The sequence below is a fragment of the Xyrauchen texanus genome, chromosome 35 (assembly GCF_025860055.1).
Source record: "Xyrauchen texanus isolate HMW12.3.18 chromosome 35, RBS_HiC_50CHRs, whole genome shotgun sequence".
Classification (NCBI taxonomy): Eukaryota; Metazoa; Chordata; class Actinopteri; order Cypriniformes; family Catostomidae; genus Xyrauchen; species Xyrauchen texanus.
Window position 1 is genome coordinate 28,377,763 of NC_068310.1, and position 144,179 is coordinate 28,521,941.

The 144,179-nt window shown below is 37.5% G+C and overlaps 8 protein-coding genes and 2 non-coding genes across 22 annotated transcripts in view; 4 read left to right on the plus strand and 6 right to left on the minus strand.

Annotated features, from left to right (window-relative positions):
* Window positions 1-4,778: 4,778 nt before the first annotated feature.
* On the minus strand, window positions 4,779-8,113 carry si:dkey-261l7.2 (uncharacterized protein LOC569751 homolog). Its single transcript, XM_052106484.1, has 7 exons — window positions 7,993-8,113; window positions 7,591-7,723; window positions 6,012-6,101; window positions 5,837-5,931; window positions 5,591-5,754; window positions 5,346-5,462; window positions 4,779-5,192 (listed from the first exon to the last, which is right to left on the minus strand). The coding sequence occupies exons 2-7, from the start codon at window positions 7,713-7,715 to the stop codon at window positions 5,097-5,099; spliced, it is 687 nt and encodes a 228-aa protein (XP_051962444.1). The 5' UTR covers window positions 7,716-7,723; window positions 7,993-8,113; the 3' UTR covers window positions 4,779-5,096.
* Window positions 8,114-12,037: 3,924 nt separating this feature from the next.
* LOC127628802 (PH-interacting protein-like) lies at window positions 12,038-61,091 on the minus strand. Its single transcript, XM_052105708.1, has 39 exons — window positions 60,960-61,091; window positions 60,785-60,843; window positions 60,671-60,700; window positions 60,460-60,519; window positions 57,799-57,949; window positions 57,067-57,165; window positions 56,653-56,813; window positions 47,226-47,447; window positions 46,972-47,072; window positions 44,899-44,969; window positions 40,004-40,104; window positions 37,821-37,861; window positions 35,807-35,905; window positions 29,960-30,116; window positions 29,242-29,376; window positions 28,829-28,957; window positions 28,464-28,689; window positions 28,183-28,302; window positions 26,580-26,763; window positions 24,923-25,028; window positions 24,394-24,525; window positions 23,364-23,458; window positions 23,038-23,251; window positions 22,532-22,645; window positions 22,307-22,414; window positions 20,796-20,920; window positions 20,614-20,696; window positions 20,377-20,488; window positions 19,985-20,046; window positions 18,339-18,494; window positions 18,068-18,188; window positions 17,757-17,882; window positions 16,753-16,825; window positions 16,097-16,150; window positions 15,213-15,368; window positions 14,946-15,098; window positions 14,330-14,517; window positions 13,491-13,873; window positions 12,038-13,104 (listed from the first exon to the last, which is right to left on the minus strand). Exons 1-39 carry the CDS (start codon window positions 60,997-60,999, stop codon window positions 12,419-12,421), a joined length of 5,433 nt encoding a protein of 1,810 aa, XP_051961668.1. The 5' UTR covers window positions 61,000-61,091; the 3' UTR covers window positions 12,038-12,418.
* A 4,282-nt stretch (window positions 61,092-65,373) lies between these two features.
* LOC127628375 (high mobility group nucleosome-binding domain-containing protein 3-like) lies at window positions 65,374-76,040 on the minus strand. The gene is made up of 6 exons (XM_052105086.1): window positions 75,885-76,040; window positions 71,981-72,031; window positions 71,691-71,720; window positions 71,124-71,171; window positions 70,735-70,842; window positions 65,374-66,522 (listed from the first exon to the last, which is right to left on the minus strand). Exons 1-6 carry the CDS (start codon window positions 75,897-75,899, stop codon window positions 66,484-66,486), a joined length of 291 nt encoding a protein of 96 aa, XP_051961046.1. The 5' UTR covers window positions 75,900-76,040; the 3' UTR covers window positions 65,374-66,483.
* Window positions 76,041-78,497: 2,457 nt separating this feature from the next.
* LOC127628979 (lebercilin-like) lies at window positions 78,498-92,923 on the minus strand. Its single transcript, XM_052105981.1, has 9 exons — window positions 92,858-92,923; window positions 89,199-89,557; window positions 86,187-86,719; window positions 85,817-85,954; window positions 85,606-85,702; window positions 84,865-84,998; window positions 83,369-83,404; window positions 82,687-82,933; window positions 78,498-81,770 (listed from the first exon to the last, which is right to left on the minus strand). The coding sequence occupies exons 2-9, from the start codon at window positions 89,542-89,544 to the stop codon at window positions 80,962-80,964; spliced, it is 2,340 nt and encodes a 779-aa protein (XP_051961941.1). The 5' UTR covers window positions 89,545-89,557; window positions 92,858-92,923; the 3' UTR covers window positions 78,498-80,961.
* A 16,289-nt stretch (window positions 92,924-109,212) lies between these two features.
* On the plus strand, window positions 109,213-134,390 carry LOC127628866 (SH3 domain-binding glutamic acid-rich-like protein 2). The gene is made up of 4 exons (XM_052105810.1): window positions 109,213-109,412; window positions 128,867-129,052; window positions 131,241-131,321; window positions 132,546-134,390. Exons 1-4 carry the CDS (start codon window positions 109,368-109,370, stop codon window positions 132,558-132,560), a joined length of 327 nt encoding a protein of 108 aa, XP_051961770.1. The 5' UTR covers window positions 109,213-109,367; the 3' UTR covers window positions 132,561-134,390.
* Window positions 134,391-134,859: 469 nt separating this feature from the next.
* Window positions 134,860-137,186, minus strand: LOC127628867 (SH3 domain-binding glutamic acid-rich-like protein 3). Its single transcript, XM_052105811.1, has 3 exons — window positions 137,000-137,186; window positions 136,365-136,532; window positions 134,860-135,043 (listed from the first exon to the last, which is right to left on the minus strand). Exons 1-3 carry the CDS (start codon window positions 137,042-137,044, stop codon window positions 134,981-134,983), a joined length of 276 nt encoding a protein of 91 aa, XP_051961771.1. The 5' UTR covers window positions 137,045-137,186; the 3' UTR covers window positions 134,860-134,980.
* A 1,438-nt stretch (window positions 137,187-138,624) lies between these two features.
* LOC127628864 (40S ribosomal protein S12) lies at window positions 138,625-140,708 on the plus strand. The gene is made up of 6 exons (XM_052105809.1): window positions 138,625-138,667; window positions 138,797-138,840; window positions 139,268-139,384; window positions 139,579-139,681; window positions 140,078-140,179; window positions 140,612-140,708. The coding sequence occupies exons 2-6, from the start codon at window positions 138,827-138,829 to the stop codon at window positions 140,672-140,674; spliced, it is 399 nt and encodes a 132-aa protein (XP_051961769.1). The 5' UTR covers window positions 138,625-138,667; window positions 138,797-138,826; the 3' UTR covers window positions 140,675-140,708.
* LOC127629361 (small nucleolar RNA SNORD101) lies at window positions 139,119-139,193 on the plus strand. Its single transcript, XR_007968757.1, has one exon. It is a non-coding gene; the product is annotated as a small nucleolar RNA SNORD101 (small nucleolar RNA).
* Window positions 139,421-139,506, plus strand: LOC127629369 (small nucleolar RNA SNORD100). Its single transcript, XR_007968763.1, has one exon. It is a non-coding gene; the product is annotated as a small nucleolar RNA SNORD100 (small nucleolar RNA).
* Window positions 140,709-141,342: 634 nt separating the features above from the next.
* The window catches only part of LOC127628739 (eyes absent homolog 4-like), a 48,029-nt gene continuing 45,192 nt past the window's right edge, over window positions 141,343-144,179 (minus strand). For all 13 annotated transcript variants that reach the window (XM_052105595.1, XM_052105590.1, XM_052105588.1 and 10 more), the window contains one exon: window positions 141,343-142,008. In XM_052105595.1, coding sequence (XP_051961555.1) covers window positions 141,928-142,008 — 81 coding nt within the window. In that variant the 3' untranslated portion in view covers window positions 141,343-141,927. The remainder of the gene's footprint in view (window positions 142,009-144,179) is intronic.

Sequence of the window (144,179 nt, forward strand, 5' to 3'; positions counted from 1 at the left end):
ATATATCGCGATATACACTGCACCCGCAGCAAATGACTGTCTAGACACACCAGGTAAGACGTGAGCGCCAACCTCTGTATTTTTGTTTTATTAGGTAGTTTAACTAGGTTGCCGTGTGCACCGAAGTTCCCGGTTTATTTTCTACCTTTTTCTTTGGTTAGATCAGGTTTAGATTAGAGGGATTGTTTTGTTATATTTTGTTCTTTCCTTTGGCGCCGCTTTCGTTCTTTTCTCATTTATTATTTATTTGTTCACCTACATATTTTGTACATAGCACACTTTATTGTTGTTTCTTTGACTGGATTCATTGGCTTCGGCTTGATGTAAATAAAGTCCAGTTCATCTTTTCCTTCAATAAGAGCCTGTCATGTATTTTTCCATCACATCTCACCTTCAGCAGTACGTCAATATATAAATGTTGCGGTATCTGCCCTAGACCTTTTTAAGGTTCGTAACAATGACACTCATGCTCTCAAGAGAGCAGCTCAGAAAATGGAGCGCAAGTGGAAGAATAAAACATTTGTGGTATTTTGAGGAGCATGGAAGGATAATGTCTGTAGCTACAGACAGGCACTAAAGCTGCCAGGTCAGCATATTTAGGCAAACTCATAGAAAATAGGTGTTTGTTCAGTACTGTGGCTAAATTGGTAAGGAATAAAGCATTGATTGAACCAGATATTCTGTTGCAGCACAATAGTAATGACTTCATGAATTTCTTTACTGATCAAATTTAAAGAAGTATGCATTCAACTGTCACAGCACCTCAGAAAACAGTGTCTCACAATTTTGCTCACAATCAATTTCAATCATTCGCTGTCATAGATCATGTCGAACCAATTTAAACTTATAAAAATATCAAAAGCCACAACATGTATGTTAGATCCAATACCAACTAAGCTCTTAAAAGAGGTATTCCCAGTATTCTCAGAACCTGTTCTTAATATTATTAACTCCTTGCTATCCTTAGGGCATGTCCCAAGAAACTTAAAAAAGTTATCAAACCGCTTATGAAGAAGCCACAGCTTGATCCTAGAGAAGTGGCTAATTACAGACTGATCTGAAATCTACCATTTATGTTGAAAATACTAGAAAAGGTAGTGCCCTCCCAACTATCTTTATTTCTAAAAAGAAATTGAATATATGAACAACTTCAGTCAGGATTTAGGCCCCATCACAGTACAGAGACTACACTTATCAGAGTTACAAATGACTTGCTCTTATCATCTAATAATTTCTCTTCTAGTGTTTTTAGAGCTTAGTGCTGTCTTCGACACTATAGATCACGACATTCTCTTGAATCTGCTGGAGAATTATGTTGGCATTAGTGGACTTGAATTAGCCTGGTTTACAGTAGGTCTTATTTAGCAGACTGCTACCACTTTGTATGTGTAAACGAGGAATTGTCAAATCAAACAAAAGTTAAGTATGGAGTGCCACAGGGATCAGTTTTAGGACCTTTTCTCCTTATAATTGCTTCCTCTGGGAGATATTATCAGGAATCATGGAATAAGTTTCCACTGTTATGTTGTCGATACCCAACTTTATATTTCATCTAAACCCAACAAAATTCCCAATTCTCCAAATTAGCAGAGTGTATCAGTGAAATAAAAGATTGGATGGCCAGAAATTTCCTTTCAATTCCGTCAAAACAGAGGTACTAAAGATTGGACCAAATAAAATATAATTTGACTCTTGATGGATGTACTGTAACGTCGTCTTCTACAGTAAAGAATTAGGTGTTATATTTTATACCAATCTGTCCTTTGAAAATCAAATTTCCAATGTTTTTAGAACAGGATGCTTCCAACTGAGAAATATTGCTAAATTACAACACAACTGTTGCTGATGCCGAAAAACTCATTCATGCATTCATGCCCTCAAGACTAGATTATTGTAATGCATTACTGGGAGGAAGTCCAGCAAGTTCAATAAATAAACTTCATGGGCCTGGGTAGCTCAGTGAGTAAAGACGCTGACTACCACCCCTGGAGTTCGTAAGTTCAAATACCAGGGCATGCTGAGTGACTTCAGCCAGCTCTCCTAAGCAATCAAAGCATGTCACTACGCCACCACAAGGACATAGAGTGCATCGGGATTTGGTAATTCCAAATTGAGGAGAAAAAGGGATAAAATAAAATAAACTTCAATTGGTTCAAAATGCAGCTGCTGACTAGAACCAAGAAATATGATCATATTAGCCCAATTTTATAATTGTTACATTGGCTAACTGTTATATTTTGTGTACATTTTTAAATTCTGTTAACTACATTCAAAGCTTTGAATGGTCAAGCTCCACAGTACTTAAGTGACCTTCTGACACGCTATATTCTGTCACATTCAATACAATCAGAAAAAACAGCTCCGTTCCTTCTTGGTGTCAGACTCCACTGCTACGTGTTGCTGAGAGATGATGACAAATTACAGCCGGTGCCAGCCAGACATCACGTCAGTCTTTTGACTTCAGAGGATGAACTGATGCCAACTCCAACTGTAAGACATAGGATATGTCATATGCCACTGCCTGAACCTTAGACTTTGGATGGACCCCACCGAACCTCATCGAAATTACCTGCAGGTTGAACTGCGATGCACCTCATTAATATCTGCCTGCATCAACTTTGTCTATTGATGGACTACACTCTTGAAATGGAATACATAGACTCTCATTTAATTGCCATCAGTCAACTAACAAAGAACAATGCATCTATGTGAACTTCTGCTGTTAAACCAGAATGGACTTCAAAGACATTAGTCATTAATCTTAAAGTTATTTATTTATTTTTAAAACACTGGACCTTAAGGCTTACTTAATTTACAAATAATATTAGCATTATATTAATGTGGTTTAGCCAGAGGGGAACTGGCCCCCACAGTGAGTCTGGTTTCTCCCAAGGTTCTTTTTCTCCATTAACCAACATCTTATGGAGTTTTGTGTTCCTTGCCACAGTCGCCTTCAGCTTGCTCACTTGAGTTATAAAAAAAATTATTATTTAATTATTAAATTTCTATACACAATTTACAATCACATTTAATCAAACTACACAATGATCACTCTAAAACTTTATAGATATTACAGTTACTTGACTTGCTTAAACTTACATCTTGGCAATTTTGGCTGCAACAAAAAAGGTAATCCCAAAAGCAATCTTTCTCAGTTTCTGAGTTTCTCTACTCATCACCTGTTACTGTCTGTGAGCACCAGTGTGCAGGTCCAAGGGTGCAATGATGAAAAATTGGCATTGATGTTTTGCTGAAGAGGCTGTGTTTGTTCCTTGCAATGTCACAAGTTCCACAAATTCCAAATGGCCCATTTCTGGAGCCGCTCTTTTTCTATTAAAGTTCATCCAAAAATTACAATTCTGGTTCACTGATACCATCCCAGATGTGTATGACTGTATTTCTTCAGCAGAAAACAAACGAAGGTATTTTGAAGAAGATAGAGCTCTGTCGGGTCCTTATAATGCGAGTATGCTGGTGCCAGCACTTTGATCGTCCAAAAGTGATATTTAGGCTGCTTAAAAGTAATCACATGACTCCAGTTGATCAATGGATTTCTTCTGAAGCGATTCGATAGGTTTATGTAAGAAACATGTCAATAATTAAAATGTTATTAACTTTAAATCGCTTCCATCCAGGGCGCTGATGCTGTTTGAAATGGCCGAACTCTCGTGTGACGTTCGTTCTTCTGTTTTAAATTAGCGGCGCTCCCGAATTCTCGCATGAAATCGCTGATGCGATTACTTCATGCGACATCTACATGATGCGTCAACTGCTGGCAAGAAGCGCTTTTTAAAAGTTGATAACATTTTAATTATCTATTTATTTTTTACACAAATGTATCGATTTGCTTCAGAAGACATTCATTGATCAACTGCATGGATTATTTATAATTTTAATGCAGCCTAAATATGACTTTTGGGTGATGGCACCCATTTACATGCACCCTTTATAAGGACCTGACAGAGCTCTATCTCCTTTTAAAAATCTTTATTTGTGTTCTGTCGAAGAAAGACAGTCATACACATCTGGGATGGCTTTAGGGTAAGTGAATAATGAGAGAATTTTCATTTTTGTGTGAACTATCCCTTTAAAGTTTTCAGTTCCGAAAGATACAGTATGTTTTTATAGCACAATTACCTCTTATGTGTCAAAAGATCAAGGAAAATTTGATTCCTCGAGTCAGTAAAAAGTTTTGCAATATTTTTTTTTTACTCATGTCAGCATTCATAGCCAACTGGAATCAAACTGCAATATTCCAGGATATTCTCAACCCTCTGCAGCTTTTGAAATGTTTTAAAGTAACGGAGCATAGACACAGCAGCAATGTGAGGTGAGCTACCAAAGTATGGCCTGCCTCTCTTTTCGCCATGATTACTCCAAAAACGTCTTGCTTGAAAGAAAAGACGCCACTTACACTTGACGATTGCATGAATAATTTACCTGAATCCCATCTTCGTTGACTTTTTCACCATATCAGTTACTTTAGTGTTTAATGTTGCAGTTCAAGTGGTGGAAACTTTTTGTTTAGTGTTTTAGAGTCATGTCTGACCCCGCTCTTCTCAATGCCAATGGCACTTCAGTTCTCAAACCCACGCACGCTTTTCAAGGCATTATGGGAATGACACAGAGACGGTTTTCAACAAAGAAACAAACAACATTTTTTAGATAAAGTCAATAAACAAACTTTAATAAAGTTCATAATTGTATTTATGGAACACTGTTTAATACTTAACATTCTCAATACTGTTGTTTTACACCATAAACACAGCACACATCATCTTTTTATTCTGCACATTTATTCCCTGAGGAAGCTGCATAACATATTTACTGTACATGTATTCCACAAGACAAAACCAATCTTAAAAGAAATTACATATCCTACGTAGCCTTGTATTTAAGATTATGAACAGAACTGTACACAATAACCCTGTTAAAAGCTACTAAATCCTTCTGAAATGCACTTAAGGTAGAACAAATGTCTTATTTAAAATGCTTCCATTGTTTTAAAAGAATTTACACTGTCAATGAAGGGTAACAAAAGGTGCAGATTCCTTTTAAACCTGTAAAATTCTTTACTCTCAAATTCTGATGTCCTTTCAGTCATTGGGGTAGATTTCTTGCAACCACTCCTCCATAATAAACCTTTCCCCATCAAAGTGTGAAAAATACTGCTCTAAAGTAGGGATGTCCGGCTGTAGACAGACACACACAGTCAGACGAATTAATACACAATTGATTGAGATGGTGTCCAAATAACGCAAGAAAACTTCAAGAAAGTTTTAGTAGTAAACCAATTTAAAAATGGAAATATGTGTGTGTAACTATATGAAAGATTTTCTCTGCACCTTAAAGCCACGGAAGAGATTCACATTATACTGAGGAATGTATCCAATCATTAGTGATAAGGAATCAGGTCCGCTGAAAAGGATTCTGTAATGTGGAGTATTCTTGGCCCTCTCCAGCTACACACAAATATAAGTTCAGCTTCAGTTTTTTAATGTCTACTGTTATATTACTGCGGTTCTAGATTACAACTTTAACAAATGTGAATTTGTTTTTATTTATAACAGTGATTATGTCTTTTACAAACCTCTGAGTCTGTGTATTTCTTGCTCTTGATCCACTCAGGGGGAGCTCTGAGTCCTGCATCCCAGCCCACTATCACCCCCACCATGTGATTCTGTGCGTCTATAACAACTTGACCTACTCGGTGCAGCACATATGCTGGCCTGGGACTTCGTGCCTCCCCTGAGACTAACCATAGACATAAACAGATATGCTGAAACAGAGACAGAGATTTTGCACATCCATCCATTGAATTCAGAATACATTTTACCTGCAAAGTAGCCATCGTTGTTATCTTGCATTAACAGCTCGATCGCAAGTGCTTCCTCCAGTGCATGCTGTTGGTCAGCCTCCTCTTCAAAGAACCTGTAATGTGGCATGAGTACCCACCTCACATCCAGTAATGGAGTATGACGATCGCAACATGACAATTAGTGTAGACTTACGGTAGTTTAGGAATCCAAGAATGGAGCCACTCAACCCAAACAGCTGTGTTCAAGTAGGATTTTCTCATGAATTCCCATGTGTCCAGGATTCTAAATATGAAGAGGATTAGAGACTATTAGAGAAAGGATAGTTTACATTACATTTGCAAAGACAGCAGTGTCCGGCAGTGTAACATGCTCTTCTTTATCTAAAACTATTTAAAAAAAAATGTGTCTCACTAGTTGAGAGACTATATTATGATTTTACACTACCAGTAAAAAGTTTAGATACAGTTGACTCAATTTGTGTATCTCATGAACTTAAAAACCTTGAAATGCTTTAGTTTTGTAGAAATATACATATTGCCTACATATGAATTTTATTAATTATATGAATGAACATAATGTAACACTTTAGTCTACTTTTATCCCCTAAATAGATGCGTTGGGCCGTATAGTGATTAGTGAAGGAAAAACAGCCGACAAATGCCCAGAAAACAGGGGATCTCTTTCAATATTATTTAAGAAGCATCAGAGGAGGATGAAGTTGACTGAAAGAATGCCCAGAGTGTGGAGAGCTGTAATCTAGGCTAAGAGTGGCTTCATTTGATGAAACTAAAAATAAGATAATAAAATAAAACAAAAAATAAAACAATAATCAGGCATTTCAAGAAGTCCCTGCGTGACCCACGATGTTTCATTATATTTTATGGGAATAATTATGCTTCTTCTTTTAATATAGGTTATGTACATTGGTGTGTTCTGTGTTATATTTTATGTAGTTTAGTTAATGTTTATTGCATTATTGTAGCATCACATGTGGTACCCTGAATGTGTTTTGTGATTGGGTGAGTGCCACTGTGCACTGTCCCTACAAGTGTATTATTTACTGCTCGTGGAATGACCTTCAGTTCATCATGTGGCCTTTTGGAGTTACTACAGTGATATAGAGTGGTTAACGTCTGAAAACCAGACTTTCATAAGTCCAGAAGAATAATATATCACGTTTATACAAGTTAATAATATAAAAGGTAGTGATCTGTAAAATACACAGGCATAAGAATTACATCCCAAAAAGCCTGAAACATGGTCTCCGTATTTTTTATGGTTAATTTCTGGTAATCGCAGATGCTGGTATTTTACCATAAATGTAATCTCCCTTTTTTTGCAGTATACATAATTACATTACATTTTCATTACAATTACATTTACTTTTGATGACTGTAGCTAATGAGGTGAAAGGTGGTAACAATTCTAGGGGCCCACAAACACATTTTTAACAGTATTGTTTTATATGAAAAGGGCTAAGACCCATATACATTTAAGTGGCCCAGAATTCCTTGCTACAGCCCTAGCTGGCTGCACTATTATTTCTAAATAGATTAATATAATATAGACTACTAATACAGAATGAGTAGGTGTGTCCAAACATTTGACAGTTAGGCCTAAATACAGGCCTTTTAGAAATGTTTCTTTAAAATCCTGATGTTGAAAGAAAGTTAATTGACAGTTATTTGTATACACTTCATAGTAGGCAATTTAAGGAAGAAAGTTGTTGGCTGAATGGGACGCCTCCTATGTGAGTTTATTAACTCTGTACCTCTGCGTAGCGATGTGACGTTGTGCTGCAGTCCCACTTGTCCATTTGGAAATGAGATATTGCGCAGGCAGAGCTGACAGAAGGAGCGTCAGCTGAATAATTACACCAGCAGTGATTTGAGGCATCACTTCACCTAGAAATTCAATAGGACACAGATTTCAGATTTATAGGTAAAGTTTACGCTCTTAGTTTTATCCCGCATATCCAACGTTAATTCCAAAAGTCCGCGTTTCATATTATAATTAATTACACGCAGACATGTAGCCCATACATTTGTCAATGCAACTTCTTTTATGTATTCAAAAATGCTAAAGAGTCAGTATGGCATCTTTAAAGTCCTATATTTCCTTAACTCTGAATGTAAAAATGTTAAATAAAATGTAACGGGTAAATGTATCTTACCTTCTGCAACTGAAGAGAGTCTCTGTGAACAATATCACACTTTTAAGTAACTATACTAACAGTAATTATTTTAGCTTGATAACAGGAAGAGCTCACTCTAACTCTAAGCTTGTCATGCTTTGTGCGAGCATTGTCTTGAAAAACTGGAGTTTAAATTTACATGCGGGTAGTTTCGGTTTGGCACCTGTGCCTCCAAGTTCAGCATTATTAGAGTGCGCGCGGCCAATAGCGGTGCCCCACGAGAGTAGATTTGCACGCGTCTCGCGCCGCCACGTCAGGAACGGATGTTACACGAGGATACTTTAATTTATTTCGGTTCAGACGGTGTCGTGAGTGTGTTTTCTTTTCAAATTAATTTGTAATGTGCTTAAACCTCAAATGAAAGAAATAGTTCACCCAAAAATGAAAATTCTCTCATCATTTACTCACCCTCATGCATACCATTCCAGATGTGTATGACTCTCTTTCTTCCGCTGAACACAAATGAAGATTTTTAGAAGAATATCTTATGTAGGTCCATACATTGCAAGTGATTGTTGACCAAAACTTGCTTCAGAAGACATAGATTAAACCACTGGAGTTGTATGGATTTCTTTTATGCTGCCTTTATGTGCTTTTTGGAGCTTCAAAATGTTTGTCATCATTCACTTGAATTGTATGTACACACATAGCTGAAATATTCTCCTAAAAATCTTTATTGTGCAGAAGAAAGTCATACACATCTCATGGCATGAGAGTGAGTAAATGATGAATACAATTTTTTGGGTGAAATATTCCTTTAATATTATTGTGCCTGGAGTTTTCTTCTTCTTAATTTACTTCATTTAACTTACAATTTGTGCAAAAAAAAATTGTTTGGTGAAAATTCACGTGCAGTTCCAACGATCGCACGAAAGAGGGCGTTGTTCTCCATGAAATGGTTTATTATCACTAACTAGAGGAACATAAAACACTTAATATTTGCAATTAAGAAAAGTACAAGGCAGTACGTGGAAACACAAACGTTTATTTCCTTAAAATATCTGTATGAACTAATGTGACAGCAGTACACCCTACACATACATTCTATTTAACGTTTTTTATTTACACTCTTTCCTTTATATAAAAGTATACAAACTAGAAAGACCTCTCAGTCAAAAGATATAAGACCAGAGAGGGAAAAAGACCCTGACCCCACAACATGACTGTATCTTCAGACTTAAAACACCAGAGAATATACTAACATGCATCCATCATTGATAGCCACTCTTAAACCTGTCAATGTCTGTGAGATGTCACTGCCTGTGCAGTATGGTTGTGGCAAAGGGGTCAAAAGACAGATATAATACAATTTTCATGTGTAGCAAAAGATTATAAACACCAGATCAATAAAACATGGTGCATGTACATAAAGACATGGTCACACACACTCACAAAAATGCATTAATTGCATATACAACAGCAACATACACACAAACCAACATTACATTCTCATAAACACCCACATCCAATGGGCTTTGGTTCATCAAACCGGTTCTAAAGCTATGGGCTAGATTAGCTCTGTAGACTGTCACTATGGATGACCCACACCACAACTGCAGAGCATACATAAGAACCAGGAAAATTACATGGCAACAAACCAGGGTGAACGTCATCCCGTTTGGCCAAATCGCTTTTACAAAAGTGACTAAGCTTTATATGTGGGTCCAAACTTAAGGTGTACATTAATTCTTCAGTTTTATGTCCAGACAGCAATCTCTATTTGCTCCCACACAGGTACATAAACAAAGTCAAGGCACATTCAAAACAGAACACGACATACACATTGCCTCTTATGTCATTCGCTGCCCTGCGGTATCTACTGAACAAGTCAATGTATCCGATGGAGAGTGAAATAACAAAGCGTTTCTATGTGATCAGGCAAAAACAAAAGCCCTCCCTACTCATGAAATGTACAGTTCCATAGTAATTCAATGGTTTTACCAAACAGAGAAATAGCTCTTAGTGCAAGATGAAGAGTATTGAAACCTCGATGCAATCGACTTCATTCCATGCACACATTGTTAACTATCAATAGTGGTTTTTACAAACATTCAGTGACCCAAACAAGTTTATGGACACTTGTGTCACAGTTAAAAAGTATGAATTTAATTGAATTTAACAACAGAAGTGATAACTTCACTTTCTTAAGAATTTTTTGCAACTTTCAACCAGTTAGTCCAAAGGTGATTTTGTGTGATTTTTGTTTTTTGTATACTTTTCCAGTTGTTTGTGATAATTTGTTTTTAAAGAGATTACTTACAAAGGGTAATTTCTAACCAATTACATATGTTAGAGTTGATCATTACAAGAAAATGTATAAATTAATTATAGAAATCGGCATGACGTTTTAAGATTTTATTAATTTCCATGACTTTTCCAGGCGTGGAAATCACAATTGAAATATTCCCTGATACACTACAGGTTCCACTTTAGGTCGGAATACCGATAACTAAGGTGATAACTGATTATTCGGCCGATAGTTATTAATATCGATTTAGAATGATAAAATTTTTAGTCTTTCCTTACAATGACAAGCACAGACATAAGCTACAAGAGTACAAAATGAATAAAATCTCAGATGCAGTTTAATGTTCAAACAAAATCCCATTAATGAAAAGAGAGAGGGGGGGTGGGGGGGTGGACAAAAGAAAAAAAGATTTGATGCATAAAGCAGGACTTTTCACTAAGATTTGATGCATAAAGCAGGACTTTTCACTTAAAGCAGGACGTTTCACATGCACGAAATACACCGGGGACTCTTATTTTGAAATGACAGACATAGCTTCATTACAATGCTCTATTTGTACTGTAAGTACTAACCAAATTATGCTTATTATTGCCCATTTATTCACCAGATAAAGAGATTTATATACTGAATATGATGACTAAACCACCGATTTGTTAACCACGACTACCAATTAATTGAAAAGTACCTGCCAAATGGCTTGCAAGCAATTTCTACTCGACACAAGCTCTAACCAAGAGCAAAATTTAGGTAATGAACTAGTTTAGAGCAGAGCATAACTAGAAAAATGTATATTTACTACAAAAATGTCCATGAATTAGATTTTCATGACCTTTCCAGGTATGGAAATCACAAGTTTAAAATTACCAGATATTTCCAGGTTTTACAAGACTATGGAAACACTGTTTTATTTTAAATCATTTAAAATGTTTTGTGAAGCATTTTACTTGAAAAGTGTGCATGTGCCGTTTCTTAAAAAAAATTAAATAAAAAACAAACACCACTGGATATTTTGCTACCTATGTAATAACATACAAACATTTTTAAGTGTCTTAAGTGTCCAAACACTTAATTGGGCCACTGTACTTGTATGCAATGATAATGATTCTTTTCTTAGAGGGATCACAGTGCATTCTGAGAGACCCACAAATAAAATGATATCTGCATACTGAGGTGCAGAGTTATGAAATCACAATATTACACACCTCAAATTGCATAAACTCAAGTTTTCCTAACAAATAATTAGGGAAACGCGCACACACACACACACACACACACACACACACACACACACACACACACACACACGTCATGTAGATACATACTGCTCGCTAATCTCTATCCCAACAATAGATCAGTGAAACAAGTTTGTACTGAATAAATCAATACAGTGAAGCATGGTACACGCACAAACATACAGTACACACATCTTGGGGAGTACAAAGATGCCATAATATATTGAAAGTATGAAAAGGCACAAGGTATTGCTAATTATATAAAAACATGCAAATTACCACTACCACTGATCTTTGTTGACTTGCAGAGAAAGACATTAAAAGACAAAACAGAAGTAAAAAATGTCACATGGTCATTCTCTTCACTTCATTCTACTTTAGCTTTAAAGCCGCTGACACAAACACTCAGAATGTGTTAAAAATAGATTTTTTTGAAGACGTGTCTGATTTGTTACCATTAGCAACAACTGTGTAAAAACAATGCATAAAATTAACAGTTAAAGAGAGACAAGACAGAGCTCAAAAGTTAACCCCCCCCCACACACACACAATCACATTAAACACTCTCACATAAGTGCTTTCTTGAGAGATGAAATCAGATATTTGGATTGTTATAAGACTTATAAGACTGTTATAAGAAGTAGGTAACTTTCTTCACTGGCATTCAAATAGTGCATATGAAAATCAGTATTTAACTGCATTTGTAAATTTTCTGTGGAAGAAATGTATAAGGTAGGGGCTCTCATAAGGGGTAGTGACTTTTTACGAGACTGCCTTAAGTCACCAAAAATGTCAGACTCAAAAAGTGAGAATCAATTTATTAAGAATCTTGTGATCTTGACAGTTTTATAGCAGCAGGAATGGTTTAACCCAGTGGAGTGGGGAGAAGGGGTTTTGTCACAGAGGATATGCAAAGTTGGCATCGTTACCAGCCAATGAGGTTGGCTTTGGCCTTTTCGGTGAGCTTGCGGACTCTCCCCTTGCTGGACGTGCCAAAAGTGATCGAGGCATCCTCAAACAAAAGTTGTCTTTGCTCTTCTTCAGAGTCTTCCTCATTGTAAAAGGCTGTCCTTCGGCCTTGGTTGCGTGTTCTCATTGACCCTTTAGAGCTCCCGTCCTCGCCCATATACATTTCTGGCTCCTCCCTCAGGGTAGGGCTGGGGGCAGGGGGCGTGGTCTCTTCAATGCCACGTCGACTACTCCTTCTTAGAGTTTTAGGGCTTGAAGGAGCTGGAGTCTGTGGGGTTTGATCTGTCGTCCTGATCTGTCGTGGTCTACCTCGTTGTCTTGGATGCTCTGGAGTCAAGACAGAATCTGAAAGGCTACTGTCCTGGGTTCCAGAAGAAGCCCTGCCTTCCTCACCAGTGGACAAAAGAAGCTCCTCCTCTTGAGCGAAGTTTCCTTGTAGGTACTCCAGCTCTTTCTTGCTTTTCCTCCCTCTCTTTTTGCCAGAAGGCTGGGGTGAGGGGGTTGGCTCCACTACTACTGGTGTATTTATTTGTGCATCTAATCTGGGTCTACCCCGTCCTCTTCTTCCTACTCCCACAGTCACTTTACTTGTATGGCCATTAAAATGCACACTGTTGTGAGGAGGGCTATGATCAACTGGACCTGAGAGATAAAAACAAAAACATATAACTAGAAGTTTTATTTTTTAGTTTTACATTTTCTTAAGGAAACGTGAGTGGTTTTTGGCCATGCAAAAACTCGGGACCATGATGCTAATGTGTTCTGAGTTATTGCAAGGTGTTACTTACCTGTCCGATTCAAAATAGCCCACCCCAAAGTCTCTATGATATTCTATACCGTAGATATGACGTCATCCCATATACTTCAATATACGTATATGGGATGATTGCATGATGTATCAAAACAAGATTGTTTTTGTGGACTGACAGTAGGCCTATATTTCAAGGACCTATAAAAATGCGCTAACATGCAATAACATTAACCTTTGACAGCAAACAAAAAATTGGGTTTTATCATCTATTACCCACCTGGTGTGAGTTTAACAGGTGTTCGAAGCTTCCTACGAGACTCTCTTGCCCCACCCTCATTGCTGTGTGTGACCACAGAGCTCTTGGTTTCCCATGAGACTCCAGTTGAGTATGAGTTTTGAGTGCGTAAAACTCTGGAGGAGGGCTCTGCTGTTTTACTGTGGGTGGGGGGAGGGGGAGGAGCTGACTGGGCAGTAGGCAGATCTGAAGGTTGGGTTCCTAAGCGGGCAGAACTACGTGTCCTTCCTGGGGTAACATGAGGCTCCGCCTTTCCATTGATTTGTGGAACTGTGTGTCGTAAAGAAGGGGTCCGGGAGGGTCCAGCGGGAGTGGGTTGAGCTGTATTGTCAGATCGAGCAGGGACCCGCCTCTTCCTTTCTGGACTGAAAATCAGAAAAGAAAGCAGATGTTCTACTGACTACAACCTTACTTTTAAATGTTTTATTCTTCTTCATCTAAATATTGGCCAATTTGCATGTCCATATTTATTACTGTTGTCATTTAATGGGTTTTATAAAATCCAAAAAAATAAATAAACAAAATGATTTCTACATAAAGTACATTTAGTTTTCATTGAGAGATCCTGGTACTTTGGGCCTTAGGTGGAAAAATATGATTTCTTGAAAGCTGAATTAATCTTTTTTAAATTAAAGCTATGGTACATTTTCTTGAGAATTATGTCATGAACACTCCGGTACTGTATCAAGGGTCTTAGCAATGCTGTTTCCACTATGTAAGGGTAGTTATTTGTAAATGTGTTTCTTTAAAAAAATAACATTTACAGGAACAGTGATCTAGAGCATAAAACACTGCAATGACCAATCAGATAATCTCTGTACCTAGAGGTGGTGCTTGAAAGGGAAGAGCTCCTCCTCCTCTTCACAGACTGTCTGGTCAAGCGTTCTGTGTGCCGGCGCTGTCGAGTGAATCGCTCACTGTGCAGACTTTGCGCAGCTTTAAAATCGGTCAGGATTGAACTGATATGCTCTTCAAACAGAGCAGACAATCGTAGACTCATGCTATAGATCTGTGTACACATGCACACACAAACAAAAGCAAAAAAATAAATAAAATCTATGATAAATTAACAAAACAAAATGGTTTGTCAATGAAGATTACAAAGTGCAGTATAAATTATATTAGTTCATTCAATTTACTCTCATGTCATTCAAAACCTGAATGACTTTCTTTCTTCTTTGGAACACAAAAGATGTTAGGCAGAATAAAAGCATCAACCACTGACTTTTCATTGTCTGGGAAAAAACTTTTGCAATTGAAGTGAATGGTGACTGAGGCTAACAATCTGCATCCACTTTGTTTTCCACACAGAAAGTCATATAGTTTAGAATTAAGAAAGGGTGAGTAATTGAATACATAATTTTCATTTTTGGGAGAACTATCCCTAAAACAGATGTAAAATGATAGCATAACAACAAATCAGAGATGATCTCATACCCTGGACTTCTTGCTAGGTGTGTAGGCTTTGGAGTTGCTGAAGATGAGTCGTACATCTTTACAAAGATTCATAGGAGTGTCATACTGTTCTGCTAACAGGCGTTTTAAGACAGTACCAAAGTCCATAGGAGTATCCACAATGTCCAGGTAGTCCTGAAAGAGGTATTTTTGATGAATAGGGCTTTGAATCGCAATACGAATATTAATTGCAACGTAATCTATGAATTGTCATAATATTGAGCTGCTCTTCATATGTCTGTGCATTACCGGATACTCATCCAGATTAACAGGTTGTCTGAAAGGCTCTGAATCTTCACATTGAAAGACGAGCTCCAGCAGATCTTTGCAGTGTCCCTTCCAGGCCTGGGAGTCTGATGACGGTTTACGGCGCAGACTCCTTAGGACAGGCTGCCGCTGCCGACCCTGAAAACAAACAAACAAACAAACAAACAAACAAACAAAAACAAGCCATTAGCCAGGTATGACATCATTGGACTTTGATACATCTGTCTGTATAATAAACAATCCTGATATCTCTGGACCTGTTTACACATGGTATTTCCATCCATCTGGGATGATCCAATCACAAGTGGGAAGCCAAGACAGATGCTGTTTACAAATGTGTCTATGATGGCCATTTGTGATTGGATTAGGGAGGGTCTCTGATTTTATACATATGTCTGCATGATTTGAGGCATACTGAAAATATTATGTGAAACCTTGTCTGAATAATTGTTTGTGTATTATGTTGTGATAAATTACACCATTTAAACCAGTATTTAGTGCTGACCACTTATGATTGGATAACCTGTGCCACATGTTAGAGGGATAATTCAACTAAAAAGGAAAATTCATAAATGTTGTTCCAAACCAAATCAGTCATCATTCACTTTCGCTGCATGGGAAAAGATACAATGAAAGTGAATGGCGACATCTTCCATGGGAGAAAGGAAGTCATATATGTTTGGAACAACATTCATTCATTTAAATTTTTGGGTTAATGGCTGCTTAACATCTCCATTTGAGTTGCACAGAAGAAAGTCATTCGGGGTTAAAACAACATAAGGGTAAGTAACTGACAGAAATAAAAAATGTGGGTGAACTGTCCCTCTAAGACCTATTGTAGGGTATACTGCTAGTTAAAATTGTACCTTATTACGGGTAGACGTACAAGGTGCTTCATGCTCCTCATCCTCATCTTCATCCTAAGCCATAAACAGTGTCAATCACAAGTATATTAAACACTGCTATATAGGGTAAGGATAAGGAGGTACTCTAAGGATATCAATACAATGTATGGGTTCAGAGGGTTTAAAGGCAGAAATGTGAAGCTTATAATTTTACAAAAGCACTTACATTAATTCTTCTTTTTAAAACTATATATTATTTGAGTTGTAATGTTGTTTAAATCATAATTTTTACAGTCATTTTAGGGTTTGTTGACATTACATTGTCATGGCAGAAAAGTTTCTAACATTTCACATAACATTTTGTAGTGTTAGTAAGGGATTTTATCACACTAAAATCATGTATACATGCACATTGTTTGTCTTGTAGCTATACTTTTAAAAAAGTGAGTATTTTAATGTTCACAAATTGGCCACCATTAATTTTTTGCTTTATTTAAAAAAAAAAAGGTGGGGCAAGTCTAAATAAATATTTCTGGTAATCAAAATTATGCCACAAATGCTGACGATTGAGCTTAATTTGTATTGAACCTGGAATATTCCTTTAATAATCAAAAAAATATACAGTATTATATTTATGATTGTTTGTCTGTGTTTGGGTGTGCATCAACGACACTTACTTCACTTGAATCTGAGAAAGCTGTTTTCTTCAAACTGTTGTATAGCGGAAAAATATCTGTACAACTTTGGTCCCTGAAGAACATAGAGAAAAGCATTCAAACATTTGTCCCATGGCATTAGGGAAGTAAACAGGGCTGAGAAACTAAATTCGAATTTTTCACTGAAATATTACCAAAATTATTTTTGAATTATATTCAAATTTTAAAGACATTATTTCAGGTATCATCTGATTTTTAAATTTACATTGTCTCCTATATCCACAAGAGGGCACAACAAAAAACAATATAAACCAGCACAGTCTCTGTCATGGTTATTGTTTATTGCTGTTAACAAAAGTGGGTAAAATTATCTTAAGTAAAAAAGTAAAACGAGAAAAGGAACACTGCAATAGATGGTTTTATGTTAACTTGTTGTTGCACAGTACCCTATGCCGGCACCATAGTACTATCACAGACTCAAGCTCCATAATACAGGCAGTACCACAGTAGTTTTCATTAAGAACAGTATGTACCAAAAGCTTGTGCAGCGAGATGTTCATAAGAGCAAGCCAAGGCATAGTCAAGACACAACAGCCAAAAACCTCCACATAAGGGACCTTTTACTTCGAAATCGACCATGTTTTTCTCTGTAAGCATGAGCTAGACGGATGTCTTTGACTGTTGCACCATGTCTCGCTTTTTCAGTGTGCCGTGCAGGATCAGTACATTTTTTAGATGCTGGGTCAATTTAAAAGCAAAATGTAACTTTTAAAACATGTCTTGATACACCTGCACTCTTATTCATTACACTGTCTATTTTAGCACAAGAATGTAATCAGTATGGCCCGTAAGTCATCGTCAGAGCTTGGCACACATCCAAAATTCAAATGGACATTTTAGCATCCGAATGTGCATTTTTATCATAAAATTAGAAGAATATTCAAATTTCTACATTTTAATATGCCAGCCTTACCATGCATGGTTCAACACATAAAACCCAATGCATTTATACACTCCAGACTTACTTGATAAATTGCAACATGAGGTCAGATACAAATTTGGCAGTTGTGACAATGAATGCGCCTGGTTCATTGAAGGTTTGAGCGTTGTGTTCGATGTAGCGCACCTCCCACATCAATGACGACATTCGCCTGACAACAGATCACCAGCAAAGACCAGAAATAATCACAAGATCTTGGTCATTTATGAACAGATTGTGTGTACATATACTGTGTGTAAAGGAAGCACACATTGATGCCCTTTTATTCATGTTTGAGTGTTTACTTGCATACTTAATGTTTATGTTAATTTAGAGTGTATGTGTGTGTGTGCTGACCTATAGAAGCGGTTCTCTAGTCTGTGACGTATGGTGCTCAGATCTGTGACATAAGCAACCACAGTGCAGTATGTCGGATATGCCTGCAAGTCCACAGGCAGTGCAAATGGTACAGCCACATCTGGAGGAGACAGAGTGAACATCTGTTACAACATCAGAGTACACAGACAAGTACATGCTTTGTGAGAAGTAAACCATCAAGCTTGCACTTATAGTATATTGTTGGCTTCCTAGCAAGCATCTAACAGTAAGGTACTCTATAATGTCATACCCAAAGTACAAAGCTGGTCGATGCCCCTGATGATGCGTTCACACTCTTCGTCACGTGTGCGCGAGCCCCACTCTCCTTCTAGAGGCTTGTACAATAATGCCTTCTGCTCTTCTTCATTTAGGGGCATACTCAAGCCTAACTCATCAGGAAACACTGCTACACAGAGAGAGAATTACATACAAACTCAGTTATGGAGAATGAAATTAGCACCAGCCAAATGCAGGTATTTTATGCACAGTGACGGGTAATTTTGCCCTCATCTACCCGCCACTGTGGTGGGCGACCTGTAAGACTTCTCGGATTGAAACATGACAAGAAGTCCTGTTAGACACAATGATGCACTCTTGAAGAAACAGTTGATTATATTTTGAAAAACAGATGAAAGGAAAGCCAACAAGGATTCACTGTGTGTTCGCTCGCACTACACACGGAACACACGCATATGAAGAGTTCTCACTATTTCTTCACTGTCAGTCATCTGGAAAGCATTTGCAAGAATAGTGTTGTAAATGAGAACACTGGATATGATCTCAGACCATCTCAGGATGCATTTGCAAATGACATGCAAAGACATTAGGTGACTTGTCATGTGTGTTATAATTCAGTACAGCCTCAGAAAGGGTTCTTGAACAAGAGGTTTCTTTTCTGTTGTTGTCTACTCTTTTGCCTCCATTTGTGTGTTGCAAAATTATCATGATGATAACAGTAGTCTATGGAAAGGGTCTGCAACCTATGGAATGCATGCCAGAATTGGCATTCAGAGGAGTAAACACTGACACGCCATCATTTTATTTATTTAAATTAATTTAAATAAATTCCGTACCTGCATTTCAATCTACATCTTGATGTAATTTTTCCTCATGATCACACAGAATGTATTAATGAGCTGAATGGGAGGGTAAACAAAAAGTTAAAATGTGACGAGACTGCACTATACCCAACAGACTCCTGCACGCCATTCACACATCACAAGCTTGCAGCACTTCACCTTTAGTTTTTCGCATGAATCAACACGTCCACTTTGAATCGGTCAGTCTGCGCGGATGACAGCCTACTTTCCACGTTTAATTTGTTTCTATTTGCTTTCAGAACAACACGTGATGTAATAAGGAAAACACCACTATTAATCCTTGAGATTTCCAACCCAGCATACAGGTACACCCTCCTTAAACCATAGTCACACTAAAAATTACATTAAACAATTAAAAGAGAAAACATAAACCCACATCGTATGTTCATGTTTTGTTCAATAATTTATCATGACAGTTTCATTCTGTTCATACTTGTACTTATAACAGGAGCCAGCTGGTAAGTGATAGCTGTGCGGTATATTTAAACCTCTCTCCACTGGCCTCAACGCACTAGCGACTGATGCTAGTGGCTGTAGCCTTTAGCCTTCTCATTAGCACGTCCGCCTCCCACGCCGGCGAGCAGGACCAGTTACATACTATTACTAAATATTGGTTAGAAAAAGAGTATCAGTGTGCTCAATGCACACAAAACAATCCATATTTGGACTATCAATTATCAGTAAATGATGGGAAAAGACCTTCAAGGACAATTATAATTTTTTGTTGTAAATAATGTTCTTTTTTTTTTCTTAAAAATAATAGAGCGATAGTGACAGTAGGAGGAACATATCATACCTTCATTGGGAATCTCCTCCATGTCCCATGGGCTCATCTTCTCTGTGTCTCCATTATCCCAGCTGCATTCACACACAAACACAAAACAGTCAAGATGGCATCTACTATTACCCCAAAGAATGAGTAACACTACAATGAGCTCAAAATATAGTAATCTCATACACATACAGAAGATTCATTGCCAAGCCTCCATATGTACAGTATGTTTAATTAACAATCATAATGGAGCAATTATAGCTTTGGGGATGATTACTTCTATTATTATTAATGCAGCAAAGAAACCTTAATTAAAGCATAAAGCGAAGGTTAATATTGATCCAACAAGCATGAATGCTGCTTATTAATCATTTAACTACTCTGTATAAGTGTGTAATGGACTCTTGATATCTGACCAGACATTGTAGCACTGGAACATAGAGTCTGGATATTCAGCATGGTAAGGCTCCTGACTCTCAATCGTACCAAACCACCAGGCATCATCTATCACTGACCGGAAACGATCACCTGACAAAATAAAATATATTTACAATCAGGCACAATTACAACACACTCATTAACTCTGAATTAGAACAAACAGTCAACAGAAGGCAACACATCTACACATACACACAAAAAATGTGCATACTAACCTATCATCCAGTTCCGTTGTCTTGCATTATCGAACTGCTGCCGAAGTACCAAGAAGTCGATGACATCAGGCATATCATGGTATCTAAGACAACAATAGAGGTGAATCAGTGAGTTGCAGGTTAAAAGCAAATGAGTGAAGATTGCCATAAATAAGACATAGTGACTCCTGCTGACTACTCACTTCATAGAGAAAGAGCCACCCGTCAGTTTGCCAGTGTCTGGGTCCAGGAAGGCCAGCTTCAGACAGCACAGAGTAGGCAAGCCAACCTCATACTTAATGCCCACAATCTTCAACAATTCCTGCTCCTGTAGACATCCACACACAAATTATGTTCTTTATGAAGGGGCAATTCATTGAACTACAAGCTCTGTGCCTTTGTGCAAGACACTAAATACTGTGTCTTGCACAGTATTTAGACACTTATTACATGCTCAGTCCCTCCTGAAGCAATCTGGGAATAAGTCCCTTGCTCAAGGGCACAATGGCGAATAATTTAAGGATTAACACACACTTTTCAACCTGCAATCTTTGGGTTACCAGCCCAGAACTGTAACCTTTACACTGCAAAAAAATTAAATAAATATTAAGAATCAGTATTTGTCTAATAAAAACATCTAAACATCCATAAAACTAGATACAATTACTTGAGAAGCAAAACTGCATTAGATACAGAATATGGCTTGCTGCCACAGAGTATATCTGTAATTAAGCTTATTATTATTTTTCTTACCCCACTAGCAAATGTTGTTGTTTTAGGCAAAAATCTAACCAAATTTAGTGAGTTTTATGCTTAAAGGAACAGTTCACCCAAAAATGAAAATTCTCCCATCATTCACTCACTCTCAGGCCATCCCAGATGTGTATTACTTTCTCTCTTCTGCACAACACAAACAAAGATTTTTAGAAGTATTTTTCAGCTGTGTCGGTCCATTCATTGCAAGTGAATGGTGGCTAGATTTTTGAAGGTCCAAGAACCACATAAAGTCAGCATAAAAGTAATCTATATGAATCCATATATTCATAAGTGATATGATAGGTGTGGGTTTTTGTTTATTCTCATTATTCATGTATATCGCCACCTACTGGGTAGGAAGGAGAATTTATGGGAAATAAGGACTTACATATTGATCTGTATCTCACCCAAACCTATCATATCACTTCTGAAGATATGGATTTAAGATATGGAGTCATATGAATTACTTTTATGATGACTTTTTATGCTTTTTGGACCTTCAAAGTTTTGGTCACCATTCACTTGCATTGTATTGACCTACAGAGCTGAGATATTCTTCTAAAAGTCTTTGTGTTCAGCAGAAGAAAGTCATGTGAGTGAGTAAATGATGAGATAATTCTTTTTGTAGAACTATCCCTTTAAAACAAGAAAACAATATATATATATTTGCCAATGATATAAGAAAAATACACTTTATTTAAAAAAAGTCTTATTATCTTTTTTATAATAAGATTAAAAAAAAAATGTAATCTTGTTTAATTAATGTTCAGATGTTTACTGGAAAACAAAAATACTAATTATGGAATTATACAATTTTAATAATATGTTTTGTTGTGTAGGCTACATCATTAATTTTTGTCTGTTGCTTTGGATAAGAAAACATCCTCTTTAAGAAACAATATAACCTAAAATAACAGCAAACACAAAGGACAAAAATGTTACTGAAGATATGCCTTACCCGGAGCTCCAACTTGTGCCAGGGCTGTTTTTTAGGATTTATGCTGAAGATCCTGTTCTTTTTGGCCATCTCCACATATGCTTCATGGCCTTGACGGAAATAATGTACCTATTCACACACACAACAAGCATTGTTGCAAATCTATTAGCATTAGCATGCTTCTTATTCCACACACCACGGAAATCTAAGCAGACTATTGTGCTGAAAATGTATTTATTTTTCCACCTCATCGCCCATTTGTGGGGTAAAGGGGCATCTCCGTGGCATTGTGTCTGTGATCCAGGGCAATGGTAACCATTCCTCTAATGTCAAACCCTGGTTCTGGAGTTCAGGTATCCTCTGAACACATAAAACACACACATTTAAAGCCAAGCTCAGACTCTACTTTAAAACAGAACAGTATTCAAGCACAAATCTGGAACAGAGTATATGAGCAGTGCAAAGCAGGCAATCAAGTTGCGTGATTTGGCCTGGAGAGTTTTTATAAGGTCAGGGCATTGTGTTTTTCTCACTCCAATATTGCTATGATATCGTTCTATATCAAACTTATCATTATTAACATATCAAAGATGTTAACTGGCTAATATAAGTGTTTCAATAAAGCATGAAAGATTTTTCCAAGTATTGTTTATTAATGATATTAAAAAACATCTTAAAATAAATTTACAGTGGATCATTATATGGGTGCAAAGTTTGCTGTATATTTGATATACATAATAAGGACCACTGACCTTCCGTTTCTCCTTTGGCTTTTTTTTCTTTGGTAGTGCTTCATCTTTGTCTTGCTTTTCTTTTCTCCTCTCCTTCTTGGACGCTTTCTTCTTCTCTCCATCTTCTTCCGAGCTGCTGGCATTTTTCTTCTTTTTCTTCACAACGGTCTTCTTAGGCGGTTCGAGGTTGATGCCAGCATCTGCCATCCAGTCTGAATAATCGCTAGAGTACTCACTGTGAATATATGCACTCAAATATAAGAGGATATGCATAATAAATCTGTATTATGACTGAGTCAGATATACAGCACTGTGTCTTATTAGGTTTGAGGGTAATGAACATTTACCTGGAGCTGCTGTTGTCATCAGGCCAGGGTTCTTTTTTCTCTCTCTCCTCTTCTGATGATTCTCTGCTCTCTGGAGGTCTTACATCTGCCTCTCCCTAAAAACCAACAAAGAGGAATAGACACTGAGGAAAACTGCACACTTTTAACATAATTCACAGAAATGATGCCTTAAGCATCTGGTTTCAATATAATCATAACATTTAAGATGACATCTGGTTTTCAAATCAACACCTAAAGGTGTGTAATTTCTGCACTACTAGCGGCACCCAACGGAATTACAAGAATAATCATTGCAGCTCAAGCAACCTCACACAAATGTCGGGCTTTGGAAATAAATAAACTTTGCTATTCTGCAGTTGCACACTGCATTTTTAAAGCTGAGGTGTGTAATTTCTGCACAACTTGTGTCACCAAACAGAATTGCAAAAATAAACATTGTTTTCAAACATCTTTTTTCAACAACCCCCCTGATCACACAAACAGACAGTCAAACTTACGCCATTTGTTGAGGCAATGTTGCTTTGTCGGGCTGGAGGAGCCATTCAAAACAAACAGAGCAGTTATTCGAGTGCCAAAGAGACACAGTGCTTACAGTTTTCAACGAAATCAACCTTACTTATAGTTGTCTCCGCATAATAAGCTGGGATAGGAGAAAGTATTTTAACTCCGAAAAAGTGACACACTTCGGCTTTGAAACTTGTTGACACCATCCAATGTGACTAAGCGAGAGAAGAAAAACTATGCCAAAAAAAATTTGCGCAAAAAGACTTCATATTTAAGACTTTTTTGATGATATAATGAATAGCTTGGCAAAAAATGTTAATCACATGAGTAAGAATAAATGTCGGATCACAGTACAATAATTCTGACTCAATGTTAAAAGGTTCATTGTGATGCATTATTAAATGTTCTTGTTTTTATATTGCAGTGACAGTATGACACTGACACTAATGATGGAACACTCATGCTAAGGAAACATACAGATGGTACACTAACTTCCCCAAAGGGACACACCATCCTCATTCAGTACCTCAGAGGCGCTGTGCTCTTCCTCGTTGGGTTCACTCTGCCGACTCGTCTCCTCCACTGCCAAACGTGTATGGTAGTTGTGCTGGTTGCCCTGGTGACGCCGCCCCTCCTCCACTGTACTTTCTATAGCATGCTGATATAAGAAATGCAAACCTAAGTACATATATCATATATTAGCATGTTAAACAGCAACAATTCATTAAGATACATTTAACAGGACACAAGTTTGGCAGTGTATGCCGTTGTGTTGTATGTGTGCATGTGCATGTATGCAAACACTTGTTCATCTGTTTAGTTCACACAGCCATAGAGCATAAGTGGATTTTGGAAGTACACAGTAACATGACTGCATTCTCTTGAAATGGTGAAAATATTGTTAATTAATATCTTGTTAATCAGCACAGGTCAGAGGTTTGCTACACTTTAAATAAACATAAAAATAAAGTGTTTATGTAAATGTAAATAAAGATTTTGGTGTAAGATTTCAACCTAATGACTAATATTTAGATTAATTGTGTTCTGTTTGTTACCCGGTTTTCTCGGTTTTCTCGGCTGTGTATACAGCGTCTCCTCCTTTCTGATCTGTAGATGTTGATCTCCTCCTCTCCTTTACCTGTACGCCACACCTCCTGCTTACTGCATTCGCAAACAGACACACAGGAGTGTCAGCAACACTTCATCTTTGTCAAACTGGATCAAAATGAAAAGAACCTGTGTGTGTGAAAGTTTAAAATGTGTATATGTATTATCCTGTGGGCCACAAAGATAATCAATATTAGGGCTGCAACTAACGATTATTTTGATAATCAACTAATCTGATGATTATTAGAATGATTATTCGACTATTCTGCGATTAATGCAATGATTAATCATTAGATCTTAACCGACTATTCAGCTTGTGCCGGGATCAATGGAAAGGAGGAGGCGAGAACCGGCTTGACAATGTAAATAATAGTTTTAATGATAAACTTAAAAGACAACATAAACACACACATGACGGACATGTCCGTTAACAATCTCTCTCTCCTGCACGATCCTCTGCAAGTCGACCTTTAACCCTCACGGAGGCATAATTAGCCTAATACGGTACCAGGTGTGTAGGATCACAACCCGGCCCTGCCCTCCGCCCTGCCACAGTTGTATTAAACATGCTTACTTACAATAAAGAGGACAAAATCATCTTTTAAAAATACCTCTAAATGACATGCACTGAAATAAAAGGAAAAAATACTTGGATTTTTTTAATGTTTAATTCATTTAATAAAATTACTGCAAAAAATTATATTGTTATCAAGTGTTTTTGTCTTATTTTCCATTTAAAATGATCTAAAAATCCTTATAAGAATAGACATTTACTTGAGACGCAACATAGAAGATATTTTGACTTGCTTTGAAAGAATGTATCTTGAATAGGCCTATAAGTGAAATTTTTCCCTTGTTTATACTTCTGCCAGTGCAGAATAGATCAAATATACTTATATTCAAGATACATTCTCTGAAAGAAAGTCTAAATATCTTATATGTTGCTTCTCAGGTAAAAGTCTCTTGTTTGAAAGATTTTTAGACATTATAAAATATGAAATATTATATTCAACATTCTCCAATAACATTTTTATCTACTGCAGTATAGCTCCTAAAGTAAATGTGCTTTAGCGCTGTTTAGGCTCTGACCGCATAAATAAATGCCAGATTCAGAGTTTGAGCTTATTTATACAAACCGCTTCCTTATTATATGAACTTCAATAAAGGATGCATTAACTATATAATGCCAGGGTGTTTCCTTTTTGGATGCTCTGACAGGTCAATTTTGCTTCAGCGGAACGCCATGTACAGCTGTGTTTATTTCACGTCACGACAGCGCTGCTTCTGTATTTACTTATTTAGCATTTTTGTATTATAATTACTATGCGATCTACATCACCTTAATCTGTTTGGAAAGTTTGGAGTGCATCAGGACTGTGAGCTGTTCTTTCTTCCTCTCCTCAATAAAGCGCAACTCAAGTGCTGCTCTCCCGCATCATTAGTGTTTGAAATTATTTCATGTTGTGTTAAATGAGATCAAACGACTATTCGTCAACAGATAGTTTTGTAGACAATTATTAATTGTCAACGTTGACAATAACGTCGACTAATCATTTCAGCCCTAATCAATATATATATATATATATATATATGTGTGTATTTTACCAGGCTATGGCTGGTGAAAGTTCAGGTACAAGGACCCTTCGGCTCCAGGCCACCAGGTCTCTCTCTGTGGCGATCTCACTGCGTGGCGCATTACTGTGCATCTGCCGAACACCTTCAATCTGTCCGCTCCGCCTCAGCCCCACGTTAGGAGGAGAAGAGACTTCTGTTGGGGAACTGACGGATCCTACACACACATACACACAAATCAGACATGCCACCCACATAATCACATATAATAATATAATTTGTGCTGTCAACATTAACGTGTGAATATGTATGCGTTTAATTTCAAATGGATAACATGTTAATTTATTCTTAATCATGATTAAGGCATGTACCGATTTGACATTAGATTCTGACATTTTATTTTATTCAGCTTCGTATGAGTTCTGAACACTGGTTAGAGAGCAGAACCCTTGCAATGTGTCCAGCGGGGGGACATTACACTACAAACAAACACACAACAGTGAGTCGAACGAACTCTTATAAAACAACACTGATGGGACAAATCTTAAGTTTTCGCGTCTTTTGTAAGTCTATTTTGTAATATAATATAATATACAGGTTTCCCAGATTTTTTGACCAATGAATTTCCAATGCTTTCACAGGATTTATCCAGTAGTTCATATACTGGATAAGGGTTTTTAAAAAACATTCTATACAGACCTCACTCACAATTTCTAGACAATTAAATATACAGCATAACAAAAAAATTATATTATTAATTACAGAAATGTCCATGACTTAAAATATTTAACTAATTTACATACATTTTCCATATCTGGAAATCTCATTTTAAAATTCCCTGATAATCCCAGTTTTATTTGATATTGATAGTTTTGGTATTTTTTTGTTTTGTTTTAAATATATGAATGTTAACTAAAATAGTTCATTAACTCTTTCCCCGCCAGCGTTTTTAAAAAAAAGTTGCCAGCCACCGCCAGGGTTTTTGACGATTTTCGCTAAACTTTAATAGCCCGCAGAATATTTTATTTTATCTTCATTTGTTCATTTTTTATTGCGACTTGAACAGAGGTAGGTTTTGTCAAAAAACAACATTTCAGACAAAAAGCTGAGAAAAAGGCATGTTTATGTCTGATATTTTGAGCTTCTCAATACTCCACTTCTTCATGTTTGAGACGATCACAGTCTGTTTCTTTGATCAAAGAGTTGCGTACTCTTTCAAAACATGCGCAGGGGTCTTCCTTACCGTATAACACCTAAAACACGGAAACACGGAAAATTCCGTGTTTGGCGGGGAAGCGTTTTTTCATAAAACACGGAAAATTCCGTGTTTGGCAGGGAAAGAGTTAAAAAGACAATGTTTACGTAATTGATAAATACTTCTTGGCTACATGCCATTCTTTAGATATCATTTGTTAATAATAATATTAGTATTTAACTTTTTAAATAAATGAATGTAGTCAATAGCATGTTCATTTGTGATGGGTTTCTTATGAGGTATCAGAATTGTGAAAATGTCATTGTAATGCTATCAACTACTGAAATTTTGTTCACGTGACAACCTGTGGTACTTTTAGCACTTTATAGAAATGAAAAACAAGACTTTTGATGTATAACACTTGCTGTGCATGAGCATTACCTCTATTGGTTCTGGTGTCAGACCCCAGTCTCTGGTCCTGCTCTTGCTGTAGTCTCTGGATCATATTATCAAGCGGACTAGAGCCTTCTGCAGCCTGCTGACTAACCACCTGATTCAGCCCTGAGAGACAAAACGAGACACTTTCTTAGTGTTCAGTGACAGATTGTAGGTGTGTGCTTATAAAAGTTGAGTGTAAACAGAAGGTTAATTATTAATGTAAGTGATGAAAACAAAGAAAGGAAAAAAAGAGAAACTGTCTGTTTTCGTGTGTGTGTTTTTACCTGATGATGTGAGACCCATTTGTGGAATGAGCTGCTCCTCTCTGCAGTTCTCTCTGCCTAGAACCAGTCGCTGGTAACGTGGAGGGTGAGGATTCCCGTCCACGTCCACCAGGAATGGCGGGGGCATGAGGTGAGGAGCCTGCTGTGTCTGTTCGTCCAGCACAAAGTTATGGGCGTCACGGATCAGCGGCCGATAATCAGTGTGGAAGAACATCTGATCAGCTATCTGGAGGACAGACCAACAGATATATTCAATACCAATAAATTCACACAGACTATCTAAATAAAGGATATACATTTTACAGATATTGACACATTTTAATATCAGCCATTTTCACATAATAACAGACATAGGCTTTCAGTACCTTGTCATATCTGCTGCTAGACCCAAAGCCAAAGATAAGCAGGTGACCATGCGAGTCTGTGCAAGCAAAGTTCTGTCCATCGGGTGAACACTTACAGTCAAACACTGCGCCGTGACCCTGACCCTCAATCTAAACATACACACAACAATGTAGAGAAGAAGTCTATGAGGCACATTAAACACCAATAAATAGTCAACTACAGATAAGTAACCTATTTCATTGAAGCCTGGACCTAATGAAACAAACACAGGAAATCAAACATAAAGCAATTACAAAGATCCTCTTGACTAGTACAATATTGCAAGAAAGAGATGGAGGCATAGAAAGGTCAGTTTCATGGGGTAAACAGTATTGCATTAAGTTGTTTTGGTGAAACCTGTGATAAGATGTGACAAAATAAATGTTTAGTTTACCATGTTAAAGTAAGAACGTATTTTGACTCCTCTTGCCAGATCCCAGACTATGGCATTCCCATCATGCCCAGCAGAAAAGAGCACTCTGGAATCAAATGGATGTGGCTCCAACACAAAGACCTCGTCCTCATGCCCCTGTTAGGGCACACACACCCACATGATCTCACTGATGAATAGTCATGATTAGGGATGTCAAAAATACTGGTACTTTGGTAACACATACTGCTCTTGGCTTTAGTAGCTTTGACACATAATTATGTCTAATAAGTATACAGTGAAAACTGACTAATATATAAGTACTTTTATTTTTTCATTTGATTATTTTTATATATTTATTCTGAATTTTCTGAAAATAAAATTCATGTTCTGATTGTTTACTTGAACACTTGATTCTTAAACTGAAATCTTTCCATTTGATTACTGGTCTTTGATAATTACTTGAAAATGTCAAGCAATGATTACTTAATTCAGAAATACTTCAAGAAAACTTGCCATTGTTTTAATATAGTTTTAAAAATATTTATAGTAATATTTAACTTTTTAAATAAAGGAGTGTGTTCAGTAGTATATAATTTTTTTGCCCGGTACTGGAATTAGTATAGAGAATAGTTTTCACAACTATAATTTTGGAATATTGAAAACACTTGCAGTGATGACAGCGTAATTCTTCTGTTATTGCCTCCTTTAATTCGTTCTGGTGAGATCTGCACACTCTTACCATCATTACATGAATGAGGTGCCCTGTGTAGGAGTTCCACACTTTCAATGTCAAGTTGTTGGCAGCGGTGATGACTGTGTTGTCATGGCAATCCCAGGCCACCATAGTGACTTTGAGTTTGGTAACTTTGTCCTCAATAGGTGGTGGATTGTACTTGCTGTACAACAGATAAAGAAGGACAGAAAGAAAGGAAGTTTGCAAGGGTAAATAAAGAGTGACATTTCTAACTTTCTTTGCAGCTGACCGCCTTTTAAACATCAATGTACACAAGACACATATACATTCCAACATAAAAATATAAAATAACCAGTCTTTAACTAGCTTTTGTCAATGTTTGTCCTTTAGCTTCTCTCTCTGTATTAAATTTACTCTCATTCTTATCATCCTGACCACAATACAGCCCTTACTACAGAACAAACCTTTTTTCATTGACTATAACATATTATGACAGATCAAAAAAAGTTGTCTAGAACAAGCCTAGAGTCTAGTTTCAGTTTGAATGGAAGAATCCTATATAAAGGTGAATTCCACATAAATTTAAAGGAATATTCTGAGTTTAATACAAGTTAAGCTCAATTGACAGCATCTGTGGCATAATGTTGGTAATAGGGATGAAACTAAGTAAATAGTTAATAACACAATATTTAATTGGGTTGAAATAATTTCTTATCTCACTTGTAAAAAACGCAAGCTAATGCAAAGAAAATTTCCTAGCAAGTGCATCACTTTGAGCCAAGTCAAACGAACAATAAAACAAGACAGTAACATATAACAAATACGTGTGGCATTTAAGTGATGTACATTCATACCACTAATACACAGCTTTTCAAATAATCATGGGGACATGAAATAGTGATTTGAGATGAATGTTTTAAAATTGTAACTGTTCTTTAATTATATTATAATCCATTGCAGTCTAAAAAACAATCGTCCAATACAAATTCTGAAGTCCTCCAATTTCATTTCAATACAATCGATAACTACAACAGAGACGCACGATAGCACCAGTTGTGTTTGTATGAAAGGAGAGAGCGGGACATGAAATCATGAGATCAACCCACCTCCTTTTTTGGGTACGTTGAAGTAAGGGCTGTAGAAACCCTTCTTCATCTCGGCTGGAGAGACAGGCTCTATCGCGTCCTTGAGTAGAAGGGTTGCGATTTCCACCCGTAGGGTGCTGGCGTTCTCGCTGTGCACCAAAGTGGAGCGGATACCGCTGAAATGGGGCGAGTGCCTGGCGAATTGAACTGCGTAGCCGAATCAGATCCCCAGCATGACGGGTTGGAAAGCGTAAGCGAGCGGGGGGCACTAAGGGGACGATCAAGTTTGACGTACCTGGTGGGGCTTCGCAGCGGTGGGGAGCATGTAGTGTTGCCTCAGGAGGCAAAGTTGCGTCCTGAGGCATGTGTGCTGAGGAAAGACTCAAAGCACTTACCTTGCTCTGCGTACCCGGCAGGGGGCAGGTTAGTGACTGAGGAGGAGGTCTTAGTGAGGCGAAGCAAACGAGCGTGTGGGGGGGCGGGTGGTCCACAGGGATTTACCCGGCGAACTCCCCAAAGGTGCATCCATCGCCAGCCGGGTCGGCCTAAATCCTGTGGGAAGAAGGCACGATGCGGGGGGCGGATGGAGTGGCATTTCCTTTAAGGAAGGAAAGCCACAACCACAACGTTGCCATGCTCACGCTCTCGCAATGAGAACATGAACCATTCATAAACGAGAAGGGGAAAGCCGCTGGTAATGCACCGTAGGATCCAACAGCAATGCTCTTAGTGGTGAAAGGAACAGTAGTGAATGTCTCACACAACCGCTCAGCTCCGAAGAATGAATCTGACTGAACAGATGTACGATCCCCGCCTTTTATACCCGTAGGTCTGGGGCGGGACATGCAAATTCTGTTCGCCAACTTTTCATTGGCCTTTTGAATCATTCAGATGTTCATTGGCAAACTTCAGACAGGCCTGTACATGTGCTTTTTTATACAGGTAACAAGCTGAGATTAGGAGCACTCCCTTTAAGAGCGTGCTCCTAATCCCAGCTCGTTACCTGTATAAAAGACACCTGGGAGCCAGAAATCTCTGATTGAGAGGGGGTTGAATACTTATTTCCCTCATTAAAATGCAATTTAATTTATAAAGTTTTTGACATGCGGTTTTCTGGATTTGTTTCTTGTTATTCTGTCTCTCACTGTTCAAAGTATCCTACCACTAAAATTATAGACTGATAATTTCTTTGTCAGTGGGCAAACGTACAAAATCAGCAGGGGATCAAATACTTTTTTGCCTCACTGTACATTAATTATTCTGTTACAACTCATGTATTATTTGAGCTGTAAAGTTGTTTATATCATCAGTTTTTACAGTCATTTTAGGGTTTGTTGAGATTACATCGTCTAGGCAACTAAATTGTAAAATTGGATATAACTACACCGAAAAAAAGTGATTTGTTTTCACACTAAAGTCATGTTAACACATATTGTTTACTTCTTGTTGCTATACTTTTGAAAATAGTATTTTAATGTTTACGGACTGTCCCTATTCACTTCCATTGTAAAAAGTCCCTTTCCCACCTACAGTCACGGTACTTTTCCCTTAGAAAATTTCTAGATGAGAACTCTTAAAAGGAACGGCACAATCATAGAGACATTTCCCCTGTTGAATTCGCACTCAACAAAGTAACCCCCTTAGTGACGTCATGTAGTATCAACCATTTTTCTTGTGAGTTTTTTTGCACACTCTATTCAATAGCAACAACAACAAAATCAACAACGTGACAGAGGACGCCAGGATCAGAGCTACACTTTTATTTGTTTAGGACTGTTTTACACAAACTTTGGCAGCATTGGAAAATGTAGGCAGTTGCCTAATCAGTTAATGGTTTTGGATGTTTTATAAAGCACCTTATACAGCCTCTGAAGGCAGCTTTTTCCAGTTTTCGAACACAGCCTGTGTCTTCAGGTTACAGTTTAAACTGGGCGCGTGAGGCATGTGTGTGCTGCAGCCAGGGTGAAAGGAGAGACGAGGCGGTGAAAGGGCTGTTTACCCGTGCAGCAAACGCTGAACTCAACAGACAACATGTTGAAAATGCAATATAAACCTATTTATCACCACTATCTTTCACAATAAAGGCTTTTATGACTCAACATAAATTACTGTCCTAAAATACTCACTCATTGACTTAAAAGTCTTGATGCAAGTTAACAACACAGTATCAGGCATGCAATACTTCCTTCATGTAAACTGTACAATAAAGCTCAATTACTCACTCGATAAACATCTAATTATTTATATCCCTCATACCAGGATAAATTTGATGTAGTAATCCAGAAATCACTTTATATTCTGTATAGTCACACAATACAAACAGTACAGATGCGATGAAAACTCAAAACGTGTCTTCCAATGAAATCACAAACACACACATATGTGAAATGGGTGATTCTCTTTGGATTCTTTGTTTGTTAAATGTTATTACTGTTAAGATAATTGTAAAATTAGCGCAATCCTCTGAGAAGCAGTCTAGCAGCTAGATTTGTTTAAAAATGGTGGCAATGGAGCTCCTCTCCTTTCTCAATGCTTTGTCATAGGTTTTTGACCAATCAAAGGATGCAGCACCTTCCACAGTTTGCTACAGTCCCTATATGCGTTTCATGGGAGCGGGAGAGCATATATGGGCTGCCCTGTAAACTAGTGATGGCAGAAATGAACCATTTCAGAGTCAATTGAACCAAGTGTTTCTGAAAATTATTCAATGTTTCGAAGCACTCGTAACACTGCACTCTGAGGACATCTGCTGTTCACAACCATATAAATTCAATGAGAAGATGAATTAAAATCAGCTACAATAACACAATACATTAAAATGTATTTACTGCCCTGCTCTATTTGTCATATTTATTTCATGATTGTCTACAATATCCTGGAATAAACAGATCTGAATATTTGCAGAATATGTAGCCCTTCTCATATAAATTGGCCTTTTTAGGATTAATGTTTAAAAATTATTTAAAATACCAAACAATATATATTTTTTATTCTAAAACAACACTTTGTTTTGTAAAAAACAAACAAACAAAAAATATTTCAAAATATTTATGCTTTGACAAACTGCAATAAACATTTGAAAAAGAAACTTTATTGTAATAAGATACTTGAAGAGACTTGAACTCACACATCAAGTGCTTAAAAGAACATGTTGAGTGCATTAACAGCTACACTATGCAGCATTCCTAACATCTGAAATTGGGTGAACTAAATCCAAAAATAGATAGAGAAGGTGTGTTATGATGTACAATAGTTGAAATTCCGATTCACCTTTTGTAAAACAAACAAAACTCTTAAAATGTCACAAAATCTCTTTGTCTCTCATAAATTTCTTTCTCACAAACAACATTTTGATTTGCATTTTTTTGGGAACACAACTCAAAGTGATTGACAGGAAAATTAAAATGACTGATATAAAATCAGCAACTCTTCTTTGAATCTGTCTGATTTTATACACCTAAGTTATTGTTGAACTAACCCCAGATCAGTTACAGACTGCATTTAATACAGATTCACTGTTTCACTGTTGGATCAACTGCACAGTTTCGAAAAAGTATGACGTAACAAAGCCTCATTTGCTGAAATCACGTGACTTGCCCAGTTTAATACGCGCTCCGAAGCATTGGTTCGAAACAAATGATTCATAAAGGTTTCGAAGCTTTATGAAGCAGTGTTTTGAAAGAAACACAGTGGAAAGGGAATGCTGTCTCCAAACAGAGGCTTGCCCACTGAATCGTGGATGCCATTGCGTTCGCCTACCAGACCCAGGCCATGCCCACCCCCTTGCAGATTTGAGCATACTCTACAAGGAGTGTGCCATCCTCGTGGGCGCTGGCCAATGGCACCTCTCTAGCAGACATCTGCAGAGTGGCAGGCTGGGCAACACTCAATATATTCAGAAAGAAAATATAACATCTGAAAATATTTCAATTGGAAATAAGAAAAACAGGAATATGTTTTTTAATCAATCATGTCATTTTTGCTACTTAACTTGTAAGGTTACATTCAGTTCAATATTAATCCTGTACTGAGTCAACCACTCAAATTCAGCACAAAATCTATATTTGCTGAGCAACAGTGCACATGATAAATCTAATAGCCATGCATAAAAGGAAACAAATGAGACAAAACTCCTTACAGATTCACTCTCAGCGACTTGTACGGTGCAACAGTGTTTCTAGTGCTCAAGTGGCAAAGCATGGTGCTAGCTAGATCAAGGTCATGGGTTTGATTCCCAGGAAACACACGTACTGATAAAATCTTGAACGCAAGTTGCTTTTGAAAAAAGTGTCTAGTCAATGCATAAAAGTAAACATTATACTTCTTTTCCACCTTCACATTTATTTATTTTTTTTGAAAGATGAAAACATTCATAGTAATATTTTTATCACAGCTCAAATGTATTTATTTACAGAACCTTTATTATGCTAACTAGAAATTTTAGATGCAGACAGTTGAGAGCTCAGTTTTTGTATAATGAAGAAATTTAATTCACTGACTTTGTAAATTTATGATTTTGAATGGGTTTTATTTTATGAGTTTAGATAATAATAATTATTTGTATTATTATAAAAGGAAACAGCTTTCCAAATGTAATCCAATAGTGGAGTTGGATGGTGATTCTATTATTAGCTAGACAGTGGTGCACTTCAGGGGCTCCTTTGTGGTCAGGATCGTTTTATCCCACGGCATTCCCCAGTAATTATGATGCTAACAATCAACTGTTTAGCAAACAAATTGTAACAATAGAGAATTAATTGACCCACACTATTAAAAACACAGATTTGTTTGTTGTTTTTTTTCATACCCAGGAAGTTTAGTGGCCATGTCCAGCAGAATGCTCCGCCAATCCTGTTGCTGCAGCTGCCATATCCGCGCTGTCCCATCTCTACTGCCACTCACAAACCTACACAGACACATTTTATGTAGGTAGGTTTGTATTTGAAAATGTCATAATCATACTCAGAAGCCTATCTAAAAGAAAGAATGAGACTCTAGTACACTGTATAAAAAGTACAACCCACTATAGAAACTTGAATTAATTGCTGGTTTATGAACTCTGTTTATTGCTGCCTTAAAGTTAAATCAAAGTGATGTCAAAGCCATACATGTATTGCACTTTTTCAACCAGTCTTAATTTACTTACTGAAGGAGGAAGGAAAAACTCAAAAAAGCAATTACCGAAATTTACAGAAAAGCAGGAAAATTGCATTAAAGGGGTCTTATCATACAGTTATATCATTTCATTTTAATTTTTTCCCTGAAGTCCACTTATATTAGTTAAGCCTGTAGCAATTATTTGATCAAATTGCAATCATTCGAGCTGTGATCATTGTGCACTTTAAATTCCAATAACATGTTGCCATCTAAATAATGGAACATGATTTTTATGTCACCATTTTCAGTGCAGTACTGCCATGAAGTGCACACGCAACACCCGACAAATAATTTTTTAAAGTGTATAAAAGAGTGTATTAATGTATATTATTCTATAAATCAGTGAGATAGTATTAATGTCCATTACTTTGTAGTAGTGAGTTCGGTGTAACTGGGTGTGATTTTCAGTAAGCCTATACTGTAGGTTCCTGTAGCTTAACTGTTAGTACATGGCACTAGCACTATACACTAACTAATAAACAATGTGTACATTGACTGCACTTTAAGTTACTTTGGATAAAAATGTCTGCCAAATGCATAAATGTAAAAATAAAAATTGCCTGGTAACCTAAAAAATGTGCTTCATGTGGTAACATCTAAATTAACTGGTATTGTCAAAACTATTTTTTAACATGACTAAATCTACCTGGCACTTTAGTTAACTACATTAGTTAAGTTAGTTAACATGAACTAACAATGCACAACACAGCAATTATTAATCATGGTAAATGTTAATTTCAATTTTAACAATAAAAGCTGTATACATTAAAATTAGTTAATGTATAATGAACTAACAATAAAGAATAGAGTATTTAGAAATTAACATTAGCCAAAATAGATAAATAAATAGTGTAAAAAATATAGTTTATTGTTAGTTTATGATACATAACCTTATATTTAATGTGTTACCATAAATTTCAAAGTTTAGAAAAAACAGAGACCCTTTTTTAATATGCTTTTTATGATTGTATTAATGTGAGAGTGTTACTCCCTAATAAGACTTTATTAATGAGTCATAGTATATTACTCTTTCAGGTAAGATTGTACATTGTGTTACTGTGGATAATCTACTCATTGTGGCTGTTCTTTTTGATATTTTCTACAAGGGTCTATTGATCTGTGAGATTTCTTTGCTTTTTATATGTATACTACTGAGTACTCTTGCCTATGGTAAAAAAAGATCTGTTCATCCATCTCTTGAATTCCTTGTGGACCTGTTACAGTCTCCTCCATCTTATTACTCCCCTTCCCTCCTTTTCACCCTCTTCTCCAGTCTTGAACACTCTCTTCTCCCCTCCCCCAATACAGAAACATTTGCTTATTAGAGTAGAGCGACTGAGGAACATAAAAGAGCTCACAGTGACTGAATAAAGTGCTGGTGTGTGTTCAGTGGAACTGTCATGTGCCTCTTGTCTAAATAGAAAGGGATTTCATGCATCAGGATTCTGGTATAATGTCTTTAAATGTGTATTGTAGGTATCTGCATGTTTGTGTGTGTTCACGTATGGGATCAAGGTCTTTTTTTTTTTTCAGCTGACAACATCAGCGCATCATATTATATGAATCCCCAAGTTCCATTAATCCAACAAACTTGGCACTACAAATACACAGACTCATACACACACATGCTTATATAAACAGAAAACCAAGCCGTTGTTGCTCACCTATCTCCACAATGGGAGAACTGGATGCTGTCGACTTTATCCTGAGGAAAAACGTGAGGTCATTAAAAAACATGAGGAGAACCTAAAAAACAATAATGAATCGGAACCATTGTGACTTCACACACATAAGTGAAACACATGTAAATGTTTCACAGTGACATTGATAGTCTTTCACTTACAGTATATTTTATACTCTAGCTATGATTTCAAATGACTTGAGCGCAAAAGACTTTGCTTTTATAAATCATCTCAGAATTTACATTTAAAAATACATTTGCAATTAAAAAGGTGTTTCTCTGACAAATCTCCTCATAATTAACTGATAAATTAGAGACCCACTATGAGATTGTGTCTGAGTAATTAACTAATGTCAGTAGCCTCACAAAGGTTCCAGCAATTTTAGTTCTGATCAGTATTCTGAGGATTTTTAAATATTCATGTTGTTTGTCTCTAAAGTTATAAATATATGTTAGATAGTGTTTCCATTTTAGATGCTGTCAATTCATTAACTGTAGGTTTCAGTATTTATATCCAAAGTTCCATACAAACATCTATTCGAATGAGATCAATCTAGATGCAAACACTTACAAACATCAACACAAAAAATATACAGTGCATCCGGAAAGTATTCACAGTGCTTCACTTTTTTTAAAATCACGTGTACATAAGTATTCACAGCCTTTGCCATGACACTCAAAATTGAGCTCAGGTGCCTCCTGTTTCCACTGATCATCCTTGAGATGTTTCTACAACTTGATTGGAGTCCACCTGTGGTAAATTCAGTTAATTGTACATGATTTGGAAAGGCACACACCTGTTTATATAAGGTCCCACAGTTATCAGTGCATGTCAGAGCACAAACCGAGCCATGAAGTCCAAGGAATTGTCTGAAGACCTCTGAGACAGGATTGTATCGAGGCACAGATCTGGGGAAGAGTACAGAAAAATTTCTGCAGCATTGAAGGTCCCAATGAGCACAGTGGCCTCCTTCATCTGTAAATGGAAGAAGTTTGGAACCACCAGGACTCTTCCTAAAGCTTCGGGGGAGAAGGGGCTTAGTCAGGGAGGTGACCGAGAACCCGATGGTCACTCTGACAGAGCTCCAGCGTTTCTCTGTGGAGAGAGGAGAACCTTCCAGAACAACAACCATCTCTGCAGCACTCCACCAATCAGGCCGGTATGGTAGACTGCCAGACGGAAGCCACTCCTCAGAAAAAGACACATGACAGCCTGCCTGGAGTTTGCCAAAAGGCACCTGAAGGACTTTCAGACCATAAGAAACAAAATTCTCTGGTCTGATGAAACAAAGATTGAACTCTTTAGCCTGAATGGCAAGCGTCATGTCTGGAGGAAACCAGGCACCGCTCATCACCTGGCCAATACCATCCCTACAGTGAAGCATGGTGGTGGCAGCCTCATGCTGTGGGGATGTTTTTCAGTGGCAGGAACTGGGAGACTAGTTCCGATCGAGAGAATGATGAATGCAGCAATGTACAGAGACATCCTTGATGAAAACCTGCTCTAGAACGCTCTGGACCTCAGACTGGGGTGAAAGTTCATCTTTCAACAGGACAACGACCCTAAGCACACAGCCAAGAGTGGCTACGGGACAACTCTGTGAATGTCCTTGAGTGGCCCAGCCAGAGCCCAGACTTGAACCCGATTGAACATCTCTGGAGAGATCTGAAAATGGCTGTGCACCGACGCTCCCCATCCAACCTGATGGAGCTTAAGAGGTTCTGCAACGAAGAATCGGAGAAACTGCCCAAAAAAAGGTGTGCCAAGCTTGTAGCATCATACTCAAAAAGACTTGAGGCTGTAATTGGTGCCAAAGGTGCTTCAACAAAGGCTGTGAATACTTATGTACATTTTTTTTACATTTTTTTATTTATAAATTTGCAATGATTTCAAACAAACTTCGTTCACGTTGTCATTATGGGGTATTGTTTGTAGAATTTTGAGGAAAATTATTAATTTAATCCATTTTGGAATAAGGCTGTAACATAACAAAATGTCGAAAAAGTGAAGCGCTGTTAATACTTTCCGGATGCACTGTATAAATTGATCACATCCCTGGATGTATACATTTGAATGTATATTTGAAATGCCAGAATGAACAAAAAAGAAAGAATCAAACAAACATATATACTGTACACAAATGCAAACATGCAGACATTACGTACAGTGTGAGATTCCAGTTCAGATATCTTCTCTGGTTGTCCACCTCCAAAGTAATAAACCCTAATGATGTGATCAGTGCTGCCAGTAGCCAGAAACATTCCACCTGAAATATCATCAGCCATCACTCAATACTACATCACTTACATTACAATTAATACAGCACTTAAGCACATGACACAAACCATTAAAAAACCCACCATTACCCAACTTTTTGTCATTACTTACACACAAATACAATCTAGCATTAATCTCACATTTGTGTCTATCTGCATACTGGTAAGAGGCTACCAAAGAGCTAAAATGAATACAGACAGTGTATTACCAAAGCAAGGAGAAAATGACTAAAATCTGCTTATATCTTTATGGTTGAGTGTCAGTGGAGTGTTACTTTTCTTCAATAATGTGTATTTGAAGAGCTCCTGCAGAGGAGAACAGTCTTTTTTTTTTTTTTTTTTTTAAATCTGTGATATCTGTCTGACAACAGGATATTTATAGCCTTGCTTTGTGGAAAAATGTTTAAGCCAAAATGATCATCTGCCCCTTGATAATCCAAACAACAATTGTTTTCATCATCTTTAGATATAACAAAATAATGGGAATAATCACTTTAAGTTTTAAATGAGAGTGAACAGATTTATAATTATGGATTGATGCATAAATATGGATTTTCTTATTCATAAGCAAGTTATTTCATATTATATGCCATGTCTTATGATATTTCAGAGGTAGGAATCTTAAGGCCAATCCTGGGAGTCACAGTCCGATTCCAAAACGATTCCTGATACATACACTTTATGTTATTGATTATTCTGCTGTACAAAGGCAAATATAGTAACTTCAAATTTTGACTAAAATCAGGTATCTAGACTGTAAGTTGTCCTGTGACAGAGAGGTCTAGCTCAAATATAAACAGGTTTTGAGAAAATTGTAGTAACTACAAAATACACACCAAAAATTGTTTTGTTGGTGTAGGTGGTGTAGGTACTGTAGTTACAGCCATTGTATGGCAATTTTGTCATCATAAGAAAATTATAAATGCTTTATTTATTTAATTGTAATAACAAGGTTGCCCTATACATTCACTATGAAAGAGCTGTGAATAAAACATGGAAGATACATACATTTAAATAAACTGTTCTCTATTAAAACTCCCAAATTAATAGAATAGTCCCTATTACAATTTTTTTATTTTCTAGAACCTTTTATCAAAGAAATCTCTTTAAAGCACAATATTGGTTCTCTGTCAAAACTATTAAATTAACTACTTTAACTGATTATATAAGAAATATTTTTGTAAGTTAAAAACATTGTTAATCATTTTTATTTAACAGTATTAAATTATGAATTAGAATTAGAATCTATCCCAAGCATATTCGTTTTTATTTTAACTATAACCACAACTAGAATTTGCTGGTTCAGAATAGCTAGAGTTCTGTGTGTCTCTCAAAAGATCTTCTTTTAATGAACCGGTCAAAAATTCTGTACAGTTATTGGTTTGAATCATTGTAATGAATCATTCACTGAATCCATCAGGTGTGCATTTCCCAAAAGCATCGTTAGCCAACTGTGATAGAAAGTAACATCGTTAACAACATAGTTCCACAATTTTGTGTTTCCCGAAATCATAGTTCCAATGAACAATCGCAAACAGCATACCAAAGTTGTGTGGTTGAAACTACAGCTCTTTACCTGTGGTTAGAAGCATAGTTCCTTGTTAGTTTGCTGTGTGGACATCATTTAACTTTGCTGAGGATTTTATATATTTAACTCTACATATATCTTTCTTTCTGTTAAACTTTTTACAACAAAAATGTTCAGATTTCTTCTTCAAAGCCGAGCGGTTGTATTTCACTGAGCTGAAACTACTCTGCCAAGCCATTTTCATCTCTCGCTCTTACGAGCTATTGGATTCTATCAGTTCTCCCCCTCTCGCACTGGTGTTGTGTAGAGAATCACCCCTGGGCGCTTCAACAGTAAAAGAGCTGATTTTCCTGCTTATTCTCCTAAAAGAGAAAGTGACTTTTTTAAGATGCCTTTTCATTTGTGTGTTATTCCTGGTTGCGGTCGTTATCTCTCCGCTTCTGATGGCCACGATCGCTGTCTTAGGTGTCATGTCTGGGTACTACCCACGCGGACACTGCGTTCGTGGATGGTTCATGTCCTCATTGAGAGAATATGACCATGGCCGCATCTCGCTTTTCAGAGACTTCTCTGCCTCTGGTCACCGTGTCTTGTAGTAACTCCTCCCCCCTTGGGTAGGATTTACCTTGGGACCCTTCCACATTTCGTGCTTCTGACCTGAGAGGCACTCGGTAATACAATGTGTTGTATTTCCACTTTAAATCCCCTCCCCCCCTCTTTCTGGGTGGGGAGTGGTCTCCGCGTTGTCCCTCCAACGTGGACCTTATGTGGCGCCCAGCTGAACAATTTAGTTCCTATCTTGGGGAGAACAAAAGGGAGAAGACCACGGCTGGGTCAGCCGATCCTTAACTTTTGAGCAGTCAACTAGTCCCAGAGGTGCAGGGAACTGTTTTTACGCCTACCAGTGCATTGGGGGTAGTTACGTGATAGCCTGTTGGACTGGCTACGAGGCACACAGAGATCTGCCTGTCTCGCACCGCCAGTCAACGTAACACAGTTCGGTAGTTGTGGCATTTTCCATAGGGACCCCCTAGTGTTACTTCATCGACACAACGTTGAGTGAGTGCCCGGCCGAGTGCCACAACGTCTAATTCCCTCCATCAGGGAATGGAATTTACAAAGTTATCAAAAATCAGGTTTTTGCTTTGTCATTATGGGGCATGACGTGTAGACTGATGTGGAAAAAATACTGAAAGCATTTTAGCATAAGGCTACAACCTAACAAAATGTGAAAAAAATTAAAGGGTCTAAATACTTTTTGAATGCACTGTATGTGCTCAAGTGCATCGAGGGAACACAGAAGTCTGATGTAGAGGGAAACCCATGAATTGCAGTGTATGTATTTGTAACATTACACAGTGCATGCAGCTTTCCTGTCTTCAGCAGCTTCGGCTCTCTGGTGTACTTGTAAATGAGATTTTATAACTTAATATTTGTGGAAGTTATTACTCCACCACCTATGCAACTTTATTAATGACAGCTCTATGCTGCTGAACCAAAATGGTTCAAACAATGGATGTGTGACATACTGCAGTTACTACTGTTTCAGCAAACATTCATGATTTGCTAGTTTATTTCTTCAACGATGCATCATACTACGGTGGTTAAGCAGTGAGTTAATTAATTGTATGGGAAACGCAACCTAGATCAGTTACTGAATAAATATCTGTTTCACTTAGTGAATCCCAAGTAGTCAATTCTTTAGCCTACTTATGTCTGTCCAAGAACTATTTCCGTATTATGTATGTTTAAACCTCTGTAGACCATATTATAAAATTAGGTTCTAGAGACATACATTTGCAAAATTACTAGGACTGTCATAAAATATTGATTTTTACGTGACACGTTACTTTCTCTGTATGTTTTTGAAGCATCGATATATAAACATTAGCTGACATTTAAATTAGAATCCTGTTTTGGGTCCTTTCCAATTCACAGTCAGTTGGCTTTTTTTTTTTACGTGTTCTGGTGTAATAGCTTTGGGAGACCACAAGGGGGTGATATTAAATTTACTGTACTAAATACTGAAGGACATGTCAATGTGTTGCAGGTGGCAGTACAAAGTTGTGAATCTAGTCACATACATAAAAAGTTACTTCTTCAAGAATGAACAAAGTGATGTTAATGAGTTTGCAGGTTAGTGTATGAATCTGGTAAACTGGACGATTAGAAATGGCAATGTTTTTAAATATAATTTCTCTGTATGTAGCCTTGTCAAACCACAAAAAGACATTCTTGTAACTGAAAATACATTGTGTAGGCTATATGAAAGATTCACACACACAATAAATCATCCAGAGATGGATAGAGTAAATAATCTATATTCTTTTATAATGATAATTGTGAATTTAAAGGAAAACTATGTGAGTATGCAGAATTTTGAGCAGCCCCCGGAGTCATAGCTGGGAGCTGCTTATGGAGCAGTGGTGTGCATACCTTTATAAAAAATAAAATGTTTCTAATTTAAGAATGCGCCATAAGTTACCCTCTTTTAGTTGCGCTCTTTATGTTACCTTGCCATTCATACTTTACCAGTTGTGTTGAGACATATATATGAAGAGACAAAAGCTATTACTGCTATCATGTGATTAGCCTTATTTGTATCTGAATAAATGCCATCGGCATAATCATCGGGAAAATGTACTTATTATTGATTTGTTGAAAAAGCATGGATCACAAGCCTAATAATTATTGACTCAATGTTCATTTAACAATTTTAGGAAGTTACACTTCTCAACTGAGTTAAAAAATAAGTGGAAAACAGAAACCCGATGTTTTTATGATTTTCACATTTTCCTTACTGAATAAGGATTTTTTAAAATATTTTATACAGATTTCATTCATAACAAGCACTTTTTTTGGCAAATGAATTAGCTGAACATAACTAAAAAAACTTATACTCAATATATACATTTCCATGACTTACTAGGACTTAGTGTTTAGTGTATCTGAGACCAGACTAAACCTTATAGGGTGGGGGACAAATATACAATTCTGTAGAAAACTCCATTGTATGCCACATTATATAGTAGCTGGGCAAGCTGGCAGATACCACATACCTCTAAATTCTGGGAAAACTATGAATTGTATTTTGTCTCAGTTCTAAAAAACACATTCATTTTAATAACAAGCATAGTTTTGGAACAAAGGCACTCTGTCACAGGGCTTCTGCCTGTATAGGCTGTGAATGATAAAGGACATCTGATAAAATGGAGCAGGTGGAGGTAAGAAAAGAGGTTTGACAATTCTGGCTTACCTGCACTGAAAGAGGAACAGATCATCTGCACGCCTGGTCTGGGTCTCTCAATGAATTTGCTGGGCCGCTGCCTGTACACACATATCACACACAAACAATATAGACTCTTAGTGGTCTTAAATATAGGATCTCGAAAGAATATAGGCTATCAGTGGTCTTTTTTTGCTTAAAGTGAAGTGAATTTTAGCTCAACTTCTCGTTGTGCTTCCTGCATTATGGATTTAGATCTTTCTGACAACTTTCTGGGTAAACAGTACTGCATGCGTCCCATCCGATTTAAAGAGAGGTTTTTTTTCATTGATTTTCGTAATGCACACTTCCAGACAACATGACCTTCTTTATTGCAAACATCCAGACAGTACACAATCCCACATCAGTAATAACTGAGATCCTAATCCTCTTTGAATCACTGCATGAAATCACAAACATCTATGTTAATAATTAGAAATGTTATTTAAAAAAACTATCCCATTCAAATGATATATACTGTACACACTGTTAACCATTACAGTAGTTCATAGTGTAAATAACTGTAAAATGACTGTGGCAGGGCGGAGGGCGGGGCCGGGTCGTGATCCTACGCACCCGGTCCCGTATTAGGCTAATTATGCCTCCGTGAGGGTTAAAGGCTGACTGCAGGGGTTCGTGCAGGAGAGAGAGAACGTTAGCGGACATGTCCAACATGTGTGTTTATGTGGTCTTTTAAGTTTATCATTAAAACTATTATTTATATTGAAAAGCCGGTTCTCGCCTCCTCCTTTCCATTGAATACTTTACAATGACCATTAAATTACTATAATAATCATACAGTATTTAACTGTAATATGTATTGCATCATGGCTCATTTCTGTGATGTCACTCATTAATAACAGTAGTGTACTTATTATCTAATTATTACAGTAACAAACTGTAACTAAATACAGTACATTACTGTAGTGTATATCGGTGGGAATCCCACAACGTCTTTTCCTGAGGGATGTACATCTTTCTGTTTTCATACTCTTTTTTTTTTAAATGTGTATTGATAAATCCTGGTACTTATTTGCATTAACACATAGGCGGCAGACTCTGTTTGATCTCAGTGCATTTTTAGAGGAAAAATGGGCCGTCAGCGTCTGGTGTTACATTTACATTTATGCATTTGGCAGACACTTTTATCCAAAGCGACTTACAGTGCACTTATTACAGGGACAATCCCCCCAGAGCTTCCTGGAGTTAAGTGTCTTGCTCAAGGTGGCCGTGGGATTCGAACCAGCGACCTTCTGATTAACAGTCATGTGCTTTAGCCCACTACGCCACCACCACTCACCTCTCTTTTTTTGCCAGCAGTACTGTTTACCCACCACTTGTGTTACGCTCAGTTTATAATGGAGTAGACAACTGCAGATAAGTTAAACGGTGAAACTTGCCTCTATAATATTCGAAATTCTAACATTTGGTATTGGTACTAAGATAAACTGTATATTTGGTAAGACAATGAACTATAATCTTGGCTGTGACTCTCTCTCAGACACCCTCCACCCCCGATGGATGGAGGCAAAGTTTACCTCATGTACAAGCCCCGACGCCCGGTGCAGATGTCTGAGGAAAACTGCATTTGAGCAGAGTAGAGTCCCATGTAGCTTGAGTGGAAAGCCACCAATTCAGCCACCAATTACAGTAATCAGCAAATAAGGGTTAACAGATATTGCAGTAGCTCACCAGGCCAGTGTGAACCAGGCTTTTACAGTTACTAGCTGGCAACAATGTTGCCAGTATTTTACTCTAAAAAAGCCTTACAGTGTTAGTGCTATATAGTTGTCTCTGCATATTAAAGGGAGAGTTCACCCAAAATGTAAATTCTCTTAATTTTTAAACACCCTTGTGTTTTTACAAACCCGTATTACATTTTTGTTCCATGGAAAATGAAAGGAGATGTTAGGCAGAATGACAGTCTCATTCACCATTTGCTTTCATTGCATCTTTTTACCTGAGCAAGTATTTGAAGAGCTTGAAATACTTGCTCAGAATGGCTAAGACAACACTCCAAATCTTAAATCCCCACAGATTTGTATGAGAATGAAGCAAACTCACCCAAATTTCAGTGTGCGTGCGTCCCACTGCCAGAAACATATGGTGCCATCAGCTCCAGTGGAGGACAGGTACCTCTTATTGCCACTACACAGAGGAGAGAACTAGACAACACACAAGTAGAATTATCAGAAACATGATTAAAACACATTTTATGTACCACATATCTATCTATCTATCTATCATCTGTCTGTCTGTCTATCATTTTCCCATGTCTGTGGGTGGTATATCTCTGTGTGCAAAAATGTGTTACACACCTGTAATGACGTGATGGACGCTGCATGTCCCTCCAGTACTGCTAGCGGGGCACAGGTCTGCAGGCACCACACTCTGATCATTTTATCACAGCTGCCAGCTGCCAGCAGGGTGTTCTCATAATTCACAGCCATGTCTGAAATCTCTGCTGCATGACCTCGCAGTGTCGCCAGCAAACGGCCATTGTCAGACGCCCAGATCTTCACCAAACAGTCATCCGAACCCTGAGGACACACCATACACGAGGTAACCCCTTAGACCCTGCCAAAGTCATATGTCAAAATGGGCTGCTGTAAAAGATGCGACAGTATGGAAAATGCTAATATAAAAAACAATGATTTGTAAATCCAATTCACCCTATGCGATATTGAAAGCACTTTGATTGTCAATCACATTGGCCGTATGAAAGATGTTTCAGAATAAGCTTTATTGGCAATTATGCTTACACATACAATGAATTTGTCTTGGTGACAGGAGCTTCCAGTGCATAACAATACAAAACAAATATATAAAAACAGCAGCAAGACATAGATAACTACAACAGGAGTCGGAAACTTTTTTCCAGTTTTTCATATTTTGGTTGATGCATTTTTTCAAAAGAGCCATAGCACAAACAAATAATGTTACTATTAAAATAACGAAGTGATAAAATAAATCTTGTATATAAAACCACCTTTTAATATATAAATCCAAACATTTCCCATCTCCAACAGCCCCATTTGCCATCACGCAAGCATCCGTCAATGACATCAGGTGAAAACTTACTAGTAGTCTACAAATTAAGAACTAAACACAATTATAAATAAATATAAATTATAATAATCTTCATTAATAAATAAACCTAAAAAATTCCCAAAAGAATGCTGCCAAATGTGTGTTCTTATCGAATGTGTTTGTATTGCGTTTTGATAATACAGTTAATGCTGCCTAAAGAAAAGAAACAGAACTCAATTTTAGGTTCAAAGTGAATGTGTCTTGTATTACTTTATTATTTAATCACTTCGTCTTTGTTTCTTTAATACAAAGATACCTGTTTATACCTGACTACATTATTCTTGCAAACAGTTTTCAGTCGAATGAAACAGAAAAATTAGTGATAACTTTTTACATGCACTTGTTCCACGAGACAGGGTCCAGATGCACACGTCTGAATAAACAATGAATCAGACACGAGCATTGACAGCTTTTCTTTTGTCTGTTCTTAAAAATACAATAAAGTGTGTTTCTTCAAGTGCATGCCTTTTTGACTAACAGCATTTCTTGTCACGTGTCACCCCAAGACGTCTTACAGACTGCTCACCTGTTGCGGGTAGATGACCAAAATTACTTGTGCATGAAATACCTGGATTTGGACGAGGAGCTTGCGAACTGGATTGAGCCTCGTCGCATTTGGAGTATGACGGGTGCTATTTCACACCCTGGGCTCGCATAAAAAATAATAAAACGTTAATAAAATCGTTTATAGAAACAGCTAAGATCAATAGTTATTGGGAAACAAGGCCCAGAACTCTATGCATGTGCGTATCTTGGAGAAGCGCTTTCATTGCTCTCATGAATAGCAGAGCTCACTGTGCACACATATCAAATCAGAAGGCATTGGTGGCTTTTTTTTTCGTCTGCTCTTCAAAATATAATCACGTTTAGTCAAATGCGCGGTCAAATAGTCTTTGTGTCTAATTTCTTGTAATATATCACTCCGAGAAGTCTTACAAGTCGCCTTCCACAGTGGCTGGTACATCAGTAAAATACTCTGCATTGAAATTCTGCATTTGGCAGGTGTTAATTTCAAACCTTGTTCACCAGGAATATGCTGTACGACAAATTCGGGAGAAAGGAATTCAAAACACCATAATTGACTTTAAGCTTTTCAATCGCACCCACAATTTCTGCAGGAAAATAATCTCTAGAAAGATTTAAATGATCATATTGGTTAATGGTGAGACCCCCCGCGAGCCTCTTTGTTAGCCTATTTGCGCTTCATAATATGCCACACATTTTCAATTGGAGATAGGTCAGGACTGAAGGCAGGCCAATCTAGCACCCACACTCTCTGTTTATGCAGCCATGCCCTTGTTATCCAGGCTGAATGAGTTTTGGTGATGTCCTGCTGGAAAATGCAAGAATGTCCTTGGAAAAGACAGGGTCTGGATGCATTTATGTTGATCTAAAATTGCACATCTAGTTCTGCATTATTAGTGCCCTCACAATGTGCAAATTACCCATGCCGTTGGCACTGACACAACCCCATACCATGACAGACACTGGCTAAAGAACCTAATGCTGATAACAGCTTGGAAGGTCCATTTTCTCTTTGGCCCGGAGAATATGACTTTTTGAAATGTGGACTCGTTGGACCACACAAATCGATTCCACTGTTCTGCTTTCCATTTCAAAATAGTCAGCAGCGCTACTAGACAATGTTGATGTATGGCTTCTGCTTATTTCAGTATTTCAGAGCCCATGTCAAGACACCATTACAGACCATTAGTTTTTAAGACAACTGAGCGTTCAGAGATCACATGCATTCAGAAGTGGTTTTCCAGCAGGACAACGCCAAACCACATACTGCCCGGATTACAAGTGCATGGCTGCGGAAGCAGAGAGTGTGGGTGCTAAATTGGCCTGCATGCAGTCCTGACCTGTCTCCAATTGAGAGTGTGTGGCGCATTATAAAGTGTAAAATACGGCAACAAATGCTCTGTAAAATTACGCAGCTGAAGACCTGCTTAATAAATGAATGTTGGAAAATTCTGCTTGCTAAACTTAACAAGCTTAACAAGCTTGAGTATTCAGTGCCCAAACACTTAATAAGTGTCAATAGAATAAATTATGTTAAACAGTGTTAAACACTCAACTGTTGCAATCTTTTTGGAGCGTGTTGGAATCATCTGATTTATTTTCTAAAAATCTATTAAATTCACAAGTTAAAACATCAAATGATGTGTTGTTGTATTGCTTTCAATATAGCACAGGGTGAATAGAATTTACAAATCACTCCTTTTTGTTTCTATTAGCATTTTTGAAAAGCCTTTATAATGTGAATTTTTAATACTCCCGGCCACATGTTGAAGAGAAAACTGTAAGAGCCGAGACGAGACCCAGGCAGAATCTACAATTCTGCACTGATTTTTTTTTGGGTGGGGATCTGACATATTGTGCAGAATGAGCTTAAACATAGTAAATTGTGTTTAACAGACCTGACATTTCTCCACTATTATTGGTAGCTAAAAGGATAATCTAATTTGTCAAATTATTTAATAAACAAACATGAAGATTGGGGATGTGTAGAATTGAATCAATGATGGGCGTTCCAATGCAAAAATCTGGGGAGCTTTCTGCAATATTCTGTGGTTTTGGAGTGACAATAACAAGAAACTAAAATGAATTTAAAACAAATTTAAAAAATATTTTGTTTTACGCATCCAAAACCAATGTGACAACTCACCTCATAGAACTCTGATTAACAATGATTATTCATAAAACAATGATCTATAAAGATACATGTAGGACATGTTGTTGGTATTAGATCTGGTCCCTCCAAAATAAAGTATGCTGGAAAAAATATACCATATTGTTGCATAATTTTCTCTTTTTATCTATTCACAAAATTAATCTCTTTTTCCCATGAAAGAAATATGAGTAGTAGTGGTCAACCGATATTGTTTTTTTTTTTTTTTTTTGCCGATATCCAGAGTGCAGGGTGGCCAACAGGCAGATACAATGCCGATATATCACACAATTTAATAGAGAACATAAACAACAACATAAAATTGCTAAAAAAAAAAGTATAAATCTATAAATAAAAAAATACGATTGTATTTTAAACAGTAGATAGAAGTTTCTTCTGATTTCTGTTTATTAATAACATTTTAGTAATTTATGTCTGCATGAAGAAATTGTTATATATTAGAAAGAAAGGACAGTACACAAAGTAGTCCAGCAACAATGGATGGCATTTCCGCATTAGCAATCGCATTTTCTCAAAAAAGACCCAATCAAATCAATTGTACATACAGTACACAGTGAATATGGCATTTACTCATAGGGCACGTAAGGTGCCTTTTACTTTGAAGTTGCACTCACATGCTCGTGCGGATCCAGCAAGATCAGCAGCAATCTACTGATAGTTTAAACGCTGTGGATTGCCTGCTTGGATTATCACGGAGTGACCATCATGATTAGAGGAACATTTGATGCTTATCCTGAAGTTTTGATTTTGACTGATGGAATATGTGCTTCAGAGGAAGATATTAGAAGAGCGCTGGCAGGAAGAAAACACTGGATTTTCATGAGGTTCGTGAATTAAATCTGTTTAAATGAGATATCCGAATATTTGCATACAGTATATGATAGAAGTTTTATTGATATTTGCATTTTTATTATAAGACAAAACAGTTAAGAGATACAGGGAAGATGGAGAAGGAAACAGGTGAGCACTTTAACGCGTCATGGCTCTGATATGTGGACTATTTAAATGAGACTGTGTTTCACACCTGTCTATTGTAGCAACACGATGGCACGTAACAACATAAGTAGGGCTGGGCGATATGGCAAAAAATATTATCACAATATTATTTTTCATATCATTCAATATCGATAATAATCACGATATTGAATCACATATGCACATTGCAAATTTTTTTGAATTTCCAAAAAAAGAAGAGAAAACAAAATCCTAAAAAGTCTAAATAGTCTTTACAAAACTGCACTGAGGGCCCAGACACCACCAAAGCAGTGGTGTCTGAGGGATCTTCTATGAAAATATTACGAGTTTATCAACTGAGTGCAGTTGGATATGAATGTTATAAGATTATCTGTTCATTTTGAATCATAATCCTAGTTAGAGCCAGTTGTCCTTTGTCTTTGAAGACTATAGTGTACACCTTTGAATGAAATCTTCATTTTTTTTCAAGCATTGTATAGCCTTCATTCCTCAAAACAATGATTGACTGATGAGTTTCTAGAGAAAGCGGTACCTTTTTTCCATTTTTGACCTAATATTGACCTTAATACAAGCCAGTCTATTGCATACTGTGGCAACGCAAAAACAAACACAAAGACAATATTGAGCTAATTTAATGAACCAAATAACTGTGTTTGATGTAATGGCAAGTGATTTTACCAAATTAGCTATTTAGCATGATTACTCAAGGATAAGTTGTTAGAGTGATGGCTGCTGGAAATGGGGTCTGTCTAGATTTGATAAAACATTACTTTTTCATATAATGATGGTGCTGCATTTTACATCAGTAATGTCCTGACTATACTTTGTGATCAGTTGAATGCCACTTTCTGAAGCAACAAATGTACATCTGTACATTATTCCAAACTTTTGGCCACCGGTGTATGTCCCCCTTTTGTTTTAATAATAGCATACAGCATACACTCGAGCTGGCATGGATTCCACGAGCAAAACCTGATGATCCATGTTATTCCAGCATGATCTGAAAATGTTCTTCAATGAAAGCAAGGAAATCTGACCTTTTGTACAAATGAGTTAACATAGTCAATGCCACATATTTGCTTATTTGATAAATTACTTAGAAATAGTAATTAATTATAAGTATTCTTTTCTTTATGTCATGTAAAAAAAATATTTTTATCATATTTATCAAATGATTAAACCTCTTATTTTTATTTCCAGGTCTAAATTGTACATTTTCAATATCAAACGTTTGGACCATTTTGAATATATCAAAATAGAAAACTTAGTGATATTGTTTTAAAATGATTGATGTGTTTTACTTTCTTGATTAAGCAGAAATATTTATCGATTAGGCCTAATTATAAAGCATATATTGGAATATTATATCTCTATCAATATTACAAGCACTATTTTTATTTTTCGATTTACTTTACACTATTTTATTTTGCTGAACACTAAAATGTCCAGCAAGTGTGATCTGAATTTATGTTGCCATTTCTGAATCTAAAATGCAGTTAACCTAAAAATGGGGCATTCGATTTCCATGACAACAGACATAAACCATAAAAAAATGCTACCTCTATCACTTTTAACTTTTCACAGCTTGATTGAAATGTTATTTTTTTCCAGAAACCTCAGATAATCAGCTTGCCATTTTCCTTTCCTTGATTTGCAATGCTGTATGCAACAAGATGGAAATATCCATGTTGTTTCTAAAAACACTGTAATTACTGTGATAATTTAGCAGGCCACATGCATTTCAAATTGAGTGAGAAAAATGATCCCAAAGCCAAACATGGAGACGAACATTCCCAAATATCTGTTAATTCACAGACAGAATGCCAATTACACACTGGCTAATAGCTCAGGAATATGAAAGAGATGATTTTATTCTTGTCTTGCAGCCAAATCCATAAAAGAAACACTTTTTTTCAGCATCTGCGAACAGACACACCCACCAATGCCATGAGAAAAATACCTAAAAGGAGAGAGAAGGAGAAAAACAGAGAGACCAAGATCGAACGAGGAAAAGACAAAGAGAATAAAAGAGAGAAAGAGAGACACTAAGAAAAAGGGAGGGAGAGGCAGAAAGAGGGAAAGTAATCCTTGCTGACTGTTCAGCCATTTTTGGAGCATTTAAAACTCACAGAGTAAAATGGAACCCAGGAGTGCACACTCAAAAACAGACATCAGCAAAACACACTCCAGCTCAATTCTACAGGATGCTTAAAACTAGAGCTCTGACAATGAATCCTCAACAAATGCTTATGCCACAGCCTGAGAGTGAGCTAATGTCCGAGAAATGCCAGTGTCCAAACACGTTCACCCACACCGAATCTTTTAGAAGTTTGTGGAAGGGATGATGTCATATAGCAACAGAATGCTTGCCCAGACTGAACATGTGAATGACCTTTAACCTCTACTCTTATCCCAGACTTAAAACATTATCTGTTCCAGAGAGATTATCAGAACGCTCTTTTTCTATTAGGCTACATGATCAATACCATAGACTTGTCAAGACAAGCCAACAATCAAGCCTATAATGCAACACTTCAACAGACAAGCGCACAACACATTCATATGTATTCCTTTGTAAATAAAGGTGATTCAATAGCCTTGTTATTGGTGCTCCCCATGATTCACTACAGAACTGCAGCACTTGAAATGCAGTAAACTACATAAAGAATACCTGTGAGCACATAGCCTAACCCTCTCACATGCCGGTCCCTCAACTAATAAAACCACAGCTGTTTTCAGAATATTTAAAACCCCAAACTGAGGCAGGCATCATCTTGACTAAACAGTGATCAGTTCTGTCCATTCAACAGGTTATTTGAGACCATAATAATCACTGGGGGGATTTTATCATCACAAATACTCCATTATTACAACATATTTAAGACCATAAAAATTATAGTAATGTCCATTTTAATGGCTATTAAATATTAGAGATGTCCGAAATGGGCCGATATTCGTCATAAATCTGTGATCGGCTGATCGTGCCTAGATTTAGGGCCGATCTTTTATGCAGCATGCAGACAAACACACATACACTGCTCCTCTAATGAATGAGTACTTTCTCAGCCCTTGAAGCATGACAGAATGGCATTTGGAGGGTGAGTTGTTGGCAATTCTAAGCATTCACGAATTTAAACTTTCAGACATGATGTAATTGAGATTAATATGCCGGTTTGTTTTTCAATATGTGTAAGAATTGCATGTGTATGAATATTAATTTGACTTTTTTCTAGAGTCGTTACGGTAGTTATTCGGACTAAATGCACAGTAAACAGGAAGAGGATATAAAGGCTGCCAACAGGTTTAAAAATAAATTAACATGCAAATACATGATACATGACATGAGTTGTGTGACGTTGTGTTGAGTGATAAAGACTGTTTGAGCAATCATGAGCGCTTTTAGCTTTACTCTCTTTAACATGAGCGCTGTGTCAATCAAAGACGTGCACTCTTCAGGTGCTCTCAATATCTCATCAGTCACTCATCTCAATTTAAATCAGATTAATCTTGGTCACAATACCACTAATAATAAATATAACTGTTTAACCTTCAATAACAACAGCGCGTCTTCATTTACTTAATAATTAGTGATTTGTGTTACAGCAAAACTCAAAGACAGTAAACCGACCATAGATATTAATGATTTCTCACTGGAGCTTGTTATGAATATATTGTTCTTATTTTTGAATGTATCTCTGCGGTGTGTGATGCTTTCGTGGTTTTTACTGGTTGTCAGTATGACACAATGGCATTTTGATATTGACAGCAGAACTATTAATAACTGTTTCATTATTGTTGAACTTGGGCCTGTTCAAGTGTAACTGTTTATGCCACTTTTAAGTGGAATTAGTTTTTATAGAATAATTTTTGTTGTGACTATTCAAGTCAAGCTGTTTACACCATTTGTAAGTGTATGTAAGATTTCTATTCATCCATACAGAACTCATTGGATTTGTGATTTATGTTTGTTCCTGAATATTAAAGTTAAATTAAGCTATTACACCATTCTAAATAGAAGTTGATTTTATATGTGAGTTTTATAAAAATGCTAGCTGCACTAAGTTAAATGCATTAAGCTGAAGACATCTTTTAGTTACCTACTTAGTTATTTTTGTAAACAAACAAAAAAACAGTCTGCGGCAAATACAAGTATTGGATCCGGACTCGGTATCGGTAGATATGTAATATTTAAATATCGGATCCGGGGCCAAAAAAGCTGACATCCCTATTAAATATTGTATATGAAACTACTAATTAATAATGTAGAATTATGAAGATTTTTATTTGAAAGTCAACTGCTTAATACTCTAACAATCCATAGAATACAAATACAAATGGGATCAGAACAGTCACCACTAATTGGTATTAATTTGTACATTTAATTAAATTTTGATAAAGTTTGTTTATACAGTTCCCAACACGTGCCATTTAAAATACATAAATTATATGTGTTTTCTGTTTAAATATTAAATGTATGTTAGATTTTAAATATATATATATATATATATAAAATGTCTAAGGCATTGTATTATTGGTCAAAGATTTCCTCATTATCCACAGATTGCTAAACTGAGCTACTGTATATGAAAATGCTACCAACAGATACAGTGTAAATAAGAACATGAACTCTTCCACAGCATTTTTCCAAGCAAAATCAAAATCTAGGTAGCTAAATTCAACACCAACAATAAATTATTCTAAAAGCATCTTTCAAAATTGACCATATTTCTTTGCCTGTGGTCAACCATTCAAACAGAATCTTAAAAACACATTCAAGCACATACACACACAAACACACCGAAACATACACAATTGAACAAGAACTGAGCATGAACAAACCAAAATTCCGAATCGAATCTATTGTAATATTACATTCCTGAACTTTATCTTCAATTTTAGAAGGAAAAGGAAAGGAAGCAAAAAGGATCCAGAAATGTTTATACATTATCTACCTGTCACACACACACATACAAAATCAGTCTTACTGTGAAGATGCGGCGACCAGTGCGGTCGAAGGTAACGCAGTACACAGATGACAGGTGTCCCAGAATTCTCTTGTGCATCTTCATGTGTTGGTAAACAGCTGTAGGAACCAGCTGACCCAGCCGATATGAGCCGTTCAGCCTCCGACTGTATGTTGTCTCCACTAGAGCACAAGAGAAGAATCAAGTAAAACAACATGAAACTCTTTGTTTACAAATGAACACATTTCTAATAATGGCTCATACCTCCTGAACTACAAGTATATAAGTAGAAGCTAAATGTGCATAAATGTCAATTTTTCAAAATGTACATATTATTTCAACCATCAAGTCTATAAAGCATATTTTAGAATTTGGATGCATTTTATTCCTTTCACTGGAATGCATTAACATCAGGACCAATAAGAGGTATCTTACCAATATTGGGCGGTCTTCCATAGATGACTGGTGGCTCGGGTGGCCTGCCACAGTGCAAGGCTGCGAGGGCGGATCCCTTCCATACCACGTGCTTACAACCTGGTAACAAACACATGGAGCGGTCACTAAATATACACAAGTGATAGAATCCCTAAGCAGACAGACTGTAGACACACAGATGGATAATTCATCTACAAATACACATCTACTGCAAGGCAATAATGTTACTACTGTTACTTTCCTTCCACTAAATAAAATAAAACTTTGATTGATAATATAAGAGGTACAATGAAGTTTTGATTATTATGACATGCATATTTTATGAAAGAGGTAAAATATTCACATTCATCTTATTTTAACCTACCTACCTCGTCAAAAATTGTTACATATAGTGGCATTTAAATAGAATTGACCAAAATGGTGGATCCAAATTCTTCTAAACGTGAAACCTTCTTCCCAAAAAAAAAAAAATGTATGCATTATTGCTGTAGAGCTGTTACGGTGCTATTATCGTTAATTAGCTTAGTGATACTAATGATCTCTTCTCATTAATTTGCCTACTCTCATAGTAAGAAATTACTTAAAACAATACTTTTCTGAATTGCTTCAGGATGGTCTTCAACTTCTGGTGACAAGGATGATCACAAAGTTTACATTTAATCGGCCACAAATGAAAATGCAATGTATTATTAGACTGAAAGATTGGGGAGGGAGGCAGGAAGAGACACTCACTCTTGTTGTTACGTAGTACTGACTGACGTCCGGCTCCCAGTAGTGAGTTCACACCAGGTACGCTGGCTGGCACTTCCCTCTCTAAAAGAGGGCTTACTCTCTCACAAACCCGCAACAGGTGATCGGGAGAAATGTGCCTATACAATTTCACCTTTACACAAAAACACAAGAAAATAACAATTTCTAATATACCCCAAATAAGTACTAAATTGTTTTGTTGTTATCGCATATGCACAGAAAATATAATAAACAAAAACTGTAAAACACAAAAGCAAGAACAAATGTATTTGTGAGTGCAATGCAAATATTTCATTTTCTATCCAATTTAAACACCTATTTAAATATATATTCAATCATTTTTATTTTTAGCATGATGTACTACTCTGCGATGACATTCATATCTAATAAAAACATTTAATGTGTAGGTGTTAATTAAAATATTTAAACACCTGTTAATAATCATGCTTCAAGCGTCTTAAGTCAAGTCAAGTCAATTTTATTTGTATAGCGCCTTTCACAACACATATCATTTCAAAGAAGCTTTACAGAATATCAGCATTAACAGATGATAAAACTGTAATGTCTACAAAGTCGATTAATCATCATTGTGTAATTTAGATAAAATACGATTTTTAATAGTGTTTAAAAATAATTAAATGATAATTGTATTAATAACCCCAGTGAGCAAGCTGTAGGCGACTGTATCTTACAATACAATACAATAGGATGAAACAGTATTTTTTAAATAGCATTTAAAACATATTTGACATTCACTGTAGGCATCTGAGAATGTATACATTAAAACGTTCAAATATAAAATAGCATAAATACAATATATAGAGTTTAGCTCTATGATTTTACACAAGAGTTCATTTTAAATGAATAGAGCGTTACTGGTGTTTTATCTTACCATTATTTTCCCTAGAGATAAATCAAATCTACAAATTAAAATGTTCATTCCCCTGCGCAACGCGTCGGTCCGGGTCGCTCCTTCATCAAGCTCGTTCAGCAAATCCACCTTCCAACGCCCCGGCCAGTAATTAATGTGGTTTTAGTTGCATTTAGCGGTCATCCTGGTTCACACACATACGCGCGTGCAGACACACGCACGCAAACACACACACACACACGCACGCACAGTGTGTTTAATATCGAGTGACCAAGGACTCTCGTAAAACAAAGTCAGGATATTCATTAAACAGCTGAATTTAATTCTTAATCTGTATCTAAACATATTAAGTTTTGTTAATGGATAATGATCGGTAAACTACTATTGGCCTACCCTGTGTTTGTCTCCTTTCAATAATATTTTGACAATGTTTTCGTAAGCACTACAAATGCTAATTACTTTTAGAAAATATTTTTAACAAATATGTTTTCATTGTGATTTTGTTTACATTAATATTATTGTTAGTATAATTATTATTTAATTACACTCATGAATAATGATAATTAATGCAGACTGCATTGTTCATTAACATAATGATCGCGAGACGCAAGACAGAAAAATAAATTAACAGCACCAACAACAGGCGGTGAAGTCTGCTGCGCGTTGTTTGTCCCCACGATCAGGCTTTCACACGGCGGTGGAATTATCCACAATCCGTCATGTTCACACACAAACACACATTCATTCTCTCACTATAATAATCGGGAAAACAGGCACCGTGAACGTGCCATCTAGATGGGCAGCGGAGCGCGAGACAATCAACCGCGAGACACTCTCTCAGCCAACACGGATAAAACGTAACATTTTATCGCTACAAATTTGTCTGAATATCACGTCGGAGATAAGATGTATCTGTGTTCGTAACAGCATGTGTGATTAACAGACAGTTGGCTCTATTAGTTACGCAAGTGATATATAAAGAAGGGGGGATGGCCATGGAGGGGGCTGGATCAAAAAAACACAAAGTTAAAAAAATAAATAAAGATATTTCATTCTCTCCCACATCAAATGCGTAATCAATTTGTCTTCGAGTGATATTCCTACGTGGACTGGCAAGCTACTGTAAAATGCATGTACGTTTGACTGATTATTTGTTTGTTTACCTTTTTTGCATGTTGTAATTAATAAAATAATCAATACGTACTCATTTCGATGTACCTCTCATTTGTACTATCGGCCTCTCTCAATAATATGTGGTCTCTCTGAAAATAATTTCCCCCGAAAAATTCTCAGGACAACTGAGTAAAAATCATAGTAGGCCTACCCTTCTAGCTCCTCTTGCGTCCCCAGCTTGGTTGGTTCTGCTCAACCCCATAAGTACTTTAGTGTAATAAACTAGGGTAAATTGAGTATTTTACCCTAACTATGGTTGTATTACAGGAGCGCCTCCATCCCGCCCCGCTTTCACTCTCTGGCGCACTGGTCCCTCCTCCCTCCGCTCCCTTCCCCTTATACAGCACCACATTCATGACGTCTCTATTCTACATCAATTTTAACATCAATTCCAATCTTATGGACACCACTGTGACCAACCTCGCATCCCAGAGGTCAAGCAAGGCTTTGAGGGTTCTCACTGACACTCCTTCCTTACCCTGAGGTCGGCTTTTCCCCGCGTGTTCGTATTAAGTTTTTCCTGATTTAAAAATTGCGGGAAATTCAATTTCTTATTTTGCTCTGTAAAAAGTTTTCTCTCGGTTATTGTGATCCCTTACCAAATTTTCGTAACTCCCTGGGTGTTCTTTGCCAGTCCAGTCAATCCTTTTGGGTAAAAGCTGTAATGGAAAAATACAGTTATCTAGGTTTGGATACATTTCAGTGGGTCAATTTTGTATTTTTAAACAATAATTGTGCAATTTGCGTTATATTAACTGCCTTAAGTACAGCGCAGTGAGATGCGACGCTAGCAGGGCTTGTGCTGCTTACCTCCTTCTCATGAACCTCCCGTATCAAGGTCTGAAAAAAGCATAAATATACCGAATTACGACACCACATTTACCAGAAATGTCCTTTATAGTCCTAAATGAAAAAATCACCCACCTCTGCCGCGTCCTGACAAGGTCCAGCTTCTAAAAATCGGGCTATTAGGAAGTACAGTTCTGCGAGATTGGGGAGAATACATGAGCTACATTAGCTTTCAAGAAGGACGTGGTGGGAAAGGCAGGTGAATATAACAAATATTCCAGCGCCACATTTCTAAATCCCTTTTACTCACCGGCTTTCAACTGCGCGACGTGTTTACGGTCAGCAGCCATATTTAGGGCTTGTTTTGGGGGTGAAGGAGAAGGTGTGTGGCCGTTCTGGGACGCGGGTATCGCTGAGGCTGCCCTGTAGTTGTCAGTGTTTGTTCACCAGGAAGAGCTGCGCCTCCATTCACCCAACACACAGAAAGTAGATCCGGCACGTCGTTCCAGCCTTCCGCGCTCTCGCAAAATAGTCCCCTTTCAAACACAAAATGTCACACGTCGATTCGGACAAACATCGCTCGCACCGGGGCGGTTGGACGTTACAGAAAGCGATCTTTCTAAATATGCAGTTTTGTGAACATTAAGGAAGTGCGTGGATATTTTGGGTTTCAGTTTGCGCTTCACACACCCCCTCCTCCCTCCATAAAGCGCAAGCCCTCTGCGCAGGAATACACGGAGGGGTCTGCTGAGGGGAAGCAAACGCATGCTTTAAAGCAGCGTTGCCTAGTTTTATGCTATAAAGTAACTACTTATTTTGGCTACATTTATTTGATTGCTAAAACCCCGGACCCTGAGCTTTAATGGCGCCTTTAGCTCCTCGAGCAGTCTGTCGACCTTGCAGCGAAGCGGATCTCGCGCCACTTGCCGTGTTTCCTTTACCGTAGAAGCGTACTATCAAGCGTACTATACTGATCACAAAAGATCAGTAAATCAATTGGAATTTTCGGAATCTCATGGTAGACTGATCTTAAGGAACCCACCCCTTTCTCGTTTGTGATTTGGATTAGGAAGTCCTCCATTTCTTACCCAAAAGCGAGCGGGCAGTAAAATGGGGGAAGGGTGGTTAACAGAGGGAATGTAATGAATTAAACCTTGTAAATTACAGGAATCCAATGACTAATGGCGACATCAGGCGAGCAAAATAGAAAAGAGATCAGAGATGGGACTTTTATATATGCATATGTCACGTTGTTTCTCTGGATGAAAGGAACAACAACGTGGACACAGTCACGTAAAACACAGTTGCATTAATTGGACAAAATATTTTCCTGGCTCTAAAGTGTATTAGTTAATAACAGTGTAATACAGATTTAGCTTTCTTTCGGTTTTTGTGTGAGTGGTAGGCAAACAATATTTGATGGGCAAAGAGTGAGAATGTTTTGAGGTTACCAGGGAGCAAGCTGAAGTTTTGCCTCATAGTTTCTCTTCATATGACCTACAATTAAATATGTTTTTGTTTCAGACTGACTTTTTTATTTTTTTAAGGAATATATCATCTAAAAATAAAAGTTCTCTCATCATTTATCATAACATTCCAGATGTGTATGATTTTCTTCTGCAGAACACAAAGTTTTTTTTTAGAAAAATATCTCAGCTCTGTGTCCATATAAAGCAAGTGAAAGGTGGCCAAAACTTTGAAGCTCCAAAAAAATATATAAAGTAATAGATCAATATTTAAGTCCTTTTTACTATCAAGCTCCACTTTCACTTCCACATTCTTCTTTTGTTTTTGGCGATTCGCCACCTACTAGGCAGGGAGGATAATTTAAAGTAAAAAAAAGTTTTCCACCCACACCTATCATATCACTTCTAAAGATATGGATTTAACCACTGGAGTCTTATGGATAACGTTTGTGCGGCCTTTATATGTGCATTTTGGAGCTTAAACATTTTGATACCCATTTACTTGAATTGTATGGACCTACAGAGCTGAACTAATCTTCTAAAAATCTCTGTTTGTGTTCAGTTGAAGATATTAAGGTGAATAAATGATAAGAGAATTTAAGTTTTGGGGTGAACTATTCCTTTAATGGGTCATTGATGTGTACAAAGTTTACAATTATGGTATGACTTTTAAAGGCCTGCAGAGTTTTAACCTTCTGCATTTTGCAATTGAATGTGGTAGACCTGTAATTTAGGGTCTAACCAATCTAAAATGTTTGAATTCCTTGATGTATTATCTATTATAAATAAACACCAGTCAAGTTTTTTACTCAATGCATGTGCATCTTGAAAGAATAAACCTGCTTTTCACTCAGACCATTGAAGTAATGCAATAAAGGGTTTTATTGGAAACATCTTTAAACTGAAAATGTCATAAAAACCCAAGTGTAACATAATTTAGATTAAGTTTGTACAATGCTGGTTTTCACAAAGCCATATATTCAGATATTCTTTTGTGTTCGACCAATATGGGTTTTTAAGTGGCAGATGCCAATACCAATATCTAGAGAGCAAGGTGGCCAATATGTAAAATAGGGGTTGCACAACTACTGATTTATAATAGTCGACTATCAAGCCCATTAGTCGAGTCAAATTTGACTAGTCGTGATGTCCATCCACCCCTAAACCTTGACACGCATCTGCTTTATCAGAAATGTTCTAAACATTTTCAATGTAGATACACAGAGGATGTGTAAGATTCTAGTTGATGCGTTGCATTGTTGAGCAGAGTGACACTGTAAACAAGCGCCAGCTCTTTTGTGACAGTATAAATCTTTTAATGTGAGTCTTGACAAAACATGCAGCTGATATTTGAGCCACTGTGCCTTTTCAGTGAAGAGCCACCGGGCTTCACACCTGCTGTATTTCCTACAGACACATTGTATAGATTATGTTGTGAGCGACTACAGTAGTTGACGTTTGGTGTAGACTACATTAGCTGTAGCTGACAAGTCGACTAGCCTATGCAACCCCTAAGGTGAAATTTAATTTAATATTTAATGATAACAGGTTGTACAATACATTGCTGAAATAAAAAGAAAACACAAATTCACAGAAAATGTGCATCTATTCACAAGTCTGTTTGTAATCTTAAAATGGCAAAATATTAGCTGATAAATTGGTCTTTCAGTCATACTTGTTATGTCGTCTGTATGTATTTAATATATGTTTATGCAAATATCCCTTTGCGTTAACACTGAGATGGTTCATAAAATAATTTACCATTCATTAAAGGAATAGTTCACCCAAAAAGTTGATAATCATTTACTCACCCTCAGGCCATCCAAGTTGGCTTTCTTCATCAAACTTCTTCGAGTTTCTTTCTTCATCAAAACTTAATTTAAGATTTTTAGGATTTCATTTCAGGCCTTCTCCTTTAAAAAATTTAAGTGAATGTACTCCATGTTGTGATGGCAAATTTAGGGTGCATCAAAATTATCCACACGACTCTTAATCAATAAATAAATTTCTTCTGAACCCAAATTATTTATTATTTTTAGAAGCAAAACAATACTTGTACTTTTTAATTACAAATGTTTGCTTCTGTACATCTCTGTGACACGCACTCATGAGAGGAATAATGTAAACTCGTTGGTAAGGTCACACGTCACGTGGAGGCATGAAGCGAACATTTGTAGTTAAAAAGTATATAAGTATTGTTTTGTTTCTAAAAAATAATCAATTGTTTGGGTTCAGAAGAACTTTATTTATCGACTGGAGTACATTCACTTGCATTGTTTAAAGAAGGCCTGAAATTAAATCCTAAAAGTCTTAAATTCCGTTTTGATGAAGAAAGTATCTCAGATACATCTTGGATGGCCTGAGAGTGAGTAAATTAACAGCAAATGTACATTTTTGGGTGAACTATTCCTTTAAGTATCACCAAAGTGAGAGGCTTTAGAAAGTGTTTGTGGTTTTGCTTTCTATTTTTTTCTCTCAGCTAACAAGGTGAATTTGATGTTTTCTGGGTCTTTTGTATTTAAAACTGATACAATGTGCCCTTCCTTGGAAAATCGTCAGTTTAACAGTTACATTTCTGCATGCAGTCTTAACAGCATTTGCTGATGTAACACTTGCTAAACTACTGACACCGAGGGTGTATGTGGAGGAAAAGAGAAGTCAGATACCCAAGAACTATGTGAATATACTGGCTTTGGTTTTAAAGCTACCTAAGCACAACTGATGCAATTTATTATGCTCTTGAGAAACAGTGGTAATCTGGGTCTAAGTGGCTGAGTAGGCACACAACTTGGGTAGACAAAATCCAAATTAAGTGACTTATTTTCATTCATAATATTCTAAAATGCAATAATAATAAAATAACACCCTTAAAAAATACTGGACAAAGTATTATAAAATGGCAGAACAAGTGGCAACATTTTGTGACCAGAGAAGTGCAGTTATATTTTCCAGCCACTGGAGGGCAGGATTATCATTTGAGATGAGTGATGGGGCCAAACATGGGTCAAAGGTTATGAGGCTAAGTATGTAATGTTGGAGAATTTTGGTCAAATTTAGGACTAAGACCAATCTAGAGTCTGATAGATTTCTACTTCTTACATACAATAAAAAGTATGAAGTCTTTAATATTTAAAAAGAGTAATAAATACAACAAAGTTTAAGGTCAGATTTATGTACAAATGTTTTTCTGGACTATTTTCAATATGATCTATCGATTTATCTGTCCATCAATCTATAAAAAAATATTGTCAGTTTCCAACAAGTATACGGTATAGACTGTCTAAAATGATCACTTCATTCTTAAATTAGGGAGCACTTTTATTATCACGCTTCAGAAACATGTGAATTGTATGATCATTACACATTATTCACAATAATGTGGGGCCTTTCATCTATTGGCTGGGTTTACAAAGAGACCAACAATGATTGTCAATTCATTTCCTCGTCTGCCTCCCAGTAGCATTGCTGACCTTTCACTTTCTGACATCAGCAGTTGTATTTGTGCATGTGTTTAGGGTCCCATGTGTCTGTTTATAAAGAACTACACTGAAAGGCCTTTGTAGCTTTACACTAAACACCTCGGACCCTCAAGAGCTTTCTACAAAGTTAAAAATACAAACTCTACCATTACTAAAGCAACTAAAAGGCTTTGTTTCAGTGAGAATAATGGCATGCAACGGCAACAACTAGTAGAAACAAGCGCAACAAAACTGAGCCTATATTGACCTTTTATTCGAAAACATTTTACAGAGAATATCTTAAACCAGTTATATGGACTTATTAATGTGTCTGATATTCTGTTTGTCTAATCATCTAGCACAAAGCACCTCTTGTTTATTGCTAATGGATGTCTGCCACTGTTACGGGTCATGATTAATTGATCCATTTTACTCAGAACACATTTGAATCTCAAAATGCTACAAAAGCAGAAATTTGCGGGTAAATCTGTAATTCCCATTGTATACCTTTCTTTTAAAGAATTCAACCAATAAAACAAGATTCAAAGACGACACACACCATAGGCATACTTGTTAGCAACCACTTAGTGCGTGGAACTAAAGGTATGTACTCTGGTGGCAAAACATGAATTAGCTGCTTTTACATCATAGGATGTGACATATTCCAAGTGGCTTCATTTGACAGGCAAGCTGTTGGTGAAACATTCAAGAATAATTGTTGCCTTTCTTTGAAATGAATCTATCCTTCTGACAGGAGAGGGAGATGGAGGTTGGTGCTTCAGCAGGGATTGTGAGTTGACTTTTAGCTAAGGATATCTAATACGATAAGTCTAAAAAAAATTGCATTTTACAAAATACTCAATAGGAATACAAAATGTTCTTTGTTATTCCGGAAAACAAACTTCAATCACTATTTTGACTCAGCCTCAGTCTTTGATGTCTCAGTTTCCTAAACAGAGAAAAAGCACAAAAGAGGAAGAAAGAAAGAAAATGACTGCTTAATTATACAGATATTTTTATGCAGTTTTTCTAAACCGATATTGTTAAGGCAGACAGGCAGAACAAAAGCCACACAGTACAAGGAAATCAACAAACATACCGTATGATGACCACAACTTACCTCAAATTGCAAATCAAGATCAGTTATTAAGTGTTATGTTCATTCATATTTAGGTTTATATGTCAAATAAAATAGATGATCACAAATTCAAACAACATTTGGTGACATTAATGGCGTAGAATCAACACACTTCAGATTAAAAATCTCTCCAAATATGTGATCCAAAATATCAATGTCCTATGCATTGTGCTTTCTGGTAACTTTGGGCTTCCAATTCGTCACAAGGTAATTCATTCTGCTATTTTAAAGTCGTTTGTATAGTCGCATTTATAAAACACACATATGGTCAGATAAATCTACAGCAGAGAACACACAAACATACACTGCACTCTTCAAACTATCGTACCCTTTACTCTAACAGTCTCACTCTGCCCTCGGATGGACAGGAAGGAGGGGGCGGAACTTCTCCATGATGATACACTGACAGATGATCGTGAGACGCAGATCTATGTGTGTGTGTGTGTGTGTGTGTTTGAGAGTGAGATGGTTCATGCACATGCAGGTGTTGAAAAATCATAGAGAGGGATATAGGACAAGGTAATTAGATATTTGTTACTACAAAATAATTCATGTTGCCACAGAATTTTGAATAGCAAAAATTACAATTTTCCTTTTATTTAAGTAGAAAGAGACAACAGGTGAGTAGAAAAAAGACAGATAATATAATTAAGATTTACTTGAACATTTTTGATAGGTATAAATTATTGATTAAATCAAAGGTTGCAAAAGAACTGCAATTGAGGTAAGACGCAGTGTAACAACATGACGTAACATGCAGGTTTAGTTCATTGGACAAATAAACTAATTTAATTTACAAGTAAATGTATATTATAACCAGTGCTGGATATAATTTGATTATAAATTAATAAATGAATTACGGTAATCTAATTAATTTGACTACAAGTGGTGTAACACATTACATTTTTAATTCTTGTAATCAGATTACAGTTAATGACTTTTTAGAACATTACTTGGGTTAACCGTTTCTAAAATAAAATTATGAATGTATAAAATATTTAAAACATTAATTATGTATATATGTATGTCTGTTGGGGTTTCAGTACCAGCTCAAGGGCAATGTGAACAAGTCACTGGGAGAAAAGTGAAATGCTGAGTGTATGACTTGCATATACAGTGCCTTGCAAAAGTATTCGGCCCCCTTGAACTTTGACCTTTTGCCACATTTCAGGATTCAAACATAAAGATATAAAACTGTAATTTTTTGTGAAGAATCAACAAGTGGGACACAATCATGAAGTGGAACGAAAATTGGGCGTGCAAAATTATTCAGCCCCTTTACTTTCAGTGCAGCAAACTATCTCCAGAAGTTCAGTGAGGATCTCTGAATGATCCAATGTTGACCTAAATGACTAATGATGATAAATAGAATACACCTGTGTGTAATCAAGTCTCCGTATAAATGCACCTGCTCTGTGATAGTCTCAGATGTCCATTTAAAGCACAGAGAGCATCATGAAGAACAAGGAACACACCAGACAGGTCCGAGATACTGTTGTGGAGAAGTTTAAAGCCAGATTTGGATACAGAAAGATTCCCCAAGCTTTAAACATCCCAAGGAGCACTGTGCAAGCGATAATATTGAAATGGAAGGAGTATCAGGCCACTGCAAATCTACCAAGACCCGGCCGTCCCTCTAAACTTTCAGCTCATACAAGGAGAAGACTGATCAGAGATGCAGCCAAGAGGCCCATGATCACTCTGGATGAACTGCAGAGATCTACAGCTGAGGTGGGAGACTCTGTCCATAGGACAACAATCAGTCGTATACTGCACAAATCTGGCCTTTATGGAAGAGTGGCAAGAAGAAAGCCATTTCTTAAAGATATCCATAAAAAGTGTCGTTTAAAGTTTGCCACAAGCCACCTGGGAGACACACCAAACATGTGGAAGAAGGTGCTCTGGTCAGATGAAACCAAAATCGAACTTTTTGGCAACAATGCAAAACGTTATGTTTGGCGTAAAAGCAACACAGCTCATCACCCTGAACACACCATCCCCACTGTCAAACATGGTGGTGGCAGCATCATGGTTTGGGCCTGCTTTTCTTCAGCAGGGACAGGGAAGATGGTTAAAATTGATGTGAAGATGGATGGAGCCAAATACAGGACCATTCTGGAAGAAAACCTGATGGAGTCTGCAAAAGACCTGAGACTGGGACGGAGATTTGTCTTCCAACAAGACAATGATCCAAAACATAAAGCAAAATCTACAATGGAATGGTTCACAAATAAACATATCCAGGTGTTAGAATGGCCAAGTCAAAGTCCAGACCTGAATCCAATCGAGAATCTGTGGAAAGAACTGAAAACTGCTGTTCACAAATGCTCTCCATCCAACCTCACTGAGCTCGAGCTGTTTTGCAAGGAGGAATGGGCAAAAATTTCAGTCTCTCGATGTGCAAAACTGATAGAGACATACCCCAAGCGACTTACAGCTGTAATCGCAGCAAAAGGAGGCGCTACAAAGTATTAACTTAAGGTGGCTGAATAATTTTGCACGCCCAATTTTTTTGTTTTTTATTTGTTAAAAAAGTTTGAAATATCCAATAAATTTCGTTCCACTTCATGATTGTGTCCCACTTGTTGTTGATTCTTCACAAAAAATTACAGTTTTATATCTTTATGTTTGAAGCCTGAAATGTGGCAAAAGGTTGAAAAGTTCAAGGGGGCCGAATACTTTCACAAGGCACTGAACTAATTAACAAAGATGAAATAAAGATATTGGAATTTATTGAGCAGAATTGTTTTAAAAAGTAACTTAAAAGCAATTAGTAGTCTGATTACTTTTTTATGAAGTCAGTAATCGGATTACAATTTAAGTGAAATAATAAGTCATTTGTATTGGATTACTTTTTGAATAACTTAACACTGATTATAACATATTTTTATAACAATAATTCACCCAAGAAATCAAACCTGCTTTTGTGACTCTTAGCCCATCAGTACTTTCTATGAACACCACAAATTCCCTCCCAGTCATTTCAGAGCCTAGTAGAAAACACTTTACCACAACATGACTGTAACTTGGTCATTATTTCCCACCTCACATCTCTGCTCTTTTTTAAATGCAACAAATAGTCTATGAAAAATGTTTTACGGTCATGAAGTAATCTCTGAGCATTTTTGGAGGTATGAGCTTTGTTTAGCTGCTTGATATGACATATTGAATGGTCAATGGTGAGCAAATGGTAGACATAATACTGTATGAACTATTGAGATCATGCCTCAAGCTCTGTACACACATGCAACGACTTCCAGTGACAAAGAGACATTCATTTTCAATGAGTGCTGGCGACTTTCATTGACAGCGACCCTCTAGCGACTAGATGTGGGCGTGTGAGGAGTGACTATCAAGAGCGACAACCAATAGGAGTGAAGAGGTGTCACTGGAGCTCACGTCCCAGTCTCCACTGAGATAATGGACTTAAGTGCAGTCAAGACAGAGAAGTTTGTGTGAGCAATTTCATTGTTTGATTAGTCTGTAACCAAATACATGGATATAACACAAAAAAGATGAGCGGAAAAGAAACTGTCGGCAGTCTGGGAGAGTTTAATTTGTACATTGATAGAATGTTCATCCGTTATTCATGATATGATGCATTGAGCACTGCTGCTGTTCAATTTAAAATACTCTACCCTGTAGAATGTGCATTTTTAGGAACAAGAAAATGGACTCTTTGTCAAATTACAATATTTTACATCAATCGGATTTAGAAAATATATGGCCAGACGTGTAGTCCACCAACAACGTTAGTTCTTGGTTGACAGTAGGAAAACCCACTAGCGCCTTCAAAGTACAGAGACTAGCATCAACAGGCGATAAAGTTGGTGCATGTGTGCACAGGTCATTATGAGTGCCCTAAAAAAATCCAAAAAGTTGTTAATGACTTTGACCCATGAATTAGCCATTTTACTACTCATCCCTAGAAAGACAATCGTCTCAAAAGGCCAAACATTCATGTTCTTTACATCTCTGAAAATGCAACAGAGCTGCATTAGCAGCGTAACAGGATTACCCCACCTCGTCTGGCTTGGTCTCTCCATTTGCAGTGGGCGCAGACTCTTTCTCCACTTTCTTTCCTTTGGCTCCGCCCTTATTCTCCTTTACTGCTTTGTCATTGGATGGCTTCTGTGCAGAAAACACAAATGGGATCACCTGGGTTAAAACCTGTTGAATAATTCTGTACTGAACCAATTTGCTCCAACACACATTGGCCAGCACCAGTTCTCTAAACTGCTACTGCAAAAAAGTTAATACTACATACAAATGCCACCAACTGTACAATATACGTTCACATTTGCAGGACTCACCCCCACAATACAAAGCACATGCAAAAACATGTTTAAAATGTTCTCTATGGTTGATGTCAAACAGAATGGGGTAGAACATGTGCATGACAGAGCTGTTACCTTGGCAGCTGGCTTTTTGGCTTTTGGTTCAGGTTTAGGAGCTGGTTTCTGAACATTGAAAGAAAACAAAATGACGAAAGAAGTTACAAATAGTGTGAGGCTCTCAAAATAGTCATGCAAAGGACAAAAATTTTAAACTGCATGGTGCACAGCCAGAAAGCCTAGGACGTAAAGCCTAGATATAGTATGGATTGATCTTCCCTTTCATTAATCTGGCAGAACTTTGACATTTTCAAAAGGATAGAATATAACAATAAAGAAGAGAAAAGTTCTTGTAACAACAATTATTGCTTCAAAACTAATAAGAATGTATGAGCACACAGAAGTGGACAATATCAACTAAATTTAAAACCTAACACATCCCAACTGTATCATACCTACCTAGAGGGCATCTGATAGCAATACATTGGCCATGTTTATGACAAACAAGTTCTTAAAACTGGTTTCCTCCCCTACAAAACAACTCCAGGTAATATGAAAGTAAAGAAAATATGCCGCTGGCTAAAACAAAACAGAAACATGTAAACGACACCTCCCCATATATAAAGAGAGCAAAGAGTCACTTACTGAGGAAAGACGCTCTGACCTCCGAGTGGGCTACCAGAGAGAAAAAAGTTAATAAAGTTTCTAAACCACTGATTTAAAATGCAATTACATTCAATGTTAGTGTGATTTACACTATGGTTACACTACTGTATTAGCAAATTTTATTGCTTTCTAAATAAGTATAAAGTTTATTGTTGTCCAAGTTAATTATTAACATCATAAAATAAATGTATTCAACAGTTCAACAGTTTTATTTTTCCTATTTTCGCAAATAGAATAAGGAAAATGATATAGTGTTAATAGTAGTTTACCTCCTGCTTTGTAACTTTAGTGGTGCTTTTAGCTTCAGCTCCCTCAGGTGACTGTATAGACACAACAAACATTTGAAATATTGTACATATGAACATTTATTTTACACAAATAATTTGAATGTTTAAATGTATATTTGACTGGTAAAGATTGAAAAATCAAAGCCTAAACTGTGACTGACAAAAATCAGATGCTATGCAATTTTATTTTATATCCATCTATCTGAGAATGACAAAAAGATTATGGCATATTATGAAGTGAATACACAACATTCATTATATTTAAAACTTCCTCTTCATAATCAAAGATTGGGGGGGCATACCCAATTTGGAATGCCCAATTCCCAATGCACTCTAGGTCCTCGTGGTGGCGTAGTGACTCGCCTCAAACCAGGTGACAGAGGATGAATCTCAGTTGCCTCCGCATCTGAGACCATCAATCCACGCATACCATGTATCACCACGGAGACATAGCACGTGTGGAGGCTTCACATTATAGAACATTATAGCGACCACGAGGAGGTTACCACATGTGACTCTACCCACCCTAACAACCGGGCCAATTGGTTGCATAGGAAGCCTGACTGGAGTCGGTCAGCATGCCCTGGATTCGAACTTGCGACTCCAGGTGTGGTAGTCAGCATATTTACTTGCTGAGCTACCCAGGCCCCTGATACACTGCTTTCTTTGACCACTTGAGAATGTCACATAGGCCTATGGTGTTTATATTTATTAATGTAATTAAAAATGTTTGCCATGAATTTGATCATATGGGGGCACATATTCACATGCAAAATAAGAAGGAACATTTAAACTCTTAAATTTATTTTTAGAGTCAAGTTTCAGGCTCATAACTCAAATATCTATGTTCCTTGAACATATTTATCTAAACAATCTAAAGAATTAAGAGTTATTAACTCAAACAATTGAGTACAGAATTTAGGCTATTGGGAAAAAATCATCAAAAATCACAAAAACACATTTTATTTTGTTTCCTTGGTCATTGGGAATATATGGGGGCATATAAAAAGTTGTAATTAAGAATTCAAAGAGGTTTTAGCTCTTTTGTAGTATTATGTTGTTTTGTTGCAAATAGTTGCTTCATGTGATGACACCATTAGGGTAATCGGTGTCACCTTTGGTCAAGTTGACCATTGTTAACTCTATTTTAGTTCACATTGTGCGTGTGCAACTGAAGTACAGGTATATTTGCATTATTGTGGATAATTAATTTTATTTAATGATTGACCTAAATAGGTTATAGTCTTCTTTAGCTGAGCTGTTTTATTGTATGATCTAAATCTGAATCAATTCAACTAAAATTATTAAACAGAAATAACAATATTTGAGTAGCAAATCTGAGTTAAGTCTACTTGCATCTAGTTACTTTACTTTACATAGTTAAGTTCATTCTATATAAACACCAAGTTAAGTGAACTTAATTACACAAGTTTTGGGGATGAACGAGTTTACTCAATCAATGGAGTGAAGTCAACTTATTAAGGTTTTCAGTGTATATCTGTAGTAGATTTCATAATCAATACATGTATGTATTATATGTGTGAATTATAAAAGATTAAACGTTTTTTCATTAATCATTTGAATAATTAGTATTACTTATTATAATCATAATCACAATAATTCATAATTTAACCTTACAGTAGGGCTGGGTAAAAAATATTGATTCTTAAAATCACAAGACATGTTTTATTATTTTTTATTTTTTTACTTTTACTTTAAAGTTTACTCCCATTTTGGTTGTGTTGATTACTAAGCTATATCTGTAAAATAAATAACAATTGAACTGCACAGAAGGGATCCTGTTGTTCATTTGGAAATTTGTCATTTTCATACCAAGATAGAAAGGTCCCTGTATACTTTACAGCATTAGTTGAGAGAATGTATTTAATACGCAGGCAAAAAGGACATTAAATTACAACTACATGAAACACAATCGAATCAAATCGTATCGAAATTGGGAAATCTGTACCGATTGCCATCCCTACATTACAGTAAATAAAGCGACACTCCCCCTAGACCAGACATGGGCAACATACGGCCCGCGGGTCAGATCAGGCCCTCCACATGGTTTTATGTGGCCCGCGGCTCATTTATCGTAAAAGCCTTTTTATTTTTCATTGTATATTTCAGTTAATTTGCATTGGGACCTAACGCGTCTCCACAAGCGGTTAACATGCTCAGGGTTGCCAGATAAGAGACGCAACACCCCCAGTTTGAGATTTATACAACACTAAATTGGAAATATTCTGCCAAATGTTATACTTATTTTGTGCAATCTGGCAACCATGCACGCGAATGCGCTTTCGTCTCGCTTTTACCTTTGAACAAACTTAGCGATCTGTAGTGCAATATTCTGCTCAAGGAAAAGTGTCATACGGCTACTCTGTATCCTTTCTTGAGGCTGCTTGTGATGTTTGGTGCTTACCTTCTCAGTGATTAAATTAAATTTAAAAGTAGATCTCGGCATCATTGAAATGCGAGCAAAAGCAAGACAGAGTCGAATATGTATATGTATTTTTTATTTGTGCAATTTAGAAATCTTGAAGTCCCTTCGCACCTGTAAATGAATCCAAATCTTGCAGTAATCATTTATCATAGTCATGCAGCCGGTGTTATTCAGTTGTGTGCTGAAAGTCAAACCATCAAGGAGATCCGCATCATGACCCTTTTAGCATGTAAACTGGTAATGTTTTAGAAAAAAATAAGTAAACTCCCCTGCTTTGCCCAAACATTAAAAGTTCTTTTTTTTTTTTTTTTATCAAAACAGACCCCTGATGTAGAGATTGTTAAATTTAATAATTAACAGGGAAGTAGAGATTGTAAAGCTCAGCCTTTATTTAGATTTGTAATGCCTGATAGAAAAGTATCTAACTTTGTAGAGCAATACAATGATTTAGGCAATTGCAGAATAGTCCAAGATACACTTCAGAAAATTGAGTACACAACTATTTCTGGGCTTAAAAGTTACAAAAACCAAAATCAATGCAGAACATTGTATCTCAAAAAGGAATACAATGTGTGTGCCCCCCCCCCATGCACTACTTAATGTCCGATGTGGCCCCTTTACCAAAATAGTTGCCCACCCCTGCCCTAGAGAAACAAAGGCTTCAGTGCATCTGGTTGAGAGAATAATTTGCATGTTTTGGTTACAACAATTTAAAAAGTTTAGACGCCCAGTTTAGTTGAAGCCACCCTATCGATTCTGAATTATGTGACTCGTTAGATATATATAGCATAATTTAACCAATTAAAATTGTTAAAAAAAAATTTTTATCGTGTAACCATAATTCTTTCCATAAAGTTGTGAGTTTCAGAAGTCTTTTTCTTCTCGTCGCAATTCCTCTGCGCGAGACAGACAGACAAACCGGTCTGCAGCTCTGCAATGGGGGTGGAGGTAGGAAGAGCCTGTCGGTTTAAACATGGCTATACAAAAATAATGGGGACCTCTATCGATCGACAAAAGAGAGAGGAAAGACGAACATCTGAAAATGGACGTCACAGAGAATCAGGCGCATTTATGAGAAGAGCTCCCGGTTTTTATTCTAACAGAGGGCGGCTGAAGCATCACCGCACACTGACATTCAGCACAAGTGCGCACGAAGGGACGACGAAAAAGACATCGGGTCATTAAACCGCCAACGATCATGGTGGAAGTCTGTAAGTGTGACGGTGATAAAATGGAAAGATGATCGAAGCGAAGCCTTGTGCAGCAATACATAATCCCAACGGCGGATTAAGGGCAGGACGCAGCGCGCATATGACGGTTTAGAAATGTAACTACTCGACGCTGCATACAGTACCCATCATTGAAACGCGAGCTGCTATCTCTTAAAAATGATGGAAAATCCAAAAATAGATGAGAATAATAACGTGTAAACTATCTTACCTTCCTCTTGGGCATTTTTTCAAGTTTCCTTTCGTTTGTGTTTGTTAAATTAGAAAGGCAGATATAGACCTGGAAGGTGTGAGAGTTTAACTACCACAGAATACAGAATCAATATGTAAGACACATCTGGTAATAACATGTTAATAGTATGCAGACCTCAGACTCTACCCTCGTATCTGACCATTGGTCAATTCGCAGCACATGCATCTATCATTCCGCTTGTGATTGGTTTGCAGACCCAAGATGTTAATATAACGCGCTCACACATTGGTTCGAATTTTAGAACGCTCTTCACCACCCCACCCTCATTGGTTACGCGCTTTCTGTATGCAAATGAGATCGCTGTGTATTGGACGGGTTTAAAGAGGAACTGACAACGACAAACCAATCCAGGCTGGACACCACACGCTCAGCTATATGGGAAACGTATGCTTAGCACTACCATTTTGGCTTCAAAGAAAAAAGAGAAATTCAGTTTTATGCTCGAAAAGTGAAATGTTACACTCTTTTGCAAAATAAGTAAATAAGTGAATAAATAAAGTAGTAATCCTGTAACATAGTCAACACAACTACATTTGTGTGTTTAGCAAATAACATACCCTAAATATTTAGCTATTAAGCTACCCTTTTTACACAATGAACTACTCGTTCCACTTAATATAACATTTACAGCAGAATCACTCCTGTTAATTAAGCATTAATTCATTAAGGGAATAAATGATGCTTAGAAAATGTGAAACAGTAATATTAGATCCTGGAGTGGCATTAAGATAAACCTTAAAAATATTCATGTGTAACAGTCATGTGGTTTTAAGGCAAAATGCATAGAACCATTCAGACTCAAGTTCACAATAGGGTCCCTCCACAATGACCTCACAATGGCCACATCTCTGCAACAACCTATGTAGCCTATGACATTCTACCGTAACTTCACAATGACTAACATTCTACCATGCTTTACAACACACTTGTATCTCTGGAAACTTGTTGCCACTCAAGAGCAGACAATCGGAGATTTCCTGTTAATGAGAGAGTGTTTATGCAACCTGTGTTGGTTTCTGAACCAAATGCAACTATGGATCTGATATTGGAGATTGTTCCACATTCAATGTCAAAAAAAGATGAACACATGGCCTTGCATATTCCAGTGCTTATGATGTTTCTGACATTATATCACAAATAATAGAATTTTCAGTCACAATGAAACCACTGAGTGCTACAGTTGTGGTACAAAGTAACATAACATGGTGCTTTATAACATTGAATTGCATGGGACAAAACCTGAAACTTGTAATGTTGGGAACACTTCACAGAGAGAATTCTGGGACAGTTTAAAAGGCCAAAACTCACCAAAATAAAAAATTTTCAAGTGTGCATGTAATATCCATCCATCCATCCATCCATCCATCGTCAACCGCTTATCCTGTGTACAGGGTCGCGGGGGGCTGGAGCCTATCCCAGCTAACATGTAATATATATATTCTATTTTAAAAATGTCCTCATCAAAGGTCACATTAAGCAACAATATCAAGCACATTGTTACTTAAAGGGATAGCTCACCCAAAAATGAAAATGTTCTCATTATTTATTCACCCTCATGATATCACAGGTCTGTATGACATCACAGGTCTGTATGACTATCTTTCGTCACCAGGAAAAATTTGAAGAAAAACATCTTTGCTCAGTAGGTCCTTAAAATGCAAGTGGATGGTGATCAGGCATTTGAAGCTCCAAAAATCACAGACAGTCAGCATAAATGCCAACCATATGACTCCAGTGGATAAATTAATGACTTCTTAAGTAACACGATCACTTTTGGTGCAAAAAAGATCAATGTTTAAGTACTTTTTAACTATAAACCATCGCTTCAGGTAAGCAGCAGGACTGTATACGTATTGACAAGAGCAGACTTCATGTGGTCTCTCGAGTGATGAATTTGTGCTGGCATGTTACGGACGTAATCTCACGTTCTCTCGGTTGAGTCTTCCAGGATAGGATTCTTTACGCACCATTGTGAGTAAAGAAACAGATACAAATACAGATCTAAACCAAAACCAACTAAGCTTCTGTACAGCATTCATCCTACTCAGTTGTAAACAGCGCTACTCTTCCGGGTGTGTCGCACATACCTCAGTTCTCGTGTGAACATGCCAATGCGATTATGTCACACGAGTCTACCGCTGCTGACCAAAAGCGATGCTTTATTAGTTAAAAAGTACTTAAATATTTATATTTTTTGCACCAGAAGTGATTGTGTCACTTCTGAAGACATTAATTTAAATGCCGGAGTCATATGAATTACCTTTATGCTCACGGTCTTTGATATTTGGAGCTTCAAAAGTCGGATCACCATCCACTTGCATTTTAAGGACCTACTGAGCTGAGACATTTTTCTTTTTTCATCAGATTCTGTGAAGAAATAAAATCATACACACTTTAGATATGAGGGTGAGTAAATGATGAGATCATTTTCATTTTTGGTTGAATTAACTCTTTAAATTTTACAAGAGCTCTCTCAGTATTTGAGTTGGTTCAACATACCCCTGAGACACTGCTGTAATACAAACCAAAACACTAGAATTGTATAAACCTAGTAAACTATATTTGTCCATTACACAAGTTCAATTTAATTACTTTGATAAAATAATAAAATGAATATATAAATACAAAAAAATATAAAATCACACAGATAACTCTACACAAATGTTTTTGTACATTCATGAGCCTGGGCTTCATAGAACATTCAAAATGTCCACGTAAACATTTCTTATTTCTTCAAATATGATACATCAAACAATTAAAACAACTCACCACGTTAAACCAAGCAAACAAAGACACTACATCTGCGGAGCATTCTATTTTACTCAATACATTTCTCTATGGTTTAATTAATATTATAACCCAAATGCGATCACACAGTGTGCATAAACACAAAAACAACAGAACAGACTGAGTATTTGGCTCATTATTTAATCTGAAAACTACAAACTCTGTCTCTCAGACATTATCCTTTGTCACATAAACTAATTGACACTGACATTCATTTAATGCAAGATGTGGAGGAGAACAACTAAAAAAGTGCTGTGTGGGAGGACTGGTTCAAAGAGGACACAGTCTTAAGATGAGTCAGCCAAGCCACAAAGTGGCTCTGTGAGAGGACAGAGCTTTGCCACAGTCATATCATTACTGAAGTGTTAGAGCTTTTCCTCTCACAGACAAACACATAAACTGTAACTTTCAGAATACTACCAGCAAATGCACAAAACCCCCTACTTATCAGGTTCTTATAGTAAATGTTTCCAAAGAAAATCTCAAAACAATATTTGCTTTCCATGTGGTATGCAAGGAAGTTTCTCAGCAATTATAACAACACACACTGGCAGGTTCCAAAATGAATATGCCAATGTTGAATGAACTAAGAAAATGTACTGGCCATTACTATATCTGACCACCCATGAAACTGTATTTCACATAATTTGTCTTAAAAAAATATATCTTTTCTGTATTTATGGCAATTTAATTTTTTTTTTTTCTTGTACATTTGTGGCAAAGATTGCAGGTCATGGAGTGAAACGCAGCATCATATTTAAAATGAACCAGTCTCCAGTGAAACTGCAACTGCCAAAAAAAGCTTTAGAAACATCATGACTTGTGTTGATATATTTTTGTTTTTGTGCAATGGAATATAAGGATTATTCCACATGTGTTGGCACATGGAAAAAACCTTTAGTCATTCTGGGTAAACCTCAGATTGTCCACTGAGGTAAAAATATGTTAGTGGACATTCCGTCAGATGCTTTCTTTGATAGGAGGTTTTTATGACTTTGATTTGAATCACTTTAGAGAGACTATTATTTTTACAGTCCAACTTCAAGTGCTTGTTCTCCATCTCCATTTGAATGACCAGCATGCACGTATGACTTCAGATTTTAGTTTTGGAGCATCATACACTGCTAGATTTTCTTCTATAGTCCCCTTCTAAAGTGGGTGTAACCATAGTTTGAGGGTAAGAAATCGGAGTCGGTACTATCATATACTAAAAGATATTCTGTGAAATCTGTCTCCAACTGATCAGCTGACTGGAGTCGACAAGTAACAAATCCCAATAGCAAATTGGGGCTGAAATTGTAGCTAAAGTTGTGTAGTGTAATCCAGTCTTTAAACCATGTATCATGTTGAGTAGGGCTGCGCGATTTGGGGAAAATATCTATGAACTTGAATTAAGGATGAAATAAAGATATAATCGCCAAGCTGTGATCTGTGTTTCTATCAGACATTCGAGCTGCAGACAACGGGGTTGAGAGAGGAGTGTCTCCGTGTTAGAGTGCGCATCACCCGGCAGAACTTTATATCTCTCCCGGTCTCGACTCTCGCTCAAATTTTGTCTCTTCTGTGACTGGTTGAAGCGGCTCTGACCACACAGAGAATGACAGTTTTGGAGTTTGTGTTTATTACATGGAACGCTCCCGTATTATATGAACTTTAAGGATGAAATAAAGATATATTTTCTGGCCACCAGTTCAGTGTCGGTCTGCTCGGTGTCCATTTTCACTTGATTTCCAAGCTGCACACCGGAAACTCACATGACATGACCACACGTGCCACTCCCTAAACTAAGACTGACTGGTCATCTTTATTAGTGGTGTAGAAAATAGTGGTTCACTTATTTATTTAATATAATCGCAGGATTTTGCCGTCATATAATCGCAAATGCTGACATCGCGATTGCGATATGATTAATCGTGCAGCACTAATGTTGAGGCTCCCAATAATGTTCCAGGCAAACTGGTTACAGTTCTAACTTACATTTGGTGCTTGGCAATTGTAAATTTTGGACTCTGCACAGAGACATGAAATTAGCTTTTCCATTGCATACCTTACTAAAGAAAATAGTGAAACTTCCTCTATGATTCACCCAGAGCATGGAAGGTAAAGAAAGTGGCATGGTAGCAAACCAAGGATTCTTTAATCAGAGATTACTTCATAAAGGAGCACAAAACCAATGGGGTTTTGGATGCTCTTCTACCGTTTTCAAGAAACTGATTCTTTCATGCCAATGTTTATAAAGGCATCCCATTCAGAGTGTAACTTCCTCTATGTCATCATCAAATGATGTAATGGCCCTAACTGCAGGTCGGCTCTCAGAGACTTGGAGAGTGCTTCTATTGTAGGGGAGAGAATTGGTGTTTAGTACAGTTGGTGTGTCTGTGTCCCTGCTGCGTCCATTCACTGGTCCTGATGGGAGCTGGGCCGTAAGAGGGGGGCTCCGGATCTCCATTTTGCTGGGTGGGTCAGAAAGTGGAGGAGTGGCAGTGGACCCGAAAAGCTGCTGCATGAGGTTGGACTTCCTCTCTTTCACAAGACCACCCAGATCCAGCCCTCCATCCAGCTCTCGGGGAGGCTGTGGGTTTGAGTTCTGATTTGCATTCCGTGAGCCCAAACCTCCCCGGGGAGCAGATTTACCAAAAGATGGAGCGTAGCTGCTAAAGCCAAGGTCGAGATCCTCATTAGGTCGCTGTGTTCTGAGACCAGCCACCCTTTTCCCACTCCCAGACTGGTTTAGGTTCTCGTCTGGGTCTGTTAATTTAAAAATACCACTCTGGTTTCGCTGCTCAGACAACCGTGGTGGAGAGCGGACACTTCCCGTCTCATCTGAGAAGAAGTCAGAGTCCTGGCCTTGAGTCTGCATGTCAATCTCTCGCATCTTTGCCAATAGTTGCTCCTTGCGCTGACGTTCCTCTTCAGCTCGCTCTTGATTGGTCACATGGATTTCCTGATTTCTCGCTTTAAGGTCTTCCTCTTCCAGTTCACGCTGCTTCCTGATCTCTTCCTCCTTCCGAGAAACAGATAGGCCAATCCTCCAATCCTCTTCCTCTTTGTGCAGGCCTACTTGAAAAGCAATAGTAAGAGTAATCTCCACAATTGCAGCTAATCCTTTCAAAAAAAATACATGAAATATTTGACAAGCATCCACCCTTTACATCAGCGTACGATTGAAAAATTCAGTTATTGAAGCTTCTGTGTTCAGTGATCTTAGCTGCACTTCTAAAGGCCTTTTATATATTTAAGGTTTATCTTTGTATTTATTTGCTCTATAAGAGTGTAATTGGCTCTTTATGCCTCTAGAGTAGTAGAAAGCTCTATTTATTCTTGCTCAAGACTGTTTCCTAAGAGCCTACAGAGCTGAGATATTCTTCTAAAAATATTAATTTGTGTTGAAGTCATTTAATCTGGGATGACATAAGGGTGAGAAAATGAGAACTTTAATTTTTGGGTGAACTATTCCTATATGACCTCAGAGCAATAGCTTTAAAACATGTACCTATGGTGTGTTGGGAAGCCTATAAATACATTTTTGGTAAGGTATGATTTAAGGACTTATCACTAATTTAACTGTACACATTTGTTTAAAATACACAGCTAGTTAACTTTGAAGTACAGTAATAATATTCAGTCACAACCAAAATGTTTGCAAACAGCATACATAATATTACCTTACAAGGTTACATAAACTGTTAGTATTTCTGATGTATTTGTAAAAAAAATTATTAAACATTATTTATTACATTTTTCTTTTAGAAATGCAGACACACATATTTTTGTCCACTTAGAAATTTAAGGCTATATTGGCACTCGTCAAAAAGTCTGTATTTTAATGTAATTTTAACGATGGATCTATGACAGATATACAGCATGTCTATATATTTATTATTATTATTATTATTATTATTATTATTATATCAAATATCTATAATAATAAGCAGTCAAACCAGCATAAAAAGACCATATAAACTGTTCTTACCATTTCTGTGTCCATTTGAGTTCTTCTCATGCGAGTTGAGCTGTTGATCTAGTAGTCTTAGCCTCACCTTGTCTTTCAGTAGCTCCATTTCTCTTTCTCTGTCTTGCGGTATCACTTTTGATTTCTCCTCTCTTGTCTGTTCAACTGCTGATTCCCTCTCTCTTTCTTTCTCCCTCTCACTCCATAAATCTTGGATCTTCCAGTCGTTTACTTCTTTCTGTCTCTGCTTTCTGCCTTGCGGATCCTGCTGATGTATTATAGAAAAAAAAGGATGACACAAAAGGACAGAAAAAGAAGAACATAAATCAAATACAAAATAATAGAAAGGTGAAGAGAGAGAAATAATAAAATTAGACCAATTTAACACAAGGTTTGCTCGCTGAAATCTTACACATGTATTTAAATGTTATAATTCTTGGATATTAAGTAGCCGTGCAAGCAGGATAATGTAATCAACTAGGTTGCTAGTGCTCTTCTGTTAATTAAAAATATTTAGATGAGGTTGAGTGATTAGCACTTCATGCAGCAATGCAATTCTAAATTAAAGACGTATGTAGTTTGCTCTGGGAGACAGCATATGAACCACAGTAAGTGCAGACTTGTGTCTAATCTAGCACAAAAACAATTGTGGTAAAACAGTGCAGCATGCTGGTATGTAAAAGGACAGGCATTCAAGGCCAACCTTTTTTACACTGTGATTCTTAGTAGGCTTTCGAACCTGGAAATCAATAATTCAAAAATTACTCAGAAATTAACTAACAAGAAGTTTTATGGGTATGTGCCCTGACTAAAAGATCAACAGGTGATGAATAGAATGACAGAGAGAGAGAGACAGGGAAGGTATAAATCAAAACCAAATCAGCTATAGCAATCTATAAAATTAAAAAAAAGAACCAAAAAGAACTGCAATTATCAAAAGAAAGGAGATGACGGACTCTGAAACATGATTGAAGACAATTCATTCGAGATGACTCCATGCAGCATTTAATATGAACATTAGACTACTTTATGACATATAATAAACAGCAGCAGTGCAATTACAAATGCTTAAGTATTCTTGTGTTTAAAGGGGTCTTGATGGCATGCCTTTCAGGTTTACTTTTTTGTACTTTTTTTAAAGTTTTATACACATAAAAAAACCCAGTCATATATTTGTAAAAAAAAAAAAAAGATAATTTTCTACCCTCATTCTGACCCTGTCAGAAACACTTGTTTTTTTAGTGCTTTAAGACTTAAAAAAAAAAAAAAAACGCCCACTGTTATGATTGGCTCTCTCCTTACCATCTCACTGCTCACCACTACTGGAAGGGGCTATGGAAGTAACAAGGCAAATTAGGCTTTGATGTGTCATTGCAGAGGCGGTCAAATGCAAATATCTACCACAGTGTGACATAACAATGTGGAGGAAGTAGATAACTAGTCATTTTAGCAGCTTTGTTTCAACAAATGCTCTTTTTGCAGTGAGGAGGAGGTTTTGAGTTCTGAAACTTAAGTATAGATGCGTAAAGCAAATCTCGTAATCAGCAGAGTGCTTGAGCAATGAAAGCGAGCAGCCCGATTTATCTAACTGTGCATCTTTGAATAGGCAGAATGTGCATGCGCCTGGAATTATTTGCACTTTAGTGCACAAGGTGGTAATACTCACATTTGAGACATTTCTGTCACAAAGAAATGCTAGAAGATGATGTACCGCTGGTAAATAACAAGTAATGAAGGTAAAAACAGCAACAGTGGATATGCACGTCAAGTGCACATGTGTGAGGAGGTCAGGAGATAAATGCATTTGTATAACTCTGAAGGACTATTAAGACATCTTTATGGGTCTAAACTAATGAGGACAAATTGTCCGGCATCTCATGGCAGTCGTGGTGTGCATGCATTAAACGCCAGTGAATGCATCCACCGTCAAATGGAATATACTTTGACAGGCTCACGTTTGACTGTACGCAGACATGGAGCATTCGCCTCATAATCGAAGTATACTTTGGGCTTTACAGTATACTTTTATAGTACAATGACCATACATGTTAAATGATCAAGGAATATTTGATTCCTCATGTCATGACCCCTTTAGCACATAAACCAGTGTGCTGTTTTAGAAAATAAACTTGTCTTAAAAGAAATGAAATTTGTTTATACATGGTTATCTCAAGATTTTATTAAATTAATTGTACGTGCCTTCAGAGAGAGGCAATCATCAGTTTGGTCGTCAGGTGGGAGCTCATTGCCAAGAGCTGGAGGAGGCGAGGGGAAATCCACTGAGGATGTCCTTTCCTCAGTCTGTACAGCTTTAGTTCTGGTTGTACTGGTGTCTTCAAAATATATAAACACAAAACAGAACAAAAAAATAAAACATTACTTGCAAAGACATGTATATACTGCATACACATACACTGGGGTCCAAAAGTCTTTTGCCAATCAAATTTTCACTCAAATTGTTATGCTGATAATGATTTGTATTACATTAAAAAAAAATGCAAAATAGAAGCATTTACTCTAGTGGTCTAAGATTTTTGGACCCCACTGTACATTTTCCACTCAATAGAAATATTACCCAAACATCTGCTACAAAGTTAAAGTTAAAAGTCTATATCCATATAAAACCAAAACCTAGAGTACTCTTAAAACATTATTTTTCAAACAAGCCCATTGTTGTGTGAATATTTAGGTGAAGTATCTCATCCATAACAGCTGACAGAGCTTCACTTGAACTACTGTACCTTTGCCTTTGAAAACAGAGTTGGAGTCACCACTGATGCACATGGGAATATTATCACCATAGGAATATATGTTTGTCTGTCTGCTAGTAGTAATTATGGACTGAATGTTTAAGTATCAAAGAGGGCCCTGGGAGCAAGGTACATTGGCACAGATGTGCATTGGGACTTCAACGAACAGCATCAACAAAGACTGGTTTACCTTTCCTCCTGCTGCCATTATCTACTTCTTTCTTAGAAGAAGCTTTCACCATCCTGTTAGAGTAGATGTTCCTAGCATCCAGCTCCCTTTCTTTCTCCTGAAAACAGATACAACAAATTGAACACTGATGGTTCTGATCAAATAAGTGACATTAACACCCAAATCTGCTTATGACTTGTGTTGTAACTTGTCTATTGGATGTGTTTGGTACCTTTAGTTTAGTGCAAAGTCTCTCCACTTCCTCCTGTAGTGCTTTAACTTCCTGTTGGGCATCGTGAGTTTTTCTCCCCTCATTAGCTAGCTGCCTCTGAAAGCTCCCGCTACTCAACTCAGTGTTCTTCTCCAATTCCTAAGGACACAAGATACACACACAGTCATTCAAAAAGACATATTCATGTAAAATAACTTTTTCGTTCTGGAATAAATCACTCTGGTAATAGTTGCTAAAGGATGTTAAACATTCTTTTAACTTCTATTTAAAATTAAATTTTAATTGAAAGATGCCTGGTGTGTCTACACAAGCATGCATGCAAGTATACAAGATATCGTGTGTGTAAATTATTTTGTTGTTGTCCATCTACCTTCACTCTACGTTCACTCTCTTGCAATTTTGCTTGAGCATGCATCAGTTTGCGTGAGAGTTCCTCCCTCTCTCCGAGATTCTGGTCGTCTGCGAGTCGCTGCAGTTTCTGCAGCTGGCTGCGACAGCGCTGGAGCTGGGCATCCGTCTCCCGGAGGCTGTGCTCAGCAGCGCGCTGGTTCTCCTGACTGCGTCGCAGCCTCTCGCGCAGAACATGGGTCTCGTTGTTGTGGCGAGACAGCAGCTGTGAAATCTCACTCTCTGTGTCATTGTAGCGATGCAGTGCTTTCTCTTGTCGCAGTTGCAACTGTCGCAATAAACGGTTTTCACGCTGCAGCTCATCCGAATGTAAACGAAGCTCAGACAGTGCATTCTTCAGCTCGTTGATCTTAAGCAGACGTGCAGAGAGCATGCGCTTAGTAACCATGTCGACATCTTTGGATGGTGCATCTTTACTTAAGGTATGGGATCGTATGCCTCCTGTTGGATGTTGGGAGTGGGGCGGGGGACGCCGTGGCACACTTTTACGAACACCTGAATAGAAGAGAAAATTTGAATAGTGATAGACATTTACAGTACATTGCCCAGGCCGATTAATCAAATGATATTTGGATATTTTAAGGTTGGAATTGGTCAATAGATTTGCTTTATCGGCACAGGCCAATTAACAGAACTGGTCTACAGACTGAAATCTACAGACCTTGTTAATAGATAATGCTAATTTTCTGTTTTCAAATATTTTAGTACATTTTTTAGTACTAGTTGTATAAAATAAATGTTCTTCAAATTATTTGCTTATTTGTTATTTTACCATATATATATATATCTCTCTCAGTGTCAACGTCAGATATTGGAAAAACCCATGTTGGTCAACCATTAAAATAAGTGTATTGTTTTTATGAATATTTGTATAGATATTTGCTTTACAACTACAGTGGACATAAAAAGTCTACACACCCCACAGGTTTGCAAGGGCATCTCCTTTTTACAGCCCTATTCAGGTCCACCCACAGATTTTATAAAGGATTCAGGTCTGGCTCTGGCTGGGCCATGCCAATTTTTTGCTAAAGCCATTCTATTGTTGATTTGGATGTGTGCTTTGGATCATTGTCATGAAAGGTCTGTTCATTTTCAGCTTTCTAGCAGACACCAGAAGGTTCTGTACCAAAATTGATTTCCTCCACCTTCACTAAATCCCCAGTTCCAGCTGAAGAAAAGCAGCCCCAAAGCATGATGCTGCCACCATCATGCTTCACCGTGGGTATGGTGTTCTTTTGCTGATGTGCGGTGTTATTTTTGCAGCAAACATACCTTGGTCTCATCAGACCAGAACACATTTTTCCAAATGTTTTGGGAGACTGGATATAGGTTTTTGCCAGGCTTGGATGTTTGGATGTAGGGAGCAACCAGTACTTGACAGAAAGTGCTGCAGGTCCTTTAATGTTGATGTAGGCCTCTTGACAGACTCCTTGACCAGTTTTCACTTTGTCTTCTCATCAATTTTGGAGGGACGTCCTGTTCTTGATAATGTCACTGTTGTGCGATACTTTATCCACTTGTTGATGACTGTCTTCACAGAGTTCAATGGTATATATAATGCCTTGGACATTTTTTGTAGCCCTCACCTGATCGATACCTTTCAACAATGAAATCCCGTTGATGCTTTGTGAGCTCTTTGTGGCCCATGGCTCTTGTAGTAGCATACAAACAAGATGTCTGAAAAATCCTACAAGATCAGCTGAGATTTATTTGGAGTTAATCGGAATCACTTCAGGTGAACCATTTCGCATGAGCTTGATGATTGGTTGATTCTGAACACAACCACATACCAATTACAAATTGTGTGTGCACACTTATGCAGTTAAGTTATTTATTTATTTTTTTGTCACTTTCTCAGTGGTATTGCATAGGTTGTAATTTTTACATTAAAGGTGCAAAAAGACTGATGTGATTTATCGGTTTCATTTTTTACATCACAAAAACCTGCTGTTTTAACAGGGGTGTGTAGACTTTTTATATCCACTGAATGATGTACTTGCTAGACACACTGCTATCTTTTGCATACAGTAAGTAAACAAGGCAATAAGTGAAAAAGCATATACAAACGTTTTAACAATGTTAATATGGTCAGTATTAATCACATCCATGAATACATATGACCCAACATGCATATAGTTAAGTGATATTGAAAATGGCCAAAATATTTAGTAGTATTCCTTTAATTTGATGATTGTACTCTGAATGTCTCTTGTGCAATCTGCTGGTCATTAGCGGTACTGCAGGACTCAAAAGCCTCTAATCTCTCTTTCTCTAATTCTCTTGAATAGATGCTTCAGTCTGGTCAAGGGGGAATCTCACAAAAGTTATGTCCCCAAAATATTTCACCTAAAAAAAATAATTTTATTATTTTTATTTTAGGAACGTTACATTATTTCTTGCACTGTTCATGTGAAATAAAAATAATGTTATTTTTATGACAATTAAGCACATTTTCCTTTTCTCAATGATGATTCTATTTAGATCTGTTTTTATTGTTATAACAGTAAAAATATGACCATACTAAAATCTGATAGTACAACAAACACTACCATGAATGTATAAATACTTTTTACAATTTATAAAATATATTTTGTATATAATTTGTCATAGTCACAATGAAAAAGAAATTGAAATGATTCTAAAAAATAGGCTTCAATTTCTTAAGCAAAATACAATTCATTTATTTATTTATTTTGAGTTTAGGGTGCAATATGACCCAGACCCAGGTTCTTGACTAATTTTGTGAAATTAATCCTCAAAGTGTTTTGCTCATTAAGACTGAACAATAGAGATTCTGTTAATGGGAAAACATACTACCTCCCATCACTCGGATCCTTTTTTGGGTTATGCCTATATATATATATATATATATATATATATATAAGGGTCCAAAAGTCTGAAACCACATTGAAAATCTGGCATTTAGAAAATTCTAAATAAAGAAAGGTTTTGACGTGTGCAAATCTGTGTGTACCTGCTCGATGTAAGGGGCTGCTGGACATCTTTCTAGATCTCCCTCTTTTGTGTGCTGATGGAGACACTGACCGTGGCGAGAGACACCGATCAGAGTGTGAGACATTTTCATAATCATCAGAGTAGAAAGAGGCACTGCTGCGATCTCCATCTGAACCACGATCATGTTCTGGGTCTCCGTCCGGCTCTCGCGTTCGGATCCGTGCACAATCCCCAGCTGAGCTCTCTATGTCATTACGGTATTTCTCCTTTTTCCGAGATTGGAAAGAAGATTCCGAGAGCTTGCCATCCCTACGATGAGACAATCGGCTGTGCTCTGATTCCTGATTATCTACATTTGAGTCCATGTCTTCCCACAATCTACAACGATAAATACAAAATGCTTTGGATTAGGCTGAGAGTGAATATGTCCCTGATACAGGTGCTTCACTCACAATTAATAAGCAGCACACATATACACAAACACACAAATCAGAAAAAGTCTTATGGCATGGTATGTTTGCAAATTAGTGTGGTTGAGATGCAATTTAGTGGGGAGTTATGAAAACCAGAAAATATAATAGGTTGTACGTGTGCAATCGTGAGTATGGGGGGGAGGGGGGGTGTTGAGGAGCCTTGAGTGAATCGTGACAAAAAAAACAAAAGACAAACACTCACTCAAGCTGTCTGAGAGATTCCATCAAGATTTGCATCAAGCTACTGTCATAAATGTTGCACTCATTTACAACAATAACGTGTCATTAATTCTCATTTACTGCTGAGGTTTGGATAGTTTCCAGCTAAATGACCCCAGACACACTCACAGATACTGTCAATGTATTCAGCCATATAATTAGGAACATTAGCATGATTAAAAACAATTTTCACACAAAAGCAACTGGCATAGCTTAATTTAAAAGAAGACTTAGTCTTATAGTGTAAGTTAAACTCACACTGAATTTATGTTCTTTGCAAAAACCTTTTGCCAAATTTATCTTAAAATAAATAGCTTATATTGTGTTTGTAAAGTTCAGTAGTTGATGAAGTGCATAAGTGGAGTACAAATAAGGAATCTCCAACTGTTAATGGCAATTTAACTGCAGTGCTATTAAGAAAACAAAAAATAGCCATAACAGAACTGTTGTAACATCATATAGTATGATAAACGTTCATTTTTTTAAGGCCACTGACAAGTCCTTCCTTTTTCAGTCACTGAACCTACAGAATCCTGATAACCTCTCAGTGTTACCGCTTTGTCACCATGGAGATTTAGGCTGGACTGCCCTTTGTAAGCTGCCAATAATATCATTCACTCCTAATGGTATGCTAAACATATTCAATTACTGCCTTACATTTCACCTCACTCTTTTATCTCAAATGGTTATAATCCACTGAAATGTCTTTAATGGATTTCACAGAATAAATATTGTGACCCCGAGACATGCGCAGTTCAACTGCAATTATAAGCCTACTTATAATAAGCAAGCCCTAAAAATGTGATTCTGAGTGAATTGGTAATCTGTATACATGGGTAAAATTGTTTCTGTATACATAACAACAAGTCTTGATAAGAACATGTTAGATCTCAGATAACATGCAAAGTAAAGTAGTAAAGTAAACAGTAGAGAAAAAACTTCCGTAGAGAAAAAACTTGGTCATTCATTTGATTTAGTGACTTTTGGGTTTAAAACTTTCGAAAAATGAAGCTTACTTTTATAGGTATCTTTATGTTTAATCATTAAAGGGATATGATTTTATAAAACAATCAGGTCAAGCTAAACGACTTCACAAATTCAGATGTCCATTTGGTTAGGTGGGCAGGGTCAGGGTAGAAAATAAGTAAAATAAGAGTAAAATATGTTAACATAAATATATTAAAATGTTTTAATTACATACATTTTCCAAATATCTAGCTATAACAGAGACAAGTTATGCTTGACGACAGAAGACTAACATCACAAAATAAAGGAAAACCTATATATAACAGCAGCGCTACACACCTCAAATAACTCCAACATTAATTTGCTTAATGGCTGATGTCACCTTCAGTGTTGTTATTTTATAACATAGATCTTTAAATAAATGTCACAGTATAGTGGCATAACTGGGTGGACAATCAAATTAAGGGAAGAAAAAAAAAAGAAAACAAAAAAAAAACAAAAAACTCTACAAGTGTTTAAAAGACAAATCGCACAAATTTACAGCATAGGAATACATGCACTTATTTTTGCCATATGTAGGACATGCAATCAATTAAAAAACATTATTTTTTTTATTTTTTTTTTATTTGATAGAATTATTAATTCCTTTTCTAAGTTCTCAGGATACAGAGTCAATTGGTCTAAATTCGAAGCTTTGGCTCTGACAACGTACTCCTTGGTAACGGCTTTTCAGCCGGGTGCCTTTCAGTGGCCCAAACAAGGCATTAAGTATTTGGGCATTTTATTCCCAGCAAATTAGTTAATTTTGACCCTTTTAATAAAAATGTTTGAGTGATGTGGACAGGTGATATTCACTACATTTATCTATGACTGGAAAGGTTAATGTTATAAAAATGTTATTGTATTCCAAAACTCAAATACCTACTACAGTCTCTCCCCATTGAAGTTACCCTCTATTATTTTAAACAATTTGATAGTATTGCTAAATCTTTTATCTGGAATGGTAAACATGCTCGGATGGATTTTAAAAAGTTACACAGGCCAGTTAACAAAGGTGGGTTAGGTCTCCCCAAATTTTTTTTACTATTATTCTTTGGTTCTCAGACATTTGGTGCATTGGTCGCTTCCACCTGAGAGAGCCTCTACCTGGATTTTTATTGAACAGGAGGTCCTTGCCCATATCTTGCCATTGCAAAGAATTGCCCAGAGAAGTAAAGACACATCCCGTTATCTCGCACATGCATTTAGTGTGGACAAAACTTGCCAACGTGTTCAATTCGGACATTGACCTGAACGTTGCCGCAAGTATTTGGTTAAACACTAAATTTTGCATTAACAAGTCCCCTTTCTGCTGGACAGAATGGATTGAGAAGGGAGTTGCTACGCTGAGTGACCTGCATGGAAATGAAGTGTTGAGATCTTTTGAAAATATTATACAGCGGTATGGGATTCCCAGATCTCAATTCTTCAGGTACTTATAGCTGCACCATCTACTTTGCACCATCTTTGGGTGTAATATGCAGCCCCCTAAAGCATCTTGATATGGTGCTTGCTGCTTTTGGAAAGGGCCACAAGGCTTCAGTGTACTATTCCTGGCTAGTTCACAGTTTAGGGGATGGGGTTTTAACATCTCTTAAGAAATTATGGGAGAGAGACTTGAATTTAATACTGAAAGATGGTGAATGGGGTAAGATTTAAAAAAACAACAAGTCAGCATCTAGAGATGCAAGGGTGCACCTCATTCAGTTTACGATTCTGCATCGTTTTTATTTGACCCCTCCAGATTGTATAGGCTTAGCCTTAAAGACACACCCACATGCTGGTGATGCCAGTTGGAGGATGGGGACATAGCCCATGTTTCTTGGTCCTGTATTAAGATTCAAGAGATTTTGTCAAAGGTTCAGAATTTTGTTTGTGAGGTCTTGGGCACTCAGATCTTATTTTGCCCCAGACTTTGTATTTTGGGTGATGGGGCAGGTATTAATATAATTAATAAACATGTAAAAAGCTGGGTCCTTACCAGCGTGATGTTCGGCATCCAGGTAATGATAAGGGGATGGAAGTCAGCTGATGCGCCCTCATTTCATAAGTGGTGCACCAAGCTGGGCAGAGTGGCAGCTTTCGAAGAGATGGTATATAGATGGCTGGGCAGTTTGGGTGCATTTGGAAAGAAGTGTGGCAATTATCTGGCCTTCTTAGAAGTTTGCCAGGGAGAAGCAGTGGAGAGAGATGAGTTTTATTAAAAATTATATGTGGAACCTTTTTTCTTTTATGTTGGTTAATTGTATATGTTTGTATTATGTCATCGAGTATTTTCTTTGGACTGTTTGTTAATATGTGTGTCGTTGTTATTTAATGTTTGACCACTGGGATGAATGTTGGGTGGTGAGTGGGAGGGGGCACATAATTGTTAAAAGTTGATTCAGTGTATTCTTGTGTTGTTTGTTTAAATTTGAATTTGAAATCAATCTTTTAGGCCCAAAGCTTTAACTCTTTTTAACAAGCGCATTCAAATTGTAATCAGTTGACATTTACATTTGAAATACCTTATAAATATTTACATTAAAAATAACTATGAATACCTAACTTGTACCTAACAAATCTCAGGAATTACAAAACTACAGGATTCTTCATATCACAATAGGAGAATATTCTGTAATGCCAGTTAAAGAATGTTGCTGCACTGCTATAATTTGGGGAACTTTCTGAGATCATCTGCACTTTACAGGCCAAGAACATGCAGAGACATTTTTTAACCATCACAACACAACAGCTGCCAGCCAATTCTGTTGATGTTCCTGTGCAATAGGGTCAAATCAGGCTAAAAGACACTGTTTCCTCCTAAAAAAAAAATATGTGATGACAAAAAAAAAAAAAAAAGCACATTATTCAAACATCCCTATATTACGGAAGCCATTATCATTGACATTCACAACAGAATAGCTTTAAGAAGTAAGAAGAACTAAAACAGTTGTCAGGTTAGTAACTACAGGTTTTTCAAAATTTTTAGGCTGCATGTATAAACGTCAGCATATGAACAGCTTCATGGCATGTGTCCTTGCCATGGCAAGCAAACATCGGGCATACTTAACACAAATATATGTACCAAATTAAAAGAATCTGCGAATGCTTCTCATTTACTTACTGACTGACTCACTGTTTTCAGGAGACAAAAACACATCCATATCAAACGAAGAATGTGTTAACATGGAACATGAGTGGAAGTTTCTTACAAAGTGCTTACCAGTTTCTTGTCCTTTTAAGTCTCCATGTATTTCTTCTCAGTTTCTTCGGGTACTATAATACTATAATATGCCTCAGTTAACGGCTCACAAACTCGCTAGCCAGCTACATGACGAGCTAGCTGGGATTATATCGTGCAACTAGGACAGCACAAAACACTCTAGAGACGACGCAAAACGATCAGCAAAACGTTTTCTAGTTTGGTAAAGAGATGAAGAGAGGGGTCGTTTGGTTGTAGCGACATCTGAGGTTGATTATGGCGGAGATGGTGGTTTTTGTAGAGTAATATGTGCTTTACTGAAGGAGTGAAATCTCTGAATCCACGCCTCGCCTTCTGCTACCGGTGTCATAGTGACGCTTCGCCATGGCAACATGCGCCGCGCTGGTCTGTGAGCACTTGTTGAGCACGGCTGGTGTGTTTAGTACACTTTTGACTGCCAGGCGTAAGGTGGCGGCAGGCAATAATGTTAAAAGTAAAACAAGAGCAAAACCTGTCAAATAGACATGCAAAAAAAAGAAGAAGAAAAAAAAAACTGTGAGTATTTTAACGTTTACGGTTTGGTCCCGTTCACTTACATTGTAAGTGCCTCAGTGTGACACAGATTTGTGCATTTTTTTAAATAAAAAGAGGGACAAGTCGAAATTATTATTATTATTATTGTGACGATAGATAATATACCACAAATGCTTTAATTGAGGTTAACGTGTATTGAACCCGGAATATTCCTTCAATGATTTATGGTCCGATTCTTAATTACAATGTGCACGCTGCTCCCTACACACTGAGCACGGGATATCTGTTGAAGTTCACTTCACTTGAGAAAATTCGTTCCTTTGGAACACCCTGCCACGTCACCAAACACAGACGACGCTCGAGTCGCGTTAATCATGGGGTTCAAGTAAGATGACACAACATACTGAAGTAAACACTTATAAATGTACAATAAATAACCTTATACATTTCTATTATAAATTCACGTGTACACTTAAAGATTATTGTTTTGTAGTAGATTTGTCTTGAATTCGGGGGGTGTTGCAGCGTGAAGCTTCTATATGTTTCCATTGATCATGGTATATATTTGGGTGGTTTGCAGCGTGAAGCATCTACATGTTTCCATTGATCATGGTATAAATATTGGGGTGGTGGTCAGCATGATGCATATACATGTTTCCATTGATCATGGTGTATATATATATATTTATATATATTGGGGGGTTTGCAGCGATGCATCTACATGTTGCCATTGGTCATGGTATGAATATTGGGGGGTTTGAAGCATGAAGCAGCTACATCTTTCCATTGATCATGGTATCATTTTTGGGGAGGTTGCAAGGTGAAGCAGCTACATGTTTTTTTGAACATGGTATAAATATTCGGGAGGTTGCAGCGTGATGCATCTACATGTTTCCATTGATCATGGTATAAATATTGGGGGGGTGGTTAGTGTGATGCATCTACATGTTTCCATTGATCATCATGGTATAAATATTGGGGAGGTTGCAGCGTTAAGCATCTACATGTTTCCATTGATCATCATGGTATATTGGGGGGTTTTCAGCGTGATGCATCTACATGTTTCCATTGATCATCATGGTATAAATTAGGGGTCCCCAAACTACGGCCCGCGGGCCGAATACGGCCCGCCCCCACATTTGGACCAGCCCTCTGAACAATGCCATGCAGAGAAATATTTTTACAATTTAATTTTAAATATGTTTTAATCATATCATATTTGTATTTGATAATACATATTGGCTTTCAAAATAAAATTTCCCTTAGTTATAATTATTAAAGTAGCCAAATAATTTGTTAGATTCACCCGGATTAACGTTCCATCGTGATCGAGCGGGTGCACACAATACAGCACGAAAATTTAAAGTGACAACAAAATGGCCAAACGGTTTGGAAAGAGAAAAGTTGATTCAGAATGCAGGGTATTTAACCAAAAGGGGACAAGTGATTATTTTTTTGTTCAATGCAAAGAAATGGCTGTTTGCCTCATCTGTCAAGAAACAGTCTCCGTGTTCAAAGAATACAATCTGCGCCGACACTATGAAACCCGCCACAGAGACAAGTATGCAAGTTTACAAGGCCAAATGAGAGCAGACAAAGTGTCAAAGCTAAAAAGTGGACTATCTGCTCAGCAAAATACGTTTGTACGGCAAACCCAGTTGAACCAGTCATCCATTCGAGCTAGCTTTCAGGTAGCTAAACTGATTGCAACCTGCGGTAGGCCATTCAGTGATGGTGAGTTCGTAAAGAAATGTATGAATGCTGTTGCGGAGGAGGTGTGCCCCGATAAGAAAGACGTCTTAAATGCGGTGAGTCTGTCCGCAAGTACAATCACCAGACGAATTGAAGAAATGGGGTATAATGTATATGCCCAGCTGAAGGAAAAAGTGAAAGAATTAGATTTTTTTGCATTAGCGCTGAATGAAAGTAATGACGTGCAGGACACGGCACAGCTGCTCATTTTACTTCACGGAGTTAGCTCAAACTTTGAAGTGTCCGAGGAGCTGGCAGCCCTAAAAAGTCTCAAAGGTACTACGACAGGGGAGGATATTTTTGGTAAAGTGTGCCAAACGATAGAAGAGTTGGATCTAGACTGGTCTAAGCTGGCCAGCATCATGACTGACGGAGCTCCTAGTATGGTTGGCACGTCAAGGGGACTGATAGGACGCATGAATAGAGAAATGGAGGAAAGAGGTCTCATGCCCCCTTTACAAGTACACTGCCTAATTCACCAGCAAGCACTGTGCTGCAAAGTTCTGAAGTGGGAATCGATTATGAAAGTGGTGGTGTCATGTATAACTTCATCAGAGCAAACAGACTTAAACACAGGCAGTTCCAAGTCTTTCTGTCCGAGCTAGAGTCTTCTCACGGAGATGTGCTTTACCACACAGAAGTCCGATGGTTAAGCCGGGGCAGAGTTTTGAGGCGTTTTTACGAGCTGCTACCCGAAATCAATGTTTTTCTTCTGACAAAGGGCAAAACTGGCCCAGAACTGATCGACACAAAATGGAAATGGGACCTCGCCTTTTTAACAGATGTGACAGAAATGTTGAATGGCCTCAACGTGCAGCTCCAAGGCAAGGGGAAACTAATATGTGACATGTATTCCCACATAAAAGCATTTGAGGTGAAACTAGCACTGCTTGTGGGACAAGTGCAAAAGCAAGACTTCACCCATCTCCCTGTTACCCAAAGCCTCTCAGCTGAGAAACCAGTGGTCCCATTCCCAGCTGAAAAGTCAGTGGAAGCGCTGGAAATGCTGAAGGCGGAGTTTGATGTGCGATTCCGTGAGCTACATGTCCACGCTAAAGAAATCCGCCTTTTTCAGAACCCCTTTGCTGCTGACATTGACGAAGCCCTGCCTTCTTATCAGTTTGAGTTGGCTGAGTTACAGAACTGTGATGTTCTGAAAGACGCGTTTAAGCCCAACAGTCTCATTGAATTCTATACTGCCCTCCCTAACGAGACCTACCCAAACATCAGAAGGAATGCAATGAAGATGTACACACTTTTTGGCAGCACGTATATCTGTGAGCAAACCTTTTCACGCATGAAACTGATGAAAAATCCGATGAGATCAAGACTCACTGATGAACATTTGCATCAGTCTTTGAGACTGGCTGTGAAAACCTGTGGAACCTGACATTGGACTTCTCACCAGCCAGAAACAAGCCCATAGTTCACACTGATTAGCCTAATACGCATGAGTAAGTAAATAATTTGATTTCAATAGCAATGAATATGAAAAAATGTCATTACGATAGTAATAATGCTCTTTTAATAGGCTATATATCACTTGATATGTATGGTGCATAAATAATAAATTAATCTAGCATTAGGAGGCATAATACTGTAAATCCATTTAAAATCATAATATAATCTCCACAATAAATCACTCTGGCCCATGCCATTTTCTGTTAGACTACGGCCCTCCATTATAGAAAGGAAAAATTATGTGGCCCTCATAGAAAAAAGTTTGGGGACCCCTGGTATAAATATTGGGGAGGTTGCAGCGTTAAGCATCTACATGTTTCCATTGATCATCATGGTATATATATTGGGGGGTTGTCAGCGTGATGCATCTACATGTTTCCATTGATCATGGTATAAATATTGGGGGGGTTTCAGTGTGATGCATCTACATGTTTCCATTGATCATCATGGTATAAATATTGGGGGGTTTTCAGCGTGATGCATCTACATGTTTCCATTGATCATCATGGTATAAATACTGGGGGGTTTTCAGCGTGATGCATCTACATGTTTGCATTGATCATGGTATAAATATTGGGGGGGTTGTCAGTGTGATGCATCTACATGTTTCCATTGATCATCATGGTATAAATATTGGGGGGTTGTCGGCATGATGCATCTACATGTTTCCATTGAACATCATGGTATAAATATTGGGGGGTTGTCAGCATGAAGCATCTACATGTTTCCATTGATCATGGTATAAATATTGGGGAGGTTGCAAGGTGAAGCATCTACATGTTTCCATTGATCATGGTATAAATATTGGGGGTTTTCAGCGTGATGCATCTACATGTTTGCATTGATCATGGTATAAATATTGGGGGGGGGTCAGCGTGATGCATCTACATGTTTGCATTGATCATGGTATAAATATTGGGGGGGTTGTCAGTGTGATGCATCTACATGTTTGCATTGATCATCATGGTATAAATATTGGGGGGTTGTCAGCATGAAGCATCTACATCTTTCCATTGATCATGGTATCATTTTTGGGGAGGTTGCAAGGTGAAGCATCTACATGTTTCCATTGATCATGGTATAAATATTGGGGGGTTTTCAGCGTGATGCATCTACATGTTTCCATTGATCATCATGGTATAAATATTGGGGGGGTTTCAGCGTGATGCATCTACATGTTTCCATTGATCATCATGGTATAAATATTGGGGAGGTTGCAGCGTTAATCATCTACATGTTTCCATTGATCATCATGGTATAAATATTGGGGGGTTTTCAGCGTGATGCATCTACATGTTTCCATTGATCATCATGGTATAAATATTGGGGGGTTTTCAGCGTGATGCATCTACATGTTTCCATTGATCATCATGGTATAAATATTGGGGGGTTGTCAGCATGAAGCAACTACATTTTTCCATTGATCATGGTATAAATATTGGGGGGTTTTCAGCGTGATGCATCTTCATGTTTCCATTGATCATCATGGTATAAATATTGGGGGGTTGTCATCATGATGCATCTACATGTTTGCATTGATCATGGTATAAATATTGGGGGGGGGGTCAGCGTGATACATCTACATGTTTCCATTGATCATCATGGTATAAATATTGGGGGGTTGTTAGCATGATGCATGTTTCCATTGATCATCATGGTATAAATATTGGGGGGTTGTCAGCATGAAACATCTACATCTTTCCATTGATCATGGTATCATTTTTGGGGAGGTTGCAAGGTGAAGCAGCTACATGTTTTTTTGAACATGGTATAAATATTCGGGAGGTTGCAGTGTGAAGCATCTTCATGTTTCCATTGATCATGGTATAAATATTGGGGGGTTTTCAGCGTGATGCATCTACATGTTTCCATTGATCATCATGGTATAAATATTGGGGGGTTGTCAGCATGAAGCATCTACATGTTTCCATTGATCATGGTATAAATATTGGGGGGTTTTCAGCATGATGCATCTTCATGTTTCCATTGATCATCATGGTATAAATATTGGGGGGTTGTCAGCATGATGCATCTACATGTTTGCATTGATCATGGTATAAATATTGGGGGGGGGGGGTCAGCGTGATACATCTACATGTTTCCATTGATCATCATGGTATAAATATTGGGGGGTTGTTAGCATGATGCATGTTTCCATTGATCATCATGGTATAAATATTGGGGGGTTGTCAGCATGAAACATCTACATGTTTCCATTGATCATGGTATCATTTTTGGGGAGGTTGCAAGGTGAAGCATCTACATGTTTCCATTGATCATGGTATAAATATTGGGGGGTTTGCAGTGTGAAGCATCTACATGTTTCCATTGATCATGGTATAAATATCCCTAGTGATGGGAAGATCTGATAGTTTTACCGACTTGGATCTTTGAGTCTCATTCAGTAAAATGAGCAAATCTTTTTTCAAGTAATTTCATTCATCATGTGACATAGGCTCTACAGGAAACAGAATTGATTGATTAGCTAGTTCACCTCCCAAGTCAGTCGTCGGAGTTTGGATCTGAGTCTTCATTTAATTGACACGTCACCTCCAGGCTGTACTCTCATTCACAATTGACAATTACTGGTCTTTTTTTCATTACAGCTCAAAGCTCATTGTGTTGCTGTTGTTTGTATCCTGATCGGTACATGTCAGTATGGCAATAAATGCCTTTTTAGTCATGATTAATTATTTTCATGTATTTCATGCAGGAAACATCAGACAATGTTTTATCCCAAGTGTAAAATTAGTTAATAAATAATGAATGCTTGATTTGGGTCTATTCCCAACAAGAACATAAGAAGAAATAAATAAATAATGCAAGAGGACCGATTCGGGTGGTGAACTAATCAGTTCTGTTTTCTGTACATAGCCGTCCCCATGTCAAATGAATGAAACACGAGCACAGATTTTGCATATGCATGGGTGCGACAAAATGAACGAATCACTCTCTGAGCATACTCGTTCTTCTGAGTCATATAAAAGATTAGAATCATTCATGAATGACCTATTTTACACTGGAGCACAACTGCATAGAAAGCACACCTGATGTAAATTAAGCTTAATTAAAACAAAACCTTCTCAAATTCAATTAGTTTATTTGATTTTAGCATTTATTTTAGACAAACTATGCTGCATTGGAAAACATAGGCAGCTGACGAAATCAGTTAATGGCTTCACTTACAGCTGTTTTGAAATAATGGAACTCTTAAGAAAACTAGTTTCCGAACAGTTTTTAAAGCACCTTATTTTCATGTTTCCATATGCATCCTCCTAAGGCAGCATTTTCCTGGTTTCAGACGCAGCCATGTCAGTATCTGCTAGTTAGCAGTGACTGGTGGGCAAATATTCCTCTCCCGTTCCTGTGAAGTGATGTATCCATGTACACTTATTCCCTATGCCATTTTACTGTGCCCTTCCGACTGAACATAAACGTTTCCTTTGGATTGGAATCTACCTTAAAATGACTGAATATTGTGTGAAGTTAATTTCGAAGGACCCTAGGCTTGCTGAATTAACGGCAACAGGGCCACATTGTAACAGTTTACCTGATATTTGTATTAAAAAGCCACATTTTGTTTTAGCTGTCTATCACTAAAATACAACATCAACATACAATGAAAAAATACATTATTTTGTGGTGAAGTAAATATAGCATCAAAGATTTAGTACTTTCTATATTGAATAAGTCTGGTTAAGCATGAACCTGAAAATATTAAGTAAATTCTACATTTGTACGCAATTCAAAAATGCTCTAGCTCAGGGGTGCCCAATACGTCGATCGCGATCTACCAGTCGATCGCAAAGGCACGATCGCACGAAATTTAAATGTGCTTTCGAAAATTTTAATAAAAAAAAAAAATAAAGAAAAAAATATATATATATATATATATATATATATATATATATATATATATATATATATATATATATATAAAATGTCTTTCCTTCTTTTAGTTTCTGTCTGACTTGCACTTGATGAGTAAATTTTGACCAGGTGAGATTTTTGTTTATTCAGTTGCCATGACAACTAGGTTAAGGCCTTCCAAGGGCTTCTGAGAACAGAGCGCGAAATTGCGAATCTAGCAGTGTTTGAGACTAGCTACCAGCAGCTACTGCCCGGATAATGCAAAACTGTCTGATTTAATTCAGTGCAAATCATCAGCATAAGGTAAATGCCCTGGCTATTGTAATCTATTGTGCTGTAGGTGTTTTGGGTTTAGTGTTAAAACTGAATGATATCAACGTTGAACATTATTGCATATATATATATATATATATATATATATATATATATATATATATATATATGCAATACTCTAGCTTATAATTAAATAGTATTTATGACTGCTTGTTATCTTTACAATGTATAAATCATCATGTATCAATCCTAAAGTAGAAAACCTGGTCATATTTATTAACTAATTAGGGGCCAAGCACTGAAAGTTCTTTGGCACCAATTGTAATCGTTGGTGTTCTTTTTATTATTAGGGGCCAAGCACTGTAAATGCATAGGTCATTAGTGTTCTTTTTATTCTTCTTCTGCCATTGAGTCTATGGCAGCCCATAGAATCTTATGCGGGAAAGTTGTGAAATTTGGCACACAGATAGAGGACAGTCTGAACATTAACTGGGAGCAAACACTCTAGCGCCACCAACTGGCCAAAAGTTCATATATGTTTATGCTAATAACGTTTGCTAGTGCTAGAATCAAAATTCCCCTTTTCTCTGATTCCTTAACTCCAGACGAATCGATTCATATGTCATCATGTCAAAACATACTTTTTTTTAACTCCTCCTAGACCGTTCGTCCAATTTGTATGAAAATTTAATCGGATCATTGTGGCAGGGCGGAGGGCGGGGCTGGGTCGTGATTCTGCACACCCGGCCCCTAATCAGGCTAATTAACCCTCGAGAGGGATAAAGGCTGACCAAAGAAGGCAGTGCGACAGAGAGAGGGAGATTTACGGATAGCTGTCCGGCACCTTTGTGTGTTTGTCTTTTTGTTTAAGTTTCTTATTAAAATATTATTTATATTCTCAAGCCGGTTCTCACCTCCTCCTTTCCGTTAATCCCTTTACAATCATCTTCAGACCAGACTGACAAAAACTCTCCACAACGCTTCAGGGTATTCTATGGGCTGAAATATGTGCCACCAGAAACTGAATTTGAACCATTTATATTTGAATTTGAATGGCTAAACTTGAATAATTGCATTGAAAAACTGAATTTGAATCACATAATTTGAAATTGTATTGTTTAATTAAAATTGAATTTATTCAAAAACTGAATCTGAATTGTATCATTTGAAATTGAATTTATTCGTTTGGAACTGAAGTCCAATAAAATTTGATCCTCACTTAAAATTAAACTCTCTATATATCTTCACATTCACTTCTCACAATTCAGATTCAGTTCTCAAATTCAATTTCAAGTTACTGAGACAGACATCCGGGTAGTTGGAGGATGAAGGAAGAGCAATCGAGCGCAGATCGATAGATAGTGTTCATTGGCGCACAGGACTCCTCTTGGGCCAATCAGCACCAATGTTTTGGAGCACAGTACGTTACCCGCCATGAAACAAAGAAGAAGTGCTTGCCTGATTGCGTGACCACCACCACCATGGATTCGGCTGGGACAAATACGGTAATGAATTTTTTTTTTTTACGATCTAACGATCTCTTGTTTAACTGTTGTTAATGTTATAGCTATTTTTTAGAAACAGGGGAAATTAAATCTTTCTCCCGACGTTGCAAACAGTAGCTATAATCCCACGTTTTTATGGTAGCCTACTAGCTCTTGTAACAACATTTTTGCCTGGTGTTTATTATTTCTAAGCGTTTGCCTCTTCCTCCGGTGAAAATGTTGTTGCAAACGTAGCTAGTGTTAGCCGCCGCCAAGTAGACTGGTCATGTCTTCAGTGTGATTTTTTTCCCGATAACTTCTCCTCGTCGTTGTCATTGTCAGAGTAACGTTACTGAGAGGGAGAGAGAGAGAGTAGTAAGCGTGTAAGTTATGTGTCGCTGTGTTTGGCAGGTGCTAGCATAATGTAAGGCCATAAACTTCAGGGCAATTACACCATAGCACTAGCCCTATTCATTTGAATTGAATGCATAAGTTAGTTAATTCCGTTTGACTAGAACACAAAAATAGCACATTTACACTTCGAAAGAAAGCGATACAGCTTCCTGCACAACAGAGCAGTGCAAGTGGCTGATGCCATCACATGTAAAAAAGGTAAGGTGACACTGTATTTTTTGGACACTGTAACTGTAGGCTAAATTATGATGTTAAATTAATGTTTATATTGTGCCCCTTTGGTTACTTAATCAGGCAGATTGCTTGTCTTCATCTAGCCTACATTTCATCTTCTTTTAGGGGATTTTCATTATATTCCATCATACCTAATGTTGGGGTTTTATTAAATTATTTCTATTCTATATTCTGCCTTAACATGTGTAGCTTGTGACAATGTGGTCAGTCACAATTTCCCTGTTGGACAAAGAGAAGCTAAGACAGCAAAGACCCACATAAACACAGTTTGGCATCTCAATCCTGTGATGATAGCCTTACCTGTTTTGCTCACAGCCATAGGATAAACGCCAGATTTATACTGCATATAGATATGTTATGGTTATGGACCACAGAAATGTGGACTTAATGATCTTCTTTGTGTTAACTTATTTTCAGATTCCTGCTGCTCCAGTAGCTTTGATCGACTTCTCTGCTAAAGCCAAAAAAAAAAGCTTGACCGTTCTATTGATGGCAGGACAACTGAAAACCAGGTTGGGAAATCACTTTCATGCCCAAGAGTGAAGAGAGGGTCAGAAACATATGCTAGTTTTTTTGAGACTTTAAGCAAAAACTGTCCAAGGAGTGCAGCACTGATGGCTAGGGAGCCTTACTACAAAGAATTCATCCCCAAATCTAGTATGCTTCCTAAAACTGTTCTTGAATACAGAACACCAGAGACTCTGCAGCTACCCCCCAAAGAGCTTGGAGAGCTATGCCAGGTATTCCAGCTAGAAGAGCTCATCATGTCCCAGGTCCAGGCTGTAGAAAGGGCAACTCGAAGTCAGAGTGCAAGCAGGATTTGGTTTAGGCAAAGAGCTGGACGCATAACTGCTTCCAAGCTGAAACAAGCTATTAAGACCAACCCCCAGCAACCATCCAAGAGCTTGATCAAGGCCATATGCTACCCAGAAGCATATAGGTTCACCACAGCCGCTACAAGGTATTTAGGGTTTGAATTAGGGTAAGGCAGAGGTAAGGCCTCGTGTAAACAGTGTTTATGTCCAGAAAAAGAAACACTGACAACAGAGGGTATAATTTGGATAAAAAAGAAGCTTGTCTATTAAGTAAATGTATCTTACTGGTGGAATATTAAATGAAATGTATAGTAACACATTGCTTTGGTGCACGTTAGTTATTAGTTATAGGGTTATAAGACTATGGTTATGCAGGAGTAGAACTAAGTATAGGGGTTAGGGAAATGGCATTTAAATCACTGAACTGGCTCTACACATCCAATACTAAGTAATCATTTCCTTTTCATGTTTTGCATGTGTACTGTGTACAGTTATGGATGCAAACATGAAGCACAAGCCAGAGGAGTCTATGAGAAGCTGATGGGTCGGGAGCATGCAGGCTTCTCCTGTATGGACAGTGGTCTCTGGCTGAACCCCAAGTGGCCATACATGGGGTCCTCCCCTGATGGGATTGTTGCTTGTGACTGTCACGGAACTGGCATCTGCAAGATTAAGGTAATATTACAGTCTCTGTTGTAGTAAAGTCCCTAAATCTCGAGACTGAGTCGTGTCTCAAGTCCTAAACTGAGCAAAAAGGCAGAAAATATATTTGTTAATCTATTGTTCACGTGTCCTTCTCTCTGTGATTTTAGTGTCCACACTCTCACCAAGATGAAGCCAATCTGCGCTTGTGTGCTGGGGAAAAGGGCTTCTGCCTCATCAATGATGGGGATAATGTCATGCTGGACCGGACTCATGACTACTACTACCAAGTTCAGGGACAGCTTCACATTGTAGACGCTGAGTACTGTGATTTTGTTGTGTGGAACCACAATGACATTTTTGTTGAAAGGATTTTGCCCGATCTTGAACTTTAGGATGATGTTAGGCTTTTTTAGAAACGGTATACTTCCAGAAATACTGGGACAGCAAGTTACAAACTCACATGTGTAATGTAATGAAAGGATCCAGGCACTCTTGAAAGTGGGCTGTGTGATATTGCTGTTATATCAATACGGTTGTATGAGACAAGATTACATTTTGACTATTGTTATGAGTGTGGTCTTTGTGAGTTCTGGCTGTTGTTTAATTTAAATGAAAAGATTAAATGCCATTGAGAAGACAGAATTATACATGGTGGTTTATTTACAAGATTAGATTTTTCAACAATTGTTATAATAACAAGAACATGGTGTGCAATAACAGATTAGAATCCATTTCATTACATATAATACATATAGCCAGTACAATTGGACTAGTGGATAAAAGTATTACACTTGTTGAAAACATATTAACAGACTGATATGTGTCGGGGCTCAGGTACTACTACTCCATGTCCTCTTACTTATCATCATCAGAGCCAAGAAGCAGGGATCAGGTATTGGACACTACGTGTGTGAGGGCTCAGGTACTGGACTGACTGATTATTATCCCTCTCCCTCCTCCTTACTCCAATGGGACAATAGACTCCGAAAGATTAGACAAGCGCTAGGGCAACCTAAAAGCCCCAATCAAGTCCATATTAGACTACCGGTAACTTAATAAGCATTACTAAGTAAATGAGCATTTAATGACAACCTAATGCTATATAAACACAGACACAAAAAACACGTTGGCTAGCTAACATACCTCCGACGAAGTGGTCGCTGCAGACACGGGCATTAACATACTCTGCTCCTCCCGACCGCAGACGTACGTTAAAAATCAACTTTTTACGGCGTTGTTCTGTGAGCTTTTTACATTTCTCACCTTTATGAGTGACAATCTTCGGTACTCTATAAAAACCCTTTCCCTTTTCTCGATTAGAACGATTGGAGCAGCCGTAAACCACACCCTATCAATTTGGTGACAGCACCACTTGTTGGTCAAATAATAAGTAATAAGCTTTTATGTCCCATTGCAGTTGATAATATTCATGGTTTTTCAAACATTTTGCCTAAAATCATGACCAGATTTCTTATTTATTTTTGCCATTGTTGTGCCTAATAATGGTTGATGTTCTTGGCCCCTTAATTGTTGCTTTCAGCTAGATTTTGAGTTAGTTTCACTGAAGAAAATAAGTAAATTTTACTCAACTTTTCTAGGCTGGTTGGCTAGCGTACACAGAGCTTGAATAATTAATGAGCTTGCATTGTTTCACTGTTTTATTATTGATTTTGTTATGTTGGATAACTTGTTTTGTGAAGCGTGCAGCTGATTTTCAACTCAAATTTACCCGTTCATGATTAAAATATGTAAATAAAATGATCTGTTGATTCTTACCATCATCGTCTTCAGTGCATCAAGTGTTGAGGTATGTGTGAGCAGTATCTTGTTTTTTTATCATCAAAAATGCAAGGTGACATTGTCTAACAGAATACCTAGCATGCATTAAAGCTTCCCTGTCAATGACATCTAAGTGTCATGTGATTTATGTTTATTAATGCTTTAATAAGGAAAGATACAATGTGAAATGTTCTAATAAAATGTTCGTCTTTAATTGTAAAATTTTATTTTGGTAAATTGAAACTGTGGTGTCTGCAGTTCAGATTGCTGCCCCATCTGATGTGGCCTCTAACAGTCTACGAGGTCCCCATTACCAAAGTTTTGGACTCGGGGCAAGAAGACCCACATGGCACAAGGCGACATTCACCCAGAGAAGAAAGCTGGTAGTAGCTGAGGTCAGGCAGCAGGAGGAGGAAGAGAGATGCATAAGTTCAAAGGCAGGTTCGCAGTCCAAACGGGGCCAGTGGACTAACTGGACCATCGTAAGCTCACCTGGAAGGATCTTTGGGAGATGGAAGGAGGTAGACTTAGCTTCATCATTAGAGCCACCTACGATGTCCTTCCCACACCCAAAAATCTAAACCAGTGGGTCGGTGAAGATCCATCATGTCCTCATTGTCAAACACCAGCAACGCTAAGGCACATCCTCGTTGGCTGCAAAACCAGTCTTTCCCAAGGCCGTTACACCTGGAGGTCACAAACAGGTCCTGAGACAACAGGCAATTACCCTGGAGGGAAGGATAACTACTACCAATGCCCTCTCTCCCACAATACCTGGATTCTCAAAAACCACCCCCTTCATAAGAGCAGGACAATTTCCAGTGAAGCAAGAAGGAAATCAACCCTGCTGGAGGCTGCACGGTTGCAGGTTGATCTAGACCAGAAGCTCATCTTTCCGCCTGAGATAATTACAACTAATCTCAGGCTGGACCTGATCTTGTGGTCAAACTTGCAAAAGTCCCTGTTCATCGTGGAACTAACTGTGCCATGGGAGACAGCAGTTGGTGAAGCATATGAAAGTAAAAGGCTGAAGTACTCAAACCTAGCAGCCGAGGCAGTACAATGGGGTTGGCGAACTCCGTTGTTCCCCGTAGAGGTTGGTTGCAGAGGTTTTGTAGCTACATCAACAATTAGGCTGCTGAAGGGGTTGGGAGTCAGAGGACAGGCCTTCTGACAAGCCTTCAGGTCGCTGTCAGAGGCTGCTGAGCGAAGCAGCAACTGGCTGTTGCTAAAATGTACGATCCCAACTGGGCTGCAAAATGACCAAGAGGGGTAAAAGCAGAGGGGGCGCACCTGGGATGCCTCTTGAGCTCTTTGGAAGTGTCGTGGGCTTATCAACGAAACACCAAGGAAGGAGTGTGCCTATCTGATGACCCCAATGAAGTTAGTACACTTACCCCCCAGCCAAGATATCAAGAAAGTGTATATTATTAAAGGGATTCTTCTATCAAGTCCTATATGCTCAACTGAACATTAAGTAGGCTACTATTTATCAGATTTTTAAGTTACTATATATATTTGTTAAATTTACTCACTTCAATATTATGTAATTAATTTAAAAGATTTTACTTAATTTGGCACCTTAAAATTTTACTTAGAAACACTCTGCAAAAACGTGCGAATTACAAATACAAAGAAAGAAGAAAAAAAGTAAATCTTATTTATTTTTATTTAAAAGTAGTGAACAAAAAATCCAACTGTGATATCAATATTTAAACTTAGAATTAACATTGTTTTTCCATTTTGGACTTATGATAGTCCTCCACGATGGGTTTGTAATAAACCAAAAAAACAGCCTTCATTTTTGAGGCGGTGGAAAAACTACATTACCCATGATTCACGTTTTAAACTGGTGCCAGAGGATAATCGCTGTGAGTTTTGCTCCCGATTGAGTGAAGTGCACTAATGGAGCGCGAGCGGCTTTATTATTATTGAACACTGGGAGCGCGCACTCACTTTAATTTCAAAGGGTGAAGTTGACGTCACCGCTGGGAGAGCGCAACATTTCTGCCTTTAGCTTTTCTAGAAGGGCAAGTGTGGATTAGGATGGTTATCAGAGTGTATATCGCCTCCTCGTCTGGTTCTATCGTGGTGAGTACGTGTTTATAACGCGCATTTCAGAGTAGCTTGCTGTTAAACTGGAGACTGTCTGCGAGGAATGACACATTGACAGTGTTCTTTCAGTCTATATTCTGTGACTGTTTAAATATGACGTGTAATTTTATATAATTTACACAACTCTTCTATAAGTAAGTATCATGTAGGCTATACTTATTTGAATAACTTGGCTATATGCATTACATTTATTACATATAAGTGCGCAATATTGGGCGGCAATAACACATTTATTTGCAAGGCACACGGTGAACAATATTCCGGATAGTTCTGACTCTAATGCATAAATATATTTTCCATAGGCCTATTCAGGTCACTAAAAAAAGGTGTAGCCTTTCTAAATATTACCAAATACTTTTGTAATATGTCATATGGTGATTAGATGTGGTCGCGAGATAATCCAAAACTGTTGTTCACCTCAGCGCACTGCAAACAGCCATAAAGCTTAAAGGTTGAACAAAGTGCATGTTTACAGTACAAACAAACCCACTGCCAATTTAAACTACAACGCCTCAATCTCTAGCGTACAGACCTGTGCAATTTTAAATGACTTGGTTTACAGGATGTGGGGAATGCACGAGAAATGCCCTGATCCATTCAGTGCAGAGATGTTGCATGGATTATATTTCAGCCTTTTAACGGGCTGGTCCAGTGACATTGATTTTTAGATCTTTAAATGAGGAGATCAAAGGCTCTGAAACGTTTCTCGCAGGACTGGCTCTGAAAAGGGAGTGGGAGGAAGGTTGGACAGTTTTGTATCTTTGTGTTTCAGATGAAAGAAGAAGTGTGTTTGGACAGTGACTCATTGCGCATTTGAAATGTCTGATATGAAGATGAAGCTATGTAGTGTGTTTGGATGTTATTAGATTAAGAAGGAGATAGAGCATTTTAATAGTAATAGCATGAGGTAATTATCTAAATAAGTTATGCAATGATTTCTGCTATCTCTATATTTCTACAAGACCTAGACTTGTTTACCCAAAAAAAGCTATTTTTAAAACTCTGTCATTTCAGCACACACACATACTGGATATCATACTCACTGTTTTGACTCTTTCTCCCTCCTTCCAGGGGTGTCACCTAATTTTTTTGATGGGGCACCAGGGTCAGCCAAACCCAACCCACCACCACCATTTATGCAAAGTTCATATTGCTGCAACAAAGCAGTATAAATCACAGGAAATGGTATAAAACACCTGTTTTAATCAGTAATTGTATCAGTAATGGTTGCATTTAATTGCATTTTTATGTCTTCAGACAGTTTTACATTGCTTCCTTGTGCTCTTGCCACTTCTTTTGTGCACATATTTTCCATGCACCATATAAGAGGCAGTGCAAAATGTGTCTCCGCTCAATTGAGAGTGTGCTGATGCCGAAGCCCAAAAGTAAGCTTAACTCACTCTTAGTTGATTTAGACTAAACTTTGTCTAAATTAAATTACAGGTGGAACATCAGTGTTTCAAAATACCATGATAATAAATGAGTGGCTCATATGTAGGCTATAAAAAAATCAAATAAGAATCTGTCAATGTATTTAAAATAAAGAACTGAACAGGGCATTGAATTTTAAACATAGGCCTCCTCACGTTAAATGAAATGTGTTTTAAATGCCAGCTTTTTGTAATTCGCAGAGAGAATGTTTTTTTTAATATTCATGAGAGAATTAAAAAGTAAATAACAACGTTCCGCCCAAAAATGCTCACAGTAAATAATACAAATATTCTTATATATCTCACAGAAAATTTGTGAAGTAATTATTACAATTTTATAAAAGAGAAGAACCCATAGACAAAAGAGTCATTGCACCGTTTACAATAATTGGACAAATATTGTGGAAATGTTGCCAAACAAACCATTTCTGTTTGTCTTTCATCTTCTGAAACATGCCAAGAAAACACGGAATACTGTCTCTTCATCATGTCAGTTATCGCAATTGCCATCACCAGTTGACACAATACAGTTTTCCCCTAGAAAGAGAATGTAAACAGGATGTCTCCAGTTTTTATAATGACTGTAAAGGAGAGGAACTGCTGCTTTCTTTAAACATGAAGAAAAGGGAGTGGTACGCTGCAAACCAGTCAAACGCGTTTCAGCACCAAAGGAAATGAACAGCGATCAAACAAAATATTGACAATCTATATTAGACTATAAAAAAAAGACAGACACACTGAGACAGACACAGTTAGGAAGGATTAACTTCACATAAGTTGATTTAATTAATTAGCTTAACATTGTGTTTTCCCATATGTGCTTGACCTTCCCTGTGAGCACAATCAGCCATGGGACGTCACCTTTAGCGTCAATTGGACTGAAAAAAAAACAAAAAGCATGTGAATAAAGATTTTTGCCACGTACACATAATTGTTTACATGCAATAATTTATATAATTTTATAATAATTCAATGTAATTATCAAAGCTAAAATATGTTTTTGGAAGTTCAAATAATCCATGTGAGGCGTCTCTTTCTCAAACTAGAGATTCTGATGTACTTATCCTCTTGTTTAGTTGTACATCTTGCCTTCCACATCTCTTTCTGTCCTTGTTGGATCCAGTTGTCTTTTGTAGTATAAACAGTAAATGGTCTGCACTTATATAGCGCTTTTTTTAACCTTAGACATTACCAAAGCGCTTTACACTGTGTCCAAATCACCCATTCACACATTCATACACCAATGGCAGCAGAGCTGCCATGCAAGGTGCTAGCCTGACATTGGGAGCAACTTGGGGTTCAGTGTCTTGCCCAAGGACACTTCGGCATGTGGAGTTGTGTGGGCCAGGAATCGAACCTCCAACCCTGCGATTGGCAGCCAACCCACTCTACCAACAGAGCCACAGCTGCCCAGTAGTGTACAGCTTTGTATGAAATCTTCAGTTTTTTTGGCAATTTCATTCCTCAAAACAATGATTGACTGACGAGTTTCTAGAGAAAGCTGTTTCTTTTTTGTTGTTACCATTTTTAACCTAATATTGACCTTAAGACATGCCAGTCTATTGCATTATGTGGCAATTAAAAACAAAGACAATGTTAAGCTTCATTTAACAAACCAAATAGCTTTCAACTTGATGTAATGGCAAGTGATTTTCTAGAACCAAATTAGCAATTTAGCATGATTACTCAAGGATAATGTGTTGGATTGATGGCTGCTGGAAATGGGGCCTGTCTAGATTTGATAAAAAATGACTTTTTTCAAATAGTGATGGTGCTGTTCTTGACATCAGTAATGTCCTGACTATACCTTATGATCAGTTGAATGCCACTTTGGTGAATTAAAGTTCCAATTTAGTTCCGAAACAGCAAAATCTGTCCAATTTTCCAAACTTTTACATGTTCACTTTGTTAATGGTTTATAAAGGGTTAATTATTGACTAGGCTAATAATTAATTTACACATGCATTATAAACCATTGATGTGCAGTTGCAACTACATGCATAAAAAAGGTGACTTTCATACAATACCTGCCCAATAGTGAGCCATTTTACTTCACAGGTTATAAATGTTTAATGTCCCTAACATTAATATATGTACATTTACATTTATGCATTTGGCAGATGCTTTTATCCAAAGCGACTTACAGAGCCCTTATTACAGGGACAATCCCCCCAGAGCAACCTGGAGTTAAGTGCCTTGCTCAAGGGCACAATGTTGGGGGCTGTGGGATTCGAACCAACGACCTTATGATTAACAGCCCTGTGCTTTATCCACTACACCACCAGCACTCATTTGTCTGAGTACACAGGTCTGTAAGATTGTGTAGTCATCAGTCTTTATTAAATGTTAAGACGTGAATGAGCACAAAGACCTGAAAAGTTTTTGGCAAAGGACTTTATGTAACTAGGACTAGGTAGGCTTTATTGTCACTTGGTAACTTGACAAGGATAGTGACAGCACAAGTGAGTCCAGACACTACACAGTAATTAAATGGATAGTTCACCCAAAAATCCAAATTCTCTTCTCATTTACTCACCCTCATGCCATCCCAGATGTGCATGACTTTCCTTCTGCAGCAGAATATAAACAAAGATTTTTAGAAGAATATCTCAGCTCTGTGAGTCAATACAATGCAAGTGAATGGTGATCAGACCTTTGTAGCTCACATAAAGGAAACATAAAAGTTATCCATAAGACTCCAGTGTTTAAATCCATATCTTCAGAAGCAATATAACAGGTGTGGGTGCGAAACAGAAAAATATTTAAGTCCTTTTTTACTCTAAATCTCCACTTTCACTTTCATATTTGAAAGTGAAACTAAACAGGCACCACATGTGACATTCAGTTGTGAAAGTTGAGATTTAGAGTAAAAAATGTCTTAAGTATTGTTCTGTTTCTCGTTATACCCTAGTATATGAAGCATTTCTAACATGCAAGTTAAAATGCTCACTATTTGGCATTTCATGAAAGTTGCCCTTTTATTAATGTTGTTAACTTATAATGCATTTTAATGTCTTATTAGTCATTAACGAACCACTTTATGAACACTTAAAAAAGAGAACACTAATGTAAAATGTTGCCCAATGGTAATGTAAAGTGCATTTTGAGTCAAGACGATGTTTATATGGAGTGAGTGATGGTTGATGAAAACCATTCTGTATTTACAGAGAGATTTTGCTCAGAGCAGTGCAGTATTCCAATGACAAATCAGATGAGCGGAAGTGAGACAAACCCATCAGTCCACATCCAGTGCTATACTGTATGTCAGAACTGACAGCTACACAAACACACACTCTCTGATTCACATTAACTCAAAAGCATTGGTCAGAGTGGGATTATAATGGTCTTACTCCTGACTAACCTTTTCCACTCATTACACTCATTCACCTCCCACTGTTGCATGCTTACACATGCATGCAAAGGACAGAGAGCGAGAGAGAGAGCTCACTGAGACATTTCAGTCAGTTAAGCTTAGTGGAGAGATGGGTTCATCACTGAAAAATGCTCTGCTTCTCTGTGTTAAGTGGGTATGATTAAACTGCATTCAGCTCATTGATTCAGAACACAGACCCTGTTTCCACTTGGTATTAAGATGCATTTTTGGTGCTCGGATCAGATTTGGTCAGCGCAAAATACAGGTCTAAACCGGGTCTAAAACATTTTGTGATCAGATCACAGAAACCACATACATATGTGGTAAAAAATGCATCTGAACACATCACATTTGAGGTGTAAACGCTAATCCATCCTGTATGTGTCCCAGCTGCAGTGAAGCACCTCCCCTCTTCTGTCAATCAACCGCTGCACTAAAACAAGAGTTTAATTTTTGCCGGTTATGAGTGGTTTAAAAGGAAATAACCATCCGATTGGAAAAATAAAAAAAGCAGATATACAGTATTCACAAACGTGAGAACTTCACAGATCTTCTTCAGTGTGTCTGATAACAACATGCAGGGACACTTATGAGAAGCACAGACATCTACAGCTCAGGTTAATACAACGAATCCACTACTAAAATAACACTCAATTCTGCTTGAAATTTAGTTTTTGTGCATAGGTAAAAATTTTAGCTGCATCAGGGAGAAATGGCATGCCATTTTTTCGCACTTTCTTTGTCTTTTCAGAATTTGCTGCAGTTTATTGTCATATAGGAACATGGACAAAGTGATTTAAGTATGTCGTCTTGAAACAGAGTCCCTCCCTTTCAAATCCGATCACAAGTGGTCACAGGAGATGCATTTAAACGACCTGGTGTAAACAGCAATGTGTCTCACCTGACCACATGTGATCGGATCATCCGAGACGCATCTTAATACCAGGTGGAGACAGGGTCAATGACACGCATACAACCTCATCATGGCTTTTGTCTTTCCTTGACCCATTTAAGATCTTTATTTATCTTTAATCATATTTTTTATTTTTGTTATTGAGCTTTTGGTTTGTTCGGACCGATATTTTGATATATTGAGAATCTACAGAAAAACACAATTCAGACAATTATTTTTTGCATTGTGTAAAAGTCAACATGAAACTCAAACAAATCTCACTTCGTAATCTGATGCATTTACTAGTAAAACAGAATATTTAATATTCTAATATTCCATGAGGAATTTATTAAATTGTAAATAGTGGGCATTATACCAGAATAATGGTAGCTGGAGGGGATGGGTTTAAAAATAAGAAGGCTTTTTGATGTCATCTTAAAATAAAACAAGTTGTTTTAGATTTAAAATCAGGGTTAGTTTAGGGTTTAGCTAAGGACTAAATTGTAAGGTTTAGGTTTGTTTTAGGTATTAAACCTAAGAAAAATCATAATACCATTGTTCGTTGCTTCATAAATGTTTCTCTATGGGAGTAAAAGTCAGAAGATTTTGTATGGGGCAAGTCCTACAATTTCGCAATCTCATTCTATTATCATGACTTTTCATGAGATTGGATTGACTTTAGCTAACAGGTGTTGATCAGGCAGAGAACTAGAGCCCCCTTCTCCCAATTTGGAGTGCCCAATTCCCACTACTTAGTTAGGTCCTCATGGTGACGCGGTTAATCACCTCAATCCGGGTGGCGGAGAACAAGTCTCAGTTGCCTCTGCTTCGGAGACCGTCAATATGCACATTTTATCACTTGGCTCGCTGTGCATGACACAGCAGAGACTCACAGGATGGGAGCCTCATGCTATTCTCCGCGATCCATGCATAACTTACCATGCACCCCATTGAGAGCTAGAACCCCTAATCGCGACCACGAGGATGTGACTCTACACTCCTTAGCAACTGTTTGCTTAGGTGACCTGGCTGGAGTCACTCAGCCCACCCTGGATTCAAACTCGCGACTCCAGGGGTGGTAGTCAGCGTCAGTAGTCTCTGAGCTATCCAGGCCCCAGAAGTAGAGTTCTTAAAAGAGTTCTTGCTGGGTCAACATAAGACTAAGAGTAGCTATTGTCCTGCATGCTGGTTCTCAAGCAAGGAGTTTTATAGAGAGCTTTTAAAAGGTACAGTCGGGGCATAATGTTTAATGGAGAACTACTCTACCTTAAGACACAGATTCTTCTTTCTGTCTCTCTTATGCATGTATAATGCTGTATGTGTGTATATATATATATATATATATATATATATATATATATATATATATATATATATATATATACGTTCATGTGTGTGTTCACCTTAGTGACTGAATTCAACAGAACGACTCGGCAAGCTGCACCTAGCAACACAGTCTGCAAAGTCAGCAGTAAAAGAGAGACAGCAAGGGACTTTTTGTACTCCATCTGTTCTCCCCCACAATATGGACGCTTCCAAATACACTCACTCAGGAAAAGACACTGTGGTACTTTCAAAATACAAGTGTGTATGTATATATATTTTTGTGAGTCATGCTCTTGCAAAACGCTGTGGTATGAAACTAGATTTCAAGTTGGTTCACTGACTTAAGAAGTGTCAGTCATGGAGCCTGTTCAGGGATAATGTTTGTCTAAACCCCTTTAGCTAATGTATTACATATAGATAGACCATCAGCGTAAGTGTTTTTGTGTGTATGTTGTGTTGACTTAAAGATTTAAAGATGTACACACTTTTTTTTTGGTTATCTTAAAGGAGATCTATTATGCCCCTTTTTACAAAATGTATGTACCTGTGAAGTTTCATCTCAAAATACCACATGGATCATTTATTATATCATGTTGTAAATGTCTCTTTTTGGGTGGAATCAAAAACACACTGATTTCGTGTGTCTCTTTAAATGCAAATGAGCTGCTGCTCCCTGCCCTCTTTCAGGAAGAGGGCTGTGTCTTTACAGCTCGTGCTTTGGATATTACAGCAACAACAAATCAGAACTAATATGACTGACAGCGTAAATGCCGGAGTTCAGCCATATATGTATGGACCAGAGTCAGACACTGATGAAGGAGATACTCTGGCAGAAGGCACAACTGTGAGAATGAACAGTACGTTTCTGAATGGTTAATTGACACTACACAGCTGTGGTGAGTCAGTCTGGCCACATACATCCCACGTGGTACTGATATGTTGTGCAGATGTGCTGGCCTTTGCAAGTAAACATTCCAATTTTAGTACAACTCCCTTATGTTCACAGAAAACTTTCATAGTTTTCAAAAAGACAATCACCTACTGTATTGTGCATAATAAAGGTGCGGTTATGAATTATACAGACAGTAAGCTAAAAATAACGACAAGCTGGAACATGAACAATTGGTACTGATCCATGCTTGAGAATCACATTTTTGGAAAATCCTGTTTTATATTGACACTCATTCACAAAGCAGTTCGATGTAAAATGATTTGCACGAACATACACACATTTTGGTTTGTTTTGGGGTACATTTCCTTCAAAACCAAGGAACGTTCCTTTAGAGCAGAAACGAAAACCATTCATTTTGACACACTGGTTTTGATTAATAGAAATATAAGAAAGAGGAGTGGGTGGACTTTTAACATTGTTGGGTGGTTGTGTACACACATTGCCGACTCACATTTATGTACAAACACCCATGTAAAAGTGAAATTTGCATAATAGGTCCCCTTTCAAACATGTTTTTTTTTAAATATATTTTCTTCAGGGCAGCAACGCACAGTATAAAGTGTTCAAACTTTTCAATAATCTGCATATCATAGCTGTAGCCTTCAGAGGAAGCAACTGAAGAAGGCTTTTTACTTTGGAGTCACTGCCATCATGTTTAAAGTCTTTTTTTTTTTTGCTCGGCATTGTTGCATTGAAACTGATTGATTGAGTTTTTAAACAGTACAAAGGCAGTCAGTGAGATGAGGGTGGTGGGTAACAGACAGGTAGGAAAGATAAGAATTAAAAAGTTTATTTAAAGTTGGTATAGAGAAGGTTTCAAAACCTAAAACAGGGCACCAGACAGGGAGCAGGTATTCAAAACAACTTTTGACCACACTTATGGACACACGTGTTGACACACATATACACAAATCTGTGGTTGATGTATTGATTGTGTTCATTGTATTATGTTTGATGTGCTCTAAATGCATACTCTGATGTTCTGAAGTTTTTGAGGAATCTAATATTTTTAATATTTAAGGTGTGTTTAATTCCCAGCTGTGTTTTTTCCATTTACTTTCAAATAAATCCCTCCTTGTAGATCAATCCTCTTTTCTCACATCTGGCTAATGGGAACCACAGAATTTCATTGAGTGCTGGCCATCTGTGTGCTCTTACAATAGACAGGAACACATATGCACACTTGCACACAAATATTAAACTACTGGGTTATTCAATACCATTTTGAAAGAATTCTTCTGAACTTTCAGGAAATACATTTTTTCTACACAAATATATATACATATACACCGATCAGCCACAACATTAATCCACCTGCCTAATATTGTGTAGGTCCCCCTCGTGCTGCCATAACAGTGCAAACCTGCATCTCAGAATGGTATTCTGAGATGCTATTCTTCTTAACACAGTTGTACAGAGTGGTTATCTGAGTTACCATAGACTCTACGTGCCATCTGTGGATGGAAATGCCTTGTTGATGAGAGAGATCAACAGAGAATGGCCAGATAATTTGACTATTTATTCAATATTTTTATATATAATTATTCTATTTAATTGGTTTAATGTTTATGAATGGGGAATTGTCTGATATTCCATAGGAAAAAAGTTTGAAAAACAAACAAAAATAGTTTATTTCAATTTTTGCATTTTACTGTAACATTTCTTAAATAGAGTTAAATCTGTCAAATAATGTGCCTATTTCAGTATTGCTTCAATTAAATCTGTAATTAGTCATTGGGACAAATCGGGACCATTTCCTCAGAATGACTACCACCACTTTCCAATTTGAAGTGAATATTCTTCATGCACTCATCTGTCTGTCCATCCCCTGCTATGATCTGTTCCAACTCCCTGGATTTCTGAGTTAATTCAGCACATCTGTTTTCTATCAAGCCATCAGCCAGAGCCCTACTTATACTTCCCAATTCCTTTCCACTCACTGTCTAGTCACATTTGAGAATACACAGACTCAAACTTCCTCTTCGATTGTTTCGAGATCTTCTCTGTGGAAATATTTCTGTTCTGTTTTGGCTACTTTCTGCATTGCCTTTTGTTTGCTTACCTGTCTATTGTGTTAATAAAGTCCCTGTTATTGGGTTTTACCTCACCTTTGGAGTTTGTTGTCTGCATGACAGAAGACTAAATCTGCACTCGAGCCAGAACATACTCGCTGCCCAGGAACAAATGCTTCAGCAACATGATGATATGGTCCTTTGGGTACAATCCATGCTGTATGCAATGTTTAGAGCATTACTTACTTCATCTACCACCACTACCAATGACTCGTCTCAACACGGCCATACCAGCACCTCATAATCGCAAGTGAGTCCCAATCCAACTTCCACACCTGTTCCACCCTCAATTCCTTGTCCACTGGCTACTCCCTACTTTTACTCCAGTTCCCCGGACCAATGCAACGGCTTCCCTACCAAGAAGGCAACGGTTGATTTACATCATCTCTCTTCTCTCCAGGAAGGCACTGCAGTGGGGGGTCTACCATGAAGTCCTCCTGCCAGGCCATTATTGTAAATAAGAATTCTGTTATTAAGTGACTTGCCTGGTTAAATAAATGTTAAATAAAAAAACAATCTGAAACCATGGTGGGGCAGTGATTCATTCTATCAACACCTTCATATGCCACTTTCGGGAGGTTTTTGAGCACCCAGTAGGGGACTCGCATGTGGGGGAGTAGTTATCTCGCCTTATGCTAATTAATCTATCGGTGGCTGTATATGCATTACAGTTTCGTACCCTGGCAGCAGCGTGCAACTGGAATGAGCCAGCCCTTATTACCACCTATCATCAGGGGCTTAACAGGACATTGTAGCCAATACGGACAATGCCTTGGGGTTAGAAGAACTCACCCAGCTCTCCATTTGTGTCAGTGGTAGCTTTGATCCTGTACCAAAGAAAAATACTTCAGTCCATCCTCTCCATGAAGAATTATCTTCAAGGAAACAGTTCTATATCACCCACTCCAAAGAGGAGCTGATGCAGTTTGGATCCATCCATCTGTTGTCAACTGAAAGGTGGAGACAAGAGCTATGACTGTGTTTGTTTTGTGTAGCGGTGGATCATCTTCTATCCTCCTGCCCAGTCCGCCACCCAGAGTGACCGTGAGCTCCATTCAATGCACCACTGTTTTTTATAAACCATTTCTCCTTGCTATCACCCTTTCAAGCTCTAATCAGACCATTTCAACAACTGCTTTGATAGATTCCGGCTCGACAGGGAACTTCATTGCCCTCTCACTCATCTCCAAGCTCTGCTGATAAAATCGTGCCATTCTCCACTTCCTATCCATTCGGTTGAGGGGAAACCCACTGGGTCAGGCTTCTTCACACAACAGACTGAACCTCTCATCCTCCAAACTGGAGCCATCCACACTGAAATCATATCCTTGCTCATCTTTGGCAACTCTGCAGACGTCATCCTGGGGCTATCTTGGTTAGTTTGTCTTAATCCAGTTATCTCTTGGAGCATCAATGACTTGTGTGCTTGGGGCAAATGCTGTTTTAAGGACTGCTTGTGGCTTCCTTAATGTATCACCTCCATTGAGAGTCCCTCCATTGCTCAGACAGTTGACATCCCATCAGAGTATAATGGCTTCATCGATGTCTTCAGCTCTCTCAAAGCTTCTCAGTTACCACCACATCAGGATTAAGACTGCGCTATTGACATTCTGCCGGGTGCACCCCTTCTTCATGGATGAGTTTACCCATTATATATTCCAGAATAGCAGGCAATAGAGGAATACATAGACAAAGCGAGTTATTTTCTCCCTTCCACATCACCAGCAGCATCAAGCTTTTTCTTTGTTGTGAAGAAGGATGAGGACTTCAACCTTGTATTGACTATCGAGCACTCACTGTCAAGTTCAAATACACAATACTATTATTACCAGCTATTCTCAAACTGCTGATGGGCATCCACAATTACTCCAAACTGGACCTGTGGAGTGCGTGTAACCTTATTTGCATCCAAAAGGGGGATGAATGTAAGACCACGTTTATCACCTCTAGCGGTCACTATGAGTACCGGGTTATGTCATATGGTTTGGTCAGTGCCCTCTCAGTAATCTAATCTTACATGAACGAAGTTCTCTGTGATTTCCTTCAGCGGTCCTTCAGATCATCATCTGTACCTCAAAGCCAAAAAATGTCTATTCCATCAGATATCAATCCACTTCCTGGGTTATGTCATCATCCCTCAGCAGATATAGATAGATACCTCTAAGGTACAAGCCATTACCACCTGGCCACAACCTACCACCACTAAAGAACTGCAGTGATTTCTCAGATTTACTAACTTCTACTGCCATTTTGTCCGAAACTTCAGTATCGTGTCTGCTCCTCTCACAATCCTTCTCCGAAATAAGCCCAAAGTCCTTCCCGGGTCTCCCAATGCCATGAGGGCGTTCCAATGGCTCCAGTCTGCCTTCACCAGTGCGCCCATTCTCAAGCACCCCAAACCTGTGCTGCCCTTTAGAGTGGTAGTGGATGCCTCAGTCACCGGTGTTGGAGCAGTATTATTCCAATGCCAAGGGACACCTCCCAAACTCCATCCTTGTGCTTTTTTTTTTTTAAAAGAAGCTATCTCAAACTGAACTGCTTGCCATAAAAATGCAGCCGGAAGATGGCGACATTGGCTATAGGAGGCTTGATTTCCTTTAAAATCATCACAGATCACATGAACTTGGAATATTTGCATTCTGTTGAGAGACTTTACCCACGTCTGGACAGGTGGGCTCTATTTTTTACCAGATTCCAATTCACCATCACCTATCGGCAAGGATCTAAGAGCATCAAAGCTGACACTGTCTCACGCCTTCACTCTCCTTCCTCTACTCCTGATCCTTTTCTCCCTCCATCTGTACTTGTCAGTCCCATATAGTCCTTGGATACCAATCACATATGTTCCCCTAGTCTGGAGAGCCTTCGGAGGTCCTGGCGGTAGACTACCGGTTCAGAGCCAGTAAACAGATATGAGATGCTGCTCACACTCCCCTCCAATGGGCCATCAGACACCATAAGTCCCATGCTGACACTCTGCGGTCAGATCCTCCCTCCTACTGCCCTAGACAGAAGGTTTGGCTCTCCACCAAAGACATCCAACTCCGACTCCCTTCCAGAAAGTTCCATCCCTACTGTATTGGTCCATTCACCATATCCCATCAAATCAACCCTGTAACTTACCATCTCCAACTCCCTCCACAGCACCCTTCTTCCATGTTTAACTACTCAAACCTCACCTACCCTCTCTCTCCTTCTTCCCCAGTGACTCATGAGGAAGGCGCCCCACCTCTGCCGGTACTCCTGGATGATGGTCTAGCTTATGCTGTCCAGACCCTTGTGGAATCCCGACATCGGCAGGGCAGTTTACAGTACCTTGTGGACTGGGAGGGCTATGGTCCTGAAGTCATATGTCTCCCGTGATGGCCTCATTAATCCGGCCCTTTGAATTACATTTCAGTCACCCAGATTGTCCTGCTCCTCATCAATGTGTTGACCTCGGCATCTGGGGTTTCGGGCCTCCGGAGGGGGGGTTGGGGGTACTGTCACGTCCTCATCAGTCTCTTCTTCCCCTGCTATTATCCGTTCCAACTTCCCAGATTTCGGAGTTAATTCAGCACACCTGTTTTCTATCAAGCTATCAGCCAGAGCCCTACTTATTCTTCCCCATTTCCATCCACTCACTGTCTAGTCTCGTTTAAGAATACACAGACTCAACCTTACTCTACAATTGTTTTGAGATCTCCTCTGTGGATATATTTCTGTTCAGTTTTGGCAAATTTCTGTTGGCATTTCCTTTTGTATTTCTTACCTGTTCATTGTGCCTCACCTTTGGAGTTTGCTGTCTTCATGGTAATATTTACTAGAGTACATATTCCTGCTTATGCACAAACACTTATAAATGCTCATACTCAAGTTACATTTTGAGAATAGCCTTTATTAGCTATCACATATCATTCATACTGTATATATTTTTGTTATTTTATTCCAGTTTATTTCAGTCATACAACTCAAATAGACATGTGAATAAATAATCATAAGTTTATACAACTGACCCAAAAGGTGAAGGCTGAAGCCTTATCTTATTACACCTACCGTTTTTACATTTATTATTTTGTGCAGATCCCTTTATATTTATACACTGATAATATGTATTTTTATATACCCAAAAGACCCAAAACACACTAGTATATAATATACACACTAGTTTTAAATATTTTTTTAAATCTGTTTAGTGTTTTACTCATTTTAATTTACTTTCAAAACTATTTCACATATTAACTCCATCTAACTGATATACATCTTTGTTTGCATTAGTTCTGATCTTTGTTTTGTAAACATGCAAAGTCCTCTTAGTTCATACTGACTCACTCTAATTTGAAAAACCTCTGGGCAGTCTGGAAGCATCTTATTTACTTTTTAAATTTATTTGTGCAGTTTTGAACTGATGTGAGTTTATAAATACATTTTTGTTGGTTCATAATAGACAGATCTATTTATATGTCTTATTGCTCTTTTCTGTAATATAAAAATTGGATTTGTATGTGTGTCCCCAAACCTCCACACAATAGGTAATGTATGGAAATATTAAGGAACTGTACAATATATGTAATGAATTTGGATTTATAATGTCTTTTGTTTTGTGCAGAATTACAGTGGAATTTGACATGTTTGTCTTTACATGATTTTATGTGGTTTCCAGTATAGTTTGTGGTCATTAACAACCCCCAAAATGTATTTTCTTAAACTCTATCTAGCTCAACATTTTCTATCATAATTTGTACCTGATTATTGATTTTTCGATATCCAAATATTACAATTTTAGTTTTTTTGTTATTTAAATTTAATATCAAACCATAGTTTTAAAGTTTTTAATTCTGTTTCCGCTGTATCCAGAAGCTGCTCAAAATCTTTACCAGAACAAAATAAATTGGTATCATCTGCAAACAAAACAAAATTTAGTGGGGATGCACAGATTTATCAACCAAACATCGGTATCGGCAAATACGATGTTAGTTATTTGCGGTCGACTTGGACAATAGTTGCCTAACCTGCTGCAGATTCTGAGAATGTCCAACAGGAGGTACTTCAATACCAACACCAAAGCATTCAATTCTGATTACTTTGAGATCAGCATTTATTTATTTTCTCGAGTATTAGTAGCATTCATGTAACTATTGGCTAAAGCATTTTTTCCAGTAACTGTTCAGACAGACGCGTTTTCATGCTAATAAAGCAGAACGTAGGTGTCTCGAGATGCATTTTTATCAGCTGAAGAAGTTCTTTTAACTTGACACGGCATCTAAAAATGCAGCGCTCCCATGAGAGATGCCAAAAACACAATTAAATGTGACACAGTTATCAAAAGACTTCCATCTAGCAAATGTTTACATGGAAGACAATTGAAAAACAGCTCGAGCGGATGCAAAAACACGTTCAGTTTGTACAGCCCCTTGTACACATGACACAGAACTAGCTGAAGTTTCTCAAAGTTACATCTGAAATAGACAGCCTTTTATTTCAGTTGACAGTAGGTACATTTACAGTGTATCCAGCGCTGTTTTTATAAATATCCAGATGCTGTTTTACTGTGTGAAAAACTCCAAATGATTCAGTGAGAGAGCGCTCTGAACGAATTATACTGAATCACGACTAAATTCAGACCATTTTGCAAGCCGGTTTGGACAATTCTCTAAAAAAGAACCAACTTAAAAGAATGATTCATTCGCAAATATGGCATGCTAGTTCTTTTAAAGAGCAACATGCAGGTTGGACACCCCTATATAGCATAGTGTATGTTGATGATAAAACAACTAGATTTTCTGAACTGGAGTAATATATATTTAGCCATTAACGATATTTTGAGATAAATTGTGATAAAAGAACTACCGCGTCTATAAAGCACTAACCGGAAGTGACGATGGCCGAGGGAGTCTGGTCAAGCTCAAGCTCAGGTTACAATGGATGTGAATGAAGAAACCGAGTTCTCCGGTGTGGACGAACATGCCTATGATGGCCCACAGGCCTATAATTATGAGTAATACATTTGGACCTTGCAATTTACTGGAGAGTATAACGTTAGCCTACGGGGATACAAAATCAGACGGGAGGGCGGCGGGAGAACAGTTTGAATTGAAATGAGAGAGTTGGGCTAGCTTCCTGCATTGTAGCATTGTAGCTATAGCATTGTGCAAACTACTAAATTCATTTCAGAAGGCAGACAATTATGTTACGACAACCTGTCCTAAAGCTCAGTCTCTCTCCCTCTCTCTGTATTATTATACTAAATAAATATTAAATATTTAATATTATAAAAAATATATTATATACAAATATTATACTATTATTATTACGAAATTACACAAATTAAGAGTTAAAATAATTAAAAGTAAGACTTACTCTGCTAAGTGCTCGTTTTCGTTGCACAGAATGTCTGCTAACGTTAGCACTTGGTCCTCCAGTCCCGCCCGCACCAAAATCCGGTGTAAACTTTGACGGTGGACTTGATTCCATCGAGTGCACCGAGGGAACAGCATCAGTAATCAGCCTCACGTGGTCCTTACTCCGAAATCCCATCCGAGACTCCAACAAATCTCCAGGTCAATAATTCTCCGGAGTGAAATGTGCGCCACAAACGACTGAGTGTGTGGTAACAGACGCGGAAGTGAAGTCTGCTCTCTTCACCTGCACAAAACGCACCCAAGACCGAAAAGCCTTGTTTTTCCTAGAAGGAAAATGATGGACACGATGTCCTGACAGGCTGGAATTCGTGCAACCAGCACAAACACAATAATTTACTATTATGGCTTCTCTAAAACTCGATCTAAAACTTTCTGTCTCTAACTACATCAACACCCAACAATGAGAGAGCTGACCGCGAGTTCTTTTATTTGCCTCGCCCTACGTCATATGACGCGTTGCTATAGCGGGAAAGGCGTATTCCAGAGCCTAGCACATTTTCATCAAAATCTCTACATCAAATGAGATTTCATTAGTAATTTCTACATATGTGTTTTTAAAAGACCTCTGCAGACAATATAAAGTATTAATTCAGTTATAAATTCAACCTGCATGTTGCTCTTTAAAGAGCCAACAGAAATATGGGGCACATTTCATGATTGGTGAAATATTCTGAGAGTAAATATTTCTCAGGTCAGTCGGAGCGCTCATGGTACGCACAGTGCGTATAGCCGTACAGCTGCAGGCGCCACTGGGTGCTCGTGTGCAAAAGTATGGGAAGATATTTCCAAAGAAGCCAATTTTTGTTTAGTAAAGTGTTAAAAATGTTTAAAAATTTTCAGCCCTATGTTTGAACCTACTGTAAGTTTGTGCTTAATGGAAACACAAGAACTTTGTATTCTGTATGAAAAACACAAGAGCTGAAAGATAGCCCTAGTTATTTTGGTGTTTATTAATAATTTATCTTTTATATTTTATTGCTTTTATTATCACTTTACATTTATATTTAATTGCATTTATGTTTCACAGAAATAATTTTTGTTGGGCCATGTACTGAAAAAATATTCTCATTGAGTAGGCAGATGTATAGCAGGCTAAAACGGCTCTTGAAAAAGCTGTTTTTCACAAAAAGAAAGAATCTTTGTCATGTGAAAGAAGGTTATCTTAAACGTTGTTTCATAAATTTGTATGATTGAATTTGTGCAGGGCTGAAAGACTCATTTATTTTTTTATGATGAAGATGTCTTTGTTTGGCACAAAAGGGGGATTAAATAACAACAAAATCAAAATAAACAAACAAAAAACATCTGTATCGGCCATATTGTTATTTTAAACATCGATAACGGTATCAGCCCAGAATTTCACAATCGGTGCATCTCTAAAAGGTAGCAACTTGGACACATAACAAATATCATTAATTTGCAATATAAACAACTTTGGACCCAAAACTGAACCTTGTGGTACACCACATGTGACCCACAGCAATACAGATTTGTCATTGTTTATTTGCACCTACTGATATCTATTATCAAGATAGTTGCTAATCTGTGAGTATACTACACCTCTAATACCATATCTTTCAAGTTTCCCCATTAATAATCTATGATCAATAGTTGAATGCCTTTTTTAAATCTATGAATACCCCTACAGTATATTCCTTATTTTCTATTGCTGTGGATATTTCTTCTGTCAGTTCCATTACTGCCATTTTGGTGGATCGTTTAGATGTAAATAAAAAACATATTGATGGTCACTCAAAAGTTTTTGTTCATCTATAAATTGATCGAGCCTTTGAACAAAACGTTCTTCTAACATTTATGAACTGAGGAAGGAGAGAAATTGGTCTATAATTTGAGTGCCTTTTTTGTAGATGGGATTGACCTTTGCTATTTTAATGCTATCTATTAATGCAGCACTGTCACTTGGTATTCTATGTTAAAATCTCCACATACAAAGACCATCTATTTGGTTAGGCCATTTATTTCACTCACAGTTTGTACCAATGTCTGCTGTGTTATGTTCATCAAAGTGACTATCTAATGATGACTTTTGTTCTGAGCCAAATTGTAAGTTATCATCTGTACTTATCTAGGTCTGTTAGCTCTCTTACCACGAGCACTTATGTGGTTTCAGGAGAATCCATTCAGCCGAATCATGATTTTGCAATTTCTTGTCCAAGTGGCTTGTATTTTGTTTTGCTACCATAGAATGCATGCGTATCTGCCTGGCAATGTCAGCATTATTTTTGGTGAGATGTTCATTCACATACACTCCCATCCCTGTTAGCTTCCTAGCCTTAATAGTCTTAGTAGCTCAATTTTGCTGTTTTGTTTCAGAAAACAAACAATGATTGCCAGCTTGTTCTGCTGTCCTTTTGGGGAAGTGTATGGCAAGCCGCAATTGTATTACTTTCAATGGTCATATTTTGCCTTTTTAAAAACTGTATGAGATGTTGTTCCAGTGTTTGTAACTCATATGTAGGGGCATTCTCACCTTTGTTTGTGACTGTCACCGCCCTGGCCTATGTTTGGTGCTTGGTTTCCAGTCCAGTTATAATCAAGTCTTCCTTTTGTGTATATTGTTCCATGTCATCAATTATTTTCTCCAAGTCTTCAATCTTCTTATCCTTTCCCTTGATATGCATTTTAAGGAATTTCACCGCATCTATTAGTTATATAAGTTTGGTCTGTTGTTTGGCAACTTATCTCCTTCAACATAAAGTTCAAGGAGTTCTTGATTTCCTCTATTTCTTCTTCATGTTTCATTTTGGTGTCATTTTTTATTTTTGTTTCAATACTCTTGAAGTTGTATTTTCATTTATTTCTCAGAAATGTTTGTACAGTGTGTATATATATATATATATATATATATACACACACACACATACAGTAATTATAAATAAAATTAAATGTAAAAGTTTATATTAAAAAGTATATCATTATTTTATATTATATTTCTATAAAAGTTTCATCATGTGATTCCTCAGCTGAAGAAAAATCAGCAGGCCATCGTGAGCTTTCTGGAGGCCAACCGGATCAACTTCGAGGAGGTTGACATCACCATGCTGGAGGATCAGAGGCTCTGGATGTACCAGAACATTCCGGAGGAGAAACGACCTGAAAAGGGCAATCCTCTACCCCCTCAGATCTTCAGTGGAGATGACTATTGCGGCGTGAGTCTGCCTCACATGTACAATAAATTATTTTAATTAGAAACTAATATATGTGCTTAATAGGTCAAACTATGGAGGGGTGAGACATCCACTGTCATTAAAACATTATTATCTAATTCAAAGACTAACTAATAGCCTCTGATCCAAAGCAAATTAATTGCCAGACACTTACACATTGCTTAGAACTTCATCAATATCCCACAGAGCTCAATTCATGCAGTATTCATTGGCTCTGTAAAATATCTTAGGGATTTGAAGGTATTCACTGAAGTAATACACTTTTTTTTTTTTTTTTCAGACAGTTAATCAATGATAAGCTAAAAGCTCTCTGCCTGGTCAATGTGTCCACATTGTACTTGGTTTGAGAGGATGTTTATTAAAAATCAATACATGTAAACAAAGATCTATGGTGTTAGCTGCGTGTTCTTAGGTAAAGTTCATTTGTTTCTGGCCCAGTGAGGTTCAGCTTTTGGTCATTATACTTAATAGTAATAATACTTTTTTTCTAAAACACATATATAAAACTTAAAACACTATTAAATGTAAGAATTTTAAAGGTAGCCTCTTAAGGTGCTTTACATAGGAAAAAAGCAACCTGGTCTCATAAAATGGTGTTTCTATACATAGATTTTTGCTTAATGATTTTTACGTAGCTTGTACACTACGTGAACTCTAGAAGCACTACAACAACAACACAAATTTAGTCACTTTCACACAAACCACGAGTAAAACCGCAGATTCCACCATTCAGTCCTCAGCCAGCTGTCCAGCATCCTCGATGCTGGGTGATGGCACTGGATTCCACCTCCAGGTGGCCGGCAGCCGCTCCTTGGTCCCCAGGTGGATGGCAGTGGTTCCTCTGCCTTCCCATGGATGGTAGCGAGTCGTACATCCCTGGTGGATGGCAACCACTCCTCCGCTTCCTGGCGGACAGCAGCGCTTCCTCCGCCTCCTGGCGGATGACGGTGGACAACAGTGGTTCCTCCGCCTCAAATCAAATCAAATCAAATCAAATCACTTTATTGTCACACTACCATGTACACAAGTGCAACAGTAGGTGAAATTCTTGTGTGCAGTTCCGAGCAACATAGCAGTCATGACAGTGACGAGACATATACCAATTACAATAAACAACATACTTACACAAAACAATTTACATATCAAATGTACACATAAATGCTGTGTACATCGCTGCCGATGCCTCCCGGCATCGGCAGCGATTCCTCCGTCCCCTGGTGGACGGCAACAGCTCCTCCGCTTCCTGTCGGATGGCAGTGGCTCCTCTGTCTCCTGGCGGCTGCTCCAGTACCATCGAAACACTCCTCTCCTGGCGTTGCAATCCTCTGTCAGCTGCGAGGGCTCTCTGATGGCGTGTCTTCCTCCAGTCCCAGGCACTAGTGTGGCAGTTGGGAGCGAGTTCTACACTTTGGGAGCATTAGAAGAGAAACCCCTGTACCCTACAGAACGTAAACGCTTCATCTGATCCTTGGCGGATGTTGAGGCACCAATTTATTTTTCAGCCAATTACATTTAAATGTCTTTTTGTCTCATGGTCCTCTCTAGCCAATCACACAAACACATGGGATTACCTTTATTGGGATGGAAACAAGACACAGTCAGTGCATTTTTTCACAGACTTTTTCCTTGCAGTATAAAGAGCCCTAGACTGTGTTCAAGTGCCTGGACTTCTGTAGTGGAGCGATGCCGAACAGTCCCCCTTGTCTATTTTTAATTAGCGTTTTAGTGTAATATGTCAGTGTGACCCTCTTGCCTTCTAGGGCTGAGTCAGCAATCTAACAAATTTCTGATCTTAAATTAGAGTTCAAGCAGTATTTACAATGGGAAGATCTGTATGCGTTTTGTGAATGGCTCATGGCAGTAATATTTGGATTTTGCTGAATGCTCTGTTGATGTAATCTCACAATAATTCTGATTACTCTCAACCCCACCTCAGCATCTCTCTAAGCCAATGAGAACTGCAGATCCGCTACCTTCACAACATGTCTCAAGGACTAACCGTTGACACTAATAGAAAGCAACACACATGACACATATCTAGGAGGTGTTGAAACATTTAGAGCTAGCATGTTACACTTTCAAATGAAATATGCCCAAAACCATTTAGATACTTCAATTTAGATTATTATTCAGAGCATAATGTTTACACATGTACATTGTCATTTTGCAGGACTATGAAGATTTCTTCCAGTCTAAAGAGACCAACACAGTGTTCTCATTCCTCCGCCTGAGATCACAGCCCTCTGTGAAGGTACACACACACACACATGCGGGCACAATCACTTTTTACCTCAAACGATTCTCCCACTTCTTAAAACACTTTTCTCTATATCTATCTCCCTCCCATATGTTACACTGTAATCATCTTGTCATTTTCATTTACTTCAAATATTAATATTTTGATGACATTAATATTTTGATGACATATATATATATATATATATATATATATATATACATACAATACATATATATATATATATATATATATATATATATACACACACACACACACATCAGCCACAACATTAAAACCACCTGCCTAATATTGTGTAGGTCCCCCATGTGCCACCAAATCAGCACCAACCTGCATCTCAGTATAGCATTATGAGATTATATTCTTCACACCACAATTTTACAGATTGGTTATCAGCGTTAACGTAGACTTTGTCAGTTCGAACCAGTCTGGCCATTCTCTGTTGACCTCTCTCATCAACAAAGCGTACCAAAAACAAAAACATCCAGTGAGCAGCAATTGTGTGGACGGAAACTGGTTCGAACTGACAACTCAGATATCTGCTCTCTGTTCAATTGTGGTGATAAGAATAGCATCACAGAATGCTATACTGACTATATACAGCTTAAAAAGGGTTAGTACACCCAAAAATGAAAATTGTCCCATGCAAGTGCATGATGGCCAGGCCTTTGAAGCTTCAAAAAGCAGATCAATTTTGTTAGTTTATAAGTAAAAGACCTGCATTATGCACAAAATCTTTTTTTATTGTTATTATTGGGATTTTGGTTGCACAATCAACTGTTACTGGAATTTTATTTCAGACTCTTACTGCCTTTATGAATGTGCCCGTAAAAGTAAGGAAAGGCTAAGAATTGTTTTTTTTTTACATTTAGTTAACTGATTTTAAAAGCTATTGGATGATTAATCGGTTATAATTTTGTCTACCACTTCAGATATCGGTATTGGCAAAATCAAGTGTCGTCGACCTCTTATACAGCTCAATTATACATAGTGCATGTCTACGCTGCCTCTATATTGTAGGATAATCTGATTGTTTGTCACTTTGGACACAAACTCACTAAATGTTGTTGAATCAGCCAGTGTGACATTAGAATTGCAGTTTTAATAGGTATTTTATTTATCTTCAGACATCGTAGTATTCTTCTGAAACAAACCCATTTGCATTTCATATGATATTATTGTGGATTATAAAACGTTATAAAATTATTTTCTCTGCAGGACTCTGAATCCTAGACTGTGTAGATGACATTTCCTGGACTGAAACACTGTGGTATTGCTTCCTCTTCTGTGATGTAACTCTCTTCCTCTGATCAGGAGTCCTCACTGCTAGCAATGCTTTTGCCAAACACATGCTGCCCTTCGACATAGCTTTTTTGAAGAAACTACTGCCCTTACAAACACACATACATGGGGTGCTTACAAAAGTTTTCAATGGCCTCGGGACCCAACAAATTATTTATATGTGTTTTTATTCCATGACAAGCCTATTCTACAATTGATCAATTACCCAACAATGGAGGTGAACTTGTACTGTATGTTTGTGTGTCTGTGCAGAACAGTCAGTGTAGAGTGGTTTTCTAAACCTACTTCCATGAAGCAGTTGTTAGATGCTTGAAAATTATCTGTGTGTTGTTGTTGGTCTTTCCTGGCTTAGATGTAGCTTGCCAAAGTTGATTAAGACCTACAATGTTGTAATCTGCGCAAACTCTGTTGTAAGTTGTGCATGTGTAAGAGATTTTCTTTGTCAAGGAGCTAAGACAAACAGCAAAAAGGAAATGTTGAGAAATAGCAGAACTTGGTAAAATGTTGCCTTTTCCGCAGGATTTGATTTGTATTTGTAACAAAATGTTCAGATAGATCATAAGCCAGAACTCAACCCCAAAACGGGAAACCAAATCCTGACCTGCATTTAGATCTCAACATAATAGTGCACGTCTGAGCTCAGTATTTCCACTGCTCATACAGACATTTCAGTGGTTTGCTGAGAGTAAAACTAGTCTGAAATCTGTATTTTAACCCTGATAAAAGGATACTGCACCCAAAACTAAACCAAGTTTTATTTTGTGGGTTCGGATCCCATTCCTGCAGCTATACCAGCCTAACTCCATTTGTTCCTTTGGGAAATAAAAACTAGGAAGAACTCATATTTTGTTGGGGGAAATTTTAGTCTCTTCCCTCGTTGATTCACTGTTAATGTGTGGTCTTTCTTCTCAGGGGTATGTTAGCATTTAGCATGTAGCACCCTGTGATGCCTCAATTCACGGCAAATCTGTTAATGTAGCTTATGCAGCGGCACTTCTATCATACACCACTGTGAATATTAGTTTGTTTACTCAGGTCTTTCAAATACAGTATGCATTCACTTTGCCACGTTAAACACCTCACATCTACATTAGAACTTCTTTTTCATCCACTGAAAACATAGCATTTCAAATACGCTCTCCATTACCGCAGACTAGGGAAAAATAAGACGTTAGGAAACTGAAAACTTATCAATGTGGATGTGGCCTCAAAAAGTTGGTTTTATGAAAAATGTGTTATGTTTACACACAGACATCACTCTGACACAAATGTGAGCTTGCACACACTCGCATACAAAGCAGAAGTGTCTATTTTTCCTAAACGGAGCAGCAGTGTTTTCTGGCCTCAGGCTTCAGAGAACCGCTTTACACAGACACACACACACACACACACACACACACACACACACACACACACAGACGCACTCTTACAAAAATATTTTCTCTTGCTTTCTTATTGACTATACATTTTCTATTTATTCACTCCTCCCACTCTTTCATTATATGATTCCACATGAATGTTGCATTTATGTTCACACACACAAACACAAATACACACATATGACATGATTGTGTTCACTGCCCATTGTCTCTGTTTGTATAAACAAACTGCACACTCATATACTGTTGAATGGAAACATTCCTCTCTTAAACCAACCCATATATATGTGTGACATTATTATTGTTTACTATAACAATCTAAATGTTTAAAATATCATTTGTAATAAATATATTCAAATGCCTATTAAATAATGTAGTTGTCTCTCTTGATTGTCTATGTCCTGAGGAGGGTTAAGGTACGTACATTTAAAAGTAGAGTTACAATGTAAGTACAGCTACATAAGTACATAGCTCTTTATTAGCTAGTAGAGAGTGTGGGAACATATTGTGACTATAAATAGATGCGGATGTGCACTACCCACTGCTTGAATCCAAATAAAAGGGATGAGTACAGTGTACAAAGATCAGGAATAAATGCAGAAGAACATATTGTTGATTTTGAACAATCAGATTAAAGTGTTAGTTGAATGTGTGATCACTGTATGGGCTTCTCCTTAAAAGACAGTACTGGACCCTAGTGGCTAAATAGAGTGTAGTTAGCTCTACCATCCCAAATCCAGTGGAATCAATCCCAAATCTAATGCATTTACATGTATTGTCAATGTTTCCTGCATCGCTTGTGATCCAACTGTATGAATCCATTCTTAGAGTAGGAAGAGTATCATGTAATGACAGAAGTACACTTGATAGAAAATCTTTTTCCATTTAATTGTGCAAACTATTTCGTTTCTTGACATATAAAACCTTCAATCTCATACACAAATGCATTTATTAAAGGTGCTCAGCCATAGTTCAGAGTTTGAAGAATGCCTCTGGTTTCTCATCTTCCACGGCATCAAAAAACTTCTGATAGTCCTACAAATGCAAACCGAGAAACAAACATACTGATAAACAGTCCAATAGAACTGTGGCATTAGAAAAAGTCAGGCTAAAACAGTCTCTTCAAATTATCACTTTTAAAGAACTTAAGTCATTTTTTAAAGCCATTGGTAGTAAAGTATTGCAAATACACGCAGCAGTTTGTGTGGAGTCTCTGAAATCTGAGCTGAGTGATTATTTGCTGACTTTTGAGAGGCATGTGCTTTATTGAGCATCATAAAAATATTAAGACAATATCTGCAGACAAAGTGATTAGCTATTGGTGTGTGCAGAAATAGTAGAATATTAAACTGAATTAAACTTTTTCTTAGGGATACACTAAGAAGCACCATACATTATCTATTCATGTGTCTGTCTACATCATATGGAAATGTATTTTGTGTTCCAGCCACTGGGAGTGTCTTAAAGGGTGTGTTTTAATTCTGAAGTAACTGAACAAGCCTGACTGGTCTCCTGTGTTCATATGCACATCTTTATATTTCAAGTGCTGCTTGTACAAAATAATAATAATCATTTAAATATACAGTAGCATTAACATATAATATAAACATGGACACCCTGTTTGAATGCAGTCACACTGCCACACCAAAACCATAAAGTGTACTGACAGGTATTTGTTTTGAAGATTTCCACATTGTTTGACTTCATTACAGATCATAGCCTTAACTTATTTATATTTCCTCCATAACTGTGAACTGTGCTGGCTCATTCTCAGGAAACAGCCATGTGCCCCCCCTAGTGTCCCCATGATTTACCACTCACATAATTTAGCATCACAGATATTGGCAAAATACATTTTTTGGATAGGTAACTCTGTTTATTATGTAATGATCAAATAATTTAGAAAAAAATAATAATAATAAATAACATAATATAATATAATATAGCCTATTTTTTTAGGTGAATGCATTTAAATTTCATGACAAAATTCAATTTAATTTAATCGTGTAATCTTTAACAAAAAAATACATTAATAATAATAATAAAAATATATATTGTAAGTTTAATTCATTTAATCTCATTAAAAAGTACACAATTCAGTTTGGTGGATTGTGTCATGAAATTGAAATGCGTAAATAAATGCTAAAATATTTTTTTGGTATGTATACAGTATATACAGATATATATATATATATATCTTATGAGGTGACTGTCAGACAAAACCTAACAAACTCCATATACTATGCATGTAAAAATCCCCCTCCCCTCTTGAGCCCAGTTTGTTTTGGTAGAATAGAATTGATTCAGGCCGAGTATGCACAGCAGGGTCCAAGACAAGGCTGCTGTTGATACTCACCCCACAGTATTTGTCTCCATTAAAGACTTGCGGAGGCATCGCTGAGGGGTTTCCAACTTTTTTCCGCATTTCGTCTTTCTTGTTTGTGCTTTCTGTTATGTCCACCACACAGTACTTGATCTTCTTAGCATCCAGGAACTGGAAAATCTCAGCCTGATGTCTCTTCACCTTGAAGATGAGATAAAGACATAAAAAAAAAAAAACATCAACGCCTATGGTGTATTCAACCCTATTCCTGAGATATGGATGTTTTGGGAGCAAAAAACATATTTGGTTTCTCTTATTAAAATTTGACAAGAAATGAGCAGTGTGTTTACTATGGACTTTTATTTACTTCAAATCTTTATCTTAAATATGACTGTTCTTCAAGGAAATGTTGCATTATTCATACTCAATCATAAACACCTCCATGACTTCACATAATCCAAAGGATTTGATTCATTGACTTGATTCAACAATTGATTCATTACAGAATTAACTTGAAGTGAACTGTCATAACAGGTCAAACAATACATAAAGCAATGGTTGTATATACATTCAAACATCTGACTTGTGAAATGGAATTTCAATCACCCAGTTTAAAACAGCAATGCATGTCAGCTACTATTTTACGTAAGTAAAATACAGAAACACACCTCTCTGGAGCCACTCACACTGCTGTAATAGACTGTGATGGACATCTTCAAAAATCCTAGTTTGTTGAGATTAAAATTGCAGACTGAAGTAGATCAGGGTTTTAATAGGTTGTGTGAATGTGTAACACAACAGTGTATTTAGCCAACTCAGCCACCTCAAGGACCAGGTAAGCAAGTTTTGACATGGTTCACATGACAGCCCCACTTCCTTGTCAGTCTATCACAAGTGCAGATTCTCTGTACCACCCACGCCCACACGCGCACACACGCGCGCACACACGCACGCACACACACACACACACACAAACTTGTTTTCATATAATTGTGGGGACTCCATAGACTTCCATGTGTTTTATACAGATCTAACGATAATGCCTATCCCCTAAACCTAACCCTCACAGAAAGCTTTTTGCATTTTTACATTGTCAAAAACATTGTTTAGTATGTTTAATAAGCTATTTGCCCTCATGGGGACCGCTGGCTGGGCCCCCACAAGGTAGGTGATCTCAGGTTTAACTATCCTTGTTGGTCCATATAAAGTAGTATAAACACGCACGCACACACACACACACACACACACACACACACGGTTATCTTGAAAGCAGACGGTTAAAGAAAATTGGATTTTTTTAAATAATTTTTTTACTCTCCTTCGAGTTCGAATAAATAGAGATCTAAGAAGTGTTAACTTAACACGTCGTCCAATACTAAAGGAGGTTTCATATAAGATTGTACATCAAGTAAATCCAGTCAAGACACTTGTGGTACAACGCTTTAAAGTTAGGGTGGAAGATAATTGTACATTTGGTAAAAGTGCCCCTGAGACTTTTAATCATTTATTTTGGGCGTGTCCTAAGGTACAAGTCTTTTGGAGAGAGGTAGAACATTATTGCCAAAAAGAAGCTAATATGGTTGTTAATTATATATATATATATATATATATATATATATATATATATATATATATATATATATATATATATATATATATATATATATATATATATATATATATATATATATATATATATATATATATATATATATATATATATAGAAAGAAAGTGATGTGACGTTAAAGTGTTTCTCAACTGATAAAGATAAAAATCTAGTATTTCTAAGCGATTATTATTATTTATAATTTTTATGTCTCATTATTATATACATATAGTCAAATGGATTGAAAAAATACCTGTATTTGAACAATTTAAAATTGACATTAAAACATATCTGGAAACGCTCTAGACATTTTAAAGCAATACGAACTGTATACTATGCTTACATTTTACATTTAATATAAGCATTAATCTTTCTTTCTTTTATTTTAATTTAAATTTTTTATTAATTTTATTTTTCATGTAAATGTCCCTGTAAGCCCCAGAAATGTTTTTGTACTCATGTTTGTACTTTTTCTAAATAAATTATAATAAAAAAGTCTTCCAATACTACCTTTTCTGAAAATAATAATAATAATAATAATAATAATAATAATAATAATATAAAATAATAAAACATTAAAACAAAAACACTATCAGTTGAAACCACAAAAAGACGAAAGAATGAAGAACCGCGCATACAGGCAGTGAGACAGATACCCTCTGGTCCTTTTGCTCTTAAAACAATGTTGTCGACACTATGACGTTCTCTTTACTCGCAGTCAGAGGGAAGGTATGGGAAGTTTCTGTAATCTCTGTCATAATCTGTTGTGAATATCCAACATCGTGACTTTAAAATGACCAAAACTACATCAGAAGGAATGGATAATAATATATTGCTCATTTTATGGCTTCATTTCAGAAATTTAAACCTCTCCATCGCTAATAAACAATGGCCGAGGAAGGGTAAGCATGATTGTATTGTCAACTCAAAATACTGCTTGGCGATGTTGCATTAACGTCTGCTGTTTAAGGTGGTGCATTCAGTCACTGCCTGATATAAGTTAATGCAGAACCTCTCTTGAAGAGCTCGTAATGCATCATTACACCACCTGTTAAAATCACATTCACTTACTTTTGAAAAGTCCACTTAGATGTTTGGTAATTCAAATACATTATAAGAGCAAGTTTGCATTGCCCAAATGTTCACTAAACGTGCTGCACACGTTTTGTATTAAACCTCGGCTATGATGACTTTACAATCTTTTGTCGGATACCCCTTCACTCTACTTATGAGTGAGACATTCAATCTGATAAGCCGGAGGTTCTGGATCATATGCACGTACAACTAACCCTTTTACAACTTAATAACATCCTTTGTCATGTCTCACAGCATTGCTGCCGGAGGTGTGATGGATGTCAACACCGCTCTGCCTGAAGTGCTGAAGACCGCACTCATCCACGACGGGTTGGCCCGCGGTATCCGTGAGGCTGCCAAGGCCCTCGACAAGTAAGAATCGTTTAATTCATGTAATTAACTTTATTGTGGATCAATGATGATGATTTGGCTCCCTCTACTGAAGTCTCTTGAAGACAACTGCCACTTGTTACCCAATTTCTGTCTGAGATACTGTTGATGTGTCCAGTCATACCTGTTGTAGAAGATTGAATGCTCATGGTGATCTCTTCATATGTGCCCTGCAGGCGCCAGGCTCATCTTTGTGTCCTGGCAGGAAACTGTGACGAGCCCATGTATGTCAAGCTGGTGGAGGCTCTCTGTGCCGAGCATCAGATCAACCTTATCAAGGTGTGCTTAGTAGCGTATTTTATATAATTTTAATTATGTATAAATTGGAAAAATCTGGAGATGTCATTTTACAAATTGGTTTCCATGCCTGGAAATGTAAAAAGTTTATAAATACATAATTATAATCCACATAAAATATAATATTAATGACTGTATATTAAAGTAACTAATCCGTATAGTTTTAAATATATTAATTTAAGTGTACACAACTTGTTAGTATTAGATCTATAATATAAATGTATATGCATGTTATAAATGATACATTTAATTTATAATCTACAAAGTAATATTGAAGTGTGTATGTATATATGGGATACAGGTTGTTTTGCCATTTTGATTTATTTATTTGGGCTCATACGTCTGATATGAAATAACATGCCTGTTGAATTCCTATAGGTTGATGACAACAAGAAGCTTGGTGAGTGGGTTGGTCTGTGCAAAATAGACAGAGAGGGCAAACCTCGCAAGGTTGTGGGCTGCAGCTGTGTAGTCATCAAGGTGAGTTGGGCAAGTCTGAATCCAGAATATGTTTTCAATATACTGTGTCCTCAACCTGAAATTTTATAGATTGCTCTGGGGCAGCCAATAGCTTACATTTTACAATTGGTGTTATTAAAAAGGAATGTATATGCTTCGGTATATGAGGTTGGTCTAAACAGTTGAATGTTTGGCTGAAACCGGCAGTTCAGTATGGGTGGGATTAGGGTGTTTTAGCCAGGCTGAGTCCAGATGCTGGCTCTCTGTGTCTGTTTTTAATGTCCTAGCAAGATTGAGAGGCTGAACACAAGCCGCGTGACCCTATTGTGGCTACTGAGGTCCCTGGAAGGGCAACAACTTGTCTTTCGATTCCTGTTATTTTTGCAACATGGAATTGTGTAGATATAGTTTTTGTAAAATGTAAAAAAAAAAAAAAATCTTTTCCATTTGCAGGACTACGGCAAAGAGTCCCAGGCCAAGGATGTCATTGAGGAGTACTTTAAATCAAAGAAATAAGGCACCAAATAAAAATATCTTTTTGGAAATCAAATGTTTGTCAGTGTTTCTTAAACCAAATGGAAGTTGTTTGTATTTGATTCATGCAACTTATTTTAGTGAATATACCTGTGACGCAAACCAACATTTGGCTTTGTTACAAATTAGTTTTGTCCTTTTTAGCTCCCAGTTTTATATGCTCAAGCTGCAATGTTGTCGATTTGAGCTCAAGATGCTCCTTTTTCTGTTCTTTTCAATGAACCATTCAAAATGACTAAAAATCTAAATCAAGTAATTAAAAAATAAAAAATCTCTAATATTTTTACAAATCTTTTATATAGTAATGAAATGATTGGAAAATTGAATGAGAGTCAAAGATGGAAACTCCATAAATTGTACTTGCAGCATCTGTGACGTGCTTTTACCGCAGAAATAAACTTTGTAAATATGCACTGACAATTTGCATGCTTAAAAGTGTTTTGCCCATATTAGCATGTAGTTCTCACTTTGTAAAATTAAATATTAATGTGTAATGGTGCACTGGGAATTTAATGGCTTTTAATTCAACTTTAAAATCTTATTTTTTCAAAGACTTTATCCAAGTTCTCTCCTTGAACTGTCAACCAGTTCTGACAGTTTTTAAATATTTAGAAAATTGAGAAATGAAGAGAACCAGTTTCTCAGATGTTTACATTTTATTTTTTTATCTACATTCTCAAAATAAAAACTGACACACAACAAGTATAAGACACTACAAATTATACACAGACTTTTTGCCAAAAACTTACAAAACACAAGATTTGAAAATGGCATCCTTAAGTGTTTAATGTAGTTGCTGTAAAATAATTTACATGAGTTATGGGTCTATTCTAAATTATACTTTTATTTAGAGTACGGAGCTTCAATTTTATAATGAAAAATGAAATAAAAATGTTCCTGTAGAAGAATGAGAATATGTAGTGTGTGTGTGTGTGTGTGTGTGTGTGTGTGACAAGTAGTTTTCTGAATGAGTGAACAAAAGGGATGCCCCACTTCCCTTTGTTCAGATGCAGTGTGTAAGTGATGTAAGACCTTAGTAAGCTCTTCACAAGCCTAGTTTGACCATTATCCCAGTTTCCCTTTTCCTAGTCTTTTTAAGACAGTGCAGAATTATCTCAAAGCCAGAGTATTCTTAAAAATAATCCAAAAGACATCAGCAACGTAAAAACAGATTGCAGTGTACTCTTGTTCTTAAATAGTTGTACAAAAAAGGCCTATAATACAGGTGTCGAGTTTTACAGGTACTCAAATTCCAGTGCTTGGTGGAGGGCAAGCAGGTCAGAGTGGCTGGATATTCGCCAAAAGGGCATGTTGTGCTGTTGGGAGAAACAGATTGTGACATGTGAGTACGTACATATTCCATGCTGGGAAAATAGCATGCTTGAAACACTTGAAAAGTCATGCGGAATCCTGTATCTTTGCTTAACGTTTTCAACAATCATCCGTGCATGTTAATTCACTCGTAAGGGTTGGGTTGCTTTGAGCCAACTAAAGCGCAACAGTGCCCACACACTTTGTCAGCTGTTTTGGTTATGGAAGTTTTTTTTTTTTTGTTTTCCCATTCATATTTTTCCGCAGGGCATTTCATAAAATCCTTCAAAAGAGTTCTAAGCAATGAATCAATTCAACCAGCTCCGAGGTGAATCACAACATTACACATTGATTTGAAGCAAAAAAATTAAAATTGAACAAAGAAATAAAGGCAATGACATATTGGAATTAAAAACGAAGGGAAAGATAAAACTATATATTGATATAAAGGTGTTGTAAGTATTTAAACAATATATTTATTTTTATTGCAAGATATTCAGATACATGTAAATATAAATGAGGTTTGAGACCGAGGGTTTTTCTCTGTGAGTCATAGAAGTGGGAGGTCACTGCAGCTCTTTTGACAGGCTTTGATCGCTGTGATTCTCTGATTGGTTGATCGTTTCCCTTCAGGATCATGGGTAATGTAGTTCTTCACAAGGAATTCTGCTATTAAACAAGATTTTTTTTCATGGAGTTGAAAACAGAGACTAATGACTTCAACAGAAGCATATGCCATTATTTATAAACCTCTGAGTTTACTGTAGATCTGTCTTTAATGGATTACAAGTTCTCATATACAGTGCATCTGGAAATTATTAACAGAGCTTCAATTTTTCCACATTTTGTTACGTTACAGCCTTATTCCAAAATTTATTAAATTCATTATTTTCCTCAAAATTCTACAAACAATACCACATAACGACAATGTGAAAGAAGTTTGTTTGAAATGTATTTATTAAAAATAAAAAACAAAAAAAAAATCACACGTACATAAGTATTCACAGCCTTTGCCATGACACTCAAAATTGAGCTCAGGTGCCTCCTGTTTCCACTGATCATCCTTGAGATGTTTCTACAACTTGGAGTCCACCTGTGGTAAATTCAGTTGATTGTACATGATTTGGAAAGGCACACACCGGTCTATATAAGGTCCCACAGTTAACAGTGCATGTCAGAGCACAAACCGAGCCATGAAGTCCAAGGCATTGTCTGGAGACCTCTGAGACAGGATTGTATCGAGGCACAGATCTAGGGAAGGGTACAGAAACATTTCTGCAACATTGAAGGTCCCAATGAGCACAGTGGCCTCCATCATCTGTAAATGGAAGAAGTTTGGAACCACCAGGACTCCTCCTAGAGCTGGCTGCCCAGCCAAACTGAGCGATCGGGGGAGAAGGGCCTTAGTCAGGGAGGTGGCCAAGAACCCGATGGTCACTCTGACAGAGCTCCAGCGTTTCTCTGTGGAGAGAGGAGAACCTTCCAGTAGAACAACCATCTCTGCAGCACTCCACCATTAAGGCCTATATGGTAGAGTGGCCAGACAAAAGCCACTCCTCAGTAAAAGGCACATGACAGCCCGCCTGGAGTTTGCCAAAGGCACCTGAAGGACTCTCAGACCATGAGAAACAAAATATTAAACTCTTTGGCCTGAATGGCAAGCGTCATGTCTGGAAGAAACCAGGCACCGCTCATCACCTGGCCAATACCATCCCTACAGTGAAGCATGGTGGTGGCAGCATCATGCTGTGAGGATATTTTTCAGCAGCAGAAACTGGGAGACTAGTCACGATCGAGGGAAAGATGAATGCAGCAATGTACAGGGACATCCTTGATGATTACCTGCTTCAGAGAGCTCTGGACCTCAGACTGGTGTGAAGGGTCATCTTCCAACAGGACAACAACCCTAAGGACACCGCCAAGATAACAAAGGAGTGGCTACGGGACAACTCTGTGAATGTCCTTGAGTGGCCCAGCAAGAGCCCAGACTTGAACCCGAATGAACATCTCTGGAGAGATCTGAAAATGGCTGTGCACTGACACTCCCCATCCAACCTGATGGAGCTTGAGATGTCCTGCAAAGAAGAATGGGAGAAACTGCCCAAAAATAGTGCCAAGCTTTTAGCATCATACACAAAAAGACTTGAGGCTATATAATTGGTGCCAAAGGTGATTC

Excerpts from the sequence above, each read along its gene's own strand:
- si:dkey-261l7.2 (XM_052106484.1), bottom strand. The coding sequence starts at position 7,715 with ATGCCTCAAATCACTGCTGGTGTAATTATTCAGCTGACGCTCCTTCTG. Across the intron at positions 5,932-6,011 it reads TCTTGGATTCCTAAACTACC|GTTCTTTGAAGAGGAGGCTG; the intron begins GTAAGTCTACAC and ends GCCACATTACAG. Across the intron at positions 5,193-5,345 it reads ATCTCTTCCGTGGCTTTAAG|CCGGACATCCCTACTTTAGA; the intron begins GTGCAGAGAAAA and ends GTCTGTCTACAG.
- LOC127628802 (XM_052105708.1), bottom strand. The coding sequence starts at position 60,999 with ATGGCTGCTGACCGTAAACACGTCGCGCAGTTGAAAGCCG. Across the intron at positions 47,448-56,652 it reads CTGGTCGCCGCATCTTCACA|GGTTCGGATGACTGTTTGGT; the intron begins GTAAGACTGATT and ends GTGTGTCCTCAG. Across the intron at positions 24,526-24,922 it reads GAGAAAACCGAGAAAACCGG|CATGCTATAGAAAGTACAGT; the intron begins GTAACAAACAGA and ends TTCTTATATCAG.
- LOC127628375 (XM_052105086.1), bottom strand. Across the intron at positions 71,172-71,690 it reads GGTCAGAGCGTCTTTCCTCA|AAACCAGCTCCTAAACCTGA; the intron begins GTAAGTGACTCT and ends TTCAATGTTCAG. Across the intron at positions 70,843-71,123 it reads CCAAAAAGCCAGCTGCCAAG|AAGCCATCCAATGACAAAGC; the intron begins GTAACAGCTCTG and ends TTTTCTGCACAG.
- LOC127628979 (XM_052105981.1), bottom strand. The coding sequence starts at position 89,544 with ATGGACTCAAATGTAGATAATCAGGAATCAGAGCACAGCCGATTGTCT. Across the intron at positions 85,955-86,186 it reads AGAGTGAACGTAGAGTGAAG|GAATTGGAGAAGAACACTGA; the intron begins GTAGATGGACAA and ends TTGTGTCCTTAG. Across the intron at positions 84,999-85,605 it reads TAATGGCAGCAGGAGGAAAG|ACACCAGTACAACCAGAACT; the intron begins GTAAACCAGTCT and ends TATATTTTGAAG.
- LOC127628866 (XM_052105810.1), top strand. The coding sequence starts at position 109,368 with ATGGTTATCAGAGTGTATATCGCCTCCTCGTCTGGTTCTATCGTG. Across the intron at positions 109,413-128,866 it reads CCTCGTCTGGTTCTATCGTG|CTGAAGAAAAATCAGCAGGC; the intron begins GTGAGTACGTGT and ends GTGATTCCTCAG. Across the intron at positions 129,053-131,240 it reads GTGGAGATGACTATTGCGGC|GACTATGAAGATTTCTTCCA; the intron begins GTGAGTCTGCCT and ends GTCATTTTGCAG.
- LOC127628867 (XM_052105811.1), bottom strand. The coding sequence starts at position 137,044 with ATGTCCATCACAGTCTATTACAGCAGTGTGAGTGGCTCCAGAGAG. Across the intron at positions 136,533-136,999 it reads GTGTGAGTGGCTCCAGAGAG|GTGAAGAGACATCAGGCTGA; the intron begins GTGTGTTTCTGT and ends CTCATCTTCAAG. Across the intron at positions 135,044-136,364 it reads ATGGAGACAAATACTGTGGG|GACTATCAGAAGTTTTTTGA; the intron begins GTGAGTATCAAC and ends TTGCATTTGTAG.
- LOC127628864 (XM_052105809.1), top strand. Across the intron at positions 139,682-140,077 it reads ATCAGATCAACCTTATCAAG|GTTGATGACAACAAGAAGCT; the intron begins GTGTGCTTAGTA and ends GAATTCCTATAG. Across the intron at positions 140,180-140,611 it reads GCAGCTGTGTAGTCATCAAG|GACTACGGCAAAGAGTCCCA; the intron begins GTGAGTTGGGCA and ends TTCCATTTGCAG.